Below are 121,896 nucleotides of genomic sequence, written 5' to 3' on the forward strand. Positions count from 1 at the left end.
CCTCTATTCACTGGCTGAAATGAGAATCAAATGTGAATGTGAGAGGTGCTTGGGTGGCTCACTCAGCTAAGCATCCGACTTCAGCTCAGGTCATGATCTCATGTGGTTCATGAGTTCGAGCCCCGCATTGGGCTCTGTGCTGACAGTTCAGAGCCTGGAGCCTGCTTCAGATTCTGTATCTCCCTCTCTCTTTGCCCCTCCCCCACTCATGCTCTGTCTCTCCCTCAAAAATAAATATTAAAAAAAAAATTTTTAACGTGAATGTGAAAGAATTTTGCAAAACTAAAAAAGGTTCAATGAATGTAAGGTAAGATACTATAAATATTAAATATTTTTCTTTTTGGTTTTTTTTGCAAACCTAGAAGGAACAGAGAATAAAATAGCATGCTTCTCTTACCCTCTCCCTCCTCCACTTCCTTTAGAAGTTTGAAAAGTAGTAATTAAAACTTCAGATAAATCCCAAAGTTTTCTCATCCATAATGTCTTCATTGTTTCCTGGCTCTTTGAATGTCAATGAGTATATACCTCAAAATTACTCCTGTCAATTATGAAGGTCCTTATCTTGGCATTGATTTTTACATGCACAGATCAATAGCAGGATATGGCCCAATAATTAATATTGGGAAACTGAATTGCTTTTTTTCCCAGGCATTTAGCTTTAGCCACAGAAGTATTTCTCTTCTACTAATACTGTGTTTTTATACATATACCATTTTGTTTATGTTTCTACAACAAATTCTCCCACATAATAATATTAATTATTTTTAACTCTCATCAAACAAGAATTTGGTACCTGCTGCATGTTTTTAAATAAGGCTGATGACTGAGTAGTTATATACAAATGTCCCATGCACAAATATTTTAAATATAGATTAAATTCTTTAGTCCATACTTTTCCCATACAGTCTTCCCCATGTATTCTACAAACTGTTACAATTTCAATTTAAGTCTGTTTTTTGTTTGTTTGTTTGTTTGTTTTTTCAATGAACATTACTGTGTGCCCAGCATTGTGTGAGACACTGGGGAAACAAAAATAAACTAGACATTGCCCTCTTAAAAACTTCACAATCCATTAAGTGGAAAAAGACATCATAATGAACACTGTGATCTGTAGGACAAAAGACATAAGCAGAACATGCAGTAGTTGGAGGTGCTCTTTCAGCATGTGATGTAGCTGACTCATACTGACTCGAGATAGTTGTACACCTCTTTTCCCAACTGAATTCAGTGACACATTGGGATTTCAAAATCAACTATACTGAGAATATTTACACCACGGGAAGAGGCAAATGCACAAATCAGAACTCCCACCCTTTCCCCACCCCAGACAATCATTTGTTAAACATTTACTCTCACCACTGTCTTTAACCCTTCCTGCGAGATTATGGAACGGCAAGGGCTGAACCAGAGAAGCTGACCTGCAAATCCCTTTATTATCCTAGGCAACATAACACAAGTGAAAAAAAGGCTTTTATAAACTGTACTTGTGTTTTTGCATAATCATTTAACAATTTCAGTACAGGGTCAATTGTTTGGAACAACAGAACTGTGTTAACTTTTAATTCTTTGGACAGTTGATCAAACTGGCCAAGAAGTAGTATGAACTGGCCCTTTAAGTAAACAAATAAATACAAAAAGTACTTATTAACCAGGTAATTTTTGTCATTGAATTAATTTCTATTACAACATTTTTGAAAGATGAGAATAATATCTCCTAGTGCTTTTAAGGTTTTATGCTATCATAGAAGTTTAAAGTATAGAGGGAATTGTCACAAAATAAACCTTACTGATATCACTTTGTCTTTGAATTGGCATGGTCAGGTAGTTAAATAACTGACTGTTCAAATTCAGATGAAGTTCCCATTAGGACAGAAAATCAAATACAGGTCAATATATGATAAACCTCTGAGTTCACCCTAGGTCAAAAGTCACAAGAGTTTCATGTGCATCCTAACAACTAGAATGAAAAGATTTACCGTAGAGATCTGGTTCTCCCTCCTCAGGGAGCTTCAGCCTGTGAAGTTATCCAGGCCACCTAGTTCATCTTATTTTTTTATTAAAATAGAACAAAAGTTCAGTAGAGAAAATCTCAAAAAGATAGATCAAAGACGTTAATAAAAGTATAAGCCCGCCATTCACAGATAATCCCTATTAAATATAATCCCATTCACGTGTGTATTTATATACACATACATATACAAATTTATATTGTATACACAGATAACAGAGTTAGATTTGAAATTGCTTTGGTACACTGTGTATATATTTCTGTGTTATTACATACCATTGTTACACAATTTAAATGCCAACAATGTATTTCTTTATGTAGATTCACCATTATCTAGTTAAATAATTCTTTATATTGAAAATATAAGTTGTTTCCTGTTTTTTCCTATAAATAATACAGTAATAATCATCCATGAAGGTAATCCTCACAAATGCATTTGTAATTAATTCCTTAAAATAAATCCTTTAAGATTGTAGTTTGGGATCAAAGATTAAAAAAAAATCTAGGAGTTCTGAAATATTACCAAATTGTTCTTCCACAGATGATGTACCAATTTTTACTTTTACCACAACGTATTAAAGTAACATTTCTCTATATTCCTCATCAAAACTACATCCCCCCCCCACCCGGTGATGATTAAAAAATCCTATCATTTAGGTCCTTTGAACATAATTAAGTTAAACAAGTTTTTATAAGTTCATAAATTCCTAAGTTTATCAGTCACTTGAACTTCTATGTGAATTTCCCACCCATGATGTCCTTTGCCCAATTTTTTTTTTTTGAGAAAATACAAGCTTTTAATGTAGTGAGTACAGGAATTATTTTGTCTCAATGTTATAAATATTTTCTCAGTGTCACATGCTAATGAATTTCAGGGTCAATATTTCTTCAATGTTACTTTCCTTATGACATTTACCTATTGTAAAACAAATCCATTTGCTCTATCACCTACAGAATAAATCACTTCCTCAACTTACAAATGTTATTAACAATAATGACAATAGTGATGATTATAATAATAACATATTTGTAAAATGGAGTGTTTAGTATATTTATAAAGTGCATGTATGAAGTACAGGTATATATAAAGCACTTAGCAGTACTGTGTTCCCTGTATAAATTGCTATATATTTAGGAGTCATCCAAAACCACATTTTATCATACTTAAGAAAAAATTAAAATTATCTCACAATATTAATGCATGTTACAGATGAAGAAATTGAGACACAGAAAAACTGTATGACATGGTCTAATCACAGAAAATCATTAAAAATAATTTCTTCTGGCTCTAATCCAACATTTTATTATCCTATAACAAAACAGTCTACCAACTGGACCAATCTGTATTTCCAGTAGTATTTCTAATTTCTTCCAGTAAACAAGCCTGATCTCCCATCAGTATGCCTAACATTCAAAGGCCACTTTCATTTCTAGCAACCTGAACTTGTTCAGACAACAGCCAACATAGCAGCCACACCCTTTCACTACCTCTGCACGAATACATATACCATTTTTCAAGACCATCTCAAGTTCAACTGCTTTCATAAAATTTTCCCTTATTTCTTGGCTCCAGAATGACTTAGAACTTCTTTTCATTTCTATTCCATGTGAAGTTAATAACAGTAATAGCTAACATGCATTGACCATTTTCAAAGAAGCAACGGAAGCACATCACATATCAAACGGTATTTTAGGCTCTGTGTGTTCATCAGCATAAATTTCTGTTCCCCATTAGCTTGCGGGGATGTATCTTAACTCATTTACATTTCTCTCAGAAGCAAGCACAGTATTGTACACACCCCCAGACACCTTATAAATGCTCATTGAGCAAACACGGTCTATGCTGTTACCAGATTATTCATTTAGCAGTTTTACCTGCATAAATGGCATACACGTTACATGAATCAGTTAATGATTATACTGTGTCTTAGGTAGTAATAGTTAAGAATCCTTTGTTAACTACTATTACCTCATTACCAAAGATTAGATTTAACTACATTTAAGATTGGGACAATTTAGTTATATGACTAGAATCAATTGTGTCCACCTCTGCTCTTGCTAGAACTACACTATGAAAATTGATCACTATAAGCAATTGTTTGCTCACATTTGTTTTTGTGACTCATGAGCAAGATATTTCCCTTAGCTGATGATAACACATCATAACTGCCCCAGATATGTTGTTCAAAGGAAGTTATATCAGTTTAAGTTCCCACAGAGGATACGCTAATCATATAAATAAATTATACATCGGTACAGGAAATTGCATTATAGCAAATTGGACAAATTGAGTTTAAGAGAAGAAAACATAATTGTGTAATTTTAGTAAGGAATAAATATTGACCAAAATGCACATTTTTACAAGGAATGTTATCTCTGATCAGCAACAAACATGTTTCTTGATCAATATTTGTAGTTTGATTCATTTCCTGCCATACAGAACTTGATGGGCTCGTCAATATACACAAAGGTAAAAAAAAAGAGAGAGAGAGAAGGTTGTTTTTAAAATAAGCTTTTCTAAAAGTTCCTTTTTTTTCTTTCATGTTTCCTAAATGCACAATAGTGCAGCAGAAAGTGAGATCTGTTGAAAAAGAAGAATTTCCTTGAGACATGGTGAGGCATGAGAAAGTCTTCCCAGATTTTGAATCTTGATGAAGGATATTTTGGACTAAGAAAATAACATGGGAATAAGACTGAAAAGTACATAATCCTGTTATGAAATGGTGATGAGCCTGGTAAATTACTGATCTAAGAGTTATAGTAGGAAGTGACACTGGAGGAGGGGGTCATGTTTTTCAGAGCCTCAAATGCAATACCCTGTTGATAAAACCTGACTTTTCATGAATTGTAAAGCAAAAACAAAAAATAAAATAGTGAGCAGAGGATCACTGATATCACAACAAGCTGTGTGTCTATAGATTTGTTTTGCCTGCAAATGTGAAAAGTGCAGTATAGGCAGGCAATAGGCCAAAGGACAGCAAAAGAATTAAAATTACAGACATCTGGACCAGTATCTTTGCAAAGCACACTGATTTTCAGTGATCTTTTCAGAATTCAGAATTTCAGTGTTGAAGATGAACATGATGACAAAATGCAAACCTAATTGAAAAGTAACAACCATCAGAAGCTGTCTCCAAGCACTGAATCAGGCATCCACTGAAGGTCCTATCATCTCCACCCCTGAGCCAAGATTAGAGTTGCTTTGATAGTAGAGATTATGTGATCAATGCAATGTCTCTTTAAGAATGGGCCTCAGGACCAACTAATCGGGATTCAAGGAGAGACTGACCACTATTGCCACCAACACTCATGTGGTGACCTCTGGATCCCACAAGTACAGACATTTCTGCACACAACAAGGGGCAAGAGTGGAGACACACTCAGGGTCAGACTGTAAAAAAAACATATCAATTCCTATAGGGATACACAAGTCAACACCAGCAGAGACTATACAAAGAAGAAAAAAGAATTATATAGGAACATTTTTTTAAATAGTCTCGATACATCAAACTCAAGTGAGGTGGTCTCTGAGCATAAGTGATGAACCCTGGCAGCAGAGAAATTTCACTAAGTGAGCAGTGGATTGAAGACTGACAAAGCGGTGAGAGAGCTCTGTAACATCAGTTTGCATATAACTGAGTATGAACGCAAACCTGATTTGACCAGCTGAAGAACTACTCACTAGACAGGACACTATTTTCTGCAGCAACATAACATGTCTTTCATGATAGGATTATTGAAAATATCAGATTGTAGGTGCCCAATAGGGCAGCCCTAAGAGACAGATGTGAGAGGAAAGAATGAAAAGAAAAAGAAGACCTGCAAGGCATTTACTTGGGGATTCTTTGCACGTAAATATTTTCAAAATGAATGTTCTCTCTATTGAGATGTGTTGGATTTTCAGATTATAAAAGCAATTATAGTATTAAAAAATTTTCAAAACAAAAAATTATGAAGATAACTGAGAAAATGGCCTATGAATCCATCACCTAGAAATATTCATGGTTAACATTTTGAGATGTTTACTTCCATTCTTTTAATAATACAAATATCTACAATCTCTAGCAGATTTGGAAACAAGATGCTGTGTGTCTATTTTTGTTCATTTAACAATATGGTATTCTCCTACATCATTTAATAAACTTTGAAATGTGAAAATAAAAATACAGTTATATCTAGGTTCACCAGTTTTAACAAATGTACCACTCTGGTGGGGATGCTGATAGGGGAAAGGTTACAGCATGCATTGTAGGGACAAGTATATACGAAAAATCTGTGTATCTTTCCCTCACTTTTGTTGTTAACTGCTCTAAAAAAATAAAGTTTTAATATTAAAAAATTAATACAAAAGTGGAAAGAAATTTTCCCTTCTAAATATCAAGACACGGTCTCTATGGTAATTAAAACATTGTTATAGTATCAAATATATAGCATAGTTGAAAAAAAATAGACCCATGCCTATTTGGAAACGATTTATGACACAGTGGACATTATAAATCAATGGGAAAGGATAACTATTTAATGCCTTTTCTAGGAATATTAGTATCCAAGTGAAATCAAATCCCTACCTTACAGTATATATAAAAAATGAATTCCAGATGTGTTAAATATGTATATATAAGTGGCAAAACTATAAATCTTAGAAGATTATACAAGAAATTACCTGTGTTACTTCTAGGTAGGAAATAAGTTCTTAAACAAGATGCCAAAAGCAAAGCCACAAAGAAAAAGATTGTAATTTTGACTATACTAAAATTAGTCATATGTTTTTATTGAAGACAATAAAGATTATATATACATATGTAAATACACAGACATAGATATATAAAATATATGCAGATAACATTAAATAAATGCAGATATATATTATACACATGTATCAACAGATTTTAAATAAATAAATAAATGACTGAGCTTGCTTTGACACACTGTAACTGCTCTACCTCAAATGTCTTTTCCTCCTTATGTTAGTCTGATAAATTCCTGTAGTACCTTTAATATACCATGAACCTTTTAATTCTGAGGACCCTAGCCTGACAGCCACCCTCCACCTCACTTGACTAAGCAGTCATTCATCTATCCTCTGTGCCATTTCTGTACCTTGCACATTCCAACAATTAGAGCATCTCCTTCCGAAGTCAGGTACCATGAGAAGAGCTTTCTTAACATCTGCTGTCTCATCTCTTCCTCACTACAATATTTGTGTTGTGATTCATTAGTATCTGAACTTTGAGATTGAGACAATGAAAATCAGTACCTTCAACCTAATAAAGTTGCACACATCCAAGAGGCAGAGCGATTGTTGCTAAGGCTCTATCATTCAGAGCTGCTATGCAATAGTCTACATACTAAACTGCATCACTTACATCAAAGTTTTTGTTTTAAAAAAACTAACTGGCTATCCACTGCACATAACAAACTACCCTAAAATTTAATGGTTTAAAAAAAAAACATGTTTTTGTACCTAATGATCCCATAGGTCTGGAATTCAGGAAAGTCTCAACTGGATTACTCTCCTATTCCACATACTGTTGACTGAATGTATTTGGTAGCATTCAACACAGTACACAGCCAAGAGGGCATCACAAAAATGGCTGGTGCCTAGGCAGAGATGACTGATAGGCTGGGCTCAGCTGAGACTGTAGAACAGAGCACCACTCTAGTTTGTGTCTCTCTAGCTTGGCCATTTCAGAGTGATCGGACTTCTCACATAGAGAGGAAGCTGAGAGAGTGCTCCATGAGAAGAAATTAGAACCTTACGTTTTATCAAGTTTTTCACCCAGAAACTGGCACAATGTCACTTCTACACTATTTTATTGGTCAAAAGAGTCCCAGATTTAAGGGGAGGGGCCATTGATTATATGTCTTTTTAGGAGGAACATGAAATAACGTGCAGACATCTTTAATCTGCCGTATCACAGAAAATGTTGATGACAGATTTAAAGAAAATATTAGCCATATCTAAAAACAACAAGACAGGCACCTGTGTGGCTCAGTCTGTTAAGTGTCCAACTTGGGCTCAGGTCATGATCTCATAGTTCTTGGGTTCAAGCCCCATGTCAGGCTCTGTGCTGACAGCTTGGAGCCTGGAGCCTGCTTCAGATTCTGTGTCCCCTCTCTTTGCCCCTCCCCCACTCTCTCTCTCTCTCTCTCTCTCTCTCTCTCAAAAATAAAATAAACATTTAAAAAATAATAATAATAAGACCAACAAAAAACTAGAACAGCTCTGTCCTAAACAACTTTCTGTAATAACTGAAGTATTCTCTGCATAATCCAATACGGGAGCCATATGGTAGAAACATGTGGTTATTACTCTGGAAAACAGTGTGGAGGTTTCTCAAAAAATTAAAAATAGATCTACCCTATGACCCAGAAATAGCACTGCTAGGAATTTACCCAAGGGATATAGGAGTGCTGATGCATAGGGGCACTTGTACCCCAATGTTTATAGCAGCACTTTCAACAATAGCCAAATTATGGAAAGAGCCTAAATGTCCATCAACTGATAAATGGATAAAAAAGTTGTGGCTCATATACACAATGGCATACCTCTTGGCAATGAGAAAGAATGAAATATAGCCTCTTGTAGCAACGTGGATGGAACTGGAGAGTGTTATACTAAGTGAAATACGTCATACAGAGAAAGACAGATACCATATGTTTCCACTCTTACGTGGATCCTGAGAAACTTAACAGAAGACCATGGGGGAGGGGAAGGGGGGAAAAAAAGTTAGAGAGGGAGGAAGGCAAACCATAAGAGACTTAAAAACTGAGAATAGTGGGCAATGGGCATTGAGGAGGGCACTTATTGGGATGAGCACTGGGTGTTGTATGGAAACCAATTTGACAATAAATTTCATATTTAAAAAAATTTGGTTATTTAGCACTTGAAATGTAGCTAGTGTGACCAAGGCACTGAATTTTAAGTTTATTTAATTTTCAATTAATTTAAATTCAAATATTCATAAGTGGCTAGTTGCTACTGTATTGGACATAGCTCTATAATATAAAAGATATCTCTGCAAATCAACAAGAAAATGACAGGAAACCAAAATAAAAATGGTCAAAAGATATAACAGATAACTCATAGAAGCAGAAACTGACTCTCAAGTACATGGAAAGGTATTCAAGCTCAGTAATAATCAGAGAAATAGAAATTAAAATGATATCCTTACACCTATCTGAATAACAAAAATTAGAAGACTAGATAATGTCAAATGTTGCTGGGAATATAGAAAAAGAATTAGTCTCTTCCACGGCTAGTGGGAAGAGAGACTGGAATAGGTATTTCTGAGAACAATCTGGCAACATGTGGTCCAGCTGAGTAATCATGTACTCTATCATTCAGAGCAAGCTCTACAACATGTACAAGGATATTCATTTAGCAGAGAGGTGGAGACAAGTTAGGCATCCATAACTGGAGGAAGGGAAAAGTAAAATGTGGTCAATGAATCCTGTGGCTTATTACAGTCTTTAGAAGCAAAGGTTACAACTGAAGTACACAGAGCAAAATGGATGGATATTAAAAATATGATGTTGAATTTCAAAATTAAGAAACATTATCAGGGAGTGCCTTGTGGCTCCATTGGTTAAGCATCCACCTCTTGGTTTCAGCTCATGGTTTGTGAGACCAAGCCCCGCATCGGACTCTGTGCTCATAGCACAGAGCCTCCTTGAGATTCTCTCTCTCTCCCTCTCTTTCTGCCCCTTCCCCACTCTCACTGTCTCTGTCTCTCTCAAAATAAATAAATAAAATTTAAAAAAAACATTATCAGTCTCATGTCACAATGTTTTTGAAAAATGGAATTACATATGCATACAAAACAACAGTATGCGTTCTACAAGGATATACATAAGTTTAGGGATACTTAAACATATTGTTGGTATGCACACTTGGGAGCTTCAAGGGTAAAATCTGAAACTGGCCCCCATACACACAGTGTAATGAGAGACTGAAGAAAGAATCAGACAACTCCAGATTGGTAGGTGACAGTTTTAATAAGCTGGGGAACTTACCTAGGAGGCTTATCTTAGGCAGCAGCAAGACAAGTGGATCTCCTCACCAGAGTCTTAAGAGTTTACAGAAAGGCCCTAACCTGGCTCAGTCACATGTATTATCCAGATGATCTCAATAACACACTGCTCTCTTAAGGCTGGCATCCTTAAAGTGGCTTTGGCTATGGGAACAGCAGGCAGAAGGTACACTCCAGGACAGGGGAGAGGGTAAGGAGCCTCCTACTGTCCCGGGCCAGCTCTTGGGTCAACCTACAGTCAAGCCCTCTCAATGACTTTCTCCAAGGAGGGAAGAGGATGTATGTATGTATGCCTGGCTTCCAAAATTGTGAAAAAAAAAAAAATCTGTTGTTGTTTTAGCCACCAAGTTTGTGCTAATTTGTGACAGCAGCCACAGGAAACTAATAACTAACCACTAAAGGGGAAGTGAAAGATACTGAGAGATTAATGGATTTGCTAAAGTCCAAACACACCTATTCTAGATTGGCCTAAAGCTTAAGTTTATTAGAGAGGGTGGCATTCCCCAGTGAGTAGGAATAGTTAGGAGATATCACCCAGTGTTCAGATTAGAATTTTGACATGTTCAGTGGTTTGATATCCGGAACATTCTGAGATATCTTCACCCATCTCACTCTGGACCAAGAGAAACAGAGTCCCCTCTCCCATTTCTACAGTACTCTCCCATCCCACTTCTTAATTGCAGTCTAACATACAACTCTTACCCCAGGCCTGTAGCACAAGAACTGCACGACCTTTAATGACTCTGCAGCCTCTGCCCTCTGCACACAATCTCCCTTTATCCCCCATAGACATCCAAATGCATGGCATTAAGTGCAAAACAATTACATTATCACAGACAGTTACAGGAAAGTTGCTCTTAACCAAACTCTGCTTTTGTCTCTGCTCCACAGTCTTCAACCTTGGCTCATCAGAATTACCTGGGGTTTTCTAAAGTTTACTAATATATTAGTCCTATCCTCTGAGATTCTGATTTAATGGGTCTAGGTTGCAGCCTGGGAACAGGGTTTTAAACACTCCCTAGGCGATTCTTACTTACAGCCAAGATTGAAGACTAGCCTGTCTAGCCTTTCTTCTCTTTCTAACCTGCTCTAGGGAAAAGAAGGGATAGGATCTCAATTCAATATACCTAAACATAGAAACAAATCATCATATTTTTTTCTGTAAATGTTGATGATTTAAATCTAACTCTTATTTGTGAGGTGAATACTGGTAAATGTTATCAAAGGACACATAAGCATTGAGTAGCTACAGGAAGACAGGGCTATCCTCAAGCCTCCTGGCCATGCCATGACTAGGAAGAAGCCAGGCTTCACCCACAGTTGTCTTTACCTGCAACACATGTCAATGATGCTGAAAGCCTAAAACCCAACTGCTGGATCCAGCTGAGGTCACTTACTCAACAGGAAGCCAAGCCCCTTTCTCTCCCATGCCAATCCCAGTCTTCGCCTGCCACCTGAAATTTCTAAAAACAGCTTATTACTCAGTTTGTAGCACCAATGACTTAAGTACATTTGTAAGTGTTGTGGAGCTTAACATCTACCTACTTCCTCCTATATTCTAATTTCCTGCTTCTCCACACTATTTATGTTCACCTGTTACTCAATTAGCACCCCAGTACGCTGAACTCCTGTAGTTGTTTTACCCTAGCAATTAACCCTCTCCAGCACCCCCCTCTGCAAAGAGCTCTGATTAAACTGCTTGATTATTCACCTAACAACAGGAAGCATGCCACAGTAGACAAGAAGAACAATTTATTTTTTTTTCCTAGATCTCTAAACGTGTCCAATATTGGCAGAGAAGAAAGATTTTCCTGAAATAATCTAGAGGACTTGGTGGAGGTTTATGGTAAGGGCACAAATTTATAAAATGTCAGCACCTATCTACTAGTTTTGAGATGGTCAGCATCTCTAGTCTGAGGAAAATGCTAAGATGAAGAAGGAAATTCAGTTGCTTTCCTTTTTTTTTTTATTCTACAAACTGCTGACATGAATTTCTCATTAATGACCACAGTGATGTATAGGAAAGATGTAAAGACAAAAAGGGGAGAGACAAAGTGAAAGAGAAAAAAATAAAAGGATTCAAATACTTAAATACTAAGTTACCCAACACCTTGAAGGGATGGGATGTTCTATTTAGTCAGTATTTCTTTATGACTGCAAAGTATTGTGCACACAACACATAGCTTCCCTATTACTAAGGATATAACATAATATATTTAACACAGAAACTCCAATTAAACATAACTTTTTCTGGAAATTTTTAAAAGAACTTCAGAATTCTGAATGCCTGAGATAATTACCATGAACAATAACTTTACAAGGCAATAAAGTGAGGGATATTATCAGGCTGATAATATCTATATATTCTGTGGATCACATTGGTAAAATGTATAATTAATGGTGGATCAGAGGTGTGACAATAACACAATTTGCCAGGAGGGTACACACTGTTATGTAAATATCAAAGTGGGTCATAACTGTATTTGTACCTGTTACCACAGAATCACCTATAACTGCCTACATACCCTCTATGTATATTTTAAGGGAAAAATCCCTTTTTAATCTAGACTGCAATTTGTTGATCACTTTCTGTTCTATTTTTCTTTACGCACACATTATTATCCATAAAGCAATTATCCTACAATCAAAAAGGAAGAAGGCACACACAATGGACAGAAGCTCATGTGTGTAACTGATTGGAGAACAATCAAGAAAATGACTTCAGTTTTATCTAGAAAGAACTATATTAAAAGTTACAATTTTTGAGAGAGAGAGAGAGAGAGAGAGAGAAAGAGAGGGCACGCAAGCAAGGAAAGGGCAGAGAGAGAGGGAGAGAGAGAATTGCAAGCAGGCTCCACACTGTCAGTGCAGAGCCGAATGCGGGGCTCGAACCCATGAACCTTGAGATCATGACCTCAGCAGAAATCAAGAGTCAGATACTCAACTGACTGAGCCACGCAGGCACCCTAAAAGTTACAATTTTTAAGTTTATTTGAGAAAGAGAGAGAGAGCACGCACACGTGCATGCGCATGTGCACAGTTTGGGAGGGCCAGAGAGAGATTGGGTGAGAGAGAAAATCTCAAGCAGGCTGCACACTGTCAGCACAGAGCCCAATGCAAGGCTCAAACTCTTGAACCCATGAGATCCTGACCCAAGCCAAATGGACCCTTAACGGACTGAGCCACCCAGGTGCCCCAAAGTTGCAAGTTTTAATACAAGATTGCCTGCTAGACAATTGAGGCAAAGGTATTTCCAAGAATCCCACTCTGAAAATGCAATAAAATGGTCCTCTACTTTTACATGAGTTTCCTGCAATCTTTCCACTGCAAGAACCTGCAAAAGCCAGGCATTTTAAGACCGCTGGGGTCTATTTTCTGTACTGTGGATAGAGGCTCCCTTTTCCAGAAGCCTTCATTAACTGAAATACTAATCCTACCTAAACTTGGATGAGGGGGGAAAAAAAAATGAAAGACCCTCTTGCATACTAAACTATGTAAACCGGGAAAACTGTTTGCAAACAAGAAGTAGCGGCTCATAGCTGTGACTTTCCTGCTCAGAAGGAAAGCAGCTTGCCAGCTGTGGTGTCCAGAAGCAGGGAAGAGCATAGTCACTGCTCCCTATGAAATTTTAACAATTCATTAACAGGGAAAGGCTGCATAAAGGGATGCAGGATCAGAGGCAGCTTGGCAGCATCAAATTCTGAGAGAATGAAGGATGCAGAAAGGGGAGATGTGGAAATTCAGACTGAGAAGGAAAGGAAAAAGACGAGGGAGATTTGATAGAAAAAAGAACAAAGAGAGACAGGAAGGTAAAAGAGTAGGAGAGATTAGAGAACCTGGGAGAGGAAAGGGAAGAAGCGATTTGAATAAAATTCAAATCTCTAATCTGGTTCTACTTTTAATCTTCTTGGGGGGTGGGGGAGGTTGGATGTATGATGCTGACTGTTCTTGCATTTTTTCTGAGCCACCCCTAACTGACCAAACCATGTGTTAAAAACAGTTTCCCTCCTGGAAGGGATTATGCCCTTTGACTTTCAAAGACATCTCTCCCCTTCCCAACATCAATAAGGCGAGATGTGGTGTGTGCGCTGGTGTGGAGCACAGCGGGGCGTCTGCAGAGCAAGGAAATTTCACAGAAGTCAGCCAGGCTGGTGCAGGGACGCATTGTTTCTTAAACACCCTTATCTCGGACAGTGTAGGCATATTTGTTTGTAAATATACACGTTATGTATGTGCCCATGTAAATAAATAAGTTTAAATATAATTTCCAAATGAACAACACGAGAAAAATTGTCAATTTTTGAGTGTGTCAAATAATGACTGCAAACAGTGTTTTGCAGCCACCGGCAGCCCAGCCCATCCCTGAGGCCACCCTGCCATCTAGTGGGACTCTGCCAGAACTCCTCCTGCAGCCACAGGCGGCCTCATTTACCCTCACAGCTGGAGACAGGGAAGTGTATTCTCCTAAATGTGTTAACTTAGCAGTGCTATACACTAGAAACAAATTAATATATAATTCTTCTGTGTCTTAAGGTCATTACTGTCGAGGCATAAATTAATAGAGCTATTCCAGTTAATTCATTTTGGCATTTGCTTCTGCATGTCTGAGCGCATATGTGAAAATAGGCCTCCCCTCAGTGCCGTAGGGGGGAGAAGAAAGGAGGCCTAAAAGTAGCTTAGCCAGATGAGCAGACTCTCTGACCTAAAAGCAAGGCAAGGGCAATACCTTCCAGATACAGCTGCTTTACCTTTCTCACTACTCTGAGCCCCATTTAACAAAATTCTTACAACAGCCAAGCTGAAATAGGGATGGTGGATGGGGCTTTTGGGGGCCAGCAGAGGGGGTAGGGTCTGGGGGGGGGGGGCACCATCATCAGAAGACAGCTTTGTAAACATATCTGGTTCAGCTTTCTATGGCAGAATGACCTGTTACAGGCAAACATGGGCTTCTCCTTTAGAATAGGAAGGAAGTGGCATAGCCATATCCAATCTGACCACCCTGGCTACTGAAGAGGCTATAAGGATGGTCACCTGCCCTTACCCCAGAGGTGGCTACATCTTTATCACCAACCCCATATCCGCAAGTTTCCAGATAGTCTAGATAGTCTACAGAACAGCTATCCTACTGTGAAAAAAATCCCCACAGTAATAGAAAGGGAAGTCCAAAGTGGGAGGGAGATGGAATGTTCCCCCACCTGATTTCAACTCTTTCCAGGATGCACAGGGGCACAGGCAATTGAGGAATGGGGTATACTGACTTTGTTTTGCTTTGTTTTGGTCTATTTGCAGATTTTGATGAGATTCTGGAGCTCTACTATTTTCTCAAGTAAATTCCATAACCTCTTTTCTCAAGTAAATTCCATAACAGCCAGGGTAAATGTATATTGGAACAACAGATTAATCCCAAATTTTTATTTTCATCTGGGCCACTGTCATTCATATAAATTCTGGACTCTAAAACAGAAATATCTAAAAATGCCTTCAGGTTGCTGTTCCTGGAAAAATAAACAGTGTTCTCTTGAAATGTATTTGTCCTGTGAAGGCTCCCTGAGGCGGGGGGTCTTTGCATGTACATCGTGACCAGAATTGTTTAATAACTGCCCTGGAGAAACAGGTCTGGAATCAGAACCATGTCTTCTCCCAACATCCTAGCAAAGTAAATTAACCAAAGGAATATACTATACTATTGGCAATGCAAATGCTGGAAGATAAAATACTCCAAAGAAACTTTAGCGCCTAATAATTTAGTTACAAAGAAAAGATTAACTCAAACAAAAACAGGCAATGCAAAACACATCCAACTGAAATTTCTGAACTTTATGCCTCTGAATTGCCTGCAGGACACAAATGCAGAGATCAGGCCATCCAAAGTCCCAATCTCTGGGTGCAGACTTTTTGCTTTTGCAAAGTTCCATAGATAATCCTGATGCAGAGCCAAGCTGAAAGCCAATGACTCCAAATTAAAGAAAGAAAGAAAAAAGAAATCCTTGCATGGGTGATTCTGTTGAGCAACCAGAAATGAGAACAAGCATATGAAATGCAATTGCAGATAGTGCAGCATGGACTTTAGCCACTGTGGGTGTTTGAGAGGTGAAACCAATGGGAGTTAGTTATAGACACAGAAAGTGTCCTGGAGAGGGCAGCCCCTCAAGAATGGGTAGAAGATAAACAGAGCAAGAACAAAAGAGCAGGTATTCCAGGTGAGCACATCCTGCAGGAAAACAGACTACTAGTTCTACAGATCACGGAGAGCTGCCCTGGGGAAACAGAGCATGTTTGAGAGCAGTGAGCCCAGTCCTCTTTTGGGGGCAGAAAATGGCCAGAGTATAGCCATCGGAATAAAGAGAAGAAAGTACTGAACAGTCCAAAATATGGCCCATGCCCTATCTTAACAATGGCATACATCTCACTTTTATCCAAGGGCCTCCCTGACTGCCTAACTTCGGGGTATTTTGAATCCCTTAGAAGTAAATGGTTGGTTTTTCCCATTGTGCTGCTACCTGGGAGCTAAAGATTTCCACTTCTGGTGAGATAATGCACTCAGCTGCATTAAGCAGACAATTAATTTATCCCGTTGGCTGCCCACTACCCATCCATAATGTACTTAAAAAAAGAAATAATGCTTACCTAGCTTTAACTTGCACAGTATCCGGAAGTAAGAGGGAATGCAGAACATGATACTAAAATCCCTGCACTGTGAACCGCCCTGATCCTCACTGGATCAGCATGTCATATATAACTTCATAATATTGTTACAGAGACATCAGAGCAGATGGGTAAGAAGGATCTTCATATGAGGAAGTGGAATATTATCACTTCATTTCATCTTTATATATCACAATTATAAAAGTGCTGAAATTCAGCAGGGTGACCAGTATATCAACTTCTGACAAATGCCAGCCTGTACAGTATCTGAGGTAATCATAGATATCCCATAAATGTGTCTGAGATTAACAAGACTAGGTCCTGATTTGTGAAAATCTGGTTTATCTGAGTTTGATCGCAATAAGAGTCAACATCTTAATTGAAAGAACACAGTAATCTACTGAATTAGGGAATTAGAATGTTCCAGAAGTACTTCCTGTCCAGGTTGATATAACACTTTGTTATATGAAAACATGAGCTAGAAGCTGATGGCCTCACAAGATTCTTCAGATACATAATTATGTATTATGTATGTATGTATTATGTAAAATTATGAAGCATTTAATTTTACTTTACTCAAAAAACTTTAAGTGGACTCCTATGGTCTATATTGCTTAAATTTCTTAACAGGCTACTCAAACTTCACCAAACCCAGTCAAAGTGTTCTCATATTGCCCTCCCATATACATTCTATCCTAATCATATTAATCTGAACAATGCCCTCTGGATACGCCTTCTTCAAACTTGTCCCCACACACTATACCACATTGTTCCCTATTTGCCAGCCACTAGGAACCTCTCACCACCAATCAAAATCTCCCCCTAAATCCCAGTAGGTCACTTTCTCTCTCAGGGAGCCTTCCTTGCAGTCTCATTGTGAAATACCTTTGTCTGAGTATTGGTAGTGCTTGATATCTCCACCACCACATCGCACATTACATTATATGGTTAATTACCTATTTACATATATAAGTCTAATCTCCCTCTCTAAATGTAACTTCCCTGAGATCAAGATCTGTTGATAAAAATATTTATCCTCTTTACATCAGCTGGTATAGTACCTTCCCCAGACTTTGTGCACAGTAAGATCCAGAATTGGTCATTTGTTCACCACTATATTTCTAGAAGTTAGCATAGAGCCTCAGGAGCTGCGCATTGGAGAGTGATACTTTTCCTTTTGGGTTTCTCAAAATACAAATACACCTGCTCTCAACCACCCTGTAGAATTACAGATCTCATTAGACAATGCCAGACAAATTGAAGTGTCTTTAAGATATTTTCAGTATGTTAAAAAAGAAAACTTCATTCATCCTTTAAAGAGAAAAAAATACAAACATCATACATTCTCTTAAAGTGAACCCCTATTTGGTTAATAACTTCCAGTGTAATACAGAAGTAAAAATGATATAGAAATATAAAATAAAAAATAGTTCAAGTTATGGGATTCATTCAATAATTGTTTTGGGGGGCACCAGGGTGGCTCAGTTGGTTGGTTGATTTTGGCTTAGGTCATGACCTCATGGTCATGAGATTGAGCCCCACATAGGGGCTGTGCTAGGTATGGAGACTGCTTAAGATTCTCTCTCTCCCTCTACTCTCTCTCAAAAAAAAATTTTTTTTAAATAATTGTTTTTGATCTTTGGATGATTATTAAAAAGTAAGAAGAAACAGTAGTTCATGCTCATTAAAAATTACTTCATCAACAAACATTTGTTTATGAGACTTGCACTATACCAGAAGGTGATAAAAAAAAAAAAAATCCTTATTCTTCACACAGTACACTGAGATTAGCCTCAGGAAAACAATAGGAGACAGATTTTCTAGGAAAAAGTTGAAGAGAATACTATGAAATTGTACTCAATCTTGGCCTAGTTATCAGTAATGATGGATATCTACATATTTCTTATAAAGCATATCATCGTGGATTCTGTTGCATCATTAGTAACTATGTAAATGGGAAATTTCATGTAGCCAACAATAAAAACAAAGCCATGGCACAGTAATGTGCTTTTTATGGAATCCATCCAGATCTTTCATTCCTAGAAATTTCACAAAGAAAGCATACACGTGATCAGCAGGTCTATAAACTAAGACCTTGGTTATGAAGGGCAGCAAAGCATTACAGGTGTAAACAATGCTAAAATCTGAAGTTGAGAAGTTGCCATTATATTTTGGATTTCCAAACCAAAAGAGAACACCTGCCTTTCACCTCTCTTCCTCTCTCCCACTCTCCCAGCCTCTGCACATGGATAAAGAATTTGTAATGTTGCCAACCTTGCCACTTAATGATCTGGATGCATCTACATAATGGCCTCCCGATACTGGCCATTATGGATGAGATTCACGTTATTTATAAATTAGCTCTCTTGTTCCTGCATATTCCTGAGTTTATCATCATTAAGGAGGAGAAATGTTTCTCAACAAAAGGCCCAGGCACTATGGTGATAGACACAATAGTAACTGTTAGATACACAGATAGGCATGTTTCCATCTTGGTCTTTTGTATTTATCTTCACTTGTCCCAGATATGCCATTTTCTGATTCTCAGGGTGAAGAATGTTTTGAAATACATTTGCGTATTCATGGATTGTTGGCTGTATTCACATTTTTTATATTCAGCTAATATTTAAATGTATTTAGGAAACAGGCCTCAATTTAGATTTGCAATGTGGTATGAAATATCATAAAGGGAAATCACTTTCAGGCTGTTAGATCTGGTGCAGCTGGGGAGACAGAGAGGTTCAAAACATCTGTCAGCCCACAACGTTTTCACAAACCCTTTCCACACTCAACAATACTGAGTGATGTGGCTGCTAACCCAGAAAATGTAAATACCTGTAGAAACATGAGAGCAACGGAATGAACCTAATTTTCAAACATTTTATTTAGATTCTTACCAGTTCACAGGCTGAATTCCTTTGGGCAGACTAACATCCTCCAGATGTGGGCCTGTGTCTATGCCAATTTTTAGTCTGGTTTAGTGTATGGCTGGAAAAGACAAGGAAGGACTTCCCATAAGGAGAAAAAAATATTAAAAAAAAAAAAAAAGGTTTTGAAGGAAGCAGCTATTTTGAGAAGACATCCGTACCTTCATCAGCACCTAATACATTAACTCTCAGTTCCATATTTGCCTGTAGGCAATTAGCCCTGTGGATTCTGTACAGAGCGAATGAGATCTAACCCATATAAAAGTATAGGTCCTAACTTTACACGTGTTATATCCTGTGGCCTCAGGCTAAGCTCCATAGCCCAGTTAGTCATCTTACAAAGTTACCTGGGCAAGAGCACAATCTGATTCTACTGCCTGACAGAACAGTTCATTGATATGGATATAATGGTGGCATCTCTCCTCCATAAAGGATTCTAAATGCATCTCTTTTATAGTGAATAAAATAGCCAAAAACAGAACCCAATTCATGGGCAGTACTTAGTAAAGTTTTGAGGATGAGGTTGACAATGCTGTCATGACGATGGGGGTGATGAAGGTGATATTAACAAAGAAGATCTTCTCCAATATTTCTACCCGTCAAGGTAAAGTAATTTTCTTGTGCCCAACCACCAAATAAAGAAATAAATAAAACAAGCAAAATACAAATCAAAAACAAAAACAAAACTCATTTTATGCTGTTTGTATTGTCAATGATGTGTGCGTCCGTGTGTGTGTGTGTGTGTGTGTGTGTGTGGTGTGCCTAACTGAAAAGGAAAGAAGTCAGAATTAATAGCTGAGACTGTTGCAAACATCCAAATTCCAGTTGTGGCCTGAGATAAATGGCACCCTATGGCGGTATGTCCTTCTTTCCACATGTAGCGATGGCTCAAAGTCAGACAATGAAGAAGTCATGGTCTGTCTCTGGCAAAATTTACACTGATTAGAGAAAAGATCACTCAACAAACATCCCGGCCCACTCACATGATCCTGGAGACACATAATCTATATTCATAAAGCATTTTAGGATAATTAAATATCAGGTTCCAGGACAGTACAAGATACAATTAATCATTGAGACAAACGAAGAATCTCCATTCAGCTAAACACACTTCACATTTGGGGGGATAAGGGAGCTTAGTAAGATTTTTTTTACACATCTGCTCAGGGTAGTGGGTTTGCAGCACTCTCATTTGCTATGTAATTTTCCTTCGACAAGCAGTAGTTTAGAACCAACTGATTACAAACTGAGAACAATGAGACAACCTTGTAACAATTTCAACACAGAAGATTCCAGATTATACTCAGTGGAAATCAGAATAGTGTTACAGGTATCACTATTTATCCAATATAATTGTAAAATAACTCAATAATTAGTAATTAGTAATCTTTTTTTGAATATGACATTTATTGCCTTGCTCAGAATGCAAGACCTTTGGATCAAGAATTGTGTGATATATTTCTTCTGCATTCTCATCAACACTTGGTATAGTACCTTGCAATGAGTAGATACCCAATAAATAACTGTTGATTGATAACTGAATTAATATTTCTGACATGCAGTTCTGATTATAACATTATTGTACACACAAAAATTGTGACAGGCTTCTTGTTGGCTGTAGAATAAAGTATAAGACTTTTAGCCTTTAAGTCATTCTGTATCTTATAACGGAGCCCCAAATGACCTTTCCGACTGTAATTTCCCCCTATTGCCCTCACAGAGCTCACTGTCTCCTATTTATATGTCACGTTTCCTTCAATTTCTTGGTTCAATTTGTTTCTTTCATACAAAACATTCATTTTCTCATCATCTCATAACTTTCCTGGTCAAATGTTACTTCCTCATGTTCCCTTCCCTAATTCTCCCTGAGATTCTCAACTGCAGTGATCATTGTTTTATTTGAACCCCCACAGATTATTAGACATCACTTTCTCAGGGCTTAAATTCTGCAGTCATTCTTGTGTATGTCATATTTGCTATCATTCTGTAAATTCCCCGAAGGCAATATCTGCCCCAAAACTTTGATTCAACTTAGAAAAATCCAAAATCTTATTATCTTTGAAACCCAAGGCTCTTAAACAGAGAAGTTCCCAGTAAATATTTCTTGATTTAACCTGCTATTGATTAACTTACTCATATAAAAGATAAAAATCTTGGTATAAAGTCAGATGAAGCAACTAAAAATATTTCCGTTTTGGTATTAGACTCATTCTGAGTTCTTCTGAATGGTGTGATTTGGCTCAGGAAGGATTTAGTGAATGACATGCTTACTAACTTTTATGAGTCCCTCCAGCCATGGAAGATTCATCCATATCCGGCCACATGTTCCTTTCTTCCATTTCCTAAACTCCTTACCTCACCTGCTACTGTAAGGTTTTTCCTTCTTCACTCCATTTACTCATATCACTTCCTTGCTGACTTTATAGCTATTCCATCCTTGTGTCCTTGCCTTGCCCATGTAATTAGGTTGCTCTTAACCTGGCTAGCTTTCTGACAACAGTTTTGTCTCTCTAGTTTGGCCCAACACAAGAGAATAAGAAAAATCACGGGTTCATTCCTTGGATGAATGAATTATCACTGTTATGCTTCCTGTAAGAGAAAGAGGTAATAAATACAAAACTCACTCCCAACATAAGCAGTCACACTTGCATTTGGTAAGGAAAAGTCTATTCCTTCAAAACAACATACATACGCTACTTAGAAGATGTCTATATAGTCTAGCAAAGTTCTGGACTTTTCTTAAAAAATATATGACTGTATTTTTCCAGGAAGACCTCCAAGGAAGTACTAGATTGTGACATTCTCAAGAGGATGATTATGCATTATTCACTGCCACATCCTAAGTGTCTGGTGCCGTGCCTATGATACAGTGGACCCATTGCAAATATGTGACAAATGAATAAGTTTATATATTAATAAATGAATGTAGTTCCTCCATGGTCCTCCATTTCGAAGAAGGTGGTCCAAGTTGTCCTCTCATTTTCTTCTCGTGATGAGCATGCCATATGCAAGAGCTCTGCTATCTATCTGCCAAACACCGACTCCTCAAATCAGGTAACTGTAGTCCTTAGATAAAGGGAGAAGATATGGAAAGGAGAGACGGCATAGGACGAAAGGACTTAGAAAAATGTCCAGGAATAAAAAGGGAATTTATAAAATGATAAAAATGCCTTTTATTTGTGCAGCAGCTTACTGTATTTTCCAATGTGCTTTTGAATGTATCTTCTCTATTAAGTCTCATGATGATTCCAAGGAAGCCAGATAGGCATTATTCCTTTTGCACCCCTGTAGTTCCACACACATTACACATTATATTACAGATGAGAAAGCTGATATCTCAAAGTAGACCCAGCTAGTAGGTTAAGGATCTCCCAATTCCAGAATTCAACTCAATGTTTATAATGACTATTTTAACTTGGCCTCAATTCATTGTGCTACGCAGATACTACAAAGAATGATCTTGGCTTGTTTTTTGCCAGCTCCCCTTCTTTCCATCACCCCAATCTCTCTTCTTTGTTTTCAGTTTAGATGGATAAGGGATCCAAAACAAGGACCACTCATCATTTCCTGAAATACTTTTGTTTTTCCTTATATTCAAGAAGCCTTTCACGCCATTTTCTTGCCTGTCAGTGCTGAGGCAATGACCCCCCACTTCTACCCCATGTGCTCCCAGTTACTCAGCTCATTTACTGGGAATGAATAATTGATTCCAATTACTACATCCATAGCTAAGCAAGTTCTGAAGAATCCCAGTGAAGCAGAGGTGGAAGTACCATTAGGACTAAGAGGTTGCAATGTAGCAGTCGAGTGCTGTCTTTAGCATGGTATGGCTGAAAAGTGGTTGGTTCAATCAGGCACAGGAAAATACCTGCTCTCCACAAGATTGCTACATTCTTCTCTAAAAGAAATTTCTGAGGTTGTCTTCTCAAACCATTTTGAAAGAAAAGCTTACCACTTAGTTTTTTTGCATTTCATCCTTTTTGCAGTAATAATACACAGTGCTATCCAGTGGACAGCAGCAGGTGGAAGAAACACATGAAACCACTCTAAGAATCAAGGGTCCCAATTTCTGGTCTGGGGCCCCACTCTCATTTATTAGGAAACCTTAATTGTCAAGTAGGTTACCTGAGTTCAAGATGCAGTGCCTGATAAGGTAAGCCTAAATGACCTTTCTGCTAAGACAAAGGCCTTTCTCCCTCTAGAACTACAACCCATGTCGGTGAGCTCAGAGTGGCTGGGGTTCATCATCATTTAGCCCCCTGCAAGGCATCTTCATTCAAGGCACACACATAGGAGGTGGTCTTGCCTGGCTGTCCTTTGCCAACCTGCCCTCTGAATGTGTAATTCAGGCTTTAGGAGCCTCCAGCATTGTGACATTAATATGGGAAAATTCCTCCTGACCTCTCCTGTCTACTCCTGCTCCCCCCTTCCTTGAGCAGAATGTTCCAAACACCTTCAGCTTTGCTGTCCCTCAACTCATCTGGCCCCATTTGGACTTGGCATTCAAAAGGATGCTATTCCAGATTGCTAATGTTTACCCTAGGTCCCAGACTCTCCAATATATAGCACTGCTCTCCTCTCTAACAGCTTAGGATTCATCCTACCAATGCTTAGACCACTGACCTGATCTGGAAAATGGGTATATGCTGCATAGAGAGGTTACTGTGATGATAAATGGTCAGACTGTAGCTACGGAGTTATTTTCGGCAAATATATAAACCAGTGTTATGCCAGGGCAATACCTGGCATTCCAGGCAGATAGAGCAGATGTCTTGAAAGGACAGGAAAACAGATGCCTAATTGCAGTTACACGCTTCTATCCCAGGGAGGCAGGAGCACCCAGATAGCTGCTGACCTCCTTACCCCCATTTACTCACCTGGACAGTAAAACAGGGAAAGCTTATGTTCTTTCCATTTGTTTCTATAAAATTCCCAAGAAAAGTGCTTGGCAGAAAAAGAAAGAGAAATGAAATCAAACCTCATTTTTTTTCCTCTTTCCTTTCAGATGCCTGATTTATTCACTCCACGAGATGAGTGGCATTTGGAATTAAAACCTCCAAACCCAAAGGAATAAAGGCTTGGAAGATGAGAAGTTAAGCTAACCAAAACAGAGTAGGTTAGAAAAGGCAAAAGCGGGGGGGGGGGGGGGGGGGGGGGGGAAGCAAGGGCAGAGAGAGAAGAGAAAGTGAATGAGGTGAGAGAGGCAGGGGGTGGAGAGGTGGAGGGGAAGAGGGAGGGAGTCAGGAGGGTAGCAGTTGGGATCTAGGGTGAGAGAGAGGGGAAGGGATAGGGGAATGAAGGAAAAAGAGGAGAGAAAGCAGAAGGGCGGAAATGGCAAGAGGGAAGGAGGGAGAAAGATAAAATATAGGTTGGGTGACTAATGCTTAATTTTGATACAAAGGTAAATTGTCATTTAAAGCACCAGATGTCTTCATTTGCCACAGCTAAGATTTAAAAGACAGAAACTCAATTCAGTTGCTCTTTTCTCTAATACAAAATATGTTTTATCCCAAAGGAAAAACGTGTTTCTTTCTGCCAATAAGTGTCAGCAGCTAATCTGAAGCCTTCAATGAAACAATACCATTAAATAATTTAACCTGGAAAAAAGTCACTGATATCTGTGAAATAATGTATAGATTTCAGATGGATCAAACTCAAAAATGGGCGGGGGGGGGGGGAGTATAAGAAATGGGCTTTGGGAAACAAAGGGGCATCTGCCACTAAACAGAAAGGAAATACATTAAGCTCAGGGAATTGAAAATAGCCATGGCAAACATGTACACTGACACAGTGTTGTGTCTAAGTACACAACAGGCTTCTCTTGCTGCTGTAAGAAAATTGTTCAGAACAGAGCTTCTGCAAAATGAAATTTGGGGACCAAATCAGATCATTATTCTTCCCCCTAGAATACAAATCTGTGCATTCCATGAGCTCTCCCAGGGGTGTTCATAAAGGGTGATTTCACCACTGGGGTATTTCTCCAGGATCTTCAGGATAAGTAAGAAAGAATCTGGACTAAGTGTTAGCAAATCAAAATTCTAACTCAAGTTTTGCTACATGCTAAAACTAGTCTCTTTAATGTATTTATCCCAAAAGATCTTAGTTTTTTCACTGGTAAATTTGGATGATCATACTTAAAAATATATAAAAGCATCCCAGAAACACACAATGAAGTTATTCTCTACATATAACTTCTCTCTCGTTAGTCATTTACTTATGCTTTCACTCATTGGTGTCTCATCAAAAGCCAGGCAATTATCTCTACTAATTCTAAAGAGACCCATTTCTTTCAACACCCCGATAAAATGGTCCATAGACCAAAAGGTTTGAGGACCACTCACTCTGGGGCTTTCTCTTCCCTCTCCTCCATTAGTACCTCTATTAATCATCTAGGCCAGTGATTTTCTACTCAAGCTGAGCATTAGAATCACCTGGGGAGCTAAAAACAAAACAAAACAAAAAATAATAAATACTGATCCCTGGACTCCACTCCACACCATTTAAATTAGAATTTAAACATTGGTGCAGGCTTGCATATTTTTTCAGGCTTCCGAGGTAATTCTAACAAGTGTTGACACCACAATGGTTCCAGACACAATATGGAACTTCACTGACAGCAATACATTTGACCAGTCCTTTTCAAGTAAGACCCAAATCAAAAGCTCTTGATGGAGACTCTCATGAAGAACAAAAACTGTATATTCAAAATGAAGCAGCTAGAAAGAGGACAGGGAAAGATTAAAGTTATTACAAACCTAATCATTATCTTCTTCCTAGTAATTGAAGCAAGACTTCTCAGAAGACCATGGGGGAGGGGAAGGAAAAAAAAAAGGTTAGAGAGAGAGGGAGCCAAAACATAAGAGACTCTTAAAAACTGAGAACAAACTGAGGGTTGATGGGGGGTGGGAGGGTGGGTGATGGGTACTGAGGAGGGCACCTGTTGGGATGAGCACTGGGTGTTGTATGGAAACCAATTTGGCAATAAATTTCATATTAAAAAAAATAAAAATAAAATAAAATAAAAAAGACTTCTCTATAATAGCTGAAATTTTTGCAATCCTTGGAGTTGGTGCTTTATATTCTGACTCCAAATAATCAGTACCCAAAGTTGAGTTAAAGTAAGAAAAATTATCCCTGAATTCAGAATTATAGTTTTAACCCAGATGGGATCTGGGAAATAGATAACTGCAAATTCCCTCAAATGGCACAGGAAGTCAGCACAATCTTCTGAAGCCAAATAAACGCCCTAAAAAATCCAGGTTTTGGAATGGAAAGAATTAGCTTTCAATTCATTCTGCCACCTTCTAGCCATATGCCCTTGAGCAACTCACTTTACTTTCACCTGAGCTCCAGTTTTCTTATTTTTTTATTATATGTTTATTTATTTATTTTGAGAGAGAGATAGCACATATGCACAAGGGAGAGAGAATCCTAAGCAGGCTCTGCACTAACAATGTGGGGCTCAATGTCACAAACTGTGAGATCATGACCCGAGCTGAAATCAAGAGTCAGAGGCTTAACCAACTGAGCCACCCAGGTGCCTCCAGTTTTCTTATTTATAAATATAGTAGGAATAACAACAACTATTTTGAAGTATCACGAAAATGAGACTTACAAATAGAAAGACCTCACATTCAGAGGCACAATAAATGTTAACAACTAGAAGGATGGTCATGATCATGATCATGACTTAAAGCAGAGAACTGGTGTAAAGACAGTATGCTGTAAAACTGGTTAGCATCTTGGAAGGAACCTTATATTTGGCACTGCAATTGTTTACCAAAAAATAGGGAGAGATGTAAATAATATTTATAAGGCTACTTGAAATGATAAATCTTAAATGAAAGTTGAAAAATCCAGTTGATTGCTACATAATATTAATATCTGGACACTGAAAGCCACCATAGGCTTTGTTTGTGCAGGTGTTGTCATATTTAAAAGACAAAATAAATCTTTTAATCACTAGATAAATACCCGGATGAACATGGTAGGTATTTGTAAGAGAAACTATTCCCATCTCTCTTTTTCATTTCTGAACCTCACTGAATTGCCTGCAAAGCCAAGAAATACCTTTCTCAGCTTTCTCTTTGACTAAGAGAGTCTGTACAACCCAATTTAGGCCTTCTATTTTCTCATTTCTTCCTGTCTTGGTTGTGCAAGCAATGGCTAGAGCCATCTCAAGTCAGTAAGGAAAAAGCCAGGAGACTCACAGAGAATCCAGCCCTGACATCACTAAACCACAGACTCAACCCGGTAACTGCTTACACCTCTAGATTCTTTGTTATGTGAGAAAAATACAACCCTGTTTGCATAATAAGAATCTGTAATCAGGTTTGTATTATTTGCATCTGAATACAGTCTACAGTGATACAATATAATTCACTAAATCTAAGAAATTCACAATTTGGAGTATCAGTAGCCATCACCTACAGATCTCAAGATCGATATAATTGTTATCTATCCATCTGAAAAACTGACTTTTTTTCTATAGCTAAAAGTGAATTAAAAACTGTCAAATGCAAAAACAAACTGTATTAAGAGAGAAAATACAGGCTCTATAGCTATTAACCTACTATCAAATCATAGGCTAATTTTATCCTGTGTGCTTAGGATACCACATTTTATCCTGATATTTAAGTCCTTTCCCCACCAGAACCTGTTTACTGTACTCCAATATAAGCAGAGTTTCTTAATTGTCACCTGTACGTGCCATGACTTTCCATGCCTTTGGAGGTGTCCTCATCTTTCTTACCAGCAGGAATGCTTTACCTCATGGCTTGCCATTTATTCCAATTGTCCATATTCTTGTCATGTCCCATGTGCTCTCTGAAGATGGCTCTGATTTCTCAAGTCCATAACTGTCTCTTTAGTTTTTAAGCCACCAAATTAAAAATGCACTTATGTATGTGCGTGCGCGCGCACACACACACACACACACACACACACACACACACACACCTCTACCACCTTTGCCCTATGTCTAGGTTTGCTTTCCCCTGACTATAACTCTGCAAAGGCAGAGCACATCGCCCAATGGCCCTCCATCCTCACTGTGCCAGACTTATTACTGGAGCTGCACCAGAATGTTAATGGGAAAATTATGTGGATTCTCAGATAAATACTGTGGATTTTTGTGGGCTCTTCAGGAGACACTGTGCCTGCCCTTATCTAATACCTGTTCAGAATATCAGACATTCCAGGAGGCCATGAAAAGACACCTTTAAAAGGCAGAATTGGCCTGAAAATATTCACTCGCATATCACCCTGCAGAATCCAGGCACGAGAAGTGGCGCTGTCTGTGTATGGCACATTGGCCACACTGCCAATTTGTGCCCCAGAGAGATCCAGTGGCCCCAGGTTTCAAAAGCTCCTTCTGAAGAAACTTTAGCTTTTCGTTCCTTTTGGCAATTCTTGCGCCCATCCTTCTTTATGCCAATTTGTTCTCTTCCTCCTTTGTCTCAATGTATCTTCTGTTTACTTCTCCATCTCCCCAGCGCTTCCTATTCTGCCTCTCCTTTAGCTTTTCTTTGTGACGTTCCAATCACTGATCATTGCCTTGAGTGTAATTTTCTTGCTCTGTGTCTTCTCATCCATTCATTATTCTCCAAGTTTGACTTCTCGATCTCCTTTCTACCTGGTAGGTGGCTTAGAAACAAAACCAGTTTTGCTTCGTTTTGTTTTCAGGATAAAGTGAACGAAGGCCCTGGCAGAAAGGTATTTGTCCAAGGCCACAGCAAGTTAGTACTAGTGAGGACAGAGGACACTCAGACCCCATGAAGACCATGTCACTGAGTGGTCCCATGCACCACGTCAGATGTAAAAATCAATTCTTTGGCAGTAATAAGACATCACAAATTTCAGAATAGTGACAGCTGATCTGATTAATTCATTCTACAGAACAATGAGAATAACAAGAGAAGAGAGTTAAGAAACTTAGAAAGGATACAGAAATGAACAAGTCCCTCCTTTCTTAAAAATGGTGTTAGCAGGATATTAGATTTACTAGTGAATTTGAACGCCCTTTTCCACCCTACCCTACCATGCCTCTCTTTTAGCTGGGGATTTATTTCAAGGCCTTACCAATCATATGCTAAAGCTGGTACATCACTAAAACATCTTCTGGGAGGACAGGGAGAAATCCAATCTAGGATTGAAAGCTGCAACTGTCATAGATAAAAAATACCCTTCCAAAGGCTGCTATTGAGTCAGACAGTTGGAAGAATTATTGCAAAATTGCCTGAGCTTCATGTAAGTTACTGGCTAGTACTCTGCCCAATGCCAGCAGTACCCATTCTTAGGGACCCCCAAGAGGAATGCAATTGGGCCCCTCCCATAACCACTCCCCAGTGACTCAACAATGCTATTAGCAGAGACCCCAGGAAGGAACGAACTAAATGATTTCTACCAGAAAAGATCCAAGCTTTAAAACCAGATCTCTCTACTCTGAATTGTGCATTAGCTGAACTCTCAGCACTTTTGAGAGAAGCTCTAGCCAGATAAAAAAATACCTTTGGCAGAAAGAAGCTATACTATACCCTGCCATGAAAAGGTGTGTGCTGAATGCATGACACCACTGTCATCAATACACTGTTACAAAAGCCTATGGTTCAATATATTCATTTGCACATTCATGTCCTGCCGATAAAAACTCCTAGTTTTTAGTCAGAAAATCTCAGCTTTCCTAATTAGAATCCTCTATGCCAACTGACGGCCCCAATGCCACCAGTACCATCCCGAGTCTTCAGCCTTATGATCTCACTATCTCATTCATGTACTCACATATACACGCATGTGCACACATGCACACACACATACTCCATGAGCATAAAGACATCCTTCTAGTTTTATGGCCTGTATCAAATTTTCCAGGCCTACCTGTGGCCTAGGGTCATAGATAATCCAATATTTGTGTCATTAATTTATGTAACACAGGCTTATTTTTTTTGTCAGCAAAAATCATAATTTTATAAATTAAATAAGAGATTTACTGGGTCTTTACTTCCTGGGATAGCCGTGTGGTGAGTCAGATTGTTCATTCAGTGACACAGTCTTTGAGTCAAATGACCCAAATATATATACAGCTATATACAGATATAATTACAAAATCCCTCTTTGAGGAATTCCATTATAGAAGGACAACTCACTGGAAACAAAGACTTGTCAGAATGTCTTCTTTCATCATCAGGATTTTAGTTTTTATTGCAAATAGGAAAAGCAGAGTGGCTTGCTTCTTCAGGTAAGGGGTGGCTTAACCAATTATTTGAAAGAAAGAGCTGTTTTGGTATCTGTAAAATCTGAAGGAATATGCAGTGGGCTACATTTAAGACTTTAAAACTGACAGCTCCAACTTGAAACTTTAGTATGCCCCCAAGATGTTAAATACAAAAGGACCTTTATGTACTTTCAACTGCAAAGTCTTTCTCAACATACCTATATACCTTAACTTCTTCCCTCTTTTTACTAACCTACAAATGCCACAACCTTTCCTTTTCCTGTACAAAAGGATATCAAACAAATTGCACTTCTTGATATATGTCGGTCCCTTCACTCAGGAAAAACGACATGGCTATTTTATTAGACGGGAGGTCTCAAGAGCTCCTGAACCCCACAGACAGTCTCGTAAATTACCAAGAGCCACACCACCGGAACAACAATAAACTTGAAACGGGTTAAGTGGTTTTGTTTCTGGCTCTCCCCCACATCTCTCCATGGATAGTCCTGGAACCATACACCTCCCTGGATATGTAATCACGGATACATACTTAGGTACCTGGGGCCCAAACTCAAGAACAACATTGCACCTGACCATGATTTTATAATCAGCAAATTGATTGCATCTTTGGATAACATTCTCTAGGGACTGGAATTAACTATCTAAGGGTTTATGTATCTCTAAATATATTTCACTCCTTGAAATTCTTCATATTTTTCAGCTCAGCGATGATGTAATTATTTCTAAAAATCTGTAAATTCTCCCATTTTTATGTGTCATAATGGCTCTTTTATTTGACCTATACCTGCAGTTTTCAAGAATGACCTCTGATATGAGCATTCTGTATTGACCCAGTTAGGATCAATCAAGAAGACAGCTAGAATCAGATCAGCAATGTTGCAGCCCTGTGTGCCTGCTGGGTAAAACTGCAACTCCACAGCTTAAAGAGCAAGCAGAGGATGAGGAAGCAAAGCTCACCTGTGAATGCCAAGGACTTCCAGCTCCTCTCCTTGGTTTGCCACCTGTGGATGAGAGATGTCAATGCATTCTGACTTCGTTATAACTGTACATACAGCACAAGTCAGGCTACTGGTCTATGCAATGGGCAGTAATAATAAAGCCTCTAAATAATAATCTAGTCCTCAGATCTGTGGCCCTCTCCATTGCTTTAACATGTCTTCAGGAAGGTCCAGGAGCCTGACTCCCTGCTCAGAGCTGCAGCTAGGCACAGATATGGCAATCCCATTTCTATCTTCTGTGATCAAATGCCCTTCCCTGTGCTTACATCAGGTGTCACCCCACCTGCAGTACTCTCTCCCCTCCATATATTCTCCTCTAGAGACTGGCAAATATATCCATTTGGGTCTCTGGATCCTTATGACCACCTACATAACATGCAGAATTCTCAGCTACTGTGCTTGAGCACTGCTTCCATGTTTACACTATAAGCTTCATAGACAGTTATTTTGCTTTTTCAGAAAAAAAAATGTGTAATGATAAGATATCAGGCCATGAAATAACCTTGCCTGGGTTGCCAACCAGCCTCCAATGAAACCTTTTATATAACTTTGGCAAGTCTTAACTCTCCAGTGCCTCAGTTTTCACATCTGTAAGATGGGGATGGTGTAACAGCCCCTGCTTTAGAGAGCTGTCATGAGATTCTCTATATAAAAAGCTTAGCCCAGTACTGGGAGTATACTAACCGATCAAAAAAAAATGTAGAAGTTTATTATTATTCACTGTAGAACTGGTTATCATATGTCAAGTGCTGGAAAGAAAAAGATATGTTTTCTCTCAAGAAAGAGCTTATATATATCCTATTATGTCATACCTGCTACAGGAACTCACCACCTGCCTGTCCCACAAGGGCTAGAAAACTCCAAACTGGAAAATATACATATGCCCAGTTGTGTGCAAACTCTCAAACACAATTAATTTTGTGAAAGATTTATACAAAACTTGGCCAAAATCCACCTCACTCTCAGATTTCACTCTCAAAGGAAGAGATACAGAATCCTAGGCTATGTCAGACTAATGAATCCATTCATTTGTTCCTGATTTGGGGTCTGGTAAGCTCAAACTTTGAGGAAAATTAAATGATTATAACTATATTCAAGGTGGGATTTAGAAAAACAGACAAAAGAGTGAGGAGGGAGCTTTGAGGCAGTCAGGAACGTAATGAGGAGAAAATTCCAAATAACAGTCACAGAATACAAAGAAAATGGCCTTTTATGGACACCACAAAGGAATCATTTGGGTGTGAAATATCTTTTCTTAAATGCAATAATTTGGTGAAGATGAAGTCACAGGGCTTCGAGAGGAGCATGAGGTGGCCTGCAGGAAGGCACAGATGGCTGGAAGCAAACTAAGCAAAGACCCAGCCCCACGCAGCCACTTCTCTGAAAGGCTGTGATCGCCTGGCACAAAGGCCGACCAGACATGTCAGGGAGGAGAGCAGGAGGCAGCTGGAGAAGCTGAGATTAATGAGGAAGCGCAAAATGAGAAAGAGCAACAACTGGAAACCCTTGTGGTGACATCAGGAGCAGAGCCAGAGAAGACAACCTTGTTATCACATCTGCTCCATCGTTATAATTAAATGGTAATGCGTGTCTCTTGTTGGGTTACCAGGGTGGAATTCCAAGTGGGGGAGCCCCTTGCCACGCACTCAGGCCCCCAGCCTCTGCCCTTCTGGTTGAAGCTGAGGAATCGTTCCGGGTGCTAATAGGCTGGGTGTCTGGAGCAAGTGTTAATTTTGGATTACATCTGAGTGGAAATAAGATGAAGGTCTGGGGAATGCTTTGCCTTCACTCAGATGTTTCATTTCCAATTACTAGCACTGCAGAATACCCGGGGAGATGTTTTCATTCCAATTTGGAAGATTTCATAAACTTCCAAACTTTGAGGTATTGATCCAAACTCTTGAGCTTTGGAAGCGTGCACACACACTCGGCAGGGAGGATCTGAAATCTCCGGAGGAGAGGGGGTGGGGGGAGAGAGAAGGTAGTGTAAGTCCCATCTGAGGAGATATGCCCACTCTCAAACGGGCATACCTCTCTGCTTTTGCCAAAATTGGCTCTGCCCAACCCCAAGGCCCATTAGAGGCACTCAGAACCATTAGCTCCGACTGGTTCTGTGCTGAGTAAATACTCTCGTGTCCAACTAGAAACTAGGGCAGCTGCCTCGGTTTGCTTTTTTTTTTCTTTCTTTCTTTCTTTCAAATTCAGCAACACAAAGTTCTCAACCCCAAATGGCTCAATTGCACCTCTTAGTAAGTATGCCGTTTTATGTATTCTGCTAGTGGAGGTCAGCATTAATTTGAATTTTGCTAGACTCTCAGTCTTTTCTCACTTGGTTTTGAATATCCCAGATTTCTGTTTGATTTTGGACAGGGTCATTTGCAGGGAGGGTGCAATAATCAGATTTCCACCATCAGAAGGTAAGCCATCTATACCTGCAGGAAAAGGCCTCTGTCTATCATCTTTGGAATCTATGAGCTAAACCGCAGTTGTTTGTGAAGCCTCCCAAAGGAGGTTTTTAAAAACAAAGCACTTCACTCAATGAGAATGGGGAGGGTATAGCATAACGCTGTGCTAATGCATTATTCAGCACAGCTTCAACCAGTGAGTATCTGGTTATCATAATGCCCCAATACCTGGACATTATGTGGCTATGTTGCAGGGCAAGAAACAGATACAACTAAACCTAAAAGGGATTTACTTTATAAATAATATTTGTCCTTTCTTTCACATTTTAGGTTAAGAGCCAAATGAATTGGAGAATAAAGAACCTATGGAGAAACTTCTCTTGTGATTAAAACAAAATTATCCTAACACCTTGTAAGATTTATTTCTACACCCAAAACCAACAGAACACCAAGTGGCACAATCATGAGGTGCCATGCATGTTTAGTTTCTAGCTGACATTTAGAGATATTGTACTAGAAGTGACTCAGTGAAATCAAAGCTACCCAGATGAGTTAGGAACATAGTAAACACCCAATAAATGCTAGCTATATTGAACTGGGGGTCATTCCGATTTAGGCTTTTATCCAGTCAATACTTCTCACTCTCCTCATTTTCTAATGCTGCCTTCTTCAGAAATGACCTAGGGAAAAACTAGTTTTTAAAAAATGAAATAAACAACCAGATCACTGGCAGACACCATTGTAGATGTTCACCAGTGCATTTCCTTTTTCTGGATACATAGCAAAACTGCATTTCCCAACTTTCTGTGTCTCAGTGGAGCCAGAAGAATGTAAGGAAAACTGGTGACTTACAAACTGAGTAAGCTTCAGTGGTGAGGTTGGATGCTACATGCTGAAGATGGCAGTGACTAAAGATGGAAGGATCTTGAGTTCCTGACTGACCACATGGAGCAGAGCCCCATACCCCACCTTCCCCTGCCAATCAGAGTAAATTATAAATGTTTAATGTGTTAATCCACTGAGAATTGAAGAGTTGTTGCTTTGTTTTTTCTCTTACAACAGGTAGTATTAGTTACCCTGGTATGGAAATGGATAATTTGAAATGGAGATCTATTATAACAAAGACCAAAAATGCATGGCACTGACTTAGAAGTCAGGTGGCAAATAACAGGGAAGATATCAGAGGCTGGAAAGATGGTGATTCACATTATGCAAAGGCAATACAGGCAATAACCTGACAGGAAGACTTCCTACCTACTGAGCCTGTTGCTCTAGGTAAAGTGGTTGGAAGGAGAGTAGGGTGTTAGTATATGTTTACAATTAATGCTGAATTTGGTTAGAAATTATAATAAAGTGATAAGTTCAAGAGAAAATTGATCAGCTTGTAAAAAAATAAAAGGGAATAGAGAGAGTCCAGTAATATGGGACCTTGGATTACAAATATTGACTGTTTCGTGGGCTCCAAGGAGTAGGAAAAAAAGATCAAATAAGGCTTTGAGCAACAGAGCCCCACTAGGAGCCAGCTTTCTGGGAAAAAAAATCAAATTAAAGATAACCCAATAGACTCAAGGTAGCTGCCATTAAGCTGAAAGAAGAAAACGTGACTGAGAGGAAGCAAATAAATAATGCAGATTTGGACACTTTCCAGGGAAAGAAACTTGGGTGCCTCAGTTACTAGCATGTGAGACTGACTTTAAGCAAACAGATCAGCACCCTCTTAGTTTTCAAGGGAAGTATGTTTCTGGAGAAACCATAAACCAACTAATACAAGCCTTGACCACTCAGGATTCAAAAAAAAAAAATCCTTGTGACCTCAGCCTTCTGAAAATGGCACAGCCCCAAGAAGGGCACACATCCCAATGCCTACAGTAATAGTTAATTTTATCTGTCAGTTTGAATCAGGAAATGACCAGATATGGTTACACAGGATTTCTGGGTGTGTCCGTGAGGGTGTTTCTGGAAGAGATTAGCATTTGAATTGGAGGACTCAGTAAAGTTGATCTCCCTCCCCAGGATGGGTTAGCATCATCCAATCTGTTGAGGGCCTAAATAGAACACAAAGACTGAACCAGGAGGAATCTGTCCTCTGTTTTCTGCCTTATTGTGTGGGCTGGGGACATATCACCCCTCAAAATGGACTTTATGTCATCAACACTCCTGGTTCTCAGGCGTATAGATCCTGACTGAAATACACCACAGCTTTTCTGGACTTCCAGGTTGAAGAGAGCATCAGATCATAGGACTTCTCAGCTTCATAACTGCATCCCTCAGCCCATCCCTGATAATAAATCTCCGTTACATCCTATTGCTTCTCTGAAGAACTCTGACGACCCCAAATGTTGCAGGGAGGACAGTGAACAGAAAGAAGCCCTTTCTCCATGGACTGGTACAGTAGCCAAGGAGATAAAAGGAAATACTCCCAGAGGATGAATTAGTCTCCTCAGGAATTTCCCCACTGCCAAGGCAGAAAACTTCACAATACTTGACCTACATTTCAATTTACTACGGACCAATGATATCTATATGTTTTCTATCTCTTCTTTTTCCAAATGGGAGTTTTAATTACCATAACCCTGTCCTTACCCAACCACTGTATATTGATTTAATGTGGGAAGTACACGGATATTTGTTTCTTCTCTTGCACAGCCAAAAAAGAGCCATATCAATGCTCAATGGCATAAGTGGGCAGTCAGTTCTGGCTGCAGTAAGTGAACAGGATTTTGAGTTGCTTCTTTTAAGATGATGGGTCATGCAAACAGGACACATGCCCAAGCAGCTCCCACAGCTGCACCCTCAAACAGTACTGATTGGCAAAAGCTCCCAGAGACAGTCAGTAGTAGGTGTGCAGGACCCCTGTAGACCATTCATTGTAAGACAGAGCACAGATATTTGGCAGAATGATAAACCAGACACCGGAAAACACAAGATCTTCCCCCAACATGGTCAGAGGACAGTAAACAATTGTAGAATGACACGGCAGAAACTTGTCCCCAGCACTTTTCTGCTGGCCTGACTTTTACAGTTAAAGAAATTCTACTCCCTCCTTTGGGGTGATTATAGTTCTAGGTTCCAGGTCTTGGAATTTATCAAGATTGATTGCATTAGGTGGACAAAGGTTTGCAAGAGGCCAACTCTTCTGGGGGGAAGTTCCGTCAATGTTACAGGTTGAATTATGTCCCTTAAAACTATACGTTCAAGTCCTAACTGCCAATCCCTGTAAATGTAAACTTTCTCAAAATACAGCCTTTGTAGGTGTAATCAAATTAAAGTAAGGTCCATTAGAGTAGGGTAGGCCCTAATCCAATTACTGGTGCCCTTATAAGAGAGAGGTATTTGGACACAGATATAGAGATGCAGACACAGAGGAGAAGACATATACAGATGGTGGCAGAGGTTCAAGCGATGCATCTATAAGCTAGGTGATGTTAAGGATTATCAACCACCACCAGAAGCTGGAAAAGGCAAGAAAGTATTCTTCCCTAAAACCTTCAGAGGGAGCACAGTCCTACCAAAAACTTGATTTTGGACTTCTGACCTCCAGAACTATAAGAAAAATATCTCTTATTTAAGGCAACCCAGTTTGTGGTACTTCATTGTGGAAGATACAGTAGGCTGGCACTGCATTCATCTTGGACAGCCTACCTCTTAAGACAAAGCTATATTTCAGTGTAGGAAAGAAATGAGACATGTGAGCAGGCTGGTTACCAGAAGCCACATTCTGTCACTGACAATGTTATATATTTACTTCTAGGCACACAGCAAGACTACATTTCCCAGTCTCCCCTACAGTTGTGTGGTTATGTGACTGAATCTAGTCAAAAGAAAATGAGAGAAGTATTGTTGCCACTTCTAGGTTTGGTAGCCAAAGGTGCCACGACCCTCTCTCTCTTAACCTTTGCCCTACAGCCACTAGTCAACACCCTACATCACTTAAGGAGCAACATAGCGAACACAGAGGAGCCTCCATCAACAGGGACCCTCAAAAGATTGTGAGCAGCACAGCCTCACGGTGCATCCCACTGATCACACTGAATTGACTCAAAAGTGAGAATACTGACTTAAACCCAACAGTGTTGGAGAAAGCTCATACCAGCTCAGAAGAGCCAATAGCATCTCTTTCCAACTCCATACATAATGAATGACATAACATTGTTAACTTAAATCTTAACATCAGCCATGGTGGGAGTATTTACCCCATGAAAATAGCAAATGCTACAAATCAAGTTTTTTTTTCCTCCCTTGTGTTTGAATAGTTATTAAATTTTGCTACCACACCACTAGTTAAGCCTCTAAGGAATGAAGGTGGTAGTTACAGAAGCTAGAATTAATCACACTAATAAGAATCTGGTACTTTTAGCTCTGGCAGGTTAACTAATACTGGAAAAATTCAGAGTGGAATTCTAAAATCTAGGAAGCGAGCATCCTTGGAGATTACTTGCACCTATTTACTTATTTTACAGATGAAAAAAAGTAACATTCAGTGCAGGGAAGTACCTCCCAATAGAATCTGGATCTCCAAGATTAACAGGCACCTGAAGACAGGTCTTCAGCAAGAATATGACGAAGTCTGATTTAAATTTAAAAGGGACAATCTGACCACTGGTGGGGAACATACTGGAAAGAACTGAAGTATTAAGTTGGAGACCAGCTGGGAGACTATGAGAGAAGCTGAGATGTGAGGTGAGGGTGACCTGGCCTTGGATGGGACAGTGGAAGAAGAGAGAAGCAAACAGGTCTGAGACAGATTGTGAAGTCAGAATCAACACGGATAAACTTGGTTCCCTTACTTGTTTACAATTCTGTGTCTGCTGCTAGAAAGTACCTGTTGGGATGCAGGGACCATATGGGTAGGACTTAGCAGGTATTCTTAGTGTCTGGTGTGAGGGCTACTATACTAATGGATCAAAATTCAACCTACCAAATGGCTAATTTTTTTCCTTTAGTGCCTGCCATATTCTAAGTATTTTACATGTATTAGTTCTAACTCTTACAAAGACCCAAAGGTATATATTAATATTTCTATACCATAAATGAGAAACTGAGACTCAGAGAGCCTAACTTGTGCAAGGCCACACAGCTAATAAATAGGGGACCTAAGATTCAACCTGGGTCCATTTAACTCCCAAATTTCTTTACACTATTATACCTCCCTCTTTACAGTGAGTTCTCATGTGATTAAAGACCTGAAGGGCACAAACCAACCTTTGTAAGAAAACTTTGTCAAGAAACTCCTATATCAAACAGTGTCAAAATAATGAATAGCATTATTAACATGAGCTTACAAATACACCTTTAAAAAGATGCCATTAACGTTTCTGGTGGGTTTTTTTTTACACTAAATGTAATACATATAAAGCATTCTATAAATGTTGGACATTATTACAACTCTATCAATACAAAAATTAGGGAATGTTGACTAGAAACACTGACTATTCAAGATGTTTGGCGATTAATAAAATACCTCTCTTTCTTCTTTCCTTACTCCACTCAAAAACACATCATCCAAAAAAATGCACTGTCTAGGCAGTCTGCTGGGACAGGTCCAGATTCATTAGCAGATGCACATGTATGCAGTGGCCTCTCACCCTGAAGTAATGAGCCATGTAGCATCTAGATGTAAATGTAAACACATCTGTGACTATCCAACCTGCGAGATGTCCGGTACAGCTCTAGTTCCATTTCTTAACTGTGATGCTCTGCTTCTTCTAGTAGAGCAAGAATGGAGCAGCCTGGCTTGACACTGGATTAAAATCCAAGATTCCTCAAACTTTGAGGAATTTTTCTTTCTTCTCCAAGGTTCTGAGAGCTACAGACCACCTTCTGAGTGTTCACACATATAGTGTTTGAAATGTATACATGGTTTGGCAAAGCAGCTCTGGAGAACTGATGCCAGCTAATTTTTTGAGTTGTTCACAATAGGCGAGGTGCTCTTTTAAGTGTGTCATTTGGTTTATTTCATTTAATTATCACATCACCTCAACTCAGTGGGTACTTTAACTTTATTTTATAAAGGAAAAAACTCAGGATTAAACACATGGGTCACTTCTCCAAGGCTCTGCAGCTAGTGACAGATGGAGACAGGATTAGGGTCCAGGCATTCAGACTCCAGAGCCTGAGCTTTCAACCCCTGCGCTCCTTCATAGCTCTCTGGCTTCATGGGTGGAGGGAAAAATCAACACCTCCCTCAGCTTAAACGTAGCCCAGGCTCCATTCCCTCTCTGTCACATTCCCACCTCTGCAGCCTATTTATCAAGAGGTTAACCAAGATGGCTTATAGATGCACCATGTCACTCACAGTTCCCCTCCTCATACTGGCCTTAGAAGCTCCATGTAGTCCATCTCCTGCTTCCTTCCTCCCCCTCTCAGGGCTACACCCATCTCTTGCCAGTGTCTACAAGTTTCTGACCTCCTGAAGGCTCGAATTAGGTCTACTAAATGATTTTAGTACCATTTCTAGATTGCTATATGGAAGTACACTTTATCCCTAACTTACTACACATTTCTGTCTTAGAAGGATAGCAATAGTCCACATTGCCCACCATGTTAATCATAAATGCACAATGTTAGCATCAATCAGGCAGTGTTTACTATAACCCATGGCAAACACTACCTATAGAAATAGACAACATCTACAAGGAAAATAAACATCAAAACACAAAGTACCATACATAAAAACACAAACTAGCCAATAGAAAACAATACTCAGGTTTATGTTTACCAGTGTTTTGAGATATTAGCATTCTATGCAAATATTTTGAAAAAATATATAGTAACTAACCACTGTATTAATAATAACTTCAACAGGATGGGGCTTAAGGTTGGGGAATGAAAGGTGAAAAGAATATCGGCCAGTCAGAAGCGCTTTCTAGATCTTCTTCAAATTACACCACAAACACAGTATGTCTTTCCAAATGTATAGCAGTCCTTACTCTTTACTATACTGGAGAAGATAATTGTATACAATTTCAAGCCTACCCTAAAATCTATTATTTATTTTAATCCCAGGTGCCTTTGAAGAACATCCAGGTAAAGAAGAAGACTTTTATGTGTAGTTACTCACAAAATACCTTTGATGATTCCTTCCAAAAGCAAGATACTTTCTGAAACATCTTTCAAACCCAAACATGTCCCAGTTTCCCAAATTACCCAGGAACGATTCTTTTGTTGGCTCTTTCTTGATCATATGCATTAAAAGCAAAAACATAAAACATGCTCTCAAGCATTGCATAGTGGATAATTATATTTTTAAGGCGCTTCAGTTACATTATTTTAGCATCTGTGTAATTAAACCAAAGTGCGATTCTCAATTAGCAGGTTTTCCTTTCGTCTCTTGGATGTAATATCTTCATGGATAGGAAAGTGCTTCCCCTTTTTGAGTAGCTATATTTATGCCCATTAAACCAGGAGAAGTGTGGTGTGCACTTTAATGAAGAAGTCCATCCAGGAGGCAGTGAAGCCAAGGGGAAGTGTTGGGGTTGCCCGTCGACCCCTGCCGAGCACTGCAAGGTAATAACACTTTCTGCAGAGAGACTGACAGCAAATAGCAAAGGTGTGAAATGAGAGATGAGATTTTCTTTGGTGCTTGTCCAGATTGTGATAATCTTCTAACCTGCCTCTCCTCCCACCCCCTACTAGCTTTTCCCCATCTGTAGACACCGGCCTGCCAGCCATCAATACTATTTTCCCCCAAGAGCATCCCTGATGATTAAACACCTGTGGCAAGCACAGCCTCCTGAGTTTCTGCCATATTTGGCTGCAATTTCCTTTTGGTCATGGCAGAAAATTAAAGTCTAAATTTCAATACTAAGCAAATAACCCGCCATGATTATTGGAAACATAACATTACATTTTGATCAGCTTGCATCCATTCAGTCTGATACCCGTGGGTTTTATTAGGAAATTATTGCATTCAGAATACACTTCTTCACTAATTAATGGTTTCGAAGCAGCTGAAAAACTTGAAGATACCGCTTATGAGAAATGTCACAGAATAGATTTCAGAGAGTTATTGTCTCTAACCTTATCAATAACTAAACTAGTCACTATGCAGGGCAGGTGGTTTTACTGCAAAATTTCTTGCACACACCTGTAATATATTCTTTCTTGTTTTGGTGAAGGGAAAGTACTGCTCAACATTCTTGCAGCTTGAGATGAATAATGCTGTGTGAATTCCAAAATGGAAAAAAATGAATCAGAAAATTATTCCATTTCAGCTTGTTTTCAGATTGAGGCTTATAGCCCTCACTCTGTGAATGAGCTCTGGGAGGTGACTTATTACAAATTTTTCCAAAGAATTCTGCATAGAATGCTAACATCTCAAAACACTCTATTAAAAAAACAAAGTTCCATGGGGAAAATAACTTTGAGAAATGTGGAGATTCACATGGTCTCTTGTATATTAAAGACATAAAACTGCGAAGTCCAAACTGTTTAACTGTGTTCAAGCCACGCTTTTTAAACTTATTTGGACCTCAGAAAAAAATACATGAATGTGTATTTTTTAAATTATTTATTAATACCTTTGGTGAATCTTATCTTAAATTCTATTAGGCATGAAATACTTGGTATCAGAATTTGTTTTCTGATAAAGCCAAATATTTGTGAAAAACTAAATAATTTTCATTCAATTATTAGCACTTCCAGGGCAATTATTTCTTCAAATTCTCTCCACAAGACAGATGAGTTCATGAGAAGTGAGAAAGTGGTGTGGAGTGAGGTATGCAGTCCTTTTATGAATTGCAAACACAAGGAATTAGAGCCAGGACCTGGCAGAGATATGGAATAAAAATGGCAGCAGTAAAAAATTTACTCCTTTCTCTTTCTAACTCCCATGTGGAAGTGTATCTGGAAAGAGAGGCAGAAACACAGATAAAATGTTCTCCATTAGGCTGTCAACTTCCATCCACCTGGCCTACCTTTCATAACTACTGAACACCTACCATATTCTAGACATTGTGCTTAGCATTTGAATGAAAAAGTAAATTAAGACAAGATATCTTCCCTTCAGTCAAGAAAGAAAAATAATTAAAATTCATAACTAAACTCTAGCTCATGTTTCTTAGGGTTCTCTCACCTCCCATGAAATAAAATACTGCTTGCAATAACATTAATAAACATTTTCTCTCTCTGCTTCTGTTTCTGACCCTATCATCTATTTCAGAATCCCTAATTTTCTCCTCTTTTAAAGTCTTCATTCCTTCAAAAAAAGATTAAAAATGATTTATCATAACAACTGAGCATTAATCTGTTGAATTATGTGCCAAATTAAAAGGACACTATGCATTATTCCCATGATCACAGAAGATCTAAAGGGGACTAAAAAAATCGGGCAAGAATGCTGAATTTGTTTATTAATTCATTGGTGCATTCATTTATTAAAAAGAAATTTATGAAGTTCCACTTTATAATCCTGAGCACTCTCTGTTCTCAATACTAAGGAAGACCATACAGTTGGCTTCACTATTACCTGGTCCTGAAGAGGCTTACAGTGGAAAACAATGGGCAGATGGGCCAGGTCAGCTTAGTCCTCAGTGTTCTTTCTATGAACCCAAGTTTGCTTGATCTGAATTGTTAGCTCAAGTTTATTTGGAGCACTAACATAATGAATTTGAAACCACTTGGAAACTTAATGTGGGTAGAATCCACTATCAGGCAAAACAGACAAGAGAAGGAGTCCAAAAAGTAAACAGACATAGTCATATAAACTATGTGGATTTGGAATTCACCTTTAGTAAAAATCAGCAAACAGACTATTACTGTGTGAAATACCTCCTCTTTAAAATGTGCCATGCAGGAGTTATGAGTGGCCCCAAAAAGTGTAACTCTGAATTCACAAAATTAAATTTTACCTGCAGACCTAAGAAAATGAATGTAGATACAGAAACAGGTAAACAAATGCCCTAGTTCAGCACGCAAAGTAGAGACCCAGAGTCAAGTTAACCAAAACCATAGGAACCAGGAGGAGGAAGAGACTTCTGGGGGTTAATGGCACCAGAAGCAGTGGTGGTAAGATTTAAGGGGGAACTTGAAAAATGAAGCCTATTTAGAGAAGAAATTATAGCATCTGAGAATATTTGGCCAGCCATAACAAAAGTGCTATATTCAAGGTGATTTGCATTTTTTTTTTAATGTTTATTTATCTTTGAGAGAGGGAAAGAGCATGAGCAGGGACGGGCAGAGAGACAAGGAGACAGAGGATCTGAAGCGGGTTCCACGCTGACAGCAGAGAGCCTGATGCGGGGCTTGAACTCACAAACCGTGAGATCATGACCTGAGCCGAAGTTGGAAGCTTAACCAACTGAGCCACCCAGGTGCCCCATGATTTGAATTTCTAGATTGTCAATCACTGTGGGGCTTCTGAGGAGCACTGAGAAAATCTTGGGACCTTCTCACCCCCATTCCAGAAGCAGCCAAGTGAATCTCAAGGAAAACCACTATTATTTGGTCCCTTTATCAATCAGGACTGATCATGGTGGGAATAAAACCAAGGTGACCTTATCCCCAGATTCCTTGCCCTTCCCATTGAAGTGCTTGACCAGGTGTCTAGCAAATAGCAAAAGGGTAGAGGGAGAAAGGACAGGAGAGTGAATTTAGTCCCCCTACCACTTTCTCTTCCGTTCAGTGTCAGCATTTTTTATAACCAAAGAAACTTTATTTCACTTTAAGAGTAGCCTCAAAATTACTGCTAATTTTCTGCAAGGAAACTGTTCTTTGAAATACATCATATACCATTTTCTACCCCCCTCCACCCCATCTTCCCACTTTTGTAATGCTGGCAATGCACTGGCTGTGAACATGTAAGTATAGTTGCTTTTGAATGCTGCAAGGTAAATGCAGAAAATGACAGCTTAAATGGAATCATTAAAGCAGATGTAGGTAATATCTGAATGCTACCAAGCCTTCTTTGCAAGGCAATAAAGTCTTTATTTTCAGTTCTGATGCCTTGCACCTTTTCAGTGAAGTTGACAACCTATCATTTCCTACTTTTTTCCCCCCATTTCCAGCATGAACTCAGGGGCCTCATTTCTATCTTAAGTTACAACCTGTTGATTGGTGGAAAAGGGAAGAAATGTATACAGTTCCACCCTAAGCAGTTATTTCTGGCAGTGCAGCAGGGAGCTCTGTCAGCTCATTTAAAGACATTAAGTGTGAGAAAGTCACAACAAAATTGCTACCTGTCCATGGACTGGGTACGCCACAAAGGACAAGTTTCAGAGTAGTGCCAGGACAGTCCCCAGAGACCACATCCTGGTTTTAGAGACTGCCAGACTTTCACAGTACTATTTTGCATTTCTTTAAGTTTATACTTTGCAATATAGATTTCACTGTACTCTCCCAGTCTTTTTATGAAGAAGGCTCTTATATGTTGTTATCTACAATAAGGATAGAGAAATGAAAACTCACACAGATTTTTAGCAATACGGTAAAAATAGTTTATAGTAATACCAGGTATTGAGAACATGGTATTGGGGTTTGTTTTTGTTTTTGTCTCTGCTTTTTGTTTTACCAAATGCTTATATAACTCTTTGTACCAGGCACTAAGTTCTTTTCAAATATTAACTCATTTTATTCTTATAACAACTCCTTAAGACCAATACTATTATTATCTCCCCTTTTACAAATGAGGGAACTGAGGCCTAATGTCACAGGGGTTAACAGTTATCATAGAGTTAGGCCTCAAATCCAGCCCTTATGTCTCCCAAGTCCATTCTCTTAGCTCCTTCACTATATGTCTTTCAACACACTGGGAGGTATACTACAAAAGGATGAGAAATAAACCTAGTTCTTTGATTCTTGAGCTGCTGACTCACCCAACCCATCCCTGAACAAACCTTTATTGAGCAATCACTACCAGCAAATGGCTATATTCAGTGTTTGGGGCATCCAAAAAAATATGACATACACAATCAATCTTCATTACTCATGGATTCCGCATTTGCAAATTCACCTACTGCTAAAATTGATTTGTAATCCCCAAATCAATACTCACCGGCTTTTGGGTAATTTGCAGACATGCAGGGACATGCCCAAAGTGGTGAAAAATTCAAGACTCCGACCTGCATTTCCCAGCGGAGATCAAATAAAACAATGTTCTGCCATCTTGTCCCAGCTCTCAAACAGAAACGACCAGGGAACGGAGACAGTAGGAGGCAATGCAGTGTGATGAAAGATGCTCCAGTTCTGGGGCCAATGGATAGGGTTCGAATCACAACTCTGGCATTTATTAATGGTGGCCTCCAGCAAATCACTTAACACTTCTAATCACTTTCCCTTAGGAACTGTGGTTCAGTATTTGCTAAATCATAGTTTAGGTGACTTTGTAGAATACAAAGAATCATAATAATCTCTTTCATTCAAGTTGCTTACATCCTAAGTGAGAGAAAAAGGCAAAGATACATCAGAAATCATTTAAGTAACTAGGAATACATGTAGTATGTAAGACATGCTTTTAAAGCCTAAAGTGGGCAAGTTGGAATGGTCAGTGTGGGTGCCAGGGAGAAGATGGGATTTGGGACCTGAAGTAGCAAAAGTATAGCCGGAATAAATCCTGGAAAATCTCTTTGGCCTTGGCTTTTTTCCATGCTCTTGGCTTTTATTAACTATATAATGAGATCCCTTTGGATGGTGGCTACCATCCCACTAAATTAATTGAGGATTTAATTGTAGAAATTTCAAATTTTCTATCAGATCTTTCTAATGATGCAAGGGTGACCTTGAATTTTTAATTAGAATGGTTCAATTGTCAAAGAAGTGAACCACCTGGGCTCATCTGAGTAACTTGTAAAAATCACAGATACACCCTCAAAAACTTCATGAAAAGGAAGATGCTGCACCTCCTCTTCAGGGCATCTTGGCAAAGTGGTAATCATGGGCTTGACAACTTCAATCCTGGGGACCCACAAGGAGAAATGCTACCTTACCCCTGCCCACAGGAAGAAGAACTACAGTCTTAAGAGAATCTGGAGATGGCAGGAAAGGCCCTTGATCCCTTTGCATTGTTTTGACTGGTTATAGGTACCATCAGAGGGTTGAAATTTCGGAGTGTGTCTTTCAGCTAGGTTCATCCCTCTTCTTATCTGCTTAGCTTAAAGACAGTGGGGAGTGGAAATAAAAACAAATGTGTACTTTTGGCACAAAAATAAAATGCTTTAAGTTGTCCTTGTTGCTAGGTATAACCAATCATAAAACAGACACATGGGAGGGAGAGCTGCCACTGTATGAAATGTGATAGTCGTTGGGTATTATGGACACAGAAAAATCAGCACAGACTACATTGGAGGACTAGATGGTGCAGGCTTGGAAGAATTAGCATGTTAGAATCAAGTGAGATATAACTAGAAAAACTTGAAATTAATGTGTTATCTTCTGTGCTTGATGAGATGAGGAGTAATGTGAAGTGGGAATGAGTTTTGAGTATAAGGTTATAAGGCCTTGTGGAAGGGTGTAGGACCTGTACCAGTTTTGAAGATGGATGTAATTATTGTGCCAAGTTGAAAATTATTTGTAAAGTTACTACAGGTGTCCCCTTCTTTTTCCTGATCCTTCTACTCTGCCCCACCTAGGATACTAACTTAGAAGATACTAACTTCTCCATCCGTAATAATTTATTACTCTTTATCTTTCTTTTTGAAAGACGTGAAATATTTGAGTGTGACTATTCCACTGAAGAAACAGTCATAATACTGAGTCATGATACTGATAATTCAAAGTACTCCTTAAATCATTTTGACCACAATGTGATTAATGTTCCAAGCAAGACACACACACACACACACACACACACACACACACACACACACACACACGAGAAAAGAGAGTGAAGAATGGCATGTGTGTGTGTGTGCACATGTGTGCATAGGGGTCATCTAATAGTTTTAATTCTTTAATCAGTTGGTTAACATAGATCTTCTTTTGGCATACTGCCATCAAGTACATAAAATAAAATATGTTCATGCGGATATGGTCCTGACAGAGTAATCATAATAGAAAATGAGGTGATCTACTGGTAAAACAACATTATGCTCAAAACAAGAAATCAGAGTCACATTGCAATTACTGTTTTCAGACCATGTACAGCAGGCTCATTCCCCAGCAACCAACCAACAGCACCACACCATTATCTCCCCTGCTCACTTGGACAACACCAGGTATTAGCATCATGTCTTACAATTCTGGAGACTAAACCAATTAAGGTACAATTTAAATAACGTATTCATAAATATAGTACAGGATAGTACTGACATATCTAAATATTTAAAAAAAATAGAATATGGCTTCCAAAAATATCTTAGGAGAAGAGGTTCCATAGAGCGACTTTTGTATTATGAATAAATATGCATAATCAAAACAGTAGCCCAGCTCAAATCTCTCTCCTACTCATTTGATATACCTCTCCATGTCATATCTATTTTCATATAAGCAACACAATAATATAACATCTGCATTACTAAATAACACTACTATGTTCTAATTTTTTTGGAATAGTATGAATAAAATCTTTCTACTCCTATTTATTAGAATTTATTGGTGACAATCCTTTGCAAAGTAGCAGAAGGTATAATTAATTCTGGTACAACCTAAGTTGAATATAGAAACTCAACAGGGTTTACCTTTGACTTCAAATGATCTATCACTTGATAATGTGGAAGGAAGGCAGCAGGAGGAGGATGTGAACCTCCGTAACTTCACTCTAAACTACTGCCATGGTACCCCACGCAGTTAATGTTATATACACACACTGTCAACTCTACAATACAATTGTACTTTTCTTTATTTAATGTAAATGTTTGGACACAATGTTCTGTAGTGGGGAGGGGCGAACAGTGTTTCAAGGTTTGGGCAGGAATTTTACTAAAACAAATATTTAGAATTCTCTCTAACTTATCATAGGGCTCCCACCATTACTCCTACTACATTCAATTCTCATAGCTCAGGACATCTGCTAGATTGGAATACGGATGATTTCACAGTTATACGAAATGAAAATTAATGCAGCATTTCAGTACCTCACATAGGCTGCTTATATATGCACAATCTTCATCAACAAAAGAAGTGATACAATTATGTTAAAGGTACAGGATCTGATACACCTTCAGCTTGTCTTGCTGATGAACATGGTTGCACTGAAGGAGGAAGAGCAAAGAGGAAAGTTGTTATTCTGGGTTTAACTCTGACCAGTGAGAAAAATAAACTAATAGCTTAGAAATAAGGCAGGAGAGAAATGATCGTGTCAACCTGGAATTGGTGACATTGAAGAGAGGAGCACGTGGATATGTATATTTGGGGGGAAATTTTAATGTCAAGGAAAATAGAGATATGGTGCCCTGATAAGTGGTTTTTAAAGGGAATAAGACTCATAAGAGGTAGAAGTATCTTTAAACTGCAATTTATTATGTCTTTGAAAATTATTTCAATTTTCAAGGCAGGAGAGAAGTAACATTCAAGAAAAAGGTATAGCAGTAATGATGCCGCTGATAAGGGCAGATTACAAAGATGGAAAGAGGGGTACATTTCAACTCTCTAAAAACTGAGCTATCAAAGAATAAAATGGGCCGTCTCCAAAAGTGCAGAGGGAAGAAAAGAGAAGTGGTCTACATTATCTGTAAGGTTCTTTCAACTTGAAGATTCTGTTATTCTATATTATGTGGGAATAGATTTTCATTCAACATTTTAAAAAGTGTTTTAAGACAGTTAGTGATACTAGACAACAATAAATATGGGAATGGTGCCTTGGGATTTACAAAGTGATATGATATGCATATCAGTTATCACCACAGCCACCAAAGATCACGGTCTCCAGATTATAAATAAGCAGACTGAGCCCTCCAGAGATTAATCTATGGTCCTAAGGTATCACATTTGCAGGACTCAGGGCAAGAGCGCAACTGAAGGCCCACATATCTTATACCTAAATATTTAAAAGTTATAAATCAAACAAAAATAGTTAAAGCTCTGGATTTAATTCTCTCCCTTAGAAAATGTATCTTCAAACCATAGTATCAAAAACATGTATGTTTTTTATGACTAAAATTTGGCAAAATATAAAAGATGACTGAATTTAGTTATTATTAATAATTACTACCATAGGTCTGAATGTTCTATGGATGTGCCTGTGATATTTTAAAAATATGTTAATAATTCATAAGTCATATATTTATTCCACCAACTGTATTTTCTTGACTTAATTTTAATAAATTACTCATTATGCTGTTATCAGTATTTTCACATAATTTGGATTTTACTGAACATAATGATCTGTATTTTAAATGTAATTATATTCAAAGTATATACATTTTAATGTATCTTGAAAAAACTAATAACATAAAAAGTAAAAATTAAAAATATTTTCATATATATTTTTTAAAGTTTTCTCCTGAAGTATTAAAAATTAAAAGGTAAAATATCAATTACAATCAATGAATAAAATTTTTGAAACTATTATCTTTATAAGTTGAATGAATTTAATAATTTCACAATATAGTAAGATACAGTAAACACTTTTTTTTAATTTTATATTTATTTTTGAGAGGGAGATAGAGTGTGAGCAGAGGAGGAAAAGAGAGAGGGAGAGACACAGAACTGGAAGCAGGCTCCAGCTCTGCACTGTCAGCACAGAGCCCAACACGGGGCTCGAACTCACAAACCATGAGTCCATGTCCTAAGCCAAAGTCAAACACTTAACTGACTGAGCCACCCACGTGCCCATATAGTAAACACTTTTTTAAAAATAAAAACATTCACTGTACTAGCTTTCAATGCTCATCTAATTGTCAAGGTAAAGAATCAGTATTACTCTCCATGTCTGTTACATATAGCTAAAACTATATACAAATTTGAAAATAGCAAATTATTTAATATGGCAAAATTTTCTGAGCAGCCATGGCACTTTGTGAGTACCTCCAGAATCATGATGTGGAACCTGACGAGCAATAAGAAATGGACCCCTACTGCAGAAATCGATTGCTTCCATGTCTTCTGAGAGAAGACTTGACATGCTAATTAATTTGTCTTTGATCTTCACTATATACTTTGTCTGCTCAAATCCTTCCCATACTCCAAAGCACTGCTTGCCCCTGGCTTCCACAGTGTTCATTCAATCTACAAGCCTCCATGACACTCAGACACAGATATTTGTGTTTTGAGGACTTAGAGAAAGAGATGAGGAAAAGACTTTCCCTGGGGCCTGAATGGTGTTAGTTGTGCCAGTAGATGTTTAGAGTCATGGGTCATGCTGCATCAGACCCTAATTGATAGAGGCACACAAGAACTTTTAAAGCTATTTATCAATTTTCCATATGTTTGTGATTTGTGGACCCTCTGAGCAGATGGCCTAGCCTTTTCCCTAAGAGTAGTATGAACTAGGTGAGCCAGAAGTTAATCTAAACAAATGCTCTTTTAATGGACCACTGCAATCTTTAGAGGTGGTGAGATCCCTGTGAATAAAGATACCAAAAGCAGAGATTTCATTTTAAGAAAGGATAGAGGGGCGCCTGGGTGGCTCAGTCGGTTGGGCGTCCAACTTCGGCTCGGGTCATGATCTCGCAGTCCGTGAGTTCGAGCCCCGCATCGGGCTCTGGGCTGACAGCTCAGAGCCTGGAGCCTGTTTCGGATTCTGTGTCTCCCTCTCTCTGACCCTCACCTGCTCATGCTCTGTCTCTATCTGTCTCAAAAATAAATAAATGTTAAAAAAATTTAAAAAAAAAAAAAAAGAAAGGATAGAAGCGGTAAAGTGATTTCTAATTTGGTTTGAAATAAGGTACCCTGCAGTGCTATAATCAAGCAATGGTTAAAAAAAAGTTTCTATTCCATCATCAGAGTATATACACACTTATCGATATTGAAAGGCGATTTGGAGTAAAGGTTCTGCCAAATCAACTCAGTGGTCAGCTATAAACTAGCCCGACAGTCAAAATAAGGAAACCTATTATTTAGTGAGCCCAAAGAAGTTTGTACACAGAGATGAGGAATTAACTTTTAAAGTCAGATGTCTCAATTAGGTGCAGTTTTAGGGAAAGACTCTTCTAGTATCCTATACATTTCTCCATCTACATGGAAATTCCTCTGAACTGTAAGTAGAGTTTCAGGATGAACCCATGCACCTGCAGGACCCTCACTTACACAAATAAAAATACATTTACTGAGGACTTAACTCACTAGAGGAGGAAGTCAACTGGGTCATGTTAGAAAGATCTTCAAGAATGGTGTTGAAGCAAAAAAGTTTTATTACTCTCGAGTACCCAGAATATGTCACCAAACAAAACCTTTCTTTCCGAGGTTCAACTGTGACCCAGAGACTAAAAGAAGCAGCAAATTGAGAGAATCAGGTGGACTTTGGAGCCAGGCTGCCGGAGTCTGAAGCCCAGCATGCACTACGTATAGCAGTGGGAGGCCGCGCATTACTGAACTTCTCTACTTCTCTGTTTCCTCATCTTTAAGATGGAGGTGATAATAGTGCCAGCAGTACAGCCACCACACAGATCCAGGGATACTGTTCACATTGCACAAACGTGAATGGTGCCCTGGGCTGGTGCAGTGCATGTCCAGAGAGGCTGTATTCAGCTGCTTTGAATAGTCCCTACCACACAGGGCTATAGCAAGGATTACATGAGTTGATCTGCACGAGGCTCTTAGACCAGAGCCTGATACCTGTGAAACACTCAAGAAGCATAAATTATTGTTACAACAGATTCGGTAAAAGAGTAGTGATGAGGAAGAAGCAAAGAATAACACAGAAAATAAACAAGCAAAACCAGTCTCTTTTCTGACTAGATATCAGGAGAGAAGAAAGCTGTTAATTGCTTTTCTAATCTGATGAGTGTCATTCATGATAAGCATAGAAAGGAATATGTGCTCCATCATGACTGATGCACATTTTCCTCTTAGAATACAGAAATGCAAATCACTAGGAAATCAGAGAGCCTCCAGCTCGAGTGAAAAATCCAATGACCAAGTAGTGAAAGATTTTTTTAAGCCTAAGTGCAGGACATGGTCCATCTGGAACTCCACAACTTGGGGAGGTGAGTTTGACCGTGACAGCTAATGGGGAACGATTTATGATCAATGCCCATCGCCGGCAAATTATTCACCAACTGCTGACAGGCCCAACCCTTGACAGTGAAATGAGTGGGGATGATATCAGTCACTCTCTGTCACTCGAGTTGCAAATCTTCTAGTCAGCAAGAGAAACCTAGAAGCAGAAAACAGGAAAGGGAGAAGTCGACAGGTTCAGCCGTGGCTGCAGGTGCCCCTGATAGGAGGTCAGGAAAGTGAAATAAAGACAGCAACATTAATTGAGCCAGCAGTGAATGTACGAATCAGTAGAGCCCATGAACTCTACCACAGGATGTGAAGGGCAACATCAGGAGAAAAGCAAGGGCTGGAGTGTCAGAGAAAACTGGTTTCAAATCCCAGCTCTACCACTTAATAAATGGCCTTGGGCAAGCTACTTAATATCTCTAAGCCACCATTTACCCATCCATAAAATAAAGATAATAAAATCCACCTCACAGGGCAGGGTATAGAGATTTATTAAGATAATGGATAGGACACGTCTGGTACAATGTCTGGCAAGTTGAAGGTACTCTGTGAACCTTAATCCCCATTCCAGGAGCTGCCCTAGCGGGCTCACAGCCAAGAGAGGTTGGTGGGGGAGGGAGGATGCAATTAAATAAGTAGTTACAGGCTAGAGCTACAGAACAGGACCTCAGAAGGACACAACGGGAGTTCCCTAGACCAGCCTTGAGAAGGCAGGAAACAGCAGAAAAAGAGATGCTAAGGGAAGAATCAAGAGAGGAATGTAGACTATTAAGTTGAAGACAGCCAGCAGGAGGGACAGAGAACATAAGGTAAATGGCATATGCCCAGGCCTGGATACAAGATAAATCAAGGAAAAGTTGTCCTGGATCTCAGACCTGCCTCAAATTCTTGAAGTCACACCTCCAAATCTACATACCCATCTCTCCTTGACTTCTATCTGGCTAATTTCTCCAGTCACTGTTTAACCCACTGTTGAAGAATAATGCCCACCTACACTATGGTATTACAATGACACATACAAACTGATTAGCCTTCTAGGCTTTGTAAAGGACAGCAGCCTGGGATGACCCGGCCATTGCTGAACAGGAAAATCCCCATGTTTACATCTCACTGTGCTGCCACACCTGAAGGATCAGTGCATAACTGTTGTTCTCTCCATTTCCCTACTCAAACAGCAGAAATATATATATATATATACGTATATATATATATATATATGTATATATATAGAGAGAGAGAGAAAGAGAGAACATATATATATATATATATATATATATATATATAGAGAGAGAGAGAGAGAGAGAGAGAGAGAGAGAGAGAAATGCAGTTTGCTCTACAAGGTAACAGAAAAAAAGGTGTCTGTCCTCTGAAATGCCCAATTTTTGAAGAATCTCCAGTGAGCACACAGAAAACTTTAGGAATACGTGCTTACTGGAAAGAAAATTTTCACCCAGGCTTCTTCCTATCATCCTCACTAATTTCTAATGGGGAAGAGAAGCTCTCAATCTGATTACTAAGAGTGTGAAACATAAAGCCTTTTTTTTTCTTACTAGTAATCAAGGACACTGTTTATTACACATCAATGCCCAAGTATGGGGACAGAGCTCCTATTTCCTGTCCCATGTGCTAAACTGCCAGGGCAGGATCTGTTTCTTTGGACTTACTCAGCCATCCTGTATCTTGTCTGCCTATCTGACTCTCTACATGGTTAATATGCTAAGCAGAAGTATTTAGGGCCTGCTTCCCAGAAACAGCCCTTCCACTCTTCTCTAACTTCCTTCACTGCATCTGCTACAACCAGAACAAGGAAGGAACAGATTGAGAAACATTCTGAATTCAAAACCACCTTGGCAATGCTTGACTATCTGAGATTCAGAGGAGAAGATGGAAGAAGAAAAGACTTCCCTGGTCCAAGTCATGTTCAGCTTTCCTTAGAGCACTGCACTGGAAATTAGGAAATAGTATCACAGATATCAGCAAAATATTCTGTCTTGCATTTTTACTATGGTTTAGTTGTGCATATCTATCTCCTATAACACAATAATTCCAGGGGGGAAGATAATTTAGAGATATAACGAGACACAAACCACCACCACCCATCCCTAATAGTGATAAGGACTGAAATCAGATTTATAAAACACAAGATCAAAGTTAAAAACATAGAAATGGAGAAAGCAAATACAAGGTACCTATTTAAGATTACCTGAAACCCAGAAAGAGGTGTGATGATAAACAATATTTTTGTGATAAATAATAGGTAGGATATGTTGACTTTATAGTTAGTCATTACATGTATCTTAAAAATTTATGATATCTGGGAATATTCAAAGGTTATGCAAAAAAAATCAATCAATGGGTTAATTATCCAATATTTATTTGGGGAAAGCATCTGTTTTGAGACCACTGGGACACTGGAGAATGCAGAGGTAGTTACAACAATGTCTGGATACTTCCTAAATAAGGATGCAATGCTAGATATAAGTAATCCAAAAGAAAAGGTCTATGTCCTCAGGTAACGTGGCTGGAAACTTGTTTAGAAACAAGAGTGTTTCCTTGGAAGTCAATAAAGCCTTGTTCAAATTGCAACATCCAAATGTTTCAAATCCCACTGAACTTCACTTTTCTCAACTTAGAAGGGGGATAATGACACCCACTTTATTGGGTTGTTGTTAGGATTAAAAGAGATAATTTATGTAAGTGACCATTTCTGACAGTGCCTGGCTTACAAGAAGTTCAAAACCATTAGATATCTTCCCGTTCATTCCCTAGGTAGATTAAACTTTATCCATGAGGAAGCTGATGAATCACACAATACAGAGCATGGCAAGGACCAGATAAGCAAGCAGCACATTCAGGGCTACAGAATTTGAGAAGGCCAATCCATTTGTAGCAGTAAGGGAAAATTCTGCAATATGGTAGAAATTGAACTAGAGTTAAATCAGGAGGGAGGGTGGGAAACTCTTGCCCTTTAGTCCCAACATTCCTGTGGGAAGAGAACTAACTCTCTTAGGGAGAGTTGACTTAAATTCAGACTATTAGTAGAAGCAGGGAATTCACATAATTCGCCACACTTTATGATTTAAAGACAATTATCAGCAAGGATCAATACCTGCCCGTTGTGTGTGTGGCAAAGAGGGAGGAAGAGAAGAAGAGAAATAGGAGAAAGTAGGAAGAAGGAAGAGGAGAATGAAGAAAGAAAAGAAAAAAGAGACATGCAGGAGGAAGGGGAAAGAGTGGAGGGGGAAGATTAGTGTCACAGACATCACAGCTGCTGTTTGAAAGGGCACATCTGAAATGGGCCTGTTAAATTCAATAGTTTCATCATCATTGCCACCAGATTGAGCTGCTCTGAGAAACACTTTGCCATGATATATGAGCTGGGTGAGGCTGATTAGCTAAGCCTATATTATACACTGCGTGAGAACTCAACAAAGGTTTAGTCATTTAAAAGGACAACATTGAATTTTGGCCAAGGATTTTAAAAATGAATATTCCATGTGGGGAAAAAAATGTTAGAGACGGTAATGACAGAAGAAAATCTTGCTGTAATTATTCCTCCATATGTTACCACCTTCGAGGGAAAATATATACATATAAAGTGAGAATAATCCCCCATATGGGTTTTCAGATCCATTTTTTTAAAGTGAGCAATCCTAGGTTCAGAGCGAAGGAGCATTATTAAATGACTGTCAATTGCAAGCCTCGCAGGGGAACAGCCACAGCTCCAGTGTAACATGGAGATCAGGGAAAGATGATCAACTCTCCAGATTTATGACTCATGAACAGCTACAGAGCATCATGGATTTCTCAAGCTAGATGGGACGTTCAGAGGTTATTAGGCCCATTACCCTTCCCCTAGGCCACTTCACTTGCTCTTTCATGACAAAATAACATTTTACATGCAAGGTAGAGCTGGAGGCAGAATGAGTATTATAAATAGGTGATGGGAACAAGGGGAAATGTGGATGCTTCTTCCACTTAGAATCATGAAAAAATCCCAACTGCACCTGTCTAGTCCATTTCTTCCTTCCCAATAATTAGGACAGCACCTGACACATCACAGATACTCTGAATATTTGGGATAGGAATGAATGAATGAATCTAATGCTGCCTGGGATTTCTCTTCACTACTGTTCTCTGAGCTCTCCCAGGAAATTTAGGATTCAACCACCACTCTCTGGTCCACTCTCTGGACCAGAGTTCTAGCCATACTTTTTCCGTTTCTTTCTTTACAATCTAGACTTTCTAACATCTCTTTTGTAAAAAGAGGATTTTGGTGTCTGTGATTGTCACACATGCTAAAGGCCAGCTGAAAACTTAAGCTCATTCTGTTACAACTCACAGATAAGTTTTAAACCAAAACACTGGCAGGATTTCCTAAACAACAATTTAATTTGTGGTAAATACACCTGTATTTACCACATATCAAAGCTGCCTAAATAATTAATAATTTTACCTTTTCCATTAAACCTTGTTTTATAACACTCTCCCACATGAATCCTTTTTTCCTAAACCTCCTTAGCAAGTTTTGTTTATAACACCTATGGAATACTTGGATAATTAGTGTCCTGGAATTTTTCTAAACATTTACAAAGATGTATTTTGATTCCTCAACAAGCATGGGAGCCCTTAGAGAAGGACTGCATAATACCAGGCTTCATTTAAGCCACACAAAATTTCTTTGTGTAATTTTGACAAAGTATGGTATACTTGTCTGTTTGGATGTCATCGATATTCATGATAAAACTTCTGAAAATCAATCAATCATCCAGATGATCCAATTCCACTTGTTGCTAAACATCTGAGTGACACTGAAGGAGTACCTTGCCTGCCTTCAGAAGGCCAGGGTGGGCAGGCTTCTCAGAGCTACTGGGAAGTGAGCAGAATTCTGAAGGCCGAGGACAGAAAAGCCAGGGGAAGGGCGGGGTAGAAGGAGACACAGAAGTAGAAGTAGAAGATGTGACATTCTCAGAAACCCAGGGACAGGACCTAAGAGTTTAGGTTGGGGCCAGACAAAGTGGAGCAGAAGAGGAAGACCTAAAAATAAAATAGATTAAACAAATTAGTTGTCTGTAATTTAGAAAGATGGAGGCTGAAAGGAGAGAAAACCCAAATCTGCCCTTAAACCATATGCAAAATAAATTGATATAATATTATTTGATATGGACTTTTTAAGGGACATATAGAAAACCCAGTGGCATCTCTGACAGATTTTTACCCATATTTTTAAGTACTAGGAAAAAGCTCACAACTCTGTTTCAACTTGCTCCATTTTAGTTGACATTTTTTTTTTCTTATATTGAAATAAAATACCTCCTTGGTTCTACTGGTCCCAGTTTTGTCTTCAGGGATAGCTAAATATAAATTCACAAAACAGTAATTGCCATGAGCCTTGTATAAGAAAGACTGCCTCTATCTCTCCACCAGAACTGTAGGTACTTATCCTAGATGAGGTAGAATGCTGCCATTTTAACCCCATCATTTGACTTGACCACATAAAGCCTTTCATCTACTATGGAGTTTTGTTCCAAAACTAAATACTAAAAAACAAAAAACAAACAAACAAAAAAAAAAAACCCGAAGTTAAAATTATAAAAGGTTAACACTGCACACAACAAAATTAAAAGGAAAATCAACTGAAAAAATCTCACCGTGTTAATAAACTGACCAAGAAAAATTACCCTTACTAGAAACAATCATTGCAAAATAAAACTGACAATGGCCATAACTGCATTATGGAAGAATGTGCTATTGAGTAAAAATTGACAGAAGAATCTAATTTTCTTTCCCAAATGTTGATCTGGAGAATCTGATCCAGGAAAATTGGACATGGTAAAAATAACTGCCATACAAGAAAATTCAGACTGGCAGAAGCATTATTGCAAGATTTTTTTTATACATGATTGATGAATCAAATCATTATTATAAATTTTATGCATGGAGAATTGTTCTTGAAGTAAATAATTTTAATAAAATAGAATTAGAAAAATAAGAAATAAGTAAAAGGCTTAACTATACTTTGTAGAAAACTGACCAAGGCATTAAACTGGCTTGAGTTCACTCTGAAAAGTCTTTCTCAATGAAAATTCATTGATTAGAATATACCAGTTGGTATTATTCTGATTTATTCACACAGAGTTCAAATATCATCACTATCTAAACATTGGGGTAAAAACAGCACTAGGTTAATTTAAATTGGTTTCAAACAATAAACACTAAAAATTCTTACCCCATAAAAAGCTTCTGGAAAAGTTTAGACCAATAAGTGATAAATTCAACATCCGTGTTAAGGGGATGTTAGGGTCTTTGAAGCAAATTCTTGTTCAGAAACAAAAAGTTGTATTAAAATAGCATTAATACTGTTCCGGGGTAGCCTCTCTAAATGTTCTTATATTTGAGTACCAAAAATTCAATAAACAAATATTTCTTGTGCTTCTACTTTATGGCAGATCCTGTATTAAATGCTGAGGGTACAGACTGAGTCAGCAGACTTGCTCCTGTTCTTGGAGTTTATGCAGAAGTCTGCTCCACAGAGAAACTAAGAGATAACCCTAGGATCATCCAAACTCAGGGCTGTCCTTAAAAGTCACACTGTGAGCTTCCTCCCACCAACTCTTTCCTAAGAACAAAAACCTGTGCGAATGAACATAAAAAATCTTGACAAAGGAGACTGACATTTAACAGACACTACTTGGGTCAGACCAGATTTACTTAATGTGATCGTTATCTTTAATGTATCAGCTTGACTGAACTAAGGGATGCCCAGCTAGCTGGCAAAACATTATTTCTGGGTGTGTTTGTGAGGGTGTTTCCAGGAGACATTAGCACTTAGATGGGTAGGATGAGTAAAGAAGATACCCTCACAAATGCAAGTGGGCATCATTCAATCCTTTGAACGCTTAAAAAGAGAAAGGGCAAATGTGTTCTCTGCCTGAGCTGGCCTGTCCATCTTTTCATGCCTTTGGACATCTTAACGCATGGTTCTTAGGGCCTCTAGACTCAGACCAGGACTTACACCACTGGCTCCCCAGGTTCTCAGATCTTCAGGTTTGGACTAGACCTACACCACCCACTTTCCTGAACCTCCAGCTTACAGATGGCAGATCATGAGTTTTCTCGTTTCTTTCTATACATCTATTTATACATCTACTGTTTTTCTATATGTCTATGTAGATATACAGATACCTCACTGGTTTCTGTTTCTCTGGAGAACCCTGAGTAATACACTTAACCAAAGGACACAAGAGAAAGTAACCATGTTTAGAAACCAAAGAAGAGAACTTAGCAACACACAGAAGTATTAGGTTTCAGACCCTCAACTAATAAAGTACACACCATGAGTAGTGACACTTGAGTGAGTGAGAGTCCCATTAGACTCTTAGTAGGAGCAGATGGATAAAGAGCATGGACACTTCCCAGAAACCACATCATCTGGGTTAGATACACTCTGCAATCATGGGTCATGCCTACACAACATGACTATGCAGGATAATACAGACACTCGAGCACAGTTTTTCATGTATTTATCTCAGCCTCTATGATAGTATAGTCTATTCCAAGTACATTTTGAATTCAATACCATGGAACCAGAACAAGGATCAGTTGCACAGATACCTCTATTATGCTAACATACAGCTATATGGCCTATACTCAGAAGCTATCAGTGACACAAAGAAAGAAATACCCATAACTCTTATTTAATATTCCCACACGGAAGACTACCAATCATCTCTCATTATGTTTTCTCCTTCTTACATGACAGTTGAATTATCAACAGGGCAACTGGCCATCTAGTTAGGACTATCTTTCCTAACCACATGGCAAAGTTCTCATTACAGAACATTAATGCAACTGACATTGGCAACTTCTGGGATATGCCCTCAAGAAAAGGGTAAAGTCCCTTCCTGTGGAAGTAAAGAAAATATTGACATCTGGCTTGAAATGTGGATGAAGGAGACATCTTGTAGGGACAAATTATCTTTCCCAATAATATTTCTCAACCACATGGACTTTTCTCAACCTTTCTAGGCACCTTATAGTTTTACTGACATTTAAAACTTCCAGACCAGCCTGGACCTTCATGCACAAGAGAAACATACTTCTATATTCTTTGAACCAATTTTATTTTGGGCCCTTGTTAGAACCAAATTTATACCACAACAAATTAAGACATATGTATTATAATTTTTTAATTATGATTATACCTAAAGGTCTTTGTGTAAGAAAGAATATGGTACAAGGTGTCCATATTTGTTCCATCTTGTTCACCTGCCATCCAGCAGAGGATCCCACATGCAGCTTTAGGATTTAACGAACTTCATTGTTTGCACAATTTGCTTGGAATGGACTGTTTCAGTTCATCAGACTTTGACTAACTGAATTATTTTGTGCTCTCTATAGGGATTACAAATCTTCAGAAAAATAATACATTTTGACCCGGAGATTTTGCTGGATATAATTTAATCTTTAACAAATCAGATAATACTTCACAGCCTTGTTATAGCACAGGGCCATGATTTTAAATACCAATACTTGTTATGTTATAATTAGTCAGGTTCAAATTTTTTTTAAACAATGAAAGAATGATGGAGGACAGAGTTGATCCTACAGGATGCATTTATTAAAACTGCTAGTTCATCACGTACTTATTGAGCATCTGCTGGGTCCCCTGTCAAGTTTTATCACTTAATTCCTATGCAAACTTGTACAGCCTATTCATTTTTTTGAACTTCTGATTTTTTGGAACTTCTCTTCCTCCCCAGGCAGAGAATTCTGAACTATAGCCCCTGGTTTTGAAAGGCTATGATTCTAAGTATGTGGCACTAAGGCCACAGAACAATGGCTCCTGTCACTGCCTCGACTCGCTGCTCTTCTTATGTGGGCACTCATTCTGCAACCAGATGTCTGCAGTTGGAGATATTTCCCCAAAAGCAACATCCTATAACTGCTCCTCTACAGATTCTTTCACAAGTTGAGTTGACAGCAGTAGTGTTGCCTCAGGCCCCTTCCCATGCTGAGGCTATAAATGGGGTATCTGAACCATCAGCCCTGACTGGACATTACCTCCTTGAAATGTGTGTGCTCTTAGAATGCAGAAACTTTTGAATTCCAAATTCCCTCCCTCTGTTAGAGAAATTGCTTGCCAATAATTCTGCTGACCTCCAAACAAGTCCTTTCCAGGGTGCCCTGTCTCTTTCCCTACATTCCAAGAGGCCGGAGGTGGTTCTCTGTTCTGCCAAGGCTGTGTTCATCTGGCCACAGTGAGAAGACCAGGCAGATTAATTAGATGCTTCAGAAGGGGTGAGAATCCTGCTGCTCAAGATGAAGCAGATTTGTGGGTGAGTTAACCGGACTCCTCTGTTCAAGTTGATGATTAACTTCAGACCTGAATAATGCACACGTTGACATACTGGATCCATCCAGGCCAGAACTCTGCCTCCAAGAGCAGCACTGTGGGGCATTTGGAGGAGCAGTAAGTGTAACAGTTACACAGCGTAACAATATAGCCTCAAGATCAACATCCCTGTAATAACAGTTTACAGAGCTATAATTCATGAGTAAATCCACTCTATTAAATACATTTTTAATTTTGGACAATATTATCTTGGAACCCCACTCTACTACTTTTTAGCTAGAAAAATTTAGGCTAGCTACTTAATTTCTGATTTTGCATCTGCAGATGGAGAAAATAACATTCTCACTTGGTTACCTTGTAAGAATTAAATGAGTTATTGTAATGTAAAAAGCTTAAATGTTCAGTACGTATTACATATTGTTTTTATTTTTATAAATATGAGATAACAATTTCCAAGTCCATGAGTAGGACAGGCAATATATAACACAATGGGCTTTGGAGTCAGATCTGACTCAGAGTTTTACCTCTGGTATTTTCTAGCTACATGACTTTAGGTCACATTACTTAACCTTCTGAGTCTTGGTTGCTAGATCTGAAAATGAGAATATTAATGGCAACTTTATAAAGGTAGTGGAAGTATATGTGAAACATCAGGCAGGTACTAAGTATCTACTAAAAGATCCATAGCTTAGCCTTCTTCCCTCCCTCAGGAGAAGCAGTCTGAGCTTCACTATGGAATGAGTATGGCTTATGAAGGTGGAGCCATCTTTCCTAGGATGCAAGGACAACATTGTTCAGAAAATATTTGTTAAAAGGACATTGACATTCAACAAAATAGAGTTCTTGTTTCTCTGACTGAAAACAATTTTAAAGGTCCTACTATAAATAGCTTTTACCCCTGATCAGAGATTTGTGTGTGTGTGTGATTCTCTCAAGGGCCCATTGATTCAACAAAAAAAACTGAAAGAATAATTCAGAACAGTGAAATGTGGACTACAGAATAGAAATAAGGACACCCTATTTCTCGCACAAACTAGGTAAAAGATAACCCAGACCTAAAGCATATGGTTGATGGGTGGAGGTCTTACTGCTGTGCTAGTAAGTACCTTCTTTACTTGGACACCATGTCCTCTTCCAGCCAGCTTCTTATAAACATCTGCATGTTCTACCAACTGATGGTTACCAAAGGCACGAGGGTGGGGGGATGGGTTAAATAGATGATGCAAAAATGCTCAACATCACTCATCATCCAGGAAATACAAATCAAAACCACAATGAGAAACCACCTCACACCTGTCAGAATGGCTAACACTAACAATTCAGGCAACAACAGATGTTGGCGAGGATGCGGAGAAAGAGGATCTCTTTTGCACTGCTGGTGGGAATGAAAACTGGTGCAGCCACTCTGGAAATCAGTATGGAAGTTCCTCAAAAAATTAAAAATAGAACTACCCTATGACTCAGCAATTGCACTACTAGGTATTTATCCAAGGGATACAGGGTGCTGTTTCGAAGGGGCACGTGCACCCCAATGTTTATAGCAGCACTACCAACAATAGCCAAAGTATGAAAAGAGCCCAAATGCCCATCGGTTGATGAATGGATAAAGATGTGGTATATATATACAATGGAGTATTACTCAGCAATCAGAAAGAATGAAATCGTGCCATTTCCAACTATATGGATGGAACCAGAGGGCATTATGCTAAGCGAAATTAGTCAGAGAAAGACAAATATCATATGACTTCACTCATATGAGGACTTTTAAGATACAAAACAGATGAACATAAGGGAAGGGAAGCAAAAATAGTATAAAAATAAGGAGGGGAACAAAACATGAGGGAATCTTAAATATAGAGAACAAATGGGGTTGCTGGAGGGGTTGTGGGAGGGGGGGATGGGCTAAATGGGTAAGGGGCTTAAGGAATCTACTCCTGAAATCATTGTTGCACCATGTGCTAACTAACTTGGATGTAAATTATAAAAAATAAATAAATTATAGAAAGTAAAAAAAAAAAAGAAAGGAAGGAAGGAATAGATTATGCAGATTAAGGAGTGCTCTTGTCATGATGAGCACTGGATGATGTATGGATGTGCTGAATCACTACAGTGAACACTTGAAACTAAAATCACACTGTATGTTAACTAACTGGAATTTAAACAAAAACTTTTAAAAAATAAAAAATAAAGATCTACATGTTCTAAATAAAAATGCCAATATCCCTAACCTTTAAAAACATCAACAAAAGCATTTCCCATTCTAACCACTAAATTCAATTTCTGAGAAGAAAATAAAAATAGGTATTAAATGGCATGAACTTAGCTGGCCAAGGTATGAAGCTTTTAAACATTTAAGACTTGAGAGAAAACATGCACCAATAGGTACAAACTTTAGGTCTTTTGCACATTTTCCCACTTATATATGATGCAAATGGATTAAAGAAGAAATATAAAAATGCCTGGGTGGCTCAGTTGGTTAAGCATTTGACTCTTGATTTTGGCTCAGATCATGATCTCATAGTCATGGGCTTGAGCTCCACATCAGGCTCTGAGCTGAGCACAGAGCCTGCTTGGGATTCTCTCTCCCTCTCTCTGTCCCTCTACCACACTCATGCTCTCTCTCTCAAAATAAATGAACATTTAAAAATATACATATGTGTGTATATGTGTATATATGTATGTGTGTGCGTGTGTGTATATACACACATATATAAACTAAGCCATAAATAATATTGGAAGAATGTACAGAAGAATATTGGGGTAGGAAAGATTTTCCTTTGTAAGAATAACTGAGAAGGCACAGAGGAGAACATCACAACTTATGTGACTGCATATGACTACATCATACAACTTATAAACTCTCTTAAGACAAAGATATACAAACTAATTTAGAAGACAAGTAACAGAGTTGGAGTCAACTACAACACATATAACCAAGAAAAGATTAATATATGTAATACATAACAATTATTTCAATCTATAATAAAAAAATGGCCAAATTATATTAAGAGACAATAAGCATACCTATTTCAGATTCCGGGTTCCTCTCTGTCTGCCCCTCCCCCACTCGCTCTCTGTCTCTCTCTCTCTCTCTCTCTCTGTCTCTCTCTGTCTCTCTCTCTCTCAAAAATAAATTTTAAAAAGCACTTAAAAAATTAAAAAAAAAAACAAAAGAAGCACAAACTCAGAGGAAAATACTCAATCTCTCTAGTTAGCAGGCAAATGCAAATTAAAAACAACCACTAGAATCTGTTTTGCACTGCATATATACAAAAATCAAAACTATTTGTCCTCATAAGGATGTAATGATACAGGCCATCTATCTATACCCTGTGGGGCAAAGTTTAGAACAGCTTTTTAAGGAGGGCAATTTTGCACTATCTGATATGTATACTTTTTAGCCCCAAATTTCTATTTCTAGGATACAAATCTACAAAAACACACAGATGCCCAAAATTACATTAGCAAAGATATTTGTTCCTGCATTTTTTATATTAAGAAAAAAAAGGAGGCCATCTGAATGTCCACTAAGAAGCAGAAGGTCAAATAAATTTTAGTACATGTTTAACACAGGACACTATACAAGACTCCAGACTGATTTGGAAATACATCTAAGCTACTGTAGCAGATGGTCTGTTTTGTTGTTTTCCTACATGAAGACAAGAAAATCTCCCATCCCCACAAGCTTTTCTCACAATGTAACGTTGACTTTCTTCCTACCTAGAAATGGGACTATGTTCCCTCTCTTTGAATTTGGGTGGAATTATGAGCACAGTGCTGAGTGGAAGTGATGCTGTGTGACCTCCCACGCAAGGTCATAAAAGAAGATACAGCATCCTCCTGGCTCTCTCTGTTTTGGGGTAAACTTACTCTGGCAGCAGCCAACACCATTCTGGGGGGGGGAGCCTAAACTATCCCACACAGAGAGATGAGACAGAGACGCTGACATGGAGGGGAACTAAGACCTCCAACCAATAGCCACATCAACCTTCAGACACATGACTGAATAAACCTTCAGATGATTGCAGCTTCCATCTCTCAAGTCCTCTAAGCCCCAGACATTGGTAAGTGGAGACATACCTTCCATACCATGTTCTCTCTACATTTCTGACCCATAGAATCCATGAACATAATAAATGATCATTTTATGCCACTAAGTTCTGGGATAATTTATTATGGAGCCAAATAACTAGAACAGATACTTTATATGAAAGATACCAAGTCTCAGGACAATATATGTAGTATAATCCCACTTATGGAAAAATATCAATCCAAACTATAAATGTAGGTATGAATATAGAAGTATATATGTGTTACTATATATATACATATGTATGCATGTGTTTTTGTATATGCCTAAGAATACAGACAACTATCCAGAAAGACACACAGTATGTTGCAAATGTTACCTCAAGAGATGGGAGAAAGAATGGAACAAGAAGATAAAGAGACACGAAACTTGGTCTCTAGATTTCTAGACTGTTTGAATTTTGTGCCACCAGCCTATTATTTAAAGGGAAGAGGGAGAAGGAAGGGAAGAAAGCATGAAAGGAGGAAGAATAGATAAACAGCTTTGTCCAGGAACTGAAAATCTAGCTGAGTCCATGAATAAATAAAATATAGATCAGATTTAGGGGAGAAAGGAAGACAAGGCTGAACCTTGACTGAGAATTGGCATCCTGATATCACCACTTATAAGTTGTATAATTTTGGACAATTCAATCCTTTCTAAGCCTCAAATTTCCTGACTATAAACTGAGGGTAATATTTTATTTTTTTAGGGTTGCTAAAAGGACAAAATAAGATGCAGAATGTAAAGCCCCAAATATAAATGCCTGAAAGATACCATGTTTTAAATAAAGGGGAAATTTTTCTTCATCTTTCTTCTTCAAAGAATGGAAAAAAGGGCACTCACTCAAGTGAGCAAAAATATAGAAGAGGCAACTCAATTAACAGGGACAATGTAGAGATCAAGCTACATAAAACTTGAGGCTACTTTAAGGTGAAGTCAGAGGTTATAAAGAAAAAACCTGAGCTAATCATATGCAAATATGTACAAATCATGGTAACTGACCCTCCATTCCCATGCAACTCAGATACCTTTAACCATGGAAGCCAGTTGTGCTATGGCAAGGTGCAATTGTTACTGCTGCAGGATATTGAGCACGTGGCTTTCTTGATCAAAAAATAAAATCTAATTTCTTCTCCTCTTATATACAGAGGACTACTTATGGCATTCCTTGGTTTCTGACCACCTAGCGATAATACAGCAAATTTCAAATCTAGGGGTTCTGAAAGAGACATAGTCCAAGGGGAGAAGAATGCACTTGAAAACCCATTAGAAACACATGCAAAGTGTCCTTTGAAGGCTCAGCTCCCCCACCCTGTATTGTGCCCTGAGTGTAAGACCTTATTCCAAAAGGTTGAATAAAAAGGAAGATAGACTAATGATTAAAAAAAAAAAATCAGATACAGCCTTGCCCCGATAGCCCACCCATCATACTTTCAAATAAGCTGATCACTTACAGTAGAGGTTATTTAGAACAAAGTGGAGCTCCAGAGTCCATTTATTTGAATGTATTTCCATTTCAATCACCCTGTTTCAGAAGTCGCCTCTCCTTCCCGTCACATAAGGTGAACAGATGTGATTTTAAGGACTTACTTCACGAACTCCTGCTCGGAAAAAAACAGCGCTGTCTGGATAGAGAATTTCTTTTTTTTACCCCATTAGGAGCATAAGATTCAAAATTAGTTCATTTCTGATCCTACCCTTGTGAGGGCATCATATTATTGAAGTTTCCTTTCAATACCCTTAGTCATAAGGTTCCCAGATGAGTGAGTTTTCCTCCACTCTGGGCATAAATAGATTAAAGCGATCTGTTCAGGTGAGGAAGCAGAGATCAAGGAGACTTTCTAAAACTTTTCATTTCATTTGGCATAATCATTGGTATACAAAGGCATCCCTCTAACATGAGTGGAAGATCAGTTGAAGTTCCTTTTCCAGAAGATGGGAAAGGATGGGTGGATCTGAAGAAAACCAACTACACAGTTTCTTGTGTACTAAATGCAGTTGTTACAAACAGCCTTTTATTTCAAATGATTAGCCAGGTTGGTGTATCCCCAAGACTAAATCTGGATAGAGATATTGTACATTATGAATGTTTAGCCATATGCTTATTATTTCTAACATATTATAAAAACAACAATACAAACATTAAAAAGGAAGACAAGAGAAGAAATGTATCACCAATTTTACCTTTTTCACGACTAAGTAAAAATTATGGCATTATCAACCAACATGACATTTTTGAGCACTAGCATCACCCAGGACACTCTGAGAGAAGACAACACTCCTGCCCTCCCTAATGAAAAGATAAAAATTAAACACACACAGGGCGCCTGGGTGGCTCAGTCAGTTAAGCATCTGACTCTGAATTTAGGCTCAGTCATAATCTCACAGTTTGTAGGTTTCAGCCCTACATGGGCTCTGTGCTGGCAGTGTGGAGTCTGCTTGGGATTCTCTCTCTCTCCCTCTCTCTCTGCCCCACCCCAGCATGCACTCCCTCGCTCTCTCTCTCTCTCCCAAAGTACATAAATAAAACTTTAAAAAAATTGAACACACACCAAAACTATAAAAATTTAAGAATGTTCTGAATGAATGAAAAATAAATGGGGTACATGTGTGAAGGCAAGGGTGTATGGGAATTCTCTGTACCTTCCACTCAATTTTGCTATGAACCTAAAAGTGCTCTAAAAAAACAGTCTATTTAATTGGTAAAGAGACAGGTGATACATACATACATACGTACATATATACATACATAGAGAAGGTCATCTAGAATGACTTGTCAAAAATAGGCAGAGTCATAGAAAGCTTCTTAGAAGAGGTAGACCTTGATTTCGAACTTGAGAGGGAGTAGAAGTGGGATAAACTTAGTGAAAAGCAGAGAAAATCAATGAGCACAACTAGGAGCCCAAAAGGTTTCGACTTCACAGAAACTATCCTCATTATATCAAAAGGAACATGCTGGAAAGTATTTGCAAATAAATCTGAAGAGTGGAATAGATAGAAAGTAAGATCCTTGTTTTAAAGTTATAACATCAATCATTCTTACTAATTTTTGCTATAACATGCCTATTCCATAGGGTCAAAACACAGAACTAATTAATGATGAGGTTGAAGCTCTTAGAGTCAAGGCATATTATTCCAGAAAATTTGGTAGTGGCCTTACACAATGTTCACCTTTGACACTAGTGCCCAGGCCAACCTAAGAAATCTCTAGCACGATAGTGTTGGAAATATTCAACGATCCAATTTCTATTCAGCCAGACTAAGAAAACAAGGTAGTTTCTCAGGGAAAAATAAAATAAAATCCTGAATCCCGCAGAAATTTTTCTCAGAGGAAGGAGTTCAAGGGGAGAAGTGCCAAGAGCAACTGAAACAAACAGAAATAAATAAATAAATACCCTCATGTAATGGTAATTTGAAGGGTAGGAGGGAGGTGTGTGAATTTAATTATGATAACACCAGTTTGTCAGGAGAGCTAAACTCAACAAGAAAGTCCTTAATCATTAACACTGTCATCCCAGAAAAGTGCCTTCTCTCAACTGCCGGTTTGATAGATTCTGGATGACAAAGGGAGCCTGCAGACAAGAACCTGTCAATCCTGCTGCACAGAATACCAGAGAACCCCGTGTGTGTGTGTGTGTGTGTGTGTGTGTGATGTGGTGTGGTGTGTTTTCAGGGTGTGTATTTCTTTCCCCTTTTGCTTCTCACCCTTTGTCCTTGAAAATTCTTCCCTCGTGTTCTCTAAAACAAATTGGCAATGCCTACTTTGCTCCCTTGCACTTCTTCCTCCCAGTACCTTCTGCTTACTTTTCTCCCTGAAGGTTTTACTCAGCTTCACCGTCTGCTTCCAAAGGGGACCATGTTACTGAAAACCATTCTCAAGCCACAGTGTCTTTCCAGCATGCCCCTCCACCCCCACCTCCATCTAATCTCAGAAGAGAAGCTTCTAAACCAGTTGCATAGGTTAAGAGGTAGTTAGAGGCCACCCCCTGGCCCAGACACCCACAGCCGGGACCCGTGCCGATGAAGAGGTCAGACTTTAATTGGTCTCTTGTTGACTACTGCCACTTCTCCCCTCTTCACCAGCCAAGGAACATGGCAGGTAGTTCACCAAGACACACACAGTTCACCTCTGCAGGCTTGCAATCCACTCCTCTAAATCGACAGCCTTTTCTTGTTCCCTCCTCACTTCTCCCAGCACATAGTCTTTAAAAATCACCTACTGATTTAGCATTTAAATTGGGAACATTTATACTAATATTAGAGCTAAGTTATCTAGATGGGGTGGTAATGCTGGAGAGGGAACTGTGGGCAAATATTGAAAGATCACAAGTCCCAAAAGAGGTGAAAAATAGTTCTATTTCACCCAAGAGGGTGTTAGTTAGAACAACGACATGAGATTGAAGGAAGGTAAATATATGCTCTACTGCAAGGGAAGAGCTCCTAACCAAGAGTCAATGAGACAGCAGGATGGCTTCTGTGGGAAATGGTAAGAACTGCAGCAGCAGGGTCACTGAAGATGAACCCCCAAAGTGCCGGAAATAAACTCGAAGTAACATTCTATTCAAAGGGCTCAATTTGGTCAGCGCCCAATCTGGTCAGCACGTGGTAATAGCAGATTTCCCCATTTGGACATCTGTCATTCTCAGACTTTGAGCAGGGGGAAATCTGCTATTCATTTTTTGTACATTTTTTGGTGCCAATTTTAAATACAGTTTTATTTAAGACATTGCATTTTCCACTTATAATAATATAGTGCTTATAAAGAATGTCCAAGATGAAGAATCCCTGAAACTTGTGAGGGGTAAAATCTGGCTTGCTGCCATCTTCTAAAAATACATTTCTATGATAGTCTTCATTTATTTTATAATCACGGGTCTCTGCTGGGTCTTTGCTTTATTTTAATTCATCAGACAATGAAGTTAAACAGATCTTGTTTTGTACCATCTTTTGTATGACATATACTCCCTTTTGTATTGTTAACAATTTAGGGGCGCCTAGGTGGCTCAGTTGGTTGAGCATCGACTTTGGTTCAGGTCATGGTCTTACAGTTCATGGGTTCGAGTCCCACGTCGGGTTCTGTGCTGACAGCTCAGAGCCTGGAGCCTGCTTTGGATCCTGTGTCTCCCTCTCTCTCTGCCCCTCCCCCCCTTGCTCGCTTGCGCGCGCGCTCTCTCTCTCTCTCTCAAAAATAAGTAAACATTAATTTTTTTAAAAAAATGTCTAGATATATTGGATCAGAGGAAATTTATGGTTGCTTTCTATTCCAAGCTTTTTTAAAAAATTAATCTCTACACCCAAAATGGGGCTTGAACTCAAGACCCTAAGATCAAGAGTTGCATGCTATCAACTTGAACTAGCCAGGCAACCCACTATTGTAAGCTTCTATGATTCTTTGGCTTGAAGCAGAGAGGGAGAACTTGACAATGCTTTTTAAAAGGTGTATGCTTCATTCTTAGAAATTCCTTTTGGTGATCACAATTCCTATAGATTACCATTGAACAATCAGGAATGTTTGTATGTCAATATCTGGTTCTATAAATAACGTTTTCTGTAAATTTTCTGAATTGAAAAGATAATTATCACCTTCAGTTGGGTGTCCTTGCCTTCTTCCAAGAAGGATATGATAGGCTTTTCAGTGGTGGGTGTGGATTTCTCAGTCTCCTCTCTCATATCCCTCTGCAGATTATTTGCTCTTTTCAAACAAACTACTGTCGTTGTTGTTGTTGTTCCTGAAACTGCCATACATCTTCACAGTATGCTGTTCCATTAGCTGGGGGAGCCCTTTCACCAATCTTCAGACACATCCAACTTCCCTTGAGCTTTTTCCCCTTGGACTACCACTATTAGCTACTCCTTCCTACACACAGTGGCTGTGTGCCTAACCCAGGGCATTTCACTCTGCCTGATGTTATAGTTCATTGTTTGTATGGTTCTGTACTCTCAAGGCCTGGAAGCTACTAGAGTTAATTATGACTATCCCTCATTTATCTTCTTTCCCCTAGACAACCTAGCTAAGGTGAACTCTAAGTGTTCATTAAATGCCCTGAATGAGTGAAATGATAGATGAAGTAACCATAGAAAGCAAAGATCCTTGATTATGAAAAACTACACTTGAATTCAAAAAGTTTAAACTGGTTTCCAACTTGTATGTGACATGGTTTAAAGTAAATTTAAATTAAAAAAAAAAAAGTCTTACCCTCCTACTCCTAATTACCTGATGTTCTTTACACTTTATCAAAAGGCAAGTGAAAGGAAATAAATTCTTTCTGCGGTTTCCTGGCCCTGCTTCTATACTCCACAGAAAGAATTAATAAACCAACATTATTCCTGGAACTGGGTTGATATAAATTGATGGTTCTAGTGCCCAAACCAAGATGTGGTGGTTGGATAAGACTGTGAGAGCATAAATTTTTGTTAAAAGAAGAAACTACATTAATTCTATCACCACATATAACAAACCTAAAATTAAAAAAAAAAGAAACATAGAAAGGAGAAAATTACAACACTTCCTTTGTGGAGGTGAACATAGAGAAGGAGGAGGAGGAGGGAAAAACGCATCTGTTCTTTTAACTTATTTCTAAACCAAGTGAAAGAAATTAGACATAGGAATGAAGACACTTGCTAAAACAGAGAATATTGCATTGAGTTTGTTCTCACTGCAAAACTATTTCTTCTATAAACTGCAGAAGGGCAGTATACCATTAAGCACAGGACCCAGGACACAAGAGCTGACAACTGCTAACATGAACAAATTACTTCATCCTGGTCAGGTACTGTGCTAAGCTCTTTACTTGCTTATAATATTTTATCCTTACAATAGCCCTCTGAACTGTGAATTGAGTACTGTTATTATCTCCATTTTTCAGATGAGGTTTAATAATATTAGGCTGCCCAAGATGATGGAGTTAGTAAGCAGTGAGACCAGGATTCAGATCCAGGTAGTGTGATTTCAAAGTCTTAACCACTTCCTATTCCTAGCATGCCTCAAGAATAGGAAATCTGGAATATAATCTGAATTCTATATTTGAGCTAGATTTTGAACATAGGCAGAATTTCAACAAACCCAGGCTGAGGATAAGACTTTTCAGTTTGAGAAACCAACATCAACTAAGATGTGGAAGTGAGAAAACAGGAGGTATCCCCAGGGATAAAAATGACCCAGTGAGAAAAGAACACAATATCTATGGAGACAGTGGGGCCCGTAAAGTTAGGCCCTGGAGGCCAAATCTGATCTACCACATGTTTTTGTACAGCCAGTGGCTGAAGAATGGCTTTTACATTTATAAGTGAATGAAAAAAAAATTTTTCAAATAACATTTCAGAATAAGTGAAAATGACATGAAATATATAAACTTTGAATAAAATTTCAATGTCCATTAATAAAGTTTTAGTGGAACACAGTCATACTTATTCATTTTGTACTGTCTCTATTGTGCAAAGTTATCTGTAAGTAGCCACTTACAGAATTGAATGGTTACAGTATAGACTATGGGGCCTAAAAAGCCTAAATTATTTACTAACTTGCCTTTTACAGAAAAAAACTTACTGGCTCCTCATTTACAGAAGTAATAGAGGAATGTTTAGAAGGGTATGTATATGACAGGCAGTCTTAAAAACAGGCTGATCAATCACATTTGAAAGGTACTGGATCCAAAATTCTTAAAGATTTTGAGACATAAAGTGAAATAATCAGGATCCTAAGTTTTTAAGATATAAGACATATTCAGATGTCTTCTGTAATGATCATTTTTGTAAGGTCACAAAGGGAAGCAGGACAGCAAGGCAACTGCCTTAGGAGCAGTAAAGCCATTCTGAGTCCTGGGGCTTCCAACTTCCAAGGAAAGCAGTTCATCTACCCCAGGCCTCACCATGACCTCAGGCAAGCCACCAGCCCTGTGTGCTTATAGCATTCATTCCTCCAAGAGAAACTATTTGGTTGGATTAGTGCCTTATTCCATGAAGTACAGTGGTTAGCCTCCTGTTTATCCAGCCTGTCCATGACTGCCCTTGACTGAGACCATTCCTTGTTCCAGACAAAAGCAAGTGAGTAGTTTCTGAGGTGCCCAGCAACTACACAAGAACTGTCCTTAAAGCCTGGTCCATTTTATCTACCTCTTTAATCACTTATCTTTTCTGCAGCATTCTGTCTTTTACTGCAGTTACTTTTGTTCTTTTCCAAAAGAAGGAAGAAAGGGAGGAGGGAGGAAAGGGGACAGAGGGAGGAAAGGGGACAGAGAGAGGGAGGGAGGGAGGGAGGAAGGGAGGGAGGGAGGGAGGAAGGAAGGAAGGAAACAGAAATGCTCTTGAGAGTATATCTCTCCATTAGTGATTGCAAGTCAGTCATTTATTCTCCTTTGAAGATCTTTATTTGTGTCGTACTTACTTTGAATATAATAGCAAAAGATTATCTATATAACTAGCTCAGCAAGTCCCAACAGCTCTCAAATCTGAATCTTTAAAAGGCTTTTTGTCCTCTCTTCTTAAGTATTTAAACTATTTGAAGATTTGAAGCCAAAATCCAGAGTTTGGCTGGAAACTGTATGGATAGAGAGAACCTGAGTTCTAATCTTCACTCTGTTACTCATAGGCTGTAAGATCCTAAGGAAGCCAAAACCTTTTGGAGCTTCATATTGGTCAGATATGAAATATGAATACTAGTATTTCTGTGACATACTGCACATATGGCTCAAGTGATCAAATGGGAAGATAACACATTTCAAGCTTCAGAAATTGTCAAACATAGAATACATATGAATAAAGGATACAAACATTAGTATGCACAATATACATCACAAGGCTACAGAACAATGAGTCATCATGCCAGGCCAGATTGATAAGGGGTTGCTTTGTGAATGATTTAAAATTTCATCAGGATCTTAAAGAAACAGGAAACATCTTAGGCCGGAACAACGGTATGGAAAAAAGTTTGACGTATGTTTAGATGAGTAACTAGCACAGTGGGAGAAAACTAAGTACAAAGTCAAGGGAGATGAATGTGTAAGAGGTAAACTGAAGCCAAACTGTTAGAGTTGTTGAATGCCAGGGTTAGAAGTTTGGAGTTTTCAGGAGACAAAGAGAGATATTTTTAGACCAATGATTTGGGAATAGCATGCAGGATAGATGGGGAAAAGAATGGGGAACAGGGCCATTAGAGGCTATTGCTGTCACCAATCTAGAAAGGAGATCAGGGCCTACTGAAGTTATGGCTGCACTGGCTACCATGAAGGATTTATCAAATGATGAGGATGCTATTGTTGTAAATGGTGAATTAATAAGTGGGAGCCATCCTAGAAGAAGAAATTAACTCACTTTCAGCCTCAGTTTTTGAAGTGAGGGCATTTGGGCTTGAAAAGATTCTAATATATCACACAGAAAAGGTTTGGGGGAATGAATGAGCACGAAAGGGGCTTGGAGCCCCAGAGAAAGACAGGAGGCAAGCATTTCCCCAGACTTATGGATTGAGTAGGTTCTCCTTAAAAAGCATGAGGGAGACTTAGACCAATATAGCCAGAAGGGAAGGCAGCTCCCTTGGGAGCCTGAGTAATGGAGAAATAAATGTAGAACTGTCATACTGTAGCCCTTGATGGTCTAAACCTGACCTTCTCCAGAGATGTCCAACATAAAGGAAAACCACAACTCAAGACAAATGTTTTTGAACCAGGCAAATGGGGAACCAAACACCAAGGAGAGCTGATTTGTATTTAAATACAATATTTTTATTACTTTTCTAGAAATTTGACACCAATCCTCATTTTAAACTAGACAAAGCAGCATAAATTTTTTCTTTCAAAATGATTGACACTCAAAAGGTAATACCCTTTAAATTCCTCCAATTAAAGTAAATTTAATTTTAAGTTTAATTAAAGGAAACTTTAATTAGAAAGAAGATTAAATTTTAATTAAATTTCTCTAAAATCTTCATACCGGCCTTTACAGCTAATATTTCTGTCAGAAACCAAATCCCTTCTTAATATTCTTAAATTCTATTCTAGCATTTTCCTTCGTATTAAAACAGCATCTCACCAGCTGAACCTGCCACTGTGAAAATTATTCCCATCTTAAAATACTGGAAATGCAACTGAGGAACCAAAGTCTCCCTGGGCAGAGGAGGGAAAACAACAGATTCTATTATTGATGAGATTTTTATTTTCAATCTCTTCCCACTCCTTTCTGAGGCGATTAGGTACGGTGGGCCTGCTGTGAGCCAGTTGTACTGAGTCTACAGCATCAACAAATGTTTATGGAACACCTACTGTGTGCGTGGCCCTGCACTAAGTTTGCTGTCTAACAGGGAAACATTGTTAAAATACCAGCTCAGGCAGAGGTCCCAGTCCACAGAGCCTGGACCAACTTTGCCTCCTGGATTCTTCAGCTGCTTCCCTCTTCCTAGAGTCAGGAAGAGAAACATCATCTGACACCTGACTGGTACCGGAACTTTTCGCTGCCCCACACTGCTCCACAGCTCACTAGCAGAGGAAGAGCCCCAGAATAAGAGAGAAAAAGTCAGATTCTAGACCTACACTGCTGCTAGACAGCTATATCATCTTTAAGGAAAACCTAAACTCTCCATTCTCATGTTCCTCGTCTATAGAATGGGGTAATAAAACCTGTCATGCCTAACTTTCCAAAGATGTCATAGGATCAAGTGAAATACCGTAGATAGAGAAAAAAAGCTTCTGAAAACCGCAAAGCGCTACATATACCTACAGATAATCACCTCCTATTGCCACATTGCACATCCTCATTTCATTCCTCCCAGGAATGAATTCCTCCCAAGCCCTGCTCTCTTTTGATTCAAACCCAAGTTCAGCTCATATTTTATCTCCTCCTAAAGCCAGCACTGAACAAAGACCCCTGAAAAAAAATTCTCTTGCTTGGATACTCATTTATATATGAACCCTGGCTTAGACTGCCTTATATTTAGAGATACTGATATATAGCAGAGCCCTCCCTTTTGACATACATGAAGCAAGCTTCAAGATCCCAAGCATTGGAGTGAAGTTAAAACAAAATGAGAATAAACAATTGCATTAAAAGAATGTTACCTTTAGTTTGCGTGACAGGAAGCAAATCTCCTCTTTGCAGGTTACTAGATTAAGTTTCCAATCACTGTGAACAGAGGGCTGTGCTGAGCTCTGTACCCACTACTACATGTTCAGTTAAACACCCCATTTTCTTGAGTAGCTCAAATGCTCAGGGGCCTAGGCCGCATGCTACAGAAAAACTTTAATTTTTCTGTTATCATCTCCTAACAACCCATCTCCCTGGCATCTCAGGGTACCTTTTGGCCCTGGGCGTGGAAAGCCTCTCCTAAATCTACTTACCTAGCCTTCAAAACTGTCACCAAACCCAAGATCTTCCAAGAAGCCTATCTGACCCCCAGCCCTTCCTTCTGAATTCCTGGATCCCTAGGACTTGATAACACACGATGAAGCCTTTGATGCATGGCTTGGCTCCTTGCTGTACCCTGGGTCTCAGTCCTGTTCCTTCACCTGCCTGTAGTTTCCACAAGGACGATCTGTGTTTTATGCTGTAGCACCTGCACTCCTTGGGCCACCGCTAAGCAGACATAGGAGGTAACCAGGAAACATTTATTCATTAACTGTTTTCAAGGAAGGAGTAGAAGTCCTATTCTAATTCATTAAGTTCAAGGTACACCAGAGACATAAAAATTCTCACAAAGCACAGAGACAATGATTATTCAAGAAGCAAGCAAAAGAGAGGGACAATAAGAAGTGGAAGATGGAATGGAAAGGTGTTTAAATCAGTGGGCTTGGCACAGGGTAAAGATGAGAATGTGGAGGTGGTTTTTCCCAAGGGGGCTGAGAGGCCCCCAGCATAAGAAAGAAATCAAGGGGAGAGGACTCAGAGAAGACTGTGGTTCCATGGCCAACTCTGGGCCTAGGGTGATCCATTATTCAACTGTAAAATGGGTACAGGGTAATTCCCATGTTCCTACTTTGAGGACTTTTGTGAGATCTAATTATTTATTGTTTGTAAAGGGCTTTGAACTCTCCAGATGAAAGATACCATGAGCAGTTCAAAGGATGACTCTAGACCATTATTAGCTGTAGTTAGACTCAAAGTGAGAGGAACGACATGACCATTTTCAGCACACCTGTCAGCTCAACCTTTTTTTTTTTATCATTTGTAGGATTTTTGTGGCTAAATTAGAATTGCTCTTCATTACTTTTTCACTGGCAATTAAAAAAAGATCAAAATGGGACTTGCAACAAGGAGGCTGAATGCTAATTTTTGCTCTCTATAGAAAGGCAAAATATACATCTCAGGAATCCTTTCCTATTACATTTACAGTCTGCAAGAATTTTAGGGGAAATGGGACTTTCCTCTTCTGTCTCAGAAAAACTAGGTCTAAAAGAACTGAGGTGAGAAGGTAAAACATCACGTTTAAGTGTTGATTTTTCCTTCTTTATACTAGTTACTAAACTTCCCTACTGCCAAAAGACAGAACACCATTTTATTTTATTTTTTGAAGTTGAACCTCTGAATAGAATCATCTTTCTCATTATCAAAAATGCTGCCAACAATGAATTCTAACATTTTCTCTTCTCCCCCTCCTACTTCTCCCATCTCCCCTTCCTTAAAGGGAAGGTGAGTTTCTCAAGGATCCAATGAGACTGAGGTATGACCATTTTCTTTTCCTGTTCTAGCAGAAGATTTCTTTGGGGCCCCTTTTCCATCCAGGGCTACTGGCTACAGGTCATGTCCACCTCATGCTGAGGTCCCCATATGCCCCTGGTTTTCTTTCTTTCTGCCTTTCCCTTGACCTTTTCATTTGCAGGAATATTTAACCGAGAATTAGTTTGCTCCAATCTTTTTTTTTCTTTCTAGCTTTATTCAGGTATACTTGACAAATAAAAATTATATACACTTACATAGATGTGACATTTTGATATATGCAAACATTGTGAAGTGTCACAATTAAGCTAATTAAAATATCCACCACCTCATATAATTATGATTTTTATGTGTGCATGGTGAGAACATCTCCTATCAACTGTCTTAGCAAATTTCAAATATATAACGCAGAATTCGTAGCTGTAGTCATCACGCTGTACATTAGATCTCCAGAACTTATTCATCTAACATAACTTAACCTTTGTACACTTTGACCTATTATCTCCCAATATCCCAGCCCATTCTACTCTCTGTTTTTATGAGTATGACTTTTTTAGATTCTACATATAAGCGAGACTATGCAATAACCGTCTTTCTGTGTCTGGCCTAGTTTGCTGAGCATAACATTCTCAAGATTTCTCAACGTTTTCATAAATAGCAGGATTTCCTTCTTTTGTTAAGGCTGAATAATATTTCAGTGTGTGTGTATATGTGTGTTTGTGTGTGTTTCACATTTTCCTTATCCATTCATCCCTCAACAGACACTTAGGTTGTTTGTATATCATGGCCATTGTGAATAATGTTACAGTGAATATGGAAGTACAGATGTCTCTTCAAGATACCGTCTTTATTTCCTCTGGATATATACCCAGAAGTGGGGTTGCAGGATTAAATGGTAGCTCTATTTTTTTTTTTTTTTTTTTGGTGGCTGTATTTTTAATTTTTTGAAAAACCTCTATACTATTGTCCTAAGATCCTGGAGAATTAGGGCTAACCATAGTCATGGTTCTTGTTTCTTTCCAGTAATTTCCCTTCTTCTCTCACATACAGAAGTCAATACACCAACATGGATATGCATGGAGTCACTAATGGAGATTAGAAAAAGCAAAGGTGTCAACTGCTCCTTCTCCATCTTAGATTAATCCTCACAGATAACCTAAGAATCTAGATTTGTAAATAATTCTTGAAGATGACAAGACTAACCTAAAACAAGGAGTTGAGAATGAGTTGACTGGAAAATAAACTTTTGAACTGAAATGCTTCCTGTTTCTCCCACCAAAGCTGGGAGATGGCAGGGTTTACATAACATTATGCCTCCACAACAGCATCTAACAACAAAAGATGGTGAAGTAACCCACCCACATGAGCTAGTACAGCAAAGATCCACTTTTCCCCAATCCAGGAGAGTTGTAGGATCCCTGAACTGTGCCGTGGGTATATAAGAAACTTTCCTGGCCCCCCCTTCAAAAGTCCGGTGTCCATATTCAGAGTATTCATAAGTATTCTCTAAAGGGCTTTTCATCCCACAGCAATACTTGTGTACCACAGGACTACTCAATCTAAAATATCTTGAATGTGTGTTTAATGAGTCTACTCTTTTCATAAACTGTTTCTCCAAGAACACAAGTTTCTCTTTTCAATAATTGTTTCTCATCTTCTGTTGTTGCTGTTGTCGCTGGGGTATACATTGTATAATACAAAACCAAAGGCATTTATTTCAATAATTCCTTATGATATAATAATTCAACAGCAATGGCAACAACAATTAAAAAAACCTAAATATTCAGGAATAGGAGCAATGACATGGAACTTTTAAAGACTTCACAACATTCTTATTTCTTTACTCCCTATCCCAGAGTCCTTTTTCCACGATAATCTCTACCCTATATCTTCCACTTTGCACACACACAAACAATACCCTCTCTGCTCTCATACCCTATACACACATCAACATGGTACTTCTCAATAGCTTCATTTCCAAGACTGCTCATTATTTTCAAATGTCTTCAAGCTTCTTTTGTTCCATTACAAAACCCCATACTCATCTGACGTATCACCCATCACCAAACATTTGAATAAAAACATTAAAAATAATTACTCAACCCATTATATCAAGCATTGGGGTAGGAGACAGGCAACCTGTATTCTGATCCCAGCTTTGTAAGTAATTAGCTTTGTGACTCTGAGTAAATTCATTTACTCTAATTTCTTTATCAGTAACACAAGGAATATAACTGTCCTTCCTATTTTAGAAGGTTGTTATGAGATATAATTAAGAACCAAATATACACCTGAAGCCAAATGTTTATTACTGCCTATATCTTCATTATTATCTCTGTCTCTGGCATCCTCTCTGAGACCTCTCTCTGATGATCACCATCTCACCTATTTAAAATTCATCCTTTCATTCATTCAGCACATGTTTATCATATACCATCTATATGCCAGGCCTCAGGGGCTCACACACTCATGGGGAAGAGATCTTGGCAGAATTGCATCCCCCATGTGAGAGGTGTCCAGTGTGCTGGGGGACACCTCGCCCAGGCTGTGAAAGCACAGAAAGACTTGAGACAGTCCCTCTATGTATATATGGAGTGGACATGTGTCTTATTTTGCTTTTCCTTCTCAGCCACTCAGCATTCGCTCCTCTTTCCTAACAGGATCTTCTTTGAGAAATCTACTCTTTCCCCAATGGGCCAAAAAGCAGACTCAACCTTATGCTAATTGTGTGCTCCTTCTCTGACACATGAAACTTGTTCAGAGACAGTAGAGATTTTAAATAGCAGGAATTCACTGATTATAGCCACGGTCCCTGACCCAGCTCTCCCTGCTAAGAGACTGTTTCGGTCATTACCATTTCTGCTCCTCCAGAGCTGGCTCAGTTCCTGTCTTCTTCCAAGACTGGTCCTCAGCCTTCTCTGTGAGTTAGCTGTATCCTTCCATTAAATTTCATGTTTGCTTCAGTTAATCAGAGTTGTCTGAACAACAAGAAAAACCAAATTAAAAAAAAAAACTAACAATAATATGCCTATATGCTATACACAATGTGTTTCTGTGAAAGTGTCTGAAACCTACAGGTCTACCTAAGGGCTCAATCCACATTCATTCATTCAAGCAGCAAATATCCACTGAACATAAACTATGTGTCAGGCACTATGTCCATGTTCAGCTCACAGTAGGGCAGGGAGAAGAGTTAACAGGTAATTCGATGTATAACATGTAGCAAGAAAGCCAGCCCTCTTCTGAAGAGTGTGGAAGGCAGCCTGGAACTAAAAGGGACACTTTCTATGAAGAAGTCATATTTTACTTTAGACAGGAAAGGAGGAGGAGGCAGCTAGGTAGAGGCTGGAGAGATGGAGTTCCAGAGGGAGGGAACAGTATGTTCCCCTAGTAGAAGACCATGCACACAGCCACTGCCTCTCTGTTTCATAAGTCACCAGGGCGCAGGGTAAAGGGCTATAAAGAAGGAGCCAGGAAGCCGAGTGCTAACTCTGGTCCTACAGATAACTCACTGAGAACTTAACAAGGCACTTCCTTTTTTTTAACGCCTATTCCCTTGTCTGTGAAATGAGGGTAGAAGGATACATGATATGGAAAGTTTCTAATATTTTATCATTTTATGTTTATTTTTCATGTCTATAATAGATAAAGGAGGGGCATGAACTTCATCTGAAAGGACCACCCATCCTATCTTCTCACAGTCTTCTCTCTGTTGCTCTTACCACAGGATAGGACCAATGTGGTGCAGACAACTTTGGAAAGTAATAAAAGGGCACAAAGGCTCAGATGGACAGGGTGTAGAAGGCAGAAAGTTGCCAAAAATGCAACTAATATTTACTCTATCAAGAATTAACCCTACAGCACTCGTACCCCAATGTTTATAGTAGCACTCTCAACAATAGCCAAATTATGGAAAGAGCCTAAATGTCCATCAATTGACGAATGGATAAAGAAACTGTGGTTTATATACACAATGGAGTACTACGTGGCAATGAGAAAGAATGAAATCTGGCCCTTTGTAGCAACGTGGATGGAACTGGAGAGTGTGATGCTAAGTGAAATAAGCCATACAGAGAAAGACAGATACCATATGTTTTCACTCTTATGTGGATCCTGAGAAACTTAACAGAAACCCATGGGAGAGGGGAAGGAAAAAAAAAAAAGAGGTTAGAGTGGGAGAGAGCCAAAGCATAAGAGACTCTTAAAAACTGAGAACAAACTGAGGGTTGATGGGGGGGTGGGAGGGAGGGGAGGGTGGGTGATGGGTATTGAGGAGGGCACCTTTTGGGATGAGCACTGGGTGTTGTATGGAAACCAATTTGACAATAAATTTCATATATTAAAAAAAAAAAAGAATTAACCCTACTATGTATCCATCTTCCTCGTTGCTGCTATTTAAGACAGCACCTCTTTCATGCAATGTTGACCACATTGTATTGTCTGTATGTATTTCTCTTGTTTTTCTTATTACTATTTTTAATTATGGAAAACAAATATAAGGCACTGTACAAAATTGTGAGAGTCGGTGATTCAGCATAAACGATGTGATCCCACTGTATGAATTACTTACAAACAAACCCACTCACCTATTGGAGAGGAATTCTCTGGGAAGTAGGTGGTATGAACCAAGAAAGCTACCAGTAGAGAGTACATTTTCTCAGTCCACAGCCCTTTCTCCCTAACACCTCCTTCCTCTGAAGGCCCAAGGAGGTCTGAGTAAGGGGCAGCCCAGAGAAGGGAGATAAGCACACCCCTGGGAGGACAGCCCTGTGGCTAGAGAAGACAGTGGTCTTTAAAGAAACTGCCGGGTGGCTCAGTCCGTTAAGCATCTGACTTCCGCCCAGGTCATGATCTCACAGTTCGTAAGTTCGAGCCCCACGTCAGGCTCTGTGCTGACAGCCTGGAGCCTGCTTCGAATTCTGTATCTCCCTCTCTCTCTCTGCCCCTCCCCAGCTTAGGTTCACACTCTGTCTCTGTCAAAAATAAATTCAAAAAAAAAAAAAAAAAAAAAAAACCTTAAAGAAACTGCCCTAGGAAAATCCGGACTCCTCATACTTCCAAGACACGAGCAATTTTTGCAAACATCTCCCCTACGATAAAATTTAGGCACAAAGCTGTGAGCAGCTTCCCTTCCCCGCTCCCCATAAAATTTACTAAAAGAGCAATGAACATCAGGAAAGTTTTGTTGGTAGCTGGTGTTTCACGTCTCTGGAGTTCCACGGTGCAGTTGGAAACTGGCATAGTGCACGGCAGGGAGGGAGTCGAGAGGCCAGCGCCTCCCACCGGGAGCAGGTGGCGTGTTTCGCAGCAGGGAACTCACCCAGGAGGCTTGCGTTTCCAGGGGCCTCAGAACCGTGCAACTTTCCACAGCAGGGTCTGAGGCTCTCACACCAGGGAGGAATTGGGTGCCGGCGCGCATGCGTCCAGAGGGTCTGCTCACCACGTGCTCACTCACTCGCGGCTGCGCTCTGGAGGACTGCTTCGCTGAGGGCTGGTGGGGCAGAACGTTCGTGCTGAGGTCGTGGAGGGGTGAAAGGGTAGGGAGCGCCCCGCTTGCAGGGGTCCACCTCTCGTCTCAATCCGCTGTCACGTCATCTCACAACCTCTTCCAACAATAGTTATACATTGTCCCTGAGTACGAAGAGAAAAGCAACTCAAATCCAACATGAGTCCCTACAAAAAGGTTATGGTAACGTCAGCCCTGCTGAGGAAACACTTCTCAGAAAACCAATGCAGGGAGCCAACCTTACTCAGATCCAGCAGCAGTCCCTCCCTCTCCAGGTCACAGAGTGCAGTGCCCTCAGGGCTCCAGAGCAGGATCTAGGATGTGTGAACTGCAGCATTATTCCCAGGGCTTTATTCTGCTGCTGCTCTTCTAATCTAAAACATATGTGGCCTTCCTTAAGTCTTTGCCACCCTGTTCCTAAGTCCTGGAACTCCTTTGCCATTTTTCTCCACCTGTCTACATCCTACCATCGGGAAGGTCCAGGTGAAGTTTGGCTAATAATCACTGGGAAGCTGTCCCAACTTAAACCCTAAGTGACATGTTTTCATCTCAATTCCTATAGCAACCACCTTTTGAATCACTCATTCATTTGACGCCTACAGTATGCTTATTATTTTGAATTAAATCAGATAATGGATATGAAAATCCATTAAAACTAAAAAGGGATGACCTAGCATTTTCAAAGCATGTTTCACAATATAATAAATGTATAATATTAATAAATATTACATTTAATAAGGGTTGCCTAGTGAGTGTGAAGAACAAGCAAAACCACTCTGTGCATGAGGGTAGAAATCAGAATAGTGGTTTCCTGGGGGCAGGGCAGGTTAGGAGGAAGAGGATTGAGTGGCAGGAATCATGAGAAAGCTTTCTAGAGCGATACAAGTTGAAAGAGCAGACCTAGGCAGGCTGACTAGTGACTATGTCCCCAACATGGCCGCAGAAAGAAGTTCCTGCTCAAACCTCAGAACAGCCTCCTCCCCTTGAGTAACTTACGTTTTCTAAGAAAGCAGGCTACCGATTGATGCATTCTTCCGAAGTCTGAGGTGGGAGTAAGGGGAGTGTGAGAGGCGTGGAAAGTGTGAGTAGAAGAGGGAGGGCTTCTCTCAGGTGGGGGCCAGAGGCAGGAGCCCTCAACCCTGTCCAGGCTTAGAATGACCTGGGAGCATTTTACCCCTCCCCAAACCAATTAATCAGAGTCTCTGGGGATGGTGTTTGGTGCTAGGTATTTATATAGCACAGCAAGGCTGACAGCCAATGGTTCATAGGTGACCAGTGAGAACCGTTCTGTGTACACTGAGGCCAAACATGTCAGAGATCCTCAGACACAGTGGTTCTTAAACTTCAGGTGCATCAGAATCTCCTGGAAGACGTTCAAACACAGATTGCTGAGCCCCACCCCGGGAGTTTCTGATTCAGTAGGTCTGTGACCACCAGGCCCAACATTTGCATTTTTAACAAGTTCCAGGTGACGCTGATAATTGCTGATCTAGGACCACACTTTGGCAGCCAATCGGCTGAGTCCACGACCCTTCCCCAGCCAATCGGCTAAGACCATGATCCCTATAAAACCTTTGTGCTTTTGAAACTCGCTCTCTCTCTCTCTCTCTCCGGTATCTCACCGCTGCATCGGTGCAGGTAGGGGATTGAGCTCGAGCTAGCTTGAATAAAGGCTCTTTGCTTTTGCATCGGACTCGGCTCCCTGGTGGTCTTTGGGGATCACGAATTCTGGGCATAACAGAAATATTCTAGATCGTTAGGGTTTCGGTTGCAGGAGAGTATCCACTGGTCAAAACTTAACCTCTGTATCTAAAAAGTGTATATGTTGCTATATGTAATTATATCTCAATAAAAAAGAGATAGTACAAAGATATTAAAAATATTAAATAGATATTTTTATCACAAAACTTCAAAAAGCTTCTATCCTGTTACTGCACATGAAAAATCTCCAAAAAGTGGATATAGCACCTTTTATCCATAGCACTCCTCATTTTTAAAGTGTTCTGAGATGGGTGTATTACATGGAAAGGTCTGTGCTATTATATAACATTTGTTTCTATTTTCTACTATTATGTTAGATTCTCCAAGGCAAAGACAGGTTTTATGACTGTCTGTACCCACAATACCTGGCATAAGACCCTATAGACATGTGCCTTGTTGCTGCTATTGCTGAAAATGATGCAGATAAAGACAATACAAGATACTACAATAAACATAAGGGTAAGTAATTTGCCCCAGGTCACGGGATCAGGACCATAGCAACCTCAGCCCCAAGAGGTATGTGTGGATTCTCTTGTGACAGAGGCAGGATGAGGGGGGATATTTTAATGTGAAGGTTCTATTTAGTAGCTCTTAGATCTCATGAGGTGGCTGCATTCTCTACTCATTTAGCAGATCATGCTGCCACTTTCTGAGAATTTACTCACCTTTAAAACACCCATAAAACATTCTGGTGCTAGGCACTGGGGAATCCACAGTGAATAAAACACAGCATTTGCCCTCAAAAAGCTCATGGTCTTGTGGGGGAGAGTGTTAAAGAGATGACTTAAAATGCAGCAAAGTAGAAGCAAGTGCTATATGAGCTCAGAAGAAGAAATAACTCATTCAGCTCTGGGACGATTTGAGACACTGATATTTGCCAGTCAGACACAGTAGTGGAAGACATCCCAAGCTGAAAGAAGAGAAAGGTAATAAGGTAATACATTTGGAAAGGACTTTACATGTCAAGTGACTATAACTAATATGCCTTATGATCTTATACAAGTTATTTATCGTCAGCTTTTTCATCCCTGAATAAATATAATAGTAGTTTAGATGTGTTTAGTGAAGCTGGAACACAGTTTCTTGGCATGGAGACATGGTTGGATGAACTGGGGCCAGGTTGCAAAGCTCTTATGGATCGAAGAACTGTAAAGTGGTGTGGATTTTATCCCTCAGGATGATTTTAAGAAGAGTGGCATGACCACATATGTATATAGAATGTCACTTAAACCCATACCACACAGAAAATTCTATACAGACTTGTGTTTTTTCAGTATCCCCCCACCCCCGCCCCAGAGTGTTAGTCTTGTTTACCCAAACACATTGTAACCTACATGAGGATAAGATCCTTATCTCACACTAAGGTCATAGAGTACCCTTAATGTGTATTTCTTGATTATCTCTTATACAATTATCTGACTTACTACTAGACATCTTAATAACATTTATAAGGTTTAATACAATCATATGTTACAAAGCCGATGTAAGAAATCCTAGAGCACAGGATTTTGTATTTTACACATTTTATGGAGAGAAGCTTGTCTTCATTTTCCAAAAGCCTTACATTCACCTCATACTTGCAAGTAGCTGGGTGGGTATCTCTCCATATGTATGGAGAAGTCTCTGGATGGTAAATTAGGAGGCTGTTGATTGTAGAGGTCTATGTAGAGTTAGGGAATAGAAGCTACTATGTGCAACAAATCCCAGCTGAAAACATTAGAAGGCAGGGAAAAAGAGACATGGTGAGAGATTGAAAGTAGAATAAAGGAAAAGAAATGGAAATGATAGAGGCAACCAGGCTACAGATCTATTCACTGGTGAGTCCAAACTCTTCTTTGGAGACCACTGGATTTAGTGGTTCAGAGGCAAAAAAATGAATATAAATAAAGTGAGAAAAATCAATGATGACTTTGTAGACTACTGAAGCCTTGACTTGAGTGAGTGATTTTGTTTTCCTTTGTTAATCTTTGCCCATAAGTAGAAACACACAACACAAACACTTGGACCCAGTGTATCTCAGCCCCTCTTTGGGTTCACAAACCCTGGATACTGCCCTCTAGACCACACACTCCCTCTCCTCCTTCACGAAGATAAATTTCGCATCAGCCCAGCAGTCAGCCATCATCTATTCTCAGGGGAAGAGTATATAGCATGACCTCCCTTGAAATATTAGCTCTATTTACACGGGTTTGCGTGGACCACATTACTTATGAGTCACCAAGGGGAAACCGAGCCTCCAGTAGATAAAGCGATCAGCACAAACCTCTGTAAATAAATCTGAAATTTCAATGAAGGTCATGCCAAGCCTGATTTATTCCTCAGCACCCTATGAAATAATGTTGACCAGGTAAGTGGTTTTCATTTTTTTCCTCCATCCACATAAGGGAGAACGTTTTAGCTCTAAGGAGCTTGTCATGCATGTAACAATGAGCATCTGGCTAGAGAGATAATACACCCTGAAGGAAATAACCTTTTATTATTATATTAGATTCTCAGTTCTGAAAGGCCAGGTCATATAGCAACAATTTGGTGTTGTTTTTAAATTTAATCTGGTGGTACAAGTTCTCATAACAAAACTTAATTGAGGAGCTATTGCTCTACAATAGAAACTATTTTTTATTCAATAAACAGAAATGGAGCGTCTACCTACAGGAATCACTGAGCAGAGCATGAGGTTAACCCGTATAAGGGAGATGAAGATAAATATGGCATGGCCGCTGAAGGCCTCCCTGTGTCTCCACTGAAAACCCCCAAATGTTCTCAGAAGTCAAGCAATGTCAATGGCATATTGACTAACCCGTCAATTTGATAAGCAAATAATCATTCAATTAATTTATATTTATTGAGCATTTTCTAAGGATAAGACTTTATCCTAAATATTGAGGTGGGGATAAGAAATAAAATGAAAGCATAAAAAAATTTGCCTTAGAAGTTTACAATACAGTTGAATCCTGTTACAAAAATAGTCATTCTAGTGAGAAAAAAAATAGACAATCAAATTAGGTGGGTTTTGTTTCATTTTTTTGTTTTGAGCTCAAGAACCACTTATCCTTTCTGAACTGAATTTCCTACTTTTCCATCTGTCCTATTGTATATAGCCCATATGTGTAGCAAAAGGACTTCAAGACCCCAAAGAATTGTCCTTTAAGCAGGAAAAAAATATATGATGACCCTAGAAGATCTTAAGTGAATTGTTGAAAAAAAAAAAAAAAAGAGAAAGTTCAGGAAGTCAAAGATAAGAACCAGACATTAATTAGTTCTTTAAAAAGAAGATAAGATGCCAATAATGCTAGAAGTATGCATCACAATATGATTCTTCAGGTTTCGTAGGAACGTACAGAATGAATGGTAACAGCTTCTGCTTTCACTTCTGTCTCGAATCATGACAAAAGGTAACTTCAGTGTGTATGGGTGCCCTTAGAAACTACACCCTAGGAGAACAGGCTGTCCCTCTATCCAGTGTTAAAACACCAATCTCACTCATTCTAAGAAAACTTTCTTTGGTTCTCATTAAAACTCTCATTTATAGGGGCGCCTGGGTGGCTCAGTCGGTTAAGCGTCCGACTTCGGCTCAGGTCATGATCTCACGGTCCGTGAGTTCGAGCCCCGCGTCGGGCTCTGTGCTGACAGCTCGGAGCCTGGAGCCTGTTTCGGATTCTGTGTCTCCCTCTCTCTGACCCTCCCCCGTTCATGCTCTGTCTCTCTCTGTCTCAAAAAAAAAAAAAACTCATTTATAGGCAAACAATTGATAAATTACTCATAAGATACTTCTTTCTGTTTATAAAGCATCCTTTTCTTAAGGAGTCCATTGTATACCTAAGATTGAAAAATCTGGATTTCCTTACACTGACTCATTCTTACTTTAACTGATTTCTTCATCTTCACCCTCTCTTAAAATCTTCTCAGTTTTTCCAGTTTCACTTTTTTTCAAACAAATATTTCTTCCCTGGCAGCCTGGACTCACATCCTGTTGGAGAGAATGGCTCGGGTCTTTCTATCTGTGGTAACTCTGATCTCCAGTAAGGCATGAGCAACTGTTTTGGATAAGATACATATATGGTAATTTTGTTGGATTTTCAGTCTCTGCTTACAAAGGTTTCAGAACATTTGAACCGGGTAGGGCATTATCGAAAACCTGAGGGCCGCTCTTTGTCATGCTGAGGCGCTCGCCTGTATCTTGTGCCTTTTTTTCCATTTGATCAGGCTTTATGTGTGCTTTGATCCCGGCAAAACATAACAAAGATATTTTTCAGTTGCAAAACTCCAACTATATATTCACTGAGGGCAAAGCTAAAACCGTCATTAGGCAACAATGATGCTTTGAAATTCTGGCTGTAGAATTTTGTGGAGCATATTCTCCTTCCCCTTTATGTGAATAAAACTCTTTATAATGCTTCGTATTCACGATGCCTCCTGGTTTCCCTGTAATGCAGCCCTGCTTTGTTATTCCCTCCTTGCTGCTAAAGAAAAAGAGGACAAGAGTGACTAAGTAACTTGCCCAAAGTTATTCACATGGATTAAAATGAGAATATTAAAACTATTATAAAGAATGCAATGAATGTCTTTGCAGTCACTGGGTCTTCCTGTGGCATGCTAATATCGCCTGAAATGCACACTCTCCCTCAACTACCACCTGCCAGTTCAAATTGAATCCTTTAGGGGCTAGATCAGGTCCCACCTCCTCAAGGTCCACTTCTTCCAAATCAACCTTCTATGAGCTTCTCTCAGATTCACCAATGAATACAGGATCAAGTTCTTGAGTCTATACTGTATTTCTGTCTATGCAATCCAAATTGGTAAAGTCTTAAGGATAGTAACATGTTTCTTACTTCTTTTGTACACAGTGATATTCATCCTACTTCGTGGCAACAATAGTAACAATAATTATTTCATTAGTTGACAGAAAGCACTAGATTAAAGTCAAAAAGAAAGCATGAACTTATGTTGCCATTAATAAGCTCTCGAAAAACCTGAACAAGCTAAGATTCAGTTTTTCAATCTATAAAATAAAAATGGTAAATAACATGCTTTCTGACAGTAATTATAAAACTAAAATTCTATGATTCTGTCATTTTACTTGCACACATCCTTTGGGATGCTAGAAGGGGAACACATTTACCACTCCTTTTCCTCCTGCTTCTAACTTTTATCTGTTATGTTCCTTCAACCCTGACCCAATTAGATCGGCATTTTTAGAAGTAGAGTGTAGACAGGTGTTACTGAATGAAGATACTGCTAGTCTATTTAACTGGACTATACTTTAAAACACGTATTTTAAATTGACTAGAGTTTTTAAAAAGGAAGTTGAAATTGTATGTGAAAATGCTTAATAATTGAAGGAGGAAAAAATTGTCACCGGTATTATTCATCCTCTGATGGACAGCACGTTCAATTTGACATTATGATATTTGAGTTTTAGTTCAACCCGTTATCTAATTAGGTATTTGATGAATTAAAATGGTCTCTAATGTCCCTTCCGGGACCAACACTCTAGTATTTGAGAGGTCTGATGGGCCTCTCCTACCTCCCTTAAATAGCTCCATATCTAAGTTTCCAAGACCCTCCTTTCCCCCATGGTAGTGTTCTCTTTCTCCAAGACATGCCCTCCTAAAACAACTTCCAATGGGTGACCTATTCTACTAGCTTCCACCTATGTTAGTCTTACCCACATTTATCCCAGCTCTTTAGAAACCTGCTACTGCTTTAAATACCTGAGGCATGAAGCAAGCTCATGTTGTCCATTAACATGCATGGATGAGAATACAGGATCTCTTCGGAATCTGTCCAACATGGCAAAAGCAGCTCCTGTCAGATCAGAGGAAAAAGTGACCCATATTCCCTTGTCTGTTGACCAGTCTCCTCAATTTTCAGCAGGTACCTGCTTTTCATTATGATTTGATATTTTACAAATACCAAATGATACACCAGCATTAAGGAAACCAACCTCACAGGACTTTTTGCCAATAATTTTGAATCAGCTAAAACTCTCATCTTCCATATAAAAGTGACAACATGGCATAAAGAAAGTATTGGCAGAGACCCAAAGCAGGAAGTTACCTTAACTGGCCTCAGTTTCTTTATCTATAAAGTGGAGTGGTTGTGCATGCCCAAAATTACAGGAATTACCTAGTATCTTAAGGTAGATCGAGACAACAAACTATCATGCAGCCATTCAAATCAAAAGTACATAAACTGTAATAAGATGGAAAAAAATCTAATGTTAAATAGTAGTAGAAAAATATTGTATTTTTACTTCAGTAACTATACAAATACATATGTGTATAAGTAAAAAACACTACACAATAAGTGAGAATCATTTTAGAGTGGTAATGAGTGATTTATATGGATAACAGCTTGAATAATGGTGGACTCTTCAATTGACAGTATGGTGGTTAGAATGACTGCTCAAGTCTCATCCAGCAATGGAATTCTGTGATCCTTTTATAAATACATTCATGCCAGGGCACCTGGGTGGCTCAGTTGGTTAAGTGTCTGACTCTTCGTTTCAGCTCAGGTCATGATCTCACAGTTTATGGTTTCAGGCCCCACATCAGGCTCTGTGCTGACAGTGCAGGGCCTGCTTGGGATTCTCTCTCCCTCTCTCTCTGCCCCTTCCCCTGCTCTCTTTCTCTGTCAGAATAAATAAATAAACTTTAAATACATTCATGCCAACATGCTTAGCAAGTATAAATGGGGTAAGGAGCTTCTCATCAAGATAAAAGATATGTAAGTATTTTAAGTATGGAAAAAATGCCTTTATGAAAAAGGATGGCTGAAATAGACTCATTTATTTCTGTAGTTTCAAAACAAGGGGAGATCTTTTGACTCTCATCTGAAGTTTTCCTTTAGCCGAGGAAGGATTAGGCACCCATGGTTCCTTCTACATACTTTTTTTTTTTTTTTTTTTTACAGATAGCAATTACCACATTCCACAAGGACTATCTTTATGTCTCACTTTCCCAGGAAACTGTGACCCCATGAAAATAAGAATGGGGCTTTATTAATTTTTGAGTCCTTCAGAACCCAATACAGTGCTTGGCATACAAACAGGGGCCAAATTAAATGTTGGCTTGAATGAACAAATAAATGAGAGAAAAGGAGTAGTTAGCATTCTTCTCTTAAAAATAGATACTATAGCCACTCAGGAATTAGTGTTCCATCCCAGGACCAGTGGGCTGGGTTGTTGTTGTTTTTCTTCTTTTTGTTTGTTCCCCCTCCCCCCCCCGCCCAAGCCATCTTTATATACACAGCCCACTGGGCTATCTTCTTGTTGCCAAAAAAACTACAATTTACTTCACAGACCCAAGGTTTGCCTGACCAGACTCATTAAATCTGATAATGCTTATTGTTTTAGTCATAACTGCTAATAAACCACCTTTGCTCATATTGATTTATTTCTTACCTGTGCTCATCTTTGTAGAAGGTTTCTCCCAACCCCCTTCACTCCCACAGTGAAGACCATAAATATATTGGGGAGCATATTGGCTCTCTGATCTTCTTCAGAGAGAGAAACTATGTTTCCTAAGCATACTGATACACCATTCCTACAAGTCCTTCGGGGGTACCCAGGAAAGCAGTTCTAGACAGAAGTCCCTGTTGGTGTCTGGATACAGAGGCATATATAAAAATAACTTGTTTTTTTACTTGTCGATGTTGTTTATTTCACAACTGTTTTCTCATTATTCAGAATACTCCCCCTGTGTACTCTGTCTTTAAAAGTTCCCTTGCTACTTGCTCCTTCTAGTCAACATTAAATATGCCTAAAGTCTGTTCCATCCAGACATCTCTCTCTCTCTTACTTCACCAGTCAGTACTTTAAAGTGTTGCCCACAACCATTGTCTTCACTTCCTCTCCCCTTCCAGCCCCTCCTTACCCCACTGCTCCAGTGAATCTATTCTTCCAAAGGTCAGTAGATACAGTACCTGGCCTCTCTGCAGTGGCGAACATTGTTTCCATTCTACTGAAACCCTTGTGCCCACTCTCCTTGGCTTCTTTGGAAACCCCATTCTTTGTTTTTTTGTTCTACCTCTCTAGCCATTTCTTCAACGACTTACATTCTTTTACTGCACTTTAAATATTTGGGTTGTGTTTTCATTTCCCTTCTCATTTTACTTTGTCTTCCCGGGAGAATTCATCTATTCCTATGACTCCAGAAGTTCCTGTGTGCTGATGATTTTCACAGTCCAGCCATATCCTTCTCCTGAGCTCCAGAATCATATAGTGAACACTTCCATTTGAACATCCTAGAGGCACCTCAAATTCAACATGTCAAAAAAATGAACTCATTATTCCACTTCCCCAAATATGCACCTCTTCCGTATTCATAATTTATCTCCATAAAAGATAAGATCATCTATCCACTTACCTGAGGCAGAAACCTGGTAGTCATCCCCACTTTTCTCCTTTTTCTCCTTTTACCCTCCTCCCACTTCAATCACCAAATCCTGTGCTTTTCCTTCCTCTGTGACCCAAACCCATTCACTTCTCTCTATCTCCACTGCAAATACATTAATTCAGTTTAGCATCTTTCTTCACCTAGACTATTTCCTTCATTCCACCCCTACCCTTAGAAGGTATAGTAGAATGAAATCTGAAATGATTCATTACTTTATTCTCATAGTCAAATTATTTTCATTAGCCTAAACATGTTTCAGTTCTATGTAGTTACTTTACCTTGATCTTCAGATTGCTTAGAGATTACAAATGAGGCTAGATGCTCAAGAACATCACAACAGTGTCTTTTTCCCTCTGCCATCCTTAATTTTGAAATTGGAATTTATCTTTTGTTTCATTCACAGTCTCATTTCCTTCATGGTATGAATCAACCAGAGCTCATAATGCAGAAGAGTGTTACAAGCACTTAGGTTACAATGCAGCCCATTTGCTTAGGTTATAATAATTAATGTGTGACTTGGGGTAAGATATTTAATATCCCTGGGTCTCAGTCATATGAGGATATGAACAGTGTGTACCATAAAAGATTATTGTGAAGACAAAATTTGTTAATAGAAGTAAAGAGTTTAGGCCTGGCACATGGCAAACTATGTTGGCCTTTCTCATTATTGTTTTAGTTGGCTTATTTCTTCTCCTTGCAATTTTCCTGAGCCTACTGCTCATACTCCACACCCAGTTGCCCTCTTTCTGTCACTAGGAACACCCTTTTAGGCATCCCTCCTTTTCTTCAGGCTAGCCTCACACCTGTACCCAAATGATGGCTTAATGACCTTCCCTTTAGAAGGGAGGGAAGAAGAGCTCAAGAACAGGAGTGACTACCACAGTTACAGAGTAAGTTAATGGCAGAGATGGAACCAGATCCTTGTAGCTTATAGCTCATAATTTCTCTGGTCTCAGAGAAAAGGATGGCTGTCAAATGATGGCTCCATCCTGCCATGGTGTCTACAACTCCCATCATTAAAAAGACTTCCTAAAATATCCTGGAGAAACTTTCTCTTAGGAAGTCATTCCCACTGTTTTCCTTCCATTCCACTTCTCTCTCCTTCATTCCACAAAGCACCTTATAATTATATCAGAACTTAGGGCAATTCATTAAAATTAGTTGTTTCTGTGTCTCCTCTCGCCATCCCCCTCACCTATCCACCCAGCCACCCAGTAGCTTGTGAGCTCTGTAAATGGAAGGACATCTCATTAATCTTTAAATTTCTAGTGCCCAGCATGGGGCCTATCTCATGGAAGATAATTCAATAAAAGTGTATTTTATGAATTAGTAAATATATGCTCTAACTGGGTCAAAGAACAAAGTATTTGAAAAATGGCAACATCCCAAGGGAATGTTTTAGATGATTTTACACAAGCCAGAATACATCAGAACTCTCATGAGTTTAAATCCAGAATAGCTGGTTTTCATGGCAGGACACTTTCATCTGCAAATAACAGAATACCCAACTAAAAGTGACTCAGATTTTAAGGGTACTATTTATTGCTTATTTCACAAGTTCAGAGGTAAATAGTCACTCACCATCGGTGAACCAAAGGAGAGAGGGCAAGGGTGTGAAAAATCCACTTTCTCTTCTGTGAGGCATAAATTTGCCTTATCAGGTTTTTCCTCTCCTGCTTTTAAACTTCTGTGAAACTTCCTCCCCAAACCATTTTAATTTGCTTCTATTTTATGCCCATAGACCATCTTCCCAAGTAGATGTTAAGCTGGTCAAAGGGAAGAATAGTGTCTTCTGCATATTTGCATCTGTCACTGAGATAATTATTATGCCCTGATAGGCACTTACAGCTTAGTCATTGTTTGAGTAATTAATTGATTCAAAGTTCTACTCATGTCCTGCACACAAAGGATTTCCACAAAGAATAATACATGTTCCCTATTATGGAACACAGGTTTGAAGTGGGGAGGGAGTGTCTTCACTTGCTTATCCAGAAAACGAACCCAAACTCACTTGCACTTTCTTGGTTCTCTGAAATGTTACTGCATGAGTCTATGATAGGATTCATTTCAGATGAGTTCCTCAGAGTCATGCCCTTATACTGTCAACATTGCCACAATGTTGTCCGGATTGAGTTGAAGCTCTGTTGATTTAATCCAGAAATTTATTTCTGACAGACAGCTGGGTAGCATTTGTCACTGTGTTCTGAATCCAAAGTCAAAGAGATTGAGAGTCAGTGTCAGCACAGTTTGGGTGGTAGTGAACCACAAACGTGGTTTATTTCCATCATAAATTGTTATTTGTTGCTTTTACAATGTGCATAAAACCATAGGCTAAACAACGGGAATACTTTATACATTTTACAAATAAAGACGTGAACACTCTGGAAAGAGTACTATGTTTTGGTATCCAAGTTTCAGTATTTTATTAAGAGGGCCTATTCTCTTTAATCTAGACTTTTTCCTCATTTATATCAGCCAATGGAGCAAAAAATAAATATATGTGCCATCAAAACTCACCCCCTTCCCTTTGCACATATTTAGCAGAGGACGCTGTTCTTGGCCTCACATCTCACAGATTTCTCTGACAGCCTCAGCAGGAGAGATATGTGAGACAATCCATAAAAAACGTAGGGCTGGTGTAGACATTCTGTCAATGAACAGAAAAGTAATTCAGAGCCCCTGTTATAATTAAGCTTTCTATAATATTTGCCAACTAAAGTCAATTTGGAAGTAAAGTCCCCATGTGGAGAAGCCAGAAACTCTAAGTACATCCCCAAACAATTTTTTAAACTATTGGCTGTTTCCTAAACCATCACCATCACCACACATTATTTAGGGTGAAGTCTAGCCAACCATTTCTATTTTACTTCACTTGAAAGATGAATTAACTTGCATGAATCAAAGAAGGGGATTGCAACTTCTTAATTTCCCAGAACTCTGTGAGGTTGATGTCCATATGTAGGGTTAATCAACTGTTACAGCAGATGAATCCTGGATCAATCAACTTGAGATAAATTCACTATGTGATTGATTATTTGTTTTGTACCTGGTTGTCCCTAAAGGATTTAAAGTAGAATTCAAAAGTGTACATAGTATAATACAGAGCACATACTGGAAATGGAACACAAATTTGTCTCCAAACTTCCAAGAGAACTACAATAAAAAAAAAAAAAAAAAAAAAAGGAAGCTAGCAGTTACATCACTTAATGTTTGGAAGATAAAACCCAAGCCAGGTTCACAGAAGAAATTGATTCTTCTGGTACTAAGAACAGAGTCCTCACAGAAAAACCCTGTCATGCAGTGAACATCTTTTTTAAAAAACACATTCACATTATGAAAGCATTAATGGTTTTCATAAGACCATTTCCTAGAAAGCCTCTCAGTGTGCTCATTGACATGACACTAAAGTTCAACACAGTGATAGCATTTTCCGTGGTACTGCCATTACTTGTGTAGATAAGTTAGGCAATAGAACAGGAAATTAGCAAGTAACATTTGTTTATCATCTACCAGGGTAGCCTGCTGAGTCATTTGCATTATATTTTAGAGGTGGGCAATAAAAATTAAAGAGATCTTTCTTTTTAAAAAAATACTCTAAAATTAGGGGACAGATGGGCTGTTACTTAGAGTGCTCTGGCTTTTTGAAAATCTTCCTAAGATTTCTTGGACCCAGAAGCTGTACCTATCTAAGCACCCTGAAGTAGAGATATAATTACTTAGAAACTTTGGCAGGGGAGGCGGGGGGGGAGAAAAAACCCAAAAACCGATTTTCACTAAAATGGCAGTTGTGTCTAAATTTATATAGTCTGGCTATGTCATCGACCAAATCACTACATAGTTTTCTTAAATTTCTATTCCCTCTGCCAATACATTAGCTTCTCCCAGGGCATCAATTACTGCAAGCGATTTTTTGGAAAGTATTCAAAGGCAGCTACCCTAGCAGTTCAGTGAACTGTAGCCATCCCCCAATGCAATCTGTTATTTCTACAACCCCTACATGTGTACTAAATTTCACCAAAATCTATCAAATATACAGAAGATATTCCTCTTTGATAAGTTTGCTCAGCTTCCATTTTGTCTCAAGATGAATGACTGTGTTAAAAATAAGAAATAAAGAGACATCTTGATATCCTATCATAAGGTATACAATTTCAGCAAAATAGGTCAATGTAGAACAAAGCCATATTAAAACAAAAAGTTTCTGGAGGGTTGAAAGAGAGCAACTACTCCAGCAGAATGAAAAACCCCATGAACTACCTACTGATAGAACGGCACACCTTTTATTAAAACTTTAATGAGGGGCGCCTGGGTGGCGCAGTCGGTTAAGCGTCCGACTTCAGCCAGGTCACGATCTCGCGGTCCGTGAGTTTGAGCCCCGCGTCGGGCTCTGGGCTGATGGCCCAGATCCTGGAGCCTGTTTCCGATTCTGTGTCTCCCTCTCTCTGCCCCTCCCCCGTTCATGCTCTGTCTGTCTCTCTCTGTCCCAAAAATAAATAAAAAAACGTTGACAAAAAATTAAAAAAAAAAAAAAAACTTTAATGAGATTGTGCACTCAAAGCTCTCTGGACTCAAGCTAACTTTCCTTACTGTGTAAGAGCCCATATTCCCCTCTCTGTGACCTACACACACCCCTTACTATTCTCAGGGGAAAAAAAGCCTGTGGTAGAGTGTATTTTCCAAGAGGGCTGCAGCAATGTCTCCTATCTCATGTGTTTTTCTGCAGAATGTATTCTTCTTGCCCCTGAGAGGTGGAGTCTATTCTCCACCCCCCTTGAATCTGGATGAACCCTTTGAAAGTTTTGATTGATAGAATAGGTCAAAGTGATGTCGTGATTCTTCTTGTCATAATCCTTAACTGAGCCATCAAGTTCCAACTCCTGCCTCTTGCAGCTTCTGTAAGAAGTCTATGCTACTCTGATAGATAGGCTCTTGGAGGGTACTGAGACACAAATGCCAGCCATTTGGACTTCCAGTTCAGTTGAGCCTTCAGATGATCTGGTCCCAGCTATTCTCTGAAGACAACTGCTTTAGATACCCTAACAAAAACTCCTTAGGAGAGCCTGGTTACCCCACAGAACCACGACAGAAAACAAGAAGTTGTTTTTTAAACCACTAAGTTTGGGAATGCTTCAGAATAAGTCAAACTCCCTAAATATCCTTTCTCTCATATCTGTTCCAAATGCTTGAAATTCTTTTTTTTTTTTTAAGAGAGAGAGAGCAAGAGCAGGGAAGAAGGAGAGGGAGAGACAGAGAGAGAGAGACAGAGAGAGAGAGAGAGAGAGAGAGAGAGAGAGTCCCAAGCAAGCTCCACGCTGAGCATGGGACCGATGTGAGGCTCAATACAATGCCCCTGGGATGATGACCTGAGCCAAAATCAAGAGTTGGATGCTCAACCAACTGAGCCACCCAAGCACACAACCAACTGCTTGGAATTTTATTCCTCCTTATTTTTGCCTTTTAAAAATTTCACTCATGGGTGCCTGGGTGACTCAGTTGGTTCAGCGTCTGACTTCAGCTCAGGTCATGATCTCACAGTTCCTGGTTCAAGTGCTATGTCAGGCTCTGTGCTGACAGCTCAGAGCCTGGAGCCTGCTTCAGATTATGTGTCTCCCTTGCTTCCTGCCTCTTCCCCCACTCATACGCTGTCTCTCAAAAATGAATAAATGTTAAAAAAATGTTTTTAATAAAAATAAAATAAAATAAAACAAAATAAAATAAAATAAAATAATAAAAAATAAATAAAAATCCCACTCATCAAAAGTTGGCTAATTCACTCCCTCTACCTAACACTAACTTCTCTTTCCATTCTAGGCTCATAATAATTTTTCCATATCTGTATTCTATGAGTTTCCACTATCATAGGATATAGAATACACACTCTTCATTCATGGATTCATTCATTCCAGAGTATATATTGAGTGCCTCCTATGTTCCAAGAAAAAGTGAATGCAATGCAGTGCCCAACTTAAAAGAAATTAATGACTGAAGGGGTGACAGATATAGACAAAATGGAGGCTCGGTGATTGTGGAGCTTCATAGAAACACTGAGAACGGATGGCAGGAAGGCAAGGGGTTAGAAAATACATGAGCTCAGCTTGAAGAAAAAAGGAAGGATGTTCCCTATAAAAAGTACCACATACACAAACAAACTTCCCAGTCGTGAGAGGCAATATGGTACTTCTGGGAAGCTACCAGTACTTCGGTATTACCTAGATGCAAACCAGAAATTTTAGAGTGGCTAGAAGACTGAAGAAAAAGGGCATATATTAGAGACGGATTACAGACAGACTCCTGTACCATGGTAAAGAACTGGGATTTTGCCCCCACAAAGACCCTAAAGAGAGCCTTAAGAGTGGCAAGGTGAATGCCAGGGTCAGATCAGAGCTATAATTTATTTTCTTGGCATATATATGGAGGGTAAGACAAGAGGAGAGCAAATCTGGAAACAGAGTTCAATTAAGAATCTGTGGTAATAGTACATCCTAGAGATGGCAAGAAATTGCCCAAGGGCAATGGCCATGATCATGGGAAAGAGAATTAGTCTAATCCAACTCCTGCACTTGTAAGAAGGAAAACTAAAACCTCGGAAGGGTAAGAGGTTTCCCCTATGTTCTAACAACAAATCGGGAAATGTTGACATTAAATTCAAGTTAACTGATTCCTCACTTTCTCCATTATATTAAAATGATATTTCCAACCTCCCAGATTATTTTCTCTTTAATAAAGTGATCAAGTACTCCATTTTTATATTTATATCTTTATATTTTTCATAACATGTAGTGCTGACCCTTATATATAGTGAGTGCTTGAAAGTATTTGCTGACTTTAACTGATGCTTAATTCACATTCTGGTGGCGTAGTATATTCATGTATACCATACTACTGTTATTAATATTCTTTTCAAAAAAAAGTTATGAATGTGTAGCAATTTGTAAAAGACATTGTTCTGATATAAAGAGCGGAAATTTGGGTAGCAACAATGTGTCATGGTATTTTTTTTTATTTGAGAGAGAGAGAGAGCATTAGCAGGGGAGAGGGGAAGAGGTAGAGGGTCTGGGGAGAAAATCTTAAGCAGGCTCCATGCTCAGCACGGAGTATGACTCCATGCTTGATCCCATGACCCTGGGATCATGACCTGAGCCAAAATCAAGAGTCGGGTGCTCCACTGACTGAGCCACCCAGGCATCCCATGTAATGGTATTTTTAAGAAAAGTATTTACTCATGCACGTTTTCCCCTTCTGTAAATATGAATCCTATTCCTCTGCTAAAGACCACTTAGCACCAACTTCAGAGAGGTCTCCCCTGATCCCCCAAACTCACAGCTATCTGCAAGTAATCATGTCTTCTCAAGCTTCCATGATACCAAACGTTTAGGGTACCTTAGAACTTTATCAATTATTTCTCATATTTTTCTAAAATTGTTTTATAAATGTTGACCTTGTTTTCTCAAATGTACCATTGTGGGTTAGATGGGCAGTGAACACACTTGCTTCTCCTTTTCATTGCATATGGTAAGGAAACAGAACATAGTTATAAATACTTGACCAGGCAGTTTATAGGAGTCTTGAGCTTGCCCTTGCCCTTACTATATTTATAAACAAAGACACATTAAATAATTATAAAATAGCATTTAAAGGAAATAGGCATGATGGCAAAATGAGGAAAAAATATTTAATAAGTTAATATAGTATTTTCTTGTACTTATAGTCTAGTTAACTAAATGATAATAAAGTCTTTTGTCTAAGCTGTTTCATAAGCATTATGTCCTTTACCTTAGAAAAAGATATATTAAGGAACACAGAGTAATTAAAACATATTGGAGCTATATATAAAGGATTGAATTACCAACTTTATTCTAATCAGTCAAGGCAGACTTCAGAAGTAATTGTGTGCTAACATGAAGTTTTGTAGAGTGAAATGATGTTATTTTACTTGGTCTTTGTCTATGAGATCTATAAAGAACGATGTCTCTCCAAGGGAATACACAGGATCTTGAAGATGTCAGAAGATGATTGCAAACCTCATGTGGAATTCTGAAATGTAACTAAAAGTAAAATGAAGACAAAGATGATTTTCTCCAGTACCCTGAATCTAGAAGAAAATCATTGCATCATTTTCAGCAAATAATTAATTTTGATTTCTTATAAAGGGACTGCTATAGAACATGTAGGAGTCAGCCAGTTCCATTGTCTTCCTCCTTTTCCTCACATACTCACTCATGGTGACTAACGAAATGAGCCAATAATTATTTTTCCCCTTGCAAGTTCTTCTCTGCATAGAGTGGGAGCTCATCTAGCTAACCACTGGGGATGGCCAAAACCAACAAATAAAATAGAAGAGGCAGAAGACTGGATAGATCACAGAGGTATGTCATAGGTCTTTTAATATAACAATATTTTTAAATAATAGATCATGTTATAGTTCCATGGGCTCCTTTGCTACCACGAAAACAAGGATTTCCTCTTGTGCACAGAGTCCAATAAAAATCAGGTAGTAGATTTCCAGTACATGAAATATACTCTACTACATTTTTCCATGTTTTTTAATTCAATTTTTATGGGCCTCTGTGGCTGAAGGAACTATGGCTAAAGGAACAGGGTGTGCTGGGTATTTTAACACAAGCTGATATATGCTCACAGAATTACAGCGATGGAATGGACCATGAGAATCAATTTGTCCAATCTCCCTCATTTCATAGGAAATTGAGGTCTGGAGCAGTTCTTTGCAACTATGTACATATGATGACAACAGAGAAAGTGGACACATTTTTATGCAACAATAGGATTATCTGTAAAGGCCAATCATAGCTAAAGGCAACCATCTGGGGGCACCTCAGGCCTGCTTGGCCACCAAGAAGGCTATGGGATCATTATCTCAGCACATCTATAACCCATTCACAGTACTTCAGGTTGCTAAGGTACACATCAAGGGGGAGCTCTGGTCTAGAGTACATATACTCAAACAGCAGATTTATAAGAGTAACATCTGAATTTCTAACTCTCCATAAGGTACTTGTATTGTCTTGGCCAATTGGCCAGGGGCAATGGTTAGAAGTAGGATGGTCCACACTAGAGTTGACGTGATACAAATCATGGTTGTAAGAAATTTCTAGATATCTTACATATACTTAATGTCTCTACTTTTCAGATCCTTCCAAGATCTCTGGTCTTAGAAAATGGAAATGTAAATCGTTGCTCTATCCCACTCTTCCCTCCCCACTCAATAAGGTTTATAGTAACTAAACAGAGTTGTGATTTTTAGAATAGAAGAAATATTAATGTGAATAATTGCTACAAGTTCCATACATGCATGGGCACACACACAAGCACGCACGCACGCAAGCACTGATGGAAGTCTATTCTGAAACAATTAAAATCCTATGATGTTGCATGGCTCTCACTTTAATTTTTAAAAATTCATTTCAACGTACCATTTTCTTTAGCACTTAGGCAGAGGCAGGTTGCTTCCTGGGTCTGTGGGTTGTCGAATCTCCACCTCAGTAGCCTTCCCTAGCTAGTCTCAGAAACCTTAAAGGGCATCTAAACTATTTATGAACTTTGTGCTTCATCTGATTAAAACCTATATGAACCATTCTTTATTTTATATGGCGCTTGCGGCAGTGCCAAAATCAAAAACACCAAGGTAACTGGGCAGTGGTGTTACTAGCATTCTGTTCATTAGCCCTTCTTCTCCATCATAACTGTTTCCACAATGAGTTCTTAGCTCTGAAAGAGACAGGGAGAAAATACACCTGCTTATGAAATGTTTTCTTGTATATTGCACGCTTGAGAATGTAACAAGATCCTTGTCATTCCATTAAAAATTACTACTTTAGTACATTCCAGGTTGAAAACAAATGACTACAGAATGATTTTTCTAAACATTTGGAAACCTTGCTTTTTAAACAACTCCACTTCTGTTTCACAGAAAAAGCCTCAACTATTTATTCATTTCATTTGACTACTTTTTAATCTCAGTTTTTATGAGGACACTAATGACCCTCACAGATTGTTACCCTCCAGTGAAATAACAGAGCTTTGGCAGTGGCTGGATTCCAGTTGAAGAGTTCTGAAACTCACTGTAAATCTTCCTGTTTTGTTGTTCTTCAAACTAGGCTTTGCCATCTGCCTTATGAATTGAATTTTTGTTGCAGTATTTCACATGGTCTAAAATATGGTTATTGCCATCCATAAACTGAGGTTCCTGGAGAGTATTAATTAAGTCCAAAATATTGCACCAATGTGCACAGTGAAATACAACACAAATGTCATGGCGTGACCATCATTATTACCCTCTTTGCATTCCATGATGGCTCCTCTCTTAAAAACCCGGAGACAATTTGGTTGTAGCAGCCAATGAAGTTAAATCTGAAGACTTAAATTCAGGTGTATGAGATAAATTGAAACAGATCTTATTGCTCCCAAACACTCTCTTGGAAATAATGGCATCTTGACATTTTATCAGTCACTCAAGCGGTCATTCTCAGCAGTATCAGCCGGAGCTTGAAGGATAGAGCTGTAAAGAAAGGACTGTCAGCCATAAACATTCCTCAAAACCATGAAAACCACAAATGAGAGCTTAAGTAATGGAGGACGCAATACCCTTGATATTTCAACAATTACCTGCAACAACAGGCTTTGTTCAGAACCGTGGTCATTTTTTCAAAAGCTTTACTTGTCAGGCCCAGACTGGGGTAACTAGAAACAGAAAAGAGAAGAGGGAGGAGAGAAAAGGTGGATCTGACATCCTTAGGCTAAAAAGTGAACTTAAGTTCACTGCATATTTAAACTTATGAGAATTTTTCAGCAGCAACAAACTACAAAAAAAAAAAAGAATAAAAATAAAACCACTGAAGATTGAACCAAGGACATTAATATTATTAAGCTTGTGGTGAAGCTTTGAGATCATTAGAAAGGCATTTACACTGCTCAGCTGTTTCCTGTGTGGCCATTCCTGATGTCAAATTATAGAAGAGAAAAATAGCAGGGAATGCATTGCAGGGAAGAGAAGGTAGTAATGGATAAGAATGTAAGTATGGGAAGGCAAAATGAATTTAACTTCATTATACCTTGGGAACATATCACTGTGTTGTGGAAGAAGAAAGACTAATTTTAAATGGAGTTGGTGCTATTATCTTGGCAATTGGGACCCAAGAAAACGAAATGAAATTGAGTATACACCACAACCGAGTCACCCAAACTCAAGAGACAGCAAACGTGGAAAGGTTAAATGTCCTAGAAATTGCATTTGTGGAGTTTCTCAACACAAGAGATTAATGGTTACTCAAAGCAATGGATAAATATTAGCTGAAGACCATTAGCGGGGGGAAAACACATCAGTGCATCACAGTTCTCAGGGCTTATCAGATCAATTTTAAATAGGTTTATCTTGGACTTTTCTAACATTTAATGAGGAACAAATTGTTTTGTTTTGTTTTGTTTTTCTGTTTCCTCTACCCATGTTGACTTTTTGATATTACCTAGGAGAGAACAATTAAAATAAATGGGTCTGTGACAAAGTGTTAATTTGCTTGTCTCTGAAGCAATTGGAAAGGGTCATTTTATGATTGTTTCCTCCTATTACACAGTTTATCATAAGTATTTAGATTGACTAGCAGATTCTTTAGATGCGAAAAGAGTTTGAATGGTCATTTGGCTGTTTCCACAGACTTCATATAGCACCTACCTAAACAATCTCAGACTAATGAGAATCTGCCTACTTTTCGGTAGCTCTCCGTTCGTGTTAATCAAACTGTCAGTCACTTCTCTTTATGTTTAACAACAACAAATGAAAACAAACACAAAATATGTATTATTATCTATCTGGTGCCCATCACTGGGCTAAGTGTGAGGGGAATTTTAAAAAATAAATAAAGCCCAAATCCTTATCTTAAGAAGTTTAGCATCTAGTAAACCTAATTCACTCATATGAATATAAGTCCATTTCTTTTGTTTCTAGGAAAAATAGGGGGGAAAGTGCAATTATTTTACCAATAGCCTCTTGAATGCATACAAGAAATACTTAAGTCCAAAGCTTCCTGATTAGGCATTAACAAACCACTTGGAGGAAACCAGAGAATAGTACCTAAAGATTGTAAAGCTTGAATATCAGCTTTACAACTTGGGGTTCTGTGCAATCAGCTCTTCTTTGTCTCTTAGTCCAGGTTTACTTGGTTCCCCCACCAACTACGTGGCCTGCTTGATCATTCCTTGTGAAATCACAAAGACTTCTATATATGAATTTGCCTCTTAAATTTTACTGTACTCTTGTTTGTTTTTACTTTATTTTTCTATGGTTACACTCCCAAATTCAATAAGGACTTTGCAAGACCTATCTAAATCTTTTGATAAGCAGCAAATAAAGCAACACAAATGTTCAAACAAATGGTTCAATTTTGAAGTAGCAGGTGACATTTCTGCTTCCTTCAATGAACCATGCATTTCATCTTTATTAAAAGAATCTCTCCTTTTATTCTATGTCAGTAGCTCATAATAAGGCATCAGTAGAGTAGTTCATAAGCACTACTATGCTATGGCTTGGCTGACCTGTGAAACAACTTCCCATGATCCCAATATTTCTCTTTGTGAACAGTACACCCACATAGGACCTGCAATGTCACAATAAACGAAATAGCACAGAAGACCATGTACACTTTTCATATACTGAGGACTATCCAAAGTTGCAAATCTGAATACATTTGTTGTCTGAAAGCAAAGTTCATGAGTAAAGGAAGCTTTGAGAAGATTATTTCATGAGAGAACAAAAGACAAGTCTCCTCTAGTGATCAGAAAAGAGAAAAAGTGTGCATAATTTTGCGTGTTAAAAAGTTAAAAAGAGAGCAAAAATCTCACATAACTTCTAGGTCATATTTTGCTTTTAATAAACATTTTTCTATCTAGAGTCTTCAAAAGAGTGACCAATATCTATCCTACCCTTTCAGCTAGAACATAAATGCCCTTCGTCCTGCTCATAACCAAACCAAAACAAAACAAACCTATGAAAAGCAACAGTTGTTCTAAAAATTGCTTGGAGCCCAATTATAATAATTGTTATTATTTTTTATTATTTTAAAAAAGAAGAAAAATGCATATCTAAAGGGCAATGCAGTTAGCAGGAAAGATGACAGAAACTAACCTGGAAAGGTAGGAATCCAATAAGAAAGGTAGACAGCAAGAAGTATTTTGAGACAGAAAAGGAATTTAGCTACTGTCTATCAACCCTCACCCAAACACAAAGGACCAATGGATAGGGCCTCCAACTGTACGGTATTTCTGGGCTCACCCAAGCAACAGGTTAAGTGAAGAAACCATCTTGTTTCTCTATTTCCTTCCCTACTTCATGTCTATACCTATTTTTCTTTCTTATTTATCTATTCAGCCAGACAAGTATGAATGAACTAACTTTTAAATTTCCTATAGGAGTAGCAAAGATGCAGGATTCTGTCTTTATGCTTAAGGAAATTTGCCTGTAGATGGGGAGTGAAAATTTATATTTGTATTAATAAGTAACTAAAAAATAAGTAACTGAAAATATAAGTCCTTGATTCTTCCAAAAGAATTTGATAATTAAGAAGTTCTACAGAGAGTGTCTAGCTTTGCAAAGAAGGGCCAAGACCTGAATTTAGAAACAGGAACAGACAAGAGCTGAATTTTTTGCATAAGAAAATGAGGGAAGATACTGGATTTTGTTGGGATGGGGGTAGAGAATGAAGGAGAAGGAAAAAAAGAGTCGTCCAGCAATTTACAGAAGTGGGAGAAGGACTTTTAATGAGAGACACTGTAATATTTGATTGTAAGATTTTGCTTTGCCAGGATATAGACTCCATTTCTCTCCTCAAACTTTCAGTAAAGTCTGCAGAATGCAAAAAACAAAAGCAAACAAAAAACTGGTATTTTTGTGTAAATGAGAAAAATGGAATAAGACCCATGCTTAGATAGAGGCCACAGTGGAAACAAACAAAGAGAAAACACAAAAGATGGTAAATCTGGAATTCAGAGAAGGCAAGAAGCTGGAGCCAGTTACTGACCTTGATGATAGAACCTGCCTTCAAAAGGCTGAAAATCTTGAGAAAGGCAGGGAACAGGAATACAGGCCAACCTAGATTTTAAGAAAGGAGACCAAAGCTGACATCTGGGTTCTCCATGTAACTAGTCACATGAGGCTACCATATGTCTGTGTCAAATATGTAATGAACACCAGAACGTGCTAGAGAGAAAGTAGAAATAAAAGTAGGCAGAGAGTCAGGAAAGGATTTTAGAAAAAGTAGAGTTCAAAGCATAAGCTTTGACCTGATCTCCCTTGCTAATGTAAAATATGACCACTTCGTTATAATGTTAACACAATGTCATTTGGTAAGCTGTGTGTTGGCTTCAAAGGTTTTGTAAAGATACCCAAAGCCCATAGGGACTGGTCATATGTAACCCAAATTTAAAAAAAAAACTGAAGAAAATAAAATTTCTTCAAAGGATCTCCCAGGAGAGTTCTAGTTTTCTTTGATCTTTTCAGCTAGGGTCTAATGCTAGTAGTGTCTTTCCTATGAATTCTCAACATAGGAAATGTAAAGAATGCAAACTTAGAATCCCACTTGCTTCTTATGTGACAAGAGGAATAGCATAGTTGTCAGATGTCTTTGAACTCACTTCTGACATGTCTAATGGTGTGACCCTGAGAAAGTCATCTGACTTGTCTGAGCTCCAGTATTACCCTCTGTAAAGTAAGGATGAAGGCAGCTACTTCATAATGTCATTAAGAGAATTACGAGACCTCATAGGTAATACACTTAGCACAGTACCTAACACACAGTAAATATTCAATAAACTGAAATCTTTATTTCTATAAATAGGATTTCCTATCATAAGCCACTCCAATGTAAAATTATTTTCTTTTAGATGTATATTCATTCATTTTTACAAATATTTGAACTCAATTGTATTATGTAGATGTTAAAGGAACTACCAAAAACATAATTTTTCCACCTTCTAAGAATTTGCCATACACACCACATAATATTCTTTAATACAAACAAATGTCATTAAATGCCAAAGGGAGTAAATAGCATATACCACAGTATAGAGATTTCACTGTGTCTCTGAAAAAAAAAGGAAAGATTATCAGAAAAAAAATATTTTCAGATCAGCAGAAAAAAATGTATTGCTCATGCCAACTTAGTAGCTATTTAATTCAATATTTTGACACTGTTACTGGGTCAGGCAAAGGTCCATCAATAAATCAATAAATATTTAATGAGCATCTACTATAATCAAAGATTATTGATGCTCTAGGGTTAATGGTGGTGGCACTGCTGAGCAGAATGCAGAATACCACTGCCAGCACAGGGAAAGTTTCTGGGCCTCTCCCTTTCAGCTCACCACCAGCTTGAGATTACCAGCATGTTCATGGTGATACCTAATTGCAGACTGCTGGCTACAAAAGGAGAGGAGCGGGCAAAAAGGGGTGGGGTGTCAACCAGTTTGGCAACAAGTACATCTAGCCAACCAAGCCCCTCCCCCTGGGGTGCCCCATCCACCTGTACCCTCTTACTAATTATACTTTTGGTATAAAAGAGTACCTCTATGAGAAGGATAGCTTTGTTGTAGCTAGGTTTCATTGCATGGGCAAGGAATTTGATAAACTTAGAAAGAGGAGGGTCGTAGAAGGGGTTCTGATTATGCATGAGTATTGGCTGGCCCATGCATTACTGCTACAGCTAGGAACAACTTTCTTCAAATTACCAAATGAAGTGTTAAATTTAACCCAGGAGAAGAGGTTGAAAGACTAAAATCCTTAATGGCAGAGATACCAAGCCCTGTAGGTCATTGATGACTGCATTGGTAACTGGCAGAAACCAAATTTTGAATCTCATCAATATCCAGACCTTTCTGCACATATTACACAACCCAAGGAGCATAAGAATTTGTTTTTGGTTCAGCTTCAAGAAGAAACCTTATATGCAGTCCCTAAAACTGCAGCTGGTAGCTGCACCATTGTTTGAACTGTATGATGATGCCCTGGGATAAAGACCCATCATTTCTAGTCTCCCTTGGCTTTGGGGCAGGTTCAATTTTATATACAACTGAATTTCTGAATGATGGAGAAAGTTGCTCTGTGAGAACAGCTGTACACAGTATAGAATAAACATGGTAGAAGAAGTGTTTTGGGTTTTTGTTTTGTTTCATCTTTTTCCCAATCCCTAAAATGCCAGCTACTATCCACTGTTTGAATAGTAAAGTTAATATAAAAAACTAGACAGTGGTGTAGCCAGATGTGAAAATATTTAACTTTTTGTTCTGTATTTTTTGTATATTAAAGAAAGTGGACTCCAAAAAATTTTTTTCTAGCATACCATATCCTCTTTAGGTATCAATGTATTATAGAAACCTTAACCAAATCTTATGATAAATACACTATAGTCATGACTGTGCTTGTGCTACATCTCATCCTTATGCTAGCCTTTTACTCTGGTATTTTATTCTGATATATTAGGACCAATCAGCAATCTCAAAATGCTCAACAGTATGTGACTTCTCTTTCTTTTCTTCTTTCTTTCCTTCTTCTTTCTTCCTTTCCTTCCTTCCTCCCTTTCCTCCTTCCTTCCTTCCTTTCCTCCATTCTTTTCTTTTCCTTTTCTTTCTTCCTTTTGTTCTTTCTTTCTTTCTCTCCCTTTCTTCCTTCCTCCTTTCCTCTCCCCTCCCCTCTTTCTTCCAAAAAATCCTGTTTATGTCATTAGGGTGGTGCTTTATAAACTTCAATCAATTACAGAAATTACCAGGGGCCCTTGTTAAAATGCAGCTTCTGATTTCAGTAGGTCTGAAATCCTGGTGATGCTAAATTTCTGCATTTCTAGTAAACTCCCAAGCAGTGTTGCTGGTCTATGGACCATACTTTGAGTAGCAAGCACTAGTTCTTAAAAATCCTTTATATCATGATGACTATAGTTAATAATACTATATTAAACACTTGAAAGTTGTTATAAGAGTAGAGCTTTAATGTTCCCACTATAGCAGCAAAATGGTAATTATGCAAGGTAAAGGATATGTTAACTAACATTTTGGTAGCTATTTCACAATATATGCATGTATCAAGTCATTACATTGTATACCTTAAACTTACATAATGTTACACGTCAATTTTATCTCAATAAAACCAGAAGAAGAAAAAAAAACCCTTACAATGCTTCAATTCTAAGCATTTCTTTCAATAGCTAGACATAGCTGGGGAGGCAAGAAATACAAGAGGAGTCTGCCTGCTTCTATTTGCTGACCATCCAATAATTATGGTTAACAATTCCTGAAGACTCTCTTTTTTGCCAAGCATTGTGCAGTGTGCACTGAATTCATTATTTCATTTAGGCTTTACAATGACCCTGTGAAGTAGGAATTATTATTTCTGTTTTACAGATGAGAAAACTGAGGTTTGGAGAAGCTGAATAACTTGTTCAAGGTCACATCAACTAGCTAATCCATGACAGAGATAGGAACTGAACACAAACACTCTAGCTTACAGTCTAAACTCTTCACATTCACTGTCCTACTCTTTCATACTGTACTTACTGAGCAAAAACATAACCACATTTGGTTCTAAGGCAGTAGATTAATCTGTTATTCATTTGGTGTCCTTACAACTGGAAATCCTTAAGAGCTCTCTCCCAACTATTGGGAAAGGGTGAGATATAGGCGATTTATAGAAGTACTCCCTACTTGGCCTCAGGGCATGTCTACTAGTTAAATTGCCAGACCTCTAGGTAGCTCACTACCCACTAGCCATCATCTATTCTTTTTCCCCTACTCCTGTCTCTATATTTGCCACCATGGACCTTCCACTGTCTCTGAAATTCTTCCCTTGGCTCCATGATGAGCGTTGAAGACCAGCTCTGGCCACTTCCCAGACGACACTCCCAGACCCATCCAGGCAGATTTTACCCTCCCCCACCAATCAAGAGGGAAAGTTCAGACACTGAGCCAGCTGTAAGCCACAAAAATGAATTCAGGCTTATTAATTTGTAGGCAGGAAAGGCTTTAACAAATCAGGGAGCATTTTGCTTAAGTGACCTCATCTCCCATTTGTACCCTTAATGGAGAAACTGAAATTGTCAAATCAGTGGAATATGTTGCCTCCTTTTGCACACAAATAATTTATTTTAAGACTTTTCATGCCTTCAGGGTTCTCTTTTCTGGGTCACAAATGATAAAGCGCACAAAATTTTATTCATTTCTATCATGGTCCTGGAGATGTTAAAAATCACATTCTGCTTTTAATAGCTTCTCTATCAATACAGGTAGTAACCTCTTAACCAGCCTCTTGTCTCTAACTGCTATTCCTGCCAGTCTGTCTTAACTGTGGAACAATTCACTTGTGTGAGTTCTCATTTATTAAGTGCAGACTATAGCTAAGTGCTTTGCAGAATATATACAGCATTAGCACTTTGTGGGTTTCATTGTGGTTTTGTATATTGATGACAATAATATGTGTTACATTCACGTAGTTCTTTTTATTTTTCAAAGGGCTTTTTGTGTTCCTTATCTCATTTTATCCAAAACTACCTTGCAGGAAAAGTAGAATAAATATTATTCTATTTTATAAATAAAAAAAAACTCGAGTGTCATAGAGGTTAAGTGATTTGTTCTGGGTTACACAAGTTTTGTCAGTGTGAGTTTGGAACTGGGGGTTCCCTAACTCACTGCACACTTTTTTTAGTACAGAAAAATGAAAAACAAAACAAAACTTGTGCCAATCACCAACAATAAATGTTATTTTTTTCATGGAAGGAGGGAATAGTATTTCTGGCCTGTTGGTTCACAAAGGAGATAGAATTTTATCTCACTCTTGAAAGATAGCTGAAATGTTAATGACCATTAGGAGAAGGAATTGGTATAAGCAACAGTGTGGGTATATGATCATCTATGGATATGCAAGTTGAGTTTATGAGGCATTGAGTACAAAAATATGACTAGTGCAGGAGACTTAAGTAGGAACATTAGTAAGAAGTAAGTGGAGATCAGGGGCACCTGGGTGGCTCTGTTGGTTAAGTGTCCAACTCTTGATCTCAGATCAGGTCTTGATCTCAAGGTCTTGATCTCAGGATCATGAGTTCAAGCTCCACGTTAGACTCCACATTGGACATGAAGCCTACTTAAAAAAAAAAAAAAAAAGTAAGCGGAAATCAGATGGTAAAGAGTCTTGAATATCAGCCTAAGGAATTTAAGACTATTCATATGTGCATAGTTGATACTAACATATAAGTGGTACATAGCTTTTTAAGGCAATCCATTAATCTCAACAAGAACCACTAGGCTTAACACTGGGCCAATTACCAAAGGTGTTTGGCCTTGTGATCTTTCCACCTGAGGTCCTACCCCATTATCAAACAGCCCTTGCCCAACCTTTGATCTGAATCACCATATTTGTACACATGCACTGCAAGGTTAAGGTCACAGGTCTCAATGCTTGACCATTTTTTTGTTGACAAGTATTTGCAAGAAGTCTATCATGGTAATACTTCAAGTAACTGAAATCCATTTCACTAGTTATATCAATTGGCCATTATTTTTTTCATTGCAATCAAGCAATTGAACTTAAATATTAAGGAAATGCAGAACAATAATAGTATACTTTATGTAGTCATATGTTTTTTTAAAAAAAGAAAAAGCTCTGGACTCTATATACTGTGGGATTCATTACATTTGGCCCAGGTCCAGCATCTTGTTACCTATCTCCATCCTTGGTGATGAGAATCCCAGTCAAGAAAAAAAAAAAAAAAACAGTGGGATTCTGTAGAAATTCCTTGGTGACAGAATACTGAATTCTGTTCCCTAGAGCCTACTGACAACATTAGAATTTCTTTACCTTGACACTGTTAGCATTTGGGGCCTAATAATTCTTTGTTGGGGCTGGGTTGAGTGGCTGTTCTGTCCATTAGAGGATGTATAGCAGCATCCATGGTCTCTACCTACTTGATGCCACTAGTTGTGAAACCCAAAAATGTCTCCAGATAGTTCCAAATACCCTCTGGTTGGCAAATCGCCCTGGCTGAGAAGCACTTGACCACAACACAAAAAACTCAGAAGGATTTAACAATAGGTTTGAAAAAAAAAAAAAAGTAAGAAAATAAATGAACTAGCCTCTCTATTTCCCTAAGCTTCCCAGTGCATCAAGATTTTGCTATATAATCTCATTTGCCCAGGTAAACCTATCCAAACCAATAATGAGAAGGGAAAAAAAGAAAAAGGATGACAGAAAATAAATCCCAGCTATGAACCAGTTAACTAACATTCCACATGAAGTTATAGACAATTTCCCCCAAGAAATTAAATTCCTTTACAAAAGTACCCTGAGGACTTTAACACAAATCACTCTTCTTACTTGAGACTATTTATCATTTTTTAGAGCTTATAAATTATACACACCAGCAGCAATTTTATACACCAACAACCACAATAATCCAGACACAAAACAGAGCAGTTGAAGGGTACACTCTAACAAAGAGAGAAAGAGATGGAGGGAGGGGGCAAGAAAGGAACCAACTGTGCTCTCCTTTAGAGCTCTCCTCTCAGGGACATCGCTTTTCCTTTCTGTCCTCACTGTCTTAATAGATTTCATCTTCCTTTAAAAGACAAGTCACAATCTGTCCCTGAAGACAGCCGTTATCATTAAAACGCTCCGCTGGGGGCAGAGGGGCAACATTACTCAGTGTGAGACAGGACATGTGAGAGGATGTGTGACACTTTTCCTTCAGGGCCAGCATTTTGGAGAATGGAAGGACTAAGACAGGACTCCCAGAGGTCAACCCTTCCATCCTCTGCTTGAGGCTGCCACCTAAGCCATTTAAGAAGGAAAGGAGTCAACTCCCTCCATTTACATTTCCAGAGTAGAGTTGTTTTCTCATTTCACACAATTAAAAAGACTGAAGATAGATCCCAGAGCAATAACGTTCCTCTCCCAGTTATATCCTGTGCTCCCCTTAGTGCTCCTGACCTGAACATCACTTAAAACAATCAAGAATCAGATGCTAGATATTCATCTGTGCAGCACACAGAATATATCACTCCTGCCCTCCTGTGTTTGGGGTGAAAGAAAACAGATGAAGGACACTCACACAGTGGTCAACTTCCATGGCAACACTTCTCCTGTCCCCATTACTGTAGGTAGTAACCTACATATCACAATTAAGCTGCACACCATCTACAGAACTCAGTAGATAGAAAATAAAGTAATTACAGTATTTAGAGCAGAAGGCACCTTGAAACATCTCTATTTCCAAAACTCATTTTACAAAAAGGGAAAGCCAGAGCCAGAGAGGCGAAATAACACTGCTCAAGGTCATTTGGCTCATCAGTGACCAGTGAGAACCAGAGCCCCTGCCTCCCGACTCATTGGAATGCTCTATGACAGTCATTCTCCTTTTCAGGAGCAGTGACAGAAAACCCAGCTTACACTGGCACCAGAAACCCCAAAGCCAAAAAAAGAAAAGAAAATGGGAGTTCTCAAGTTCTCATAATGAAACAAATCAGAGATGGTGTTTGGTTTTATGAAGCTGCCCAGCAACCACTCTGCTTCCTAGTACCACCCTGATTCCCTTTGAGACGTCACTGTGTCTCCTATTCTCAACCATGTGGTTTGGGTGGATTTGGACTTACTGTCAGCTCTATGTATCCTCCTTTTAGATTCACATTTAGCTACAAACCCTGCACAGTAAATAAATTTATCAGATTGCTCTCCTCCCAGTGAAAAGAAATAGGATCATCAAGAAGAGAGGCACACTGAAGGTAAGATTGGAACTAGGAATCCCAAATATACACCTGTTTGTTTGTTTGTTTGTTTGTTTGTTTGTTTGTTTGAAGCTGACACTAAGAACTGGCTATCATTTTATCGCCCAAGAGGCTTGGGAGAGCTCATGACTAGAGAGGCCCAAGACTTCCCACCAGACATCACAGGGCACCGCTGCAGGACATAACTCCAGCTGACTAATTCAAAGTCCCCTGGACCCAACTGGGAAATAACGAGAGAGGTCTCAGAGAACTCTGCCAAACCACAACAGAACATTGTGCTTACATTCCAAACCACTTGGGGTAAACACCCTAATCTTAAATGAAATCCCACATGTGCTGAAAATCAATGACTCCGTTTATTACTAGTTATGAGTTTATGCTGCTCAAGTTATTATCAGAAGGAAGAACAGGTCTCCCTTCATATCTTTACTTAAAAAAATATTACCCAAGTAATAACAATATTTTATTTTTTTAACTTAAAGATCATACTTGAATAGCAGTTTTATACTTTTCAAAACCTAGCATAACGGAGAAAGACAAATACCATATGACTTCACTTATATGTGGAATCTAAAAAACAAAACAAATGAACAAACAAAACAAAACAAATAGACTTATAGATACGGAGAACAATCTGATGGTTGCAAGAAAAGGGAGGGGAATGAGGGAATGGGTGAAATAGGGGAAAGAGATTAAAAGGTACAAACTTCAAGTTTTAAAATAAAACATGGGGATGCAATGTACAGCATTGGGAATACAGTAAGTGCTATTTTAATAACTTTGTATAGTGGCACATGGCAGCAAATTTACCATGGTGATCCCTTCCCAATGTACATAAACACTGAATCACTATGTTGTACACCTGACACTAATATTGTAGGCCAACTACACTTCAATTAAAATTTTTTTTTAAAAAATCCTAATATATATTGTCTCATTTATCCTCACAAGGCATCGTTTGTCCCCATTTTATAGATAGAAAACTGAGCCACGGGTTCAAAACGATTACCCAGTATTACATATACAGTAAAAGAATGGTAGAACCAGGGCTCATGACATAGGATTAAGACATTTATTTAATATGATGCAAAGACTAGGGGCCCTTTATTTTTCTTGTAATGGCTCCAAATATATAATTCTCCTCCTCTGTCTTCAAAGCTTTGAAGGTTTATCTAATCTCCATAAAGACATAGATAAATCCTAAAGACAGACACAAAGAAGATGCTTTTGAAGTGATGTGACGTTGTTGTGAGATCTTCTGACAGGTTCATTCAAATTTCATGAAACTCTGGCTTGGTGCCCCTGATCCTGATAGAGGGCTTGCTACTGCAGTGGGTGTGTATGTGCATGTGTGAGCATGCAAACACATGCATGCACATGCACACATCAGTGTAAAATAATAGAAGGGCAACATGTGACAGACCAGGCTATGAAAATGAAAGGCTGAAAACTGCATTTAGTTTCTACATGGCACTATTGACTTCAGATTGGGATTCATTGTTTACACAGCCACTTAGGTCCCCTGACATTCAAAGTGATTCCTTAGCTATGATATTTACACTCAGATTCTTACTCCTCTTTCTACTAAAAATAAATAAATAAGCATTTTGGACAATGACAATGATCTTGTGTCTGTGCATCTGGAGGTGCTTTTTAAATCCTGTGTTCTGAGAAGCAGTGCTAAGTCAATCAGAGGCAGTTAACTCTGCCATCTAGCTATTCATTTACCTGAATCTGCTTTTTCCATTTGTTTTTACAATCATCAGTGATGAGGAAATTTGGCCACTCCACTGAAGTTTCAGAAGATTTAGTGAGAGGCTTTGAATTACTTCCCAATTCACGCTGGAAAGATCCAGAAAGGCAGCAGAGGCCTGCAGCAGCCAATTCCTAGAGCAGGAAATGGAAGAGCTGTTTCAGGCATTGTCACAGGAAGAGAGAGAAGGAGACTGGGTGTGGAGAGAACTCGACCAACCCACCAGTGCTTCAAACGGGGCAGCTCCACGCATCTGTTTTAATGTGTTGGGATTTTACTTAAGAATCAACATGTGAAATTCTGGTTCCAAAGACACACCAAAAAAACCTTTGAAATATCTGAGAGCCATTCAGACAAAATGATTGACTGGACCCGACCCGTATGACATAGTCCCTGCAAAACAAGGTTCCCAGCCTAAGTCATCCGTGTCCCAGCATCCATCTCGTCAGCAAGCCACATCCTCCTGACTTCCTACCGCCAATCTTATGTCATCCTTACAGCGACCAGGCAATGTACATAATATTAGCCTTATTATACAGATGCGAAAACTGAAGTCCGGAACTTCAGAGTATCTTAGCCACCTAGACTAAGGTTGGAATACCTATATCTCCTGATGACAAGCTCCCATGTTGCTGGCGCTATATGTGCTGTCTCAGTGCACGTGTCAAAAGACAGTGGGTTAAAAAAAAATGTGAGCCATGCTATCTCCTTTTCCTATTTTAATTTAAACTGTCTTCTGTAGACGCCACCTTGTCTCTTCTGAAATGTTCTTTGTCCTTTATCTGTGCGTCCGTTTCTTCTCTATTAAACCGATTGTGTCTGTGGTGCCCTTCCAAGATGACCTCTGCCTGGCACAGAAAGCCATCCAACAGACCATTTGTCACACCTCATCTCTTCTCTTTTATGAAAGGGACAAAAGGCTGTCTTTTAGCCCCCTTTGGAAGTGTTTTCATGCTAATCCAAGAATTACTGTTGTGTTTGTTTTCTAGCTGGTGCAGTGTGAAGCCATTCATGGGGCCGCATGGACCTTGTCTAGTCACATTCCAGGCCATTCTTGGAACATTTTGGGGAAACGCATCATCGCTCTGCTGGTGGGAGACAAGTCTGTGTCCCTGCCTGAGGCTGGCAGCCAATGCATCTACGCCCTTGATTGCACATGAAAACATCTCCTGCCATCTCTGCCAGGAAGCCCACTATACACACAGAGAGAGGGGAGAGCAGAATTAAATGTTCATCCAAAAACAAAACAGAAAAAAAAATAAATAAATAAAGGAAAAAAGACCAGGAAGAAAATAACAACCTCCTAATTGTGCATCTCTCTGGAAAACAAGAAAAGAAAGAAAGTAAACTGAGCACTTTAGTCAAGGAGAGGCAAGCTTTTCCCAAACTACCTGAGTTGCTATGGGATAATAGAAATAAATCCAGAATAGGAATCAGGAAATATGAGCACTAATTCTGATTCTGCCACTAACTAGCTGTGTGACTTTGAGCACATGCTTTTATTTTGTTCCTTATAAAATGGGGCTAATATTTCAAACCCCATAAGGGTTAAGTGAAATACTGTTCACTGATGCACTTGATAAACAAAAGAAACCAAACAAATAGCCATTGTTGTTGCTCTGCCTTCTGGGTGTCAGTCCCTCAATCTATAAAATGAAGATAGAATTATGTCCCCAAAGTCAGCTGTGTACCTGAAATACCTAGGGAGCTTTTAAAAATCCAAACTGGGGGCTTTGCTAAAAGGTTAGGGCCCACGAACATGTTTTTATAACCTGGTTTTACAACCAGGGTATTTAGATACAGCCTGCCCAGGACTGGTTTTTGGATCTCCTAAACCATCCACCAATCAGGCAGCTCGGTGTTTTGTGATTCTCAAAGAAGACAAAAGAGCTAATATGATGAGCTAAGTTTGCCTGTAATTTCACCATTAACGATTCAGTATTTTGGGGTGCCTTGGTAGCTCAGTTGGTTAAGCATCTGACTTCAGCTCAGGTCATGATCTCATGGTTCACGAGTTTGAGCCCCGCATCGGGCTCTGTGCTGACAGCTCAAAGCCTGGAGCCTGCTTCGGATTCTGTGTCTCCCTCTCTCTCTGCCCCTCCCCCTTTCATGCTCTGTCTCTGTCTCTCAAAAATAAACGTTAAAATTTTTTTTTAAAGATTCAGTATTTTGAGTTATAAGAACTTTATTTTCAAAAGGTCCCCTATTAAAAGGTAAATATCCTTCATTGGGCCATTATCCTAATCCACGGCAGCTTATTTGTCGACCCTGGTCAACTGTACTGATTAAGAGCATACAGAAACAGTGGAACACAAGCAATGCCTGTGTATGTGTGAGGGTAGAATTTTCTAGAATATCTTTATTTTCAAATATGGTAACCAAGCCCCAAACAGCTTATAAGTAGAGTGATCATATAATTTTCATCCAAAATGAGAGTAAAAGGGGGATCCTTAATAGTTACATTAGGCAGAAACCAGCACATACAAGAATATGTTCATCCTATTCAAAGGAATTGTCTACATCACAAATAAAGTTAATATTTTAGAGAGAGAGACTAGAAATATCAAAGAATGGGACTAGAACTTCAGCTTCCAGACTTTTTCATTGACCCATGTCACAGCCTGTGTGATTCAAATTCATTTCACTTTGAGTCCATGTTCACCCTTATTTCTCAGAAACAAGCTAAGAATATGTACCTTTCTCTTCTACTTTTTCCTATCTCCATTTTCTAGCTAGCCCATTTTGGAACTCAGACTCCATCACATCTGTAACATTCTATTGACTCAGAAAATTCACTAACAGTTGAAGGTGACTTTCCTTTGCATAAGCAAAGATATCTGCTATGCAGGATCAACAGAAGCCCATGTGAATATCAGAAACCATACCCAGATCCTTAGGAACATCCCCATCTGAAGACAAATGTTCTTGAGGCTGTTGCATGACTCTGACAGTCCTATCCAGAGACTCTGTGCTTTGCCCCTCTGATTCCCAGAAATGGTGCCTTAACTAAACCCAAGCAGCCAGTATGTCAATACCCCACCAGGCAGCAGAAAAATGTCTCTTCCCAACATTAGATTTTCTAATATCACTTGTGTAACAAAGGTTATTTCATTCTGGCTTTATTTATGAGAGATTCCTATGCCCCTATTCTCAGCAGCCATATTAACAGGTACCAAACACTGGGCTTGGGATTTAAAAAAAATAAATACCGTCGTTTTCAGTTCCCCTTCATGCTTGAAAGGAAATTTGTAAATTGTCAACTTGACTTAATTTTTCCTCTGGACTCACACCTATTTGCCGTAATAAGAATTCCCCCCCTGGGTTTCACTCATCTGCAGCATGTGGCAGGAAAAAAAAGGGGATTA

At 38.8% G+C, this 121,896-nt stretch overlaps 1 long non-coding RNA gene and 1 pseudogene across 1 annotated transcript; both read left to right on the top strand.

The window, feature by feature from the left end:
• The first annotated feature begins 66,519 nt into the window (after positions 1-66,519).
• LOC132665002 (uncharacterized) lies at positions 66,520-119,843 on the top strand. Its single transcript, XR_013551452.2, has 3 exons — positions 66,520-66,703; positions 86,945-87,076; positions 119,521-119,843. It is a non-coding gene; the product is annotated as an uncharacterized LOC132665002 (long non-coding RNA).
• On the top strand, positions 92,368-111,090 carry LOC144612742 (cleavage and polyadenylation specificity factor subunit 5 pseudogene; annotated as a pseudogene).
• Positions 119,844-121,896: the final 2,053 nt, after the last annotated feature.

The sequence above is a fragment of the Panthera onca genome, chromosome D3 (genome assembly GCF_046562875.1).
Source record: "Panthera onca isolate mPanOnc1 chromosome D3, mPanOnc1 haplotype 2, whole genome shotgun sequence".
NCBI lineage: Eukaryota > Metazoa > Chordata > Mammalia > Carnivora > Felidae > Panthera > Panthera onca.